This window comes from Engystomops pustulosus, chromosome 5 (genome assembly GCF_040894005.1).
Source record: "Engystomops pustulosus chromosome 5, aEngPut4.maternal, whole genome shotgun sequence".
Taxonomy (NCBI): Eukaryota; Metazoa; Chordata; class Amphibia; order Anura; family Leptodactylidae; genus Engystomops; species Engystomops pustulosus.
Genome location: NC_092415.1, coordinates 23,246,764 through 23,390,942, shown reverse-complemented (window position 1 = coordinate 23,390,942; position 144,179 = coordinate 23,246,764). Strand labels below are relative to the sequence as shown.

The 144,179-nt window shown below is 42.3% G+C and overlaps 1 protein-coding gene across 1 annotated transcript; it reads right to left on the bottom strand.

Moving 5' to 3' along the window:
* Positions 1 to 40,974: 40,974 nt before the first annotated feature.
* On the bottom strand, positions 40,975 to 127,225 carry RSPO2 (R-spondin 2). Its single transcript, XM_072151328.1, has 8 exons — positions 127,070 to 127,225; positions 125,948 to 126,023; positions 122,526 to 122,695; positions 122,140 to 122,364; positions 71,929 to 72,117; positions 65,490 to 65,633; positions 65,081 to 65,269; positions 40,975 to 41,800 (listed from the first exon to the last, which is right to left on the bottom strand). Exons 4-8 carry the CDS (start codon positions 122,231 to 122,233, stop codon positions 41,688 to 41,690), a joined length of 729 nt encoding a protein of 242 aa, XP_072007429.1. The 5' UTR covers positions 122,234 to 122,364; positions 122,526 to 122,695; positions 125,948 to 126,023; positions 127,070 to 127,225; the 3' UTR covers positions 40,975 to 41,687.
* Positions 127,226 to 144,179: the final 16,954 nt, after the last annotated feature.

The window sequence follows — 144,179 nt, the reverse complement described above, 5'->3', positions numbered from 1 at the left end:
CCTCCTGCAGTCTACAGGTAGTAAAATACTCCTGGAGGCTAGGACCTGCAGGGGAAAACAGTGATGCACACAGATACCTGTATGCACAGTTACCTGGTGGTCTCTTGCCCTCCAGGTAACTGTGCATACAGGTATCCAGCTCACAGACTTGAATATTCTAGCACCTAACGCATACTATTATGGATGCTTTTCACATCCACTTTTATTAGTATTTCTGTAAACTGGATGGGCGCATATAATGCTTTTCACACATGTTACTGTTTTGCCCTATATGTCAAATTATTGAATTCCTGTATACCATACCTCCTGGTGTGTACAAACTTCTATCTCTCCAGGTACTCCTGATTTTTCAAGATGATTTTATCATGGTGTGTGAAAAATTAATCAATAAAGTTGTTTTTTTCTTACTTTATGTCCGTTTCCTCATATGCTTGCTTGGGTATTGTAATACAAGTAACTGATTCTATCTATATCATCTATAATAACAGGGACTGCATCTTCTGCTCCTGCAGCGTCATTCCTTCCCTTCCTAGCAGCTCCTCTCCTTCCTTTCATCCCAGCAGCTCCTCTCCATCCTTCCTGGCAGCTCCTCTCCATCCTTCCTGGCAGCTCCTTGCTTACTTACTTCCTTCCAAACAGCTCCTCTCCTTTCTTCCTTCCCAGCAGCTCCTCTCCTTCCTTCCTTCCCGGCAGCGCCTCTCCTTCCTTCCCGGCAGCACCATTCTTTCCTTCCTTCCCAGAAACGCTTCTTCCTCCGTCCCGGCAGCACCTCTCCTTCCTTCCTGGCTGCTCCTCTCCTTCCTTCCTTACTTTCTTCCTTCCTAGCAGCTCCTCTCCTTCCTTCCTAGCAGCTCCTCTACTTCCTTCCCGGCAGCTCCTCTCCTTGGTTCATTCCTGGCAGCTCCTATTCTTCCTTCCCAGCACTGCCACTCCTTCCTTACTTTCCAGCAGCGCCTCTTCCTCCTTCCCGGCAACGCCTCTCCTTCCTTCCTGGCAGCTCCTCTCCTTCCTTCCCAGAAGCTCCTCTCCTTTCTTCCTTCCCAGGAGTTCCTCTCCTTTCTTCCTTCCCGGCAGCGTATCTCCTTCCTTCACGGCAGGGCCATTCCTTCCTTCCTTCCCAGAAATGCTTCTTCCTCCGTCCCGGCAGCGCCTCTCCTTCCTTCCTGGCAGCTCCTCTCCTTCCTTCCTTACCTTCTTCCTTCCTGGTAGCTCCTCTCCTGCCTTCCTTCCCCGCAGCTCCTCTCCTTCCTTCCTTCCCAACAGCTCCTCTCCTTCCTTCCTTCCTTCCTTCCTTCCCGGCAGCGCCTCTCCTTCCTTCCCGGCAGCACCATTCTTTCCTTCCTTCCCAGAAATGCCTCTTCTCCATTCCGGCAGCGCCTCTCCTTCCTTCATTCCTGGCAGCTCCTCTACTTCCTTCCCGGTAGCTCCTCTCCTTCCTTCATTCCTGGCAGCTCCTCTCCTTCCTTCCCAGCACTGCCACTCCTTCCTTACTTTCCAGCAGCGCCTCTTCCTCCTTCCCGGCAACGCCTCTCCTTCCTTCCTGGCAGCTGCCCTCCTTCCTTCCTGGCAGCTCCTCTCTTTCCTTCCCAGAAGCTCCTCTCCTTTCTTCCTTCCCAGGAGTTCCTCTCCTTTCTTCTTTTCTGGTAGCGCCTCTCCTTCCTTCCCGGCTAGGGCCATTCTTTCCTTCCTTCCCAGAAATGCTTCTTCCTCCATCCCGGCAGCGCCTCTCCTTTCTAACTGGCAGCTCCTCTCCTTCCTTCCTTACCTTCTTCCTTCCTGGTAGCTCCTCTCCTTCCTTCTTTCCCAGCAGCTCCTCTCCTGCCTTCCTTCCCGGCAGCTCCTCTCCTTCCTTCCTTCCTTCCTTCCTTCCCAGCAGCTCCTCTCCTTCCTTCCCGGCAGCGCCTCTCCTTCCTTCCCGGCAGCATCATTCTTCCCTTTCTTCCCAGAAACGCCTCTTCCTCCGTCCCGGCAGCGCCTCTCCTTCCTTCCTGGCTGCTCCTCTCCTTCCTTCCTTCCTTTCTTCCTTCCTGGCAGCTCCTCTCCTTCCTTCCCGGCACTGCCATTCCTTCCTTACTTTCCAGCAGCGCCTCTTCCTCCTTCCCGGCAACACCTATACTTCCTTCCTGGCAGCTGCCCTCCTTCCTTCCTTCCCAGCAGCTCCTCTCCTTCCTTCCTTCCCAGCAGCTCCTCTCCTTCCTTTCTTCCCAGCAGCTCCTCTCCTTCCTTCCTTCCCAGCGGCTCCTCTCCTTCCTTCCTTCCTTCCCAGCAGTGCCACTCTTTCCTTCCTTCCCAGCAATGCCTCTTCCATCTTCCCGACAGCGCCTCTCTTTCCTTCCCAGCAGAGCCTCTCTGTCCTTCCTCCCTCACCTTCTTCCTTCTGGTGCATGTAAGTGCTTGATCTTGCGACACAATTTGAAGGTTAAATCCCGCACTCTGTCCGAATCAGTCCGTTCGGCCGCCCCCTCTCCTGATTTCTGTTGCATGAAAGCAGAGCAGCTGCGCCAAAATCCATTCGCATGGGACACAGTCCCCTGCTAAATACCTGTCCCAGCAACGCAAATAAATAAATAAGCCCCACTAAGCGTGGGATACTAAGCATTTAGAATACAAACCTTGGAAGCGCTAAATGAATGTTGCAATTTTCCTGTGTTTTTGTAATTATTTGTTTCAAATGTTTAACTGTGTAGGTTGTATGTTTTTGATGTTGTGGTCTAATGCATGAGTCCTGATCAGATACGCTGCCTCATTGCCTCAAGTTTGTATCCCTTTAAGATTTGAGAGGAGGCGTGCACTGAAGCTTATTGCGCCAAAATCCAACGCGTGCGCCAAAAACCCCTTTTAAATCCCTGTCCCGGTGACGCAAAGCCGAAATCGTCGGCATGTCCGACGAAAGTGTTGTCCAAGGGGCCCTTAGTAAATGAGCCCCAATGGTCCACATATATTAAAGCTTTTGCACCAGTTTTCTGTCTGGCTGAAAAGAACATGCACACTGCCTGCACATGTATTTATAAAGTATCTGCGCCAGTTTTGTGTAGCTGCTGCACATTTATTACTGATGTGCACCACAATTCTGTCTGCTCTAAAATTCTGTAGCATGAACAAATCCCACCCAAAACATGGTGCACACTTCCCGAGCAATGCAGGGGGCAAGATTAATGAAGAGCGTGTACCAGTTTTGATGGATCTGGCGCAGTCTTCACATTCCACAGCTAACGGCACATAGTACAGACTGCACTAGTTTTGATAAATGTGGCCCAATATATTTGAGAGCATTCCAAGTTTTGTAAGTTCATCACAACTCTCCAAATTACGGTGACCCTAGCACACAGCCAGGAGGGAGGAGGGGTGATCGCCCCTCTCCATAGAAAAATTAGTGCCCTCGTTGGGACAACGCGCTCACGCGACAGCGCAACCAGGTGCCATAGACAAATTGTGTGGCCAGTTCACGGCCCCCATTATGGTCATGTGAATAAGCCCTTCTAAGTGCCTGGAAATAGTCATTGTAATGTATGTGCTACTTGTGGAAGATTCTTACACAATAGTTCATCCTGAGCTACAATGGGGCGCATTTCCGTCAGGTTTCCCGACTGTTTCTGATTTGCTCCACATTTAGCAAGGGTTTTTGGTGCATGCAATTGGATTTTGGCACAAATCAGGGGGTGTGGCCGTCAGACAACCCGACTGATTCGGTCTGAGCGCGGGATTTAATATTCAAATTGTGTTGCAAGACATGCACTCACATACACCGGGAAGAAGAAAGTGAACTATGTCGGACCTGAGCGGGGAAGCGACACATGCAGGATATCGGGCGCATGATCTTGGTGAATCGCGCCATACTTCATCCTCTTTGGACAGTCCGGATCGGGGACCACGACAGGACCGGGTAGGTAAATGTGCCCCAATGTGTGCAGGTCAAATTTGCCTAGTAGGTGGAAGTACGTCCAAATGTCTATCCTCCTTTCTAATGCCAAATATCCATGTGTATTGTAGTGGTACATTGCCGTCATCAATCATCACCAAAAATGTACATTACCCAAAAGCCACTGTTTTATAATTGCGGTGAAAGTACGTAACATCCTTTAGTGGAGACACCCTTTGCCTGATACATAACTATAGGTCTAGTTTATTAACAAGGTCATAAAATTACAAAATAAGGGCAAATACCACAATGCAAAACATGGCTAAAATGACTTGTGGCAGCAGTTGTGTTGGAATCAGCAAAGCCTTCACCTGCCTCTCAGCCACAGATAGAAGGCACATCATAAAATACAACCTTGGTCTTCACGCAGAAAGTGACTGAGAATAGGTGATTATGTCACAACTATACCTCCTAACCTTTGGGCAAGAGAAAGATGGACAAAGTCCCTTCTCCTTTTTTTAAACCATGCCCATTGCTCCATCCCCAAACACAGTATAATATCGACTTTATTGAACCTCACATCGTATAATGCCCCTTTTATGGACCCATATAATGCCTTGTAATGCACCTCAGCAACATATAATCTCTTCTCTTTAATTTTATCACATTTGGTTCTCCACTTTTGTTTATCTTCCCAAACTTATAATGCCCAAGCTTTCTGTTCTCCTCCCGACACCCCTCCCCACATGGTGTGTCCCCTGTCCTCTATCCCCCTCATATTGTGGCCTCCTGTTCTCCATCCTCCCTTTATATTGTGGCCTCCTGTTCTCCATCCTCCCTTTATATTGTGGCCTCCTGTTCTCCATCCTCCCTTTATATTGTGGCCTCCTTTCATTTATCCTCCGTATACTGTGGCCTCATGTCCTTCATCCTCTTCATATTGTGACCTCCCCGGTTACAAGGCACCTTTACTGTTTTCAGCTAATATAAACTGCCCCACTTTCTTTAACCCCCATCTTATGCCTCCCTTATTGTAGCTCTTGCTCCACATTGTGCCCCAACCAAAGCTTTGTCTCCTGTATCTTGTGGCCTCGTTCCCACCCTTTGACAGTCATATTAGAGAAGCTGACAGACGCAATCAGGACATCACATCGCACCCTTCACCCTCTGCCATATACAGCGGCACCAGAGTGGTGGAGAGGGGAGCCTTTGGTTCTCTGCTCCACCATTACAATACTCTGTCTGCATGTGGAGGAATAAGATAGAGTTTGCAGTCTCTGAGTAACCGGACTGGTCCACAATGACTGCATTTACTACTGTAGTTCTGCCAGTGATTGCATCTGCTCTGAAATAAGAGAAGATCGGAAGCCGCTACTTGTGTTTTCTCTATAATCTCAATTTTCGGTTGAGGTTCTTGGCGCACAGTTAGATAAATTGTGCGAGCCCATCTGCCCCGTCAAGGCGACCTCATTCAGATGGGTCCCTACACTAACACTTTACTTATATAAGAGGAGATATTGGAGTGTATATGTAATACAGCATCATATTATTGTTCTACCACAAAGCAAAGCGATAATATGGCTTCCCTAACGCCCTGCCATGGCCACATCAATACTGTGCCGTGTCGCCAATTACTGCTGTCACTGGTTCTCACCAGACTAGAAATGGTGATGTGTCAAGACAATCCTATGGTGAATGAGGTTATTACTATAGAAATTGTATTTCTATATTCCTGTTCTGTATATAAAGTGTTAGTATAGGGACCCATCATAATAAGGCCACAGAGTGGTCGATGGGATGAGAAATTTCTTAAAATATTTGTTCTCCTCTGTGTATTTATAATCTCTGAGAGCATGGAGATAGCATTGAAGATAGGATCGGCTCCTATTCCTAATCTTCTATGTGTTCTGTGTGCACTGATCCAGTACACGGCTTTTACATCCTCTAGTGGCCGGCAGTGGGAAATATTTAAAGTGGTATAATCATTTTTAATATTTCTTCAAATGTGAAAATTAATTTTAAATAGTGACAACAAATCTGTAAATAATAAATTGCAATTCACATTAATAAAAACTCTTTTTTTGCTGACATATTTCCTCTGATATATTACAGTAATATTATTAATATCAAAGGGTTTTTATGGGACATACATTTTACATATATTTATATACATATATTGCATAGAAAGAAATTATATTGCCTAAAGATCAAATAGACTTCACCTGTATATATAAAAACAGTACATACACACATTATTATTATTGTTATTATTCTCTAAATAATGGTCCTTTGTTCCTGATTTGCTTTCCTGGTCCCTTGTTCCCGATTTTAAATGTTCTGGTCCTTTGCTCTGGATTTTGACCTCCTGTCCCCTTGTTCCTGATTTTGCTTTCCTGGTCCCTTGATTTTTCTTTCCTGGTCCCTTGTTCCTGATTTTGCTTTCCTGGTCCCTTGCTCCTGATTTTGCTTTCCTGGTCCCTTGTTCCTGATTTTGCTTTCTTGTTCCCTTGTTCCTGATTTTGCTTTCTTGTTCCCTTGTTCCTGATTTTGCTTTCTTGTTCCCTTGTTCCTGATTTTGCTTTCTTGTTCCCTTGTTCCTGATTTTGCTTTCCTGGTCCCTTGTTCCTGATTCTGCTTTCAAGGTCCATTGTTCCTGATTTTGATTTCCTGATCGCTTTTTCCAAATTATGTTTTCTTGGTCCCTTGTTTCTGCTTTCCTGGTCCCTTGTTCCTGATTTTGATTTCCTGGTCCCTTGTTCCTGACTGTCTTTGTCTAATTATTCTAATTTTTTACAATGCTAATTTTTTCTCATCCTTGCAAACTTTGGATGTGGGAGTCCGGCACAAGAAGAATATTTAGGCCTATTCTACAACAGTCATTCCCCAATGTTGTGATATGGGCACAGTCCATGTGGGTAATGTCTCAGTAACTGTATGAGCACCCCATACATATAAATAGCTGAGATGTGACACATAAATATTTATAGTAAATGTAACCACATATATACACGTATTACATAAAGAAATGCATTTACAATAGAAATTACATGGATGTAAACTTTCCATGTATATTAATAAAAACTGCAAAATTTTTTAGCAAAGACTTTACAGGGGTCTACACATAGTATGGGGCCCAAAGTGTCAGCGATGCTTCGGTCTGGGGGCCGTGGTGTCAGATATATATATATTGTATACACAGAAATTATATGATTAAAAATTACATGGATAATACATGGATACACATGTGTGTATATATATATATATATATACATAGTACATACAGGCATAACTGTATTACATAGATATTACACTTATATACACTGACATTACTGAACCTGCCGATCTAGTCTTTTGCTTCTGATTGTGTCAAGACCCTTGTTCCTGGTTTTCCTTTCCTGGTCCCTTTCTCCTAATTATGTTTTCCTGGCCCATGGTTCATGATTTTCCTGTCCAGTTCCCTTGTTCCTGATTTTGCTTTTCTGGTCCCTTGTTCCTGATTTTGCTTTCCTGGTCCTTTGTTCCTGATTTTGCTTTCCTGGTCCCTTGTTCTTAATTTTGATTTCCAGGTCCCTTGTTCCTGATTTTGCTTTCCTGTCCCCTTGGGCCTGATTTTGCTTTTCTGCTCCCTTGTTCCTGATTTTGCTTTTCTGGTCCCTTGTTCCTGATTTTGCTTTCCAGGTCCCTTGTTCCTGATTTTCCTGGTCCCTTGTTCCTGATTTTGCTTTCCAGGTCCCTTGTTCCTGATTTTGCTTTTCTGGTCCTTTGTTCCTGATTTTGCTTTCCTGGACCCTTGTTCCTGATTTTGCTTTCCTGGTCCCTTGTTCCTGATTTTGCTTTCCTGGTCCCTAGTTCCTGATTTTGCTTTCCTGGTCCCTTGTTCCTGATTTTGCTTTCCTGGTCCCTAGTTCCTGATTTTGCTTTCCTGGTCCCTTGTTCCTGATTTTGATTTCCTGGTCCCTTGTTCCTGACTGTCTTTGTCTAATTATTCTCATTTCTCCCAATGCATATTTTTTTCTCATCCTTGCAAACTTTGGATGCGGGAGTCCGGCACATGAAGAATATTTAGGCCTATTCTACAACAGTCATTCCCCCATTATGTGATATGGGCACAGTCCATGTGGGTAATGTCTCAGTAACTGTATGAGCACCCCATACATATAAATAGCTGAGATGTGACACATAAATATTTATAGTAAATGTAACCACATATATACACGTATTACATAAAGAAACGCATTTACAATAGAAATTACATGGATGTAAACTTTCCATGTATATTAATAAAAACTACAAACAATTTTTAGCAAAGACTTTGCAGACTTATACACACAGAGTCTGGGACCCACAGTGTCAGCGATGCTTTGGTCTGGGGGCCGTGGTGTCAGATATATATATATTGCATACACAAAAATTATTTGATTGAAAAATTACATGGATAATACATGGATACACATGTGTATATATATATATATATATATATATATATATATATATATATATATATATATACATAGTACATACAGGCATAACTGTATTACATAGATATTACACTTATATACACTGACATTACTGAACCTGCCGATATAGTCTTCTGCTTCTGAATGGGTTTGTCAAGTCCCTTGGTTCCTGATTTTCCTTTCTTGGTCCCTTGTTCCTGATTTTGCCTTCCTGATCCTTTAAAACGGATTTTGCTTTCCTGGTACCTTGTCCCTCATCTTGATTTCCTGATCGCTTTTTCCTAATTATGTTCCTGGTCCCTAGTTCCTTATTTTGCTTTCCTGATCCCTTGTTGTTGACTTTGGTTTCCTGGTCCTTAGTTCCTGATTTTGCTTTCCTGGTCCCTTGTTCCTAATTTTGCTTTCCAGGTCCCTTGTTCCTGATTTTGCTTTCCAGGTCCCTTGTTCCTGATTTTGCTTTCCAGGTCCCTTGTTCCTGATTTTGCTTTCCAGGTCCCTTGTGCCTGATTTTGCTTTCCAGGTCCCTTGTGCCTGATTTTGCTTTCCAGGTCCCTTGTGCCTGATTTTGCTTTCCAGGTCCCTTGTTCCTGATTTTGCTTTCCTGGTCCCTTGTTCCTGATTTTGCTTTCCTGGTCCCTTGTTCCTGATTTTACCGTCCTGGTCCCTTGTTCCATATTTTGCTTTCCTGGTCCCTAGTTCCTGATTTTGCTTTCCTGGTCCCTTGTTCCTGTTGTATAATTATTCAAATTTTTTCCAAGGCATATTTTTCTCGTCCTTGCAAACTTTGAATGTAGGGTCCAGAGAATGGAGAATGTTTAGGCCTATTGTACAACATTTTGTGATATGGCCACTGTCTATTTCGGAAATGTCTCAGTAAGGCTGCATTCACACGAACGTATGGGGCACGTATATACGGCTGATATACATCCCCCATAGATGGTAATGGGCGCAAGGCGCACTACGAGAGCGGTACGGTGCTACACACGTGCGCCACCGTACCGCTCCGTACACCGTGAAAAGATAGGACATTTCCTATCCTTTCTCTGCATATGGCGCCGTGCGCCATATATCGCTATGGAGAGGGGCGGGGGTATAACATGGATTTTACAGGCATACTCACATACATGTACATTTTGGCTTTGAAAAGCAACAAGCATCATAGTATAAGGTTACATGCACATGACTTCTTTTTAAGTGGGGTGCAGAAGGGGGGGGGCGAGCACTGCTCATCCCTCCCCTCTCCATAGGGGTGCCCACACCCAAAATCCCCACAGGGATAGGACCTGCCCTACATTTTGCGGATGCCCAACTCGGAGGTGGTGCGGTGAGACCCCGTGTGCCAGTCACCAGTTGTAATAGACATCTATAGGGGCCTTGATCTGGCTGCAGTATGCACGGTCACATCACTGCCACAAATCTGCTCATGTGCATGAGGCCTAAGAGTAACAGAGGCAGGACTGTTACAAGGGATGGCTGGGTACAGTAGTACTACAAGAATGTGTAGTGTATACAGACCACTGCACCAACTGCCATCCACACCCATCATATGTTACATGCTGATATATTACATATTATATATTTCTTGTATTAATCTCTTAATCTGTTTGGATGTAATAGATGTCAGTGAGAGTTGGGACATTGGGGTCTCCCACCAGCTGAAAAATTAGTGGTCCCCCATCTCCTCACTACTCACTACTATGGACGCCCAATGAACCCAGCAGGGAGATGGAGGAAGGGACAGAAATGTGGGGGGAATTACTACTGTACGTTTGCCTAAAATGTCCTAAATATGTCAGCAAAACGTAGAATAATAATAATCCCTATCAGACAAGTTGGGAATGAATACAAAACATTACTAGCAGCCTCCTCCCCCAGCATTTAGGTTATAGGTGTTGTCTAATGATCACCCATTTCTTAGGCTCCGAGTGATGGTTTCTTACCAAAATCGTCTTCACCAAGCTACAGAGAGCAGAGCCCGGCGCCTACAGGTCCATCCAGCGCCTACAGGTCCATCCATCGACTATTGGTCCATCCAGCGCCTACAGGTCCATCCAGCGCCTACAGGTCCATCCACCGCCTACAGGTCCATCCAGCGCCTACAGGTCCATCCAGCGCCTACAGGTCCATCCATAGCCTAAGGTCCATCCAGCGCCTACAGGTCCATCCAGAGCCTAAGGTCCATCCAGCGCCTACAGGTCCATCCAGCGCCTACAGGTCCATCCACCGCCTACAGGTCCATCCACCGCCTACAGGTCCATCCAGCGCCTACAGGTCCATCCAGCGCCTACAGGTCCATCCATAGCCTAAGGTCCATCCAGCGCCTACAGGTCCATCCATAGCCTAAGGTCCATCCAGCGCCTACAGGTCCATCCAGCGCCTACAGGTCTATCCAGAGCCTAAGGTCCATCCAGCGCCTACAGGTCCATCCAGAGCCTAAGGTCCATCCAGAGCCTAAGGTCCATCCAGCGCCTACAGGTCCATCCAGCGCCTAAGGTCCATCCAGCGCCTACAGGTCCATCCAGCGCCTACAGGTCCATCCAGCGCCTACAGGTCCATCTTCGCCATCACTGAGCAGCAACTGACAGCAGTTAACGGCTTGTTTGTTTATGATTTGAAATCCACCAATCCTATTGGCTGATGGTGGGTGCAGTTACCATGGTAATTAATGCAGGGACATGACATTATCATATGTCATCATATGTTATCATATATGCTTTATAAACAGTTTACAACATAAAAAGTGACTACAAGCTCCCAAAACATCCCACCACTATAAGCAACATTGTATAGTATATTGTTGTTTACAAAAAATCTACTGTTTCTTCATGCTAATTGCTCCCTGGTGCATTAGGGGTGCGGGGGACCTGTCCTTTTTATGTAATTCATTGTATACAGCGGCAAATGAAGGAGTAAATGAGGTTATCAGCGTGAGCCTTCACACTCCTGGTGCACAGAGAATCTTTTTATTAGGCTAGTTTTCCTTTTGGACATAGATAAAGGGTACGTCGTGCTTAACGCATGCGTTCAAAAAACGCATAGCAACAGCTGAAGAGAGATTTGCCTAATTAAACAGCTGTTAACACTTGAGTTTATGAAATGCAACCGTTAACGCATTGTTAATGCATGTGTTAACATCACGTTAACACAATGTTAACACAAGTGTCAACAGCTGTTTAATGAGGCAAATCTCTCTTCAGCTGTCGCTATGCGTTTTTAAACGCATGCGTTAAACGTGACGTGTGACCGCACTCGCCGCTCCTCAAACTCATGGAGCAGATGGCCGCGCATGACCGTTCTGCTCCATTAATCTCTATGGAGCTGACGGAGATCACCAGTGCCGCGCTCGGCGATCTCCGTCAGCTCCATAGAGATTACTCAATAATTAAAAACACATAAAAACAAAGACATAAATGTATCAGATAATAAAGCTGCTATACAGCACAATCCAACTATCAGATGGGAACGGGGATATAGAAGATATATAAGAGATCCAGTGACTATCTAATATCACTTACCATCCACAGCGATCACTACTTACCTGCCATGGGTGAGAACTAACCTGTCACTGCTCCACTCACATGTGCGTTTTTCGAGAAATTCTTTGATGCTGTAGAATATGGAGGTTAAGCTTTTATATATCTCTGTATCCCGCAGCCTCTGCTCTTCTCATCTTCATCTTCTATAATGAGGCTTTGCCCCCTGCACATCAGAGAACATAGAATCACCCTCCCTGTGACATCACAATCGCTGCCTGGATACGATGACATCACAGTATGACCAGAAGGGGCTAACTAATAAAATTCTAAGCAACAAGTAACATTTTGTGGTTGCCCATAGCAATCAGATTCCATCTGTATTTTGTACAATAGGGGTAGATAGCGGGGCAGGGTAGGTGACCACAATGCACTGTTTGCAGTCTGTAAAACTTGTGTAGTTGAATTTTACATCTTCTTTCCACCTGGATAAGAGGTTCATTCCTGACTGCTATAAAATCTGATATATCCGAGATATTTTACAAAGTTTTACAGATTTATAGGTGCGATATTATCAATAGGGCTCCATTGACAGTAACAAAAAAAAATAATCACTATTTCAATAGTAAATCCCTCCTCAGATATGTGGTACATGCACACCTGGCCGTCCACATGATGTAATAGAAGATGTGATTCATCAGAACCGGCCTCCTTCTTCCATGGTCCTATAGTCTGATACATTGTGGACTCTGGTCTCTACTCCTCATATGCATCAATGTGTCCTGGGAGGTCATGACCTTACGCCCCTTCACTAATTTTGGTAGATAATAACCACCATACACCAAAAACATTTCACAGATGCCAAGACCTATTCATCCAGTTATCACGATGACTCCAGATCCTTGCACTTGCCCTGATTTGAACCCATGAGGCTCAATTCATAGTAATTTTTAGTAAAAATGACAAAAATGTGAGAAGAACCAAGTTCGTTTTGTTGTGAGCAGATAAATAACACATTTCATATAGATTGTTACTATGGATGCACCAGCCATGAGGCGAGTTGAGCCTCTTGCCTCAGGAAGCACCACCTTCCTGGGCGCCAGATTTAGTTATTTCTGGTGCACGCTCTTCATGGATCTGATGCCCCCTGCACTGCCCCGACAGAATGTACCACTTTATTTTGGTGCACCTCTAACATGGGGCAAGTGATACAATTCTGACAGACTTTGTATAATAAATCTGGAGCACAGTCCGACTGAGCACCGGAGCGCCCCCTTCAGTGCAGAAATTTGTTCTTCGGGTATAGAGCAGCCGTAACACAAATGTGTCCCGGACATTTCTTAAAGGAAATCTACCATTTATTTTTATGCGTTGGAAACCAAACATACCATGAGAATGCTGTAGCCACACTGATGCAGAAACATATCTTATTTAATCCCTGATCCGAGTGGTTTTGCCACTAAAACAGGCCCATAAAATTCTGGGCTTTGGGAAAGCTGGGTGCTGCTGGATGCAATGCATAAGCACATTACACAGAGCTTTCTGTACTGTTCAGACAGGACTAATCAACCTGAGCTGGATGACTCATACACAGCAGCTGGTGGTGGTGCAGCGATTGATTGCTTCTGCCTGTTAGAGATAACACATTGATGACATATTCCAGGCTTATTCTGGGCAGGACAAGGCTGGAGCAGTGCATAATTAGAGTAAGAGGAGAAGCGCCGGGAGCGACAGAGCCTCATTGTCATAATTTTATAATTGTTTTTTCAGCAAAACCACTCAGTCCAGGGATTAAACAAGATATGTTTCTGCATCAGTGTGTCTACAGCATTCTCAGGGTATGTTTGGTTCATAATGCATAAAAACAAATGGTAGATTTCCTTTAAGTACCTGTACAAGCAGTTTGCACTAGAAAGAACGTGCAATGTCCGACAGAAAATGAGGCAAGGACATTAGTAAATGTGCCCCAATGTCTCTACACATCTGGTGTCAGATGTATACATGAAGAACCCACCTGCCAAAACATAACCTGATATATTACTAATAGGGGGTATCATTCTATATCTCGCCTTAGGCAGCAGAGAGTTTAGGACCCCCCTGGATTGTGAGCCCTCACAGGCAGGGTCTTTCCGTTTTTCTGATTTGTGTAGTTTTTGTGTAATATGCAGTATGTGACTGCTATATAAATAACTAATAATAATAATAAATAATAATGATTATTTTTCTTTTTTTTGGACAATGAATCTGTTGCAGTATGATAAATGTCCACAGGGTGGCGATATTATAAAGTAAATCATCACAGACTGATCTGGAACCTGCTGCCTAAGATTCAGAAATTAGGAATAAGTGGACCCAAACAGCTTGGTACTGAACGTTGGCGGTTTAGGTCACCTGGACCTCACTCTGGGCTTTGTTAGACTTCATTACAATTTCGGGTTTGGATCGGACTCTAACCCCTGCAATCTGTGCTGGCACCGACCATGGGTATGAACTAGGGTTAAAGTTGCCAGTGACATCTAAACCAATCTGACACCTGTGCACCAGCATTTTGGGGAGTATCAGTGCAAACCAATGGCCTCATGGTGACCGCTGATCATCCCCAAATTAGCGCCATGCACATTTATCCCTAATTATAATGTATTTATTATGTATTCACGAGAAATCCTGTTTCTGTCTATTTCTTGACAATGGGGGTCATTTATCGTCAATCTCACTGTTTCCTTGCGTAAAATTTTTTTTTCAAGCCTCTTTTTGAGAAATTTTAGACAATTCGCACATCTGGAATAGAAGATAAATGCATCTTACTGACGATAAACAAATGTTCGGGCCGACTTTTCAAAATGTCCCCAAAAAGTTGCAAAAATTGCAATGAGCCAAAGAAAGTCTCAAAAAAGGCAGAAAAAAGAAGAAAAATAAAGATAAATGATCCCTAACGAGTTCTCCATCACACAGGAAAAAACACTGCGCCTGTAAATGCAACAAATTATTATTATTATTAGTAGTAGTAGCAGTAGTTTTCATTTTAAAGTGTTGAGACATAATTGAGACACAATGGGGCAGATTTACTTACCCAGTCCATTTGCGATCCAGCGGCGCGTTCTCTGCGGTGGATTCGGGTCTTCCGGCGATTCACTAAGTCAGTTCCTCCGACGTCCACCAGGTGTCGCTGCTGCTCTGAAGTCCGCCGAGGCCCGCCGGAGTGCACGATCCTATTCCTGGTGAAGGTAAGCGCGTCCAGCGACAGTTTTTTTTTTTTAAATGCGGAGGTTTCTCCGAATACGTCGGGTTTTCGTTTCCGATGCGCCACAATCCGATCACGTGTGCTAAAAACCCGGGGCAATTCAGGAAAAATCGGCGCAAATCGGAAATATTCGGGTAACACGTCGGGAAAATGCGAATCGGGCCCTTAGTAAATGACCCCCAATCAATTCAGTAATTCAGAAAAAAGTGAAAAATATATTTTTTAAACATTGCCATTATTGTTCTTTGTTTATCTGAGGAGTTATATTGGGGTCTGACCTCTATAGGGTTTGGTATGGGGTCGTAAGATACAATGGGACTCATTTACTAAGGGTCCTGGATCGCACTTTCGTCGGACTGTTCGCAGATTTTGGGATTTGCGCACGTGATCGGATTGTGGCGCAGCGGCGCCGGCATCCATGCGACAGAAATCAGGGGGCGGCCGTCAGACAATCCGACTGATTCGGAGTGAGCGCGGGATTTAACTTTCAAATTGGGGGTCATTTACTAAGGGCCCGATTCGCGTTTTCCCGACGTGTTACCCGATTATTTCCGATTTGCGCTGATTTTCCCTGTATTGCCCCAGGATTTTGGCGCACGCGATCAGATTTTGCCGCATCGGCGCCGGTATGCACGCGTCAGAAATCGGGGGGCGTGGCCGAGCGAAAACCCGACTTAACTTTGAATAGTTTCCTGTCCCCCTGTTCTCACTTTTACCTTGTGTCCCCGTGTGGTCTGATAACCTTTCACTATCTTCTATTGCTTGGACTATTGTGCGACTTTATTCGTTTATCATATGTCGTCTTTCATCTGTTATTGATTTTGAGTCCTATGAGACTTATAAGTTCTGATTCCTTTCAGTTGCATAAAACTTCACATTGATTTTTTTTGGTCGTATTAATTAGTCCAACCAATTGACAAAAATCAGATTTTTTTTCTGTGCCAGCACCTTATTCTGACCACTAGGATGCAGCATTCCCCAAATAATAGGAACTATATATTGGGCTATAAAAATCTTTTAATATTAGTTTAATATAATTTTAGCATTACAAAAATTAGTTACTTCTAAAATCAACTTGTAAAATGATGCTAATGAGCCTGAAGCACTCTGCGGGGTGTTAGCGCAGCGCCTCTGTGCTGTAGCTTCACAAGCTATTACACTGTCTTCTCCACCTTCTCCACAGTACTTTCCCTCTTCCTCTAATCTAAGGGCAGCAGAGGAAGTTTCAGCACACAGTGTGGGGGGTGGGGGTTGAGCTCCTGCACAGTGTAACAGCCAGTGAATCTGCAGGACAGCAGAGGCGCTGTAAAACCCCCAGTACCCTTCTGTCTTATTAGCATCATTTTAAAAGTTGATTTTAGAAGGAAGGAGGCCATGGAGAGCAAATATAGGAAGATTACCACAGTCACGGTGCCTGGATCTATGATTAAAGTCCCTGGTTTATCATGATGGATTTTTCATGGTGAACTTTGTGAGCCCTAAATTCAAAAGAAATAAATTAGACTAATTCTTAGAATATGCAAAGATCACAATTAACTCTAAGCTCCACTTCTGGATCCCACATCCTCCAACAATGGAGGAAGGAAGAAGAAGCCACCGCAAGAATGGGTCAGGCATGTAATACACAACACAAGTGTCTGAGCACAGACTGAGGTTCTCCCCATGTGCTGGAGGGATGTTCATGACTCCTCTCCACCGGCCCGAAATATGGAGACGGTTTTAATTATGCAGCTGTCGGTAATAATTACACGTAGCTTCCACATAACGCGCCATGCGGGGTGAGGAGGAGCCGCCATTCCTCCATCCACAGGCTACACCGAGGAAGTGTTCTGTCATCTCCATCTGCTGCAGGCACACCAGCAAAGGCCAAGGGCTACCGAAGGTTAAAAGAGCGGTCAACTTAGTTAATGGTCATGGTGTGTGGGGGGGGGGGGGTTCTAATCTAGAACAGATTGGGTTTTTTTAATTCACAAATTACATTTTTGGGGAGGTTTTTCTTTGAAGGTTTTCCTGTCGGGGTTGAAAATCAGGAGGAAAAAAAAAAGTAAATGAAAATGACAAAGCTTTAATCATAAACAAAATGAAACGGCTGCCGGATAATAGGCCGCGATGTTGACATGTCTGGGATCATGGATGAAGAGGGGAAATTACTGTGGAAGTCAAAACAAGGGCATACAAGGGGTTAACATTTCATACGTAGATTTACGTATATTATATTTGTAAATTTTAAAGGGACCTCAAAAAATTTTGAACACGGCTTGAAGGCCCCTTACACAGAAGTGAGTGCTTGGCTCTACTGACTAGAGTAGGAGAGAGATTTACGTTATTGAGTTATTTATTTAAAAAAATCCTGAAAAATGTAAATTAGAAACAGCAGAAAATGTGTCAGAATTTAATTCTTTCCAAATTTCCCCAAATAAGGGGGTAATAAAATGTAATTAGTAAATACCATGTACCCCAAACTAATACCATTAAAAAATTCAACTCAACCTGCAAAAAACAAGCCTGTGTGTGGGGCAGAAAAACGTAAATTAAAAAAACATCAGTAAATGCGTCAGAATTTAATTCTTTCCAAATTTCCCCAAATAAGGGGGTAATAAAATGTAATTAGTAAATACCATGTACCCCAAACTAATACCATTAAAAAATTCAACTCAACCTGCAAAAAACAAGCCTGTGTGTGGGGCAGAAAAACTTAAATTAAAAACAGCAGTAAATGCATCAGAATTTCAATCTTTCCCAATTTCCCCAAATAAGGGGGTAATGAAATGTAATTAGTAAATACCATGTAGCCCAAACTAGTGCCTTTAAAAAATTCAACTCAACCTGCAAAAAAAAAAAGCGCCTGTGTATGGGGCAGAAACATGTAAATTAAAAACAGCAGAAAATGCATCAGAATTTCAATCTTTCCCAATTTCACTAAATAAGGGGGTAATGAAATGTAATTAGTTAATACCATGTAGCCCACACTAGTGCCATTAAAAAATTCAACTCAACGTGCAAAAAACAAGCCTGTGTATGGCTATGATAATTGAAAATGTAAAAAAAATGGCTTTTGAAAGGGGAGAGTGAAAAAAATTACACAAAAGTGTTTGGACTACTTAGCCCCAAACAGCCTGGTCTGACTAGATATTTATCCCCTCTTCACTGGCCACTCGTACAGGCCGGAGATAAGATGGCGCGGCTTCTCGGTACATCTGCAGAGTCCCTGGTAGCAGGTTCTTAGGGACATATTTTCTCTCTTGGTCTTGGTGGGAAGTCTAGTCTGGAGAAGATGCTAGTTGAATAAAATGATCAATATAAATTTTTTATTGGTGGGGGGGCGGCCTAGGCTTCATTTGCATATTTTTAGAAGCCGATTAGATGTTAAATGAGAGCCTAAAAAGATAAAGAAGAGATCCTGCATTAAGGTGCCATAAGGAATCTACCACTGGAGCTGTAGAACTGACGAAGAGCTCGAAACGCGTTTTCACACCGGCACTTTTAAAGAAACAAAAAAGAGAATAAAGGACGTAATAGAAGGTCGAGTGTAAGAGCCCTACAACTGGATGTATATATAAATATCTATATACATACATGTACCCAACCCCCCACCCCGAAGCTGGGAAAAAGTCTGATTCTTGTGTTTTTGGTTTTTTTTTTCATTTTTATTTATTCTATTCAATTACATTTCAATATGTAAAAAAGAATCAAGATACTAAAGAATCTGGAGGAATCTAAAAACTTCAATATTTATTGTAGAACTTCCATAAAAATATATATATGCAGCATAGGTAGACAAGAGACCTACGCGTTTCGGAAGATAATTTCCTTATTCGTGGCCATAAAAAAGGAAGTTATCTTCAGAAACATGTAGGTCTCTATCTATCCGTGATGAGCTGCCGTGCCGTATACAGGCGGTCCCCTACTTAAGAACACTCGACTTACATACGACCCCTAGTTACAAACGGACCTCTGGATATTGGTAATTTACTGTACTTTAGTCCTAGACTACAATAACCAGCTGTAACAGTTATCACAGGTGTCTGTAATGAAGCTTTAGTGTTAATATTGATTCTTATGACAACCCAACATTTTTAAAATCCAATTGTCACAGAGACCAAAAAAGTTCTGGCTGGGATTACAATGATAAAATATACAGTTCCGACTTACATACAAATTCAACTTAAGAACAAACCTACAGACCCTATCTTGTATGTAACCCGGGGACTGCCTGTAGATATATTTTTATGGAAGTTCTACAATAAATATTTTCAAGTTTTTATATTCCTCCAGATTCTTTAGTCGTCGGATCTTTTTCTACATTTTGAATTGCTATCGATTGGAGCGGAAGTTTTCTTACTCCGTGTCTCCGCGTGGAGTTCAAGGATTCAGCGTTCAGTTGAGCCGACAAACCTTAGTTTTGTTTCCATATTCCATAATTCATGTTCATATTCTAGACCATTGCCCTTATCTTTTACATTCTGTATTATTAATGATGATAATATTATTTTTATATAAAAGTATACATTGAATAAGTTCTATACAGGTGTATACAGGTGGTCCCCTACTTAAGACTTACAGACGACCCCTAGTTACATATGGACCTCTGGATGTTGGTAAGTTACTGTGCTTTAGCCCCAGGCTACAATGATCAGCTGTAACAGTTATCACAGGTGTCTGTAATGAAGCTTTAGTGTTAATCCTGGTTCTTATGACAATCCAACATTTTTAAAATCCAATTGTCACAGAGACCAAAAAAATTCTGTCTGGGATTACAATAATAAAGCACAGGCAGTCCCCGGGTTAGGTAGGGTCTGAAGGTTTGTTCTTAAGTTGAATTTGTATGTTAGTCAAAACTGTATATTTTATAATTGTAGATCCAGACAAAAAAAAATTTGGCCCCAGTGACAATTGGAGTTTAAACATTTTTTGCTGTAATGGGACCAAGGATTATCAATAAAACTTCATTACAGACACCTTACGGCTGATCATTGCAGTCTGGGATTATAGTAACATCCAGAGAGCTTTACCAGAGGTCAGAGGGGTCTGTCTGTAACTATGGGTGTCCTTAACTAGGGGACCGCCTGTACACAGTTCCGACTTACATACAAATTCAACTTAAGAACAAACCTACAGAACCTATCGTGTACGTAACCCGGGGACTGCCTGTAACTGTATGACTTTCTAATTTATTCCAGCAACAGTAATTAAAAAATAAATAAATAATTCTATTACTTTGTGATTATTTTTATTTATGGATTAAGTGATAACAATATATATAAACAAGAAGTTGCCTGTGTAAATCTTATTCGCATGTCTGGCATTGTGTATATCTGGGGTTCGGCTCCAGGTTATAGTAGGCCCCTGGGTGACAGAGCCTCTGTGGGCCCCTTTACAGTGAACTCAAGTGGTGGCATTAAAAATTCAGAAACTAAAACCGTCCCCAAAAATATTTCCTAGTTTATCATCCCAAACAGCCCAGTCATGGTTATTTTATATAAATTCCTCCTCACTCTCATGGATTTCTTATGTACATTTTTATGCCCCCCCCCCCCCCCTCAGCAGCTCTGGGCCCTGGCACTTTCCCCAGTATGCCCAGTGCTGGTGCCAGCCCTGTGTGTATCCTCCCTCCCAAATTAAAAAAAAAAACTTCCTTAAAAAATAAATATATATTATTTATTTTTATTATTTTTATGTACTCATGTACATTTTTATTTTCATTTTATATTATGTCACCACTACACTTTTATAAATTTTGGATTAAAGATATTATTTTTAGGTGTCCTAATATACAAGTTGTTTGTGGGAAATGTCTTATTCATGAGACTGTATGAGTAATTATTTGAACTTTTTGTTGCATCGTGATATGTAGATATTAGCACGTCTATAATTCTTGTTCTGTTTTAAGCAATTTGTGATCTTTTAAAGCAAAATTTTGCTATTACGAGTTACGCCGAGCCTGGAACACGCTTGACTCTGCTCAGTCTTTTTCCTTCGATGCGGGTAGAAGTGACAAAGTTGCAGATGACATCTGTACCTGCAGGAGCCATGGGGCGCGAGGGGGAGATAGGACTCTCTTATTAAATGGTCCCTGCATCATCTGTACATTAGTAAAGACCAGCTGGGATCAATTCCGGCACAGTGTCACATCCACGGCCGACACCTGCCGATGACTTGCACCGGCTCATTTTGGGCTCTAGCTTACAGAGAATGAGATAAATGACTCGGTGGGTGGGGGGGCCTCTGCCTTCTTTCTCCCTCGATTTTTCAGTTTTTCCATCATTATCTAAATTTTTCCTTCCTCCATGCAGGAAGGCTCCAATTATATTCCTGGCCCTTTGTGTTGTTCTGGGACTTACATTCGCCAACGTGGAGGCCGCATTATAGTTTTGCTCTTTGATGGCTTCTTTGTTTTTTGATCCTGAGCTTCCAATTTAAGTGGAAATAATGTATCAGTTCATTTATATCTATTTAACATTAATGCGGCATCCTGATCCGTAGTCATATGCGGATCATCAGCGGATCTGCGCTTGCTTCACGTATCACTTTACATCACGCCAACGGGAATAGCTGGAATACCCCGTCTGTGCCGGAGGCTCCTTCCAGTTGGGTAGTAGAAGACTTCATGCCTTGTAAGATGTCACGGTTTAGCTGGAGCATATCAGTTTTGTTTGTTGCATTATCTTTTTGCTACTTGCTGTAACTTTTTGCCATAACTTGTACAAAAAGTTGCCCTTTTTTTGATAGCATTTCCATTATAAACTCATCCCTTTATTACAAGGCGGATGCTTTTTGTTACCACATTGTAATGTTAGGTTAATGTAAAGTGAAATCGGAATTACTTGAGACCAACTGCTCTGCTTTTGTGATCAGTGGGGGTCCCGCTGTGGACGTGGGTAGCTTGAAATTTCAGGAATGGTCCTTCACAAATTTTACAGATATTGTGTTCCATATGTTATAATACTAGAAACAGATCGGATTGAGGCTTTTTGATGCTTCGGTCAGATTCACATTGTGGAAGCAGATAAATCCAAGATTAGAAGGGTTCGATAATGGAAAGAGAGGAACATTTAGTCAGAGAAGAAAGTGCTTTCTTAAAGGGGTATTCCCATGAAGAAAAGATTCAGAAATATACTCAGGATAGCAAAATAACACATTCTCTAATTCACTGTTATTAACAAAAATACAGCATTTTACAGATATAATTCCAACCTGTCTCCATCAGCCCTGGTGTTTACATTTTCTTTTAGTCTGATTCTTAGTCGGATGTAAATTCTCAGCCAGATTCTTCTCATGAATAGCTTCTCCTGTCTGCACACTACAGTGTTCTCTGCCTCCTGCCACTCCCCCTGCATTATAAGACCAGCTCATACACAGGCACTTACTGCTGACAAGCAGCGTGCAGAGACTTACTCTACTAGCTACAGAGATAAGATCTTTATCTGAGGAAGCATACATCAGAGCTGACTTTGTGTGTGTGTGTGTGTGTGTGTGTGTGATAGGGGAGTTAGCAGAGCTGGAGTGTGTCATTGTGTGTTATATACATTTCGTGGATCTCATCATCTCTTATCTCTGATCTGTTCCATCTCTCTTTTTCTATGTGTCAGATATTAGTGAATGTTCGGAACCTAAATGAAAGTGTATATAAACCTGTAGCCTGATCATCTAAGCACATTGTACATTGTACAATGTAAGCATATTGTAAGCATATCACAGCACAGAGGGATCATGAAGTGTGTACTTACTTTGAGCATAACAGGTCGGCTAGCTGGATGGGTTAGGGTTTGAACGTCCCAGCCTTCTATATTTTCTAAAGTCACTACAGGTTAAAACAGTGGATGCTATAGCTGAAATATCCCCCAGGTCATACCTCGTCTAATCTGGTAGAGAAAAGTGGACCTCTTTGTATATCTAGCTTGCAGAGCATTGGTGGGAGGGGAAATTAAAGGTTGTCACTTTACCTCATGTTTTTTTAATGGTCCATAAAAAGGATGCCCTGGAGCTGGAGAGGGTTCAACGCAGAGCCACAAAACTGATAAGGGGTATGGAGTTATGAGGAAACATTAAAACAACTAGATTTATTTAGTCTGGAAAAGAGACGACTACGAGGGGACATGATTAATTTATATAAATATATGAATGGTCCATACAAAAAATATGGTGGTAAGTTGTTTCAGTTTAGACCAAATCAAAAGACGAGGGGGCACTGTCTCCGTTTGGAGAAACCAAGGTTTAATCACCGGAGGCGACAGGGCTGTTTTACTATGAGAACTGTCAATCTGTGGAATAGCCTGCCTCAGGCGCTGGTCACAGCAGGGACAGCAGAGAGCTTCAAGAAGGGTCTAGATGCCTTTTTACACCTAAATAACATTGATTGTTATGTTATATAGGATGGTTTCCCCTAAATCCCTTCCTCATCCAATCCCTTCCCTTCCTTGGTTGAACTTGATGGACAAGTGTCTTTTTTCAACCGTATAAACTATGAAACTATGAAACTAATGTGTGTGTAAGTGTGGGTGGGCAGGACATTAGGTCATTTACCAATATACATCTATTAAAAGTTCTGCTCCGCTTTCTTGATATGTAAATCAAAGTCTCCTGTCTTTTACGTCATAAGCCAGACATTTCTGTCCATAAAATGGCCGCAGATGGAGGGTCATGTGATCTCTAACTGTCCATGAACAATCGCCCTGCCTGGATTTTATAAAAATATCCTTCAATCGTAGATTAAACTCCTGGTAGGGCGATTGTTCATGGACAGAGATCATATGACACTCCATCTGTGGCCATTTTATGGTCAAGAATGTCTGGGCTGAAGGGGGAAAAAGAAAGTGGAGCAGATGTATTTTGGTGAGTTACCTAATATCCTCCCCCCTACACTTACACACACATTACAAAATACATGAGGTAAGATTGAGATTTTATTTTATCTCAGTGAAGACATAAAAGTTCAAAAAAATCTCAAAAAGTAGTACAAGAAACCAGACAATGGGTCACGAATACCCCCCCCCCCCAATTAGGCTTGAATACTGTGACTTCTTCTATCTTCTACTGTTTCTTCTCCCCCATAGCTACGCCCTTAGATATCATTATACAAAAATACATAACCCTAAAAAAATCATTACCAGCAAACTCTTCTCCAATCCATTTGTCAGATCTGGTCCGAAGCAAACGTGACTTCTGTTTAGTTTCTGCTTTACCTTGTAATTACAGATAAACGTCCCGTTCCCAGCTCTCGCCTGAAGCCACGACTTACACTTTATGTTCAGTCCGAGGCCCTTTTATCTTAAGATAAATATATGAAACCTCGTTCTCGAGCCTTAAAGGGAGTCTCCTATTATTCGTCTCGCCTGGGAATGCCTAGAAGATACAATAACCATATCCCCGTAGTAAGGAACCCAGAAGCTTTGTGGAATAATAAATACATCGAGCCGAACAAATCGCCGGCAATGTGCGTTTGTTTCATTTTAATCCACATGAGACTGATCTTTAAACAATCAGCGCCGGGGAGCAATCTGTAATTATGTGCTTAGTGGGAGAAAATGAGTTAATTTAAAGTGACCCCTGCCTCTCCGCGACGGTAATCAAATCAAGGCCTGCAGACGGTAAACTTCCTGTAGAAGCAGCGACGGTGTTTGTTCCTTCACCAGAATGTACTCATTAATAAACGGGTTTACTGCTTCATCCTGTCAGCTCCAGAAGAACGCATGGAGTGTCGGCCATAAGCGAAAATGAAACACGTACTAAAAACGTTCAGGTCAATAAATCCTGCCGTCAACTATTTGGTTTTTATCTCTCGTTACTGAGCAGTTTTTTTTTGTTTTTTTTTCACTTTGGTCATAAATTTTACGCTCTCTATTTGAGGATGTGATCTAGGGGTCCAATCACTCTAAATCCCTAAGCTCGAGGTGAAGGTGCTGGTAATAAGCAATAACTCAAATATGCTCGCTCTTCCCCCGTAACCCTTTCACAACCGCTTGCCATCTTGGGATTAGAGTAGTACAGGTAATAAGTCTACAGCTACATCTTTAGGCTTTGGCTTTATTGTACAGGAGTTCAATGAGCGATAAGAGCCATGGGAGATTAGTGGTGGCTAGAGGGGGCTCTGACCCAGCTGGTAACCCTACGACCAAGGGGACAACCACTTCATTGTTTGCTCAAGGGGAATGATCAAAGGGTTCTCTTAGGGTAGGGACTTTCTCTAACCCAGGAACTTTGGGACCCCAAAGCAAGGAAACAAGGATAGGGCCTCCCTTGCAGATCGGTGGGGGTCTCATTGGTCAGAGCCCCATAGATCAAGAAAACGGAGAGTCTGAGGTACCTCCTTTGAACTCCTCCTTGCTCCCCGAGATGAGCGGAGCACCCAGCTGTGCATGTCCGTGCTGCCCCGTTCATCTCTATGAGCCATGAGTGGCCAGCCACTCCACTCATCTCGGGAAGTGAAAAGGGGTCCGACAAAGGTACATCAGACTCCCAGTTCTCGTGATCTGTGGGGATCTCCTTACTGAGACTTCCTATCCTGTGGATAGGGCCTAACTTGTTCCATGGGTAAACCCCTTTAAGGTGTTTCTTCCCGATATCAGGATCTAAGCAATATAATAGCTAATTATATTTGGGGGTATGGTACAGATTTTGCACTGGGGTCCCACAGTTTCATGGTACAATAGGTAACTCAGTTTGATACTAGTAACATCCAGTTGAAAATTTATCTTTTTGGTGTCACAACTTTATGTGGTCCACATTGGTGGTGCTTGAGTGCTGTGAACCTTCAGATTACCATCGTCATTGTTGCAGGTGCTAGTGCAGGTGCTAGTCCTATCGGGTCAGTACAAGATAAACACACACTATTTTACAATGATTGTACAAGTAATTGTAGTGAACTAGTGCTCAGAGGAAATTTTGTGAGGAGGAATGAAAGAGGCAGTAAATGCCATAGTTACGGCATCGAAGTGGAAATGGCTGAACTTGACTTTTTAGGTTCTGAAAATTGCTCCCAAATGGATATTCTCACAAAGACAATAATAAAATCATTAAATCTGTATATTCCTAAGTATACTTGGCAAAATAATGCATCTCTAATATAATATATATTACAAAAATGCAGCATTTCACAGATATTATACCAACCTGTCTATATCAGTCCCGGTTCCCCTCAAGGATTTTTTGCCCCCTGACTGAGAAGATTTTTTGGGACCTTGCCTCCCACACACTTTAGTTTCCATCTTATAATGTTGTATATAAGTGCTTCATAAATTAATTCTACTATATATAGTTCCCTGGAATTAATTATAGAGAGTACAGCACCCCCAAATTATTGTATATGAAGCTCTTTGGAATATGACGGCACTATATAAGAATTATTATTAAATATACTGCACCCCCTGAACTGATTACATACCTCACCCCCTAATTCATTAATTAAGGGTGTGTTCACATAACATAAAGCGCAAAATGCATTAACAATACATATACTTTATATATCCCAGCAAATATCCCACTGTAGATAGGTAGCCAGAGCACATGCCCCTCAGTAGATACATAGCCAAAGCACATGCCCCCCAGTACATAGACAGCCACAGCACGTGCTCCCCAGTAGACATTCCCCCAAATAGATAGGTAGCCACAGCACATGCCCCTCAGAAGATATGCAGCCACAGCACATGCCCTCTCAGTACATAGATACCCACTGCACATGCTCCCTGTAGACATGCCCCTTAGTATATAGGTGGCCACAGCACATGCTCCCAGTATATAGGTAGCCCCACCACATGCCCCCAGTAGATAGGTAATTACAGCAAATGGCCCCCTGTAGATAATTAGCCACAGCACACGACATCTCAGCACATAGATAGCCACAGCAAAACCCCCTCATTATACAGGTAGTCACAGCACATGCCCTCTCAGTACATAGATAGCCACAGCACATGCCCCCCCAATCGATAGGTAGCCCCACCACATGCCCCCATTAGATAGGTAGCCACAACACATACCCTCCATTAGAAAGGTAGCAACAGTACATTCCCCCCAGTAGATAGGTTATCACAGCAAAAAATAAAAAATTAATACCTACCTACGCTTACTGCTGCCGACTCCTCCTTGCTCCCGTGCTTATTCAAGGAGCCGGCAGATGCCAACGTCCATTCCTCTCTATGACTCAGGTGTCGTGGCCTAAACAACGATGGGGGCGCTGCCTGGCTCACATCAAGCGATAACATTGCTGCCTGCATCCAGTGACCAGCACTCTGGTCGTCTTAGACACACACAAAGTCAATTACTATTGAGGGCTGGGAGTCAAACTGTAGCTTGGGCTTAGTATAGGGACCAGGCCCGGGACTGCAGTTCAACAATTACCCTCATGAGGGTGGTCATGATTTTGGTTGTCCTTGGATACAACCAAAGACTCAGTCCTGACTATGGTTGGACAGGTCTTCCTGTCAGGTCAAATTTCTTTCAAATTAACACGTATCTCCTGTAATGCAAGACCAGGGGGAGGGGCAGTGGTCAGACAGCAGCAGAGCCAGAGCCACTAGAAGAGGAGAGAAGCTTTTCAAACAAAAAGGGAGGGGGACATAGCAGTGCTAAATGTGTGTTTTATTGATTAGGTGAGGTAGCAGAGCCGAGGCTGTCATTGTTATTGTCTTATATCCATCTCATGACTCATGACCTGTCTCATCTCTCTTTTTCCACTTTAGCAGAATGTTCAGAAGCTAAATGAAAGTGTAGATAAACCTGTACCCTGATAATCTAAGCACATAGTCAGCACACAGCATCATATGCACGAGCATAGTACAGGAAGCTTCTGCTCACAGAGCTGAATCTTCAAGTGAGCAGCTGATGCAGTGATAGGAGCGAATAAAAGTGAGGAAAATTGGGTTAAAGGTTGTGTTTATGTTAAGATCAATAAGATTCGAGAAGTTTCTTTAATGTTAAAATCCAGTCAACCCCGGCCTGAATTTTATTAGATAAAATATGAGTTTTTATTCTTTTATAATATGTATGACACATATTATATCTAACAGATCTTTAGTACTGTGCATTGACCCACAATACAGCTTTTTTGCGGTTCTCATGTACAATGGGTGGCAGGGAAAGTATTGTATTTATTACAATTTTTGAATATTTGGAGTAAGAGTCACAAACTTTTTGAAGCCAGTAAACTCCTGTAGCTAACGCCATAAATTCCACCCAATGATTTTATGTTGTTTTCTGGTAACTTTTATAAAGGCTGATTTACTCTTTTTAGTATGTAGCTTGTAAATGTCATTATCCACCATCCGAAAATCTACAAACTACAAAATGCGATAAAAAAGCAGACTGGAAACCATCCAAACTGGTCAGAGGACAGATGTTTAGAGAAACTGAGAAAGGTTAGCGGCATGAATAAAATGTATTTTCTGTTTATAGCCAAACATTAACCAGCGCAAGACGAAAAAAACCAATGTCATCAGGAGATCTGGGCTTTCCACATTAGGAGATATTTTCTGTAATCTGTGTGATCTGTAATCTAAAGGTTATAATATAAGAAACACTAGAAAAGAATGGGACAGATTTATCAAAGCAGAGCAGCCAATCAGAGCTTAGCTCTCACGTTTTTAAACTGCCTTCCATAAATAAGCATTTGCCATGGGCTATGGGAACCTAGTTGGAACAGGAACCTGTGTAATGTCCGTGTGGTGCAGCAGTCAATTACAGCACAGTCTCCATTTTTGATAAGCTAAAGCTCTACTATCATTGGCTGCTGCAGGGAACAGGTTGCGATGACCTCTCTCATGAATAACGACCTATACATGTGGTCTGTGTAGTACAATACAGTTGACAACTACATTTCCTGGACTGACTCCGGCTTGACTGCTGGGATGCCTCAAGTTGTAGCCTGACCACAGGTCTACTGTCTTGTGGTCATAGGGTCCTTTAAAGGGGTGAAAGATATTAATTCCCTGTTCACAGGATAGCAAGAAGTGTCTAATCACCCAGGGTCTGACTGCGATTGGCAGATGAGGAAAATTACCCCACAGTTCCCCGTGATGCTGACAATCAGCCTCCGCTCATCCAGAGAAGGCCGGACAGGAACGGAGTGGAGGAGGGGGGGTTTGCATGACATGGCCTGGAATGAGGGAATGGTAACAAGGGGGTGGGGCCAATGCGGCGGGAGTAACTGAGGGTGGGGTTTGAATTTGGCGGGCCAGAAGGAGGAGAGTGACATTTTGTACAAGAAAAATCGGAGGGTCCCGTCCTTCCTTATTAGGGTGGGAGTGGGTAGATCGTCTTGTCACAGCAGCGGGTTGAGGAGAAGAGGAAGGTCCTTGGAGTTGGTGGAGTTGGAGAAAGGAAGGGGAAAATCAAGGCGTGGTTATCCCATTAAAATTATAATCTGGGAAATTGAAAATCCCTTAGAGGAGCAAAAGGAATCTACTTACCAAGGCTCCATGCACCCGTCCAATGCAGTGGACAGGAGCCGCAAACCGGTTGGTGAATTCATAGGGGCTCATTTATCATATGCTGGTGCTAATATGGTGCCCCCCCCCATCAGATCTATCAGGACAAAGCTACTCGGTGGGTAGCTGTGATGTGCAGCGCCGAAGGGGCACTTTTGTGCCAGGTCTGCCCAGGGGTAGTATTGCGATCTAGCCTGCACCTGAACAAGAGCACGCTATAGGCAGTGCATCTGGAATTGCGCCTATTTCAGATAAATAGGGCCAAAAAAACCCATAAAACTTGTTTTAAAAACTTCATAAATGTGGAGCAAAGTATAACACATATGGCTCTGTAATTGACAGGGCAGTAGATACAGGTGGTAGAGGTAGTTCTCTTGCTTGGTGCCTGCTGCCTATTGTTACCCAAAGTTCTTCTAGTCTATTGGAGGTCACCAGTATTAAATGCTCCATGTGGTTGAGGGCACTGATAGATATAAGGCATTGGGGTCCAGAACTTATGGCTATGCAATATTTCTTAGAGCTTTAAAGTACTACAGGTTTTCTTATACATTAATACTAAAACCCTGCATAGTTTTTGATCGTGACGACTTTGGTGCATCTGCTTTGTATTCCATTTCTACAGAATAACATGTGGTTTTGTTGAAGGGGAAGAATAAGATAGTGAGCTGTTTTATTGCAAGTGCAAGTGAGGTTTTCTTCTCATACTTTTAGATATCTGCACAATATGTCTTGTGGTGATGACCCTCAGGACCGCCCAATAAAACATTTATTTACAAAAAAAAATGTATTAACATATGTCTCACTAGATTAATCTGATGATAAAACTGTCCAAACTGGAGGTGGCTATCAAAACAAGATGAACCTTATGTGTATGAAGGACCCCAGGGACTAGAGGTAGGTGACTTTCTAGAAGGCCATCATCTTTCAACACAGATGAGAAGGCTCTGTTTTTTGTTTTATAAAATTGAAGGGTAACTGTAAATTTACTGACAAAAAACAGTTTTAGCACAGCCGGAGAAAGCCTTTGACAACAATTCCAACCATACCTGTATCATGATGCTGGCTTCTTCCTAGCCTGAGATATATTTGGTATATTTAACATTATTTCTTATTAAATCAGATTTAGCTATTTCTGAAGTGGGTGGGAACTTCCAGGTTATGACATCAGTTCGGGGCAATGAAGCCAAAACAGGACAGCTTGTTTGTAATTGGCCGAAGTAAAGCATGTGATGAGTCGCATACTTGTGACATAACCAAAGGTCCTACAGCCCCGCCTAACAAGCCTATCGTTGTCTATAGTTGTTCTTTATGGTTTCCATGGGGGGGGGGGGGGGTAAAACCTCTGTTAACTGCTAAACACCTGCACATACAAATTAGAGAGTTTCTTATTTTTCCTTCTTTTTCAGTTAGGCAGAAGTTTTTATACTTTACCATTGTACTTTAATTGTGTTTTCATCACTCATTTGCTTTAGTTTGTCGAGATGTTTTGCATTTCCTAAAATACAAATGTGTACAGGACCTATTACTGTTGAAGGACTTGTGGTCACATGACTCAACGTCTGCAGGTCCTCAGGTCAGTGAGAATACTTACAAATCTTTCCAGAGGAGGAGTGTATGATAGGTGTTTGGGAAGTGGATTTATAGAGGGTCCAGTATACCTCCCAACCATCCCAGATCGAGTGGGAAAGTTCCAGAGCTTCAGGTTTGGGAGGTATAACCGGAAGGTGTCAACATTACCTCCGTCCTCTGGATGCTGATGGTTCCAATGGCATCACCAATGACACTCTTTTGTGAGAGAAACTTCAGAGATTCACACAGACAAGCAAGAGAAGGCATTTTTTTCACAACAGAATGGAAATAAAGGGGAATGAGATGGGGTGGGGTCTAACTAACAGGTAAAAGGGGATCATAAGTGTGAAAACAACAATATGAGGCCATTATAGTATCTTCTCTTAGGCTCCTGACTATTTGGTCAGGAGAAGATGAATTGGCACAAACACAGCAGAAGAACTTGGCCTACTGGTCTGGAGACCTAACAACACCGAAGACTATGGGGCTCATTTACTAAGGGGCCGAATCGCCGGGTTTCCCAAATATTACCGTTTTGTGCCGTTTGTCCCAGAATTGCCCTGGGTTTTTGGCGCACGCATTTGGATTGTGTCGCATCAGCGCCGGCTTGCATGCGTCGGAAAACGGGGGGCATGGCCGTCCGAAAACCCAACGGATTTGGAAAAACTGCGGTACTTTAAAAAATTGTGTCGCGAGATCAAGGTGCAGGCTAAGGCGCAATTCTTCCCCTGGGCAAAACTGGCACAAAAGTGCCCTACCAGCGCTGCACATCACAGCTACCCGCTGAGTACCTGTGTCCTGATAGAGCTGACGGGGGCACCATATTAGCTCCAGCGTATGTTAAATGAGCCCCTATAAATTCACCAACCACCTTGCAGCTCATGTCCACTGTTGTAGATGGAGCCTTAGTAAGTAGATTCCTTTAGCTCCTCTAAGGGATATTCAATTTACCAGATTATAGATAGTGTAGTACTATTTCAGTTATTCCCCCATTAAAGCGCCCTTACATCCAACATTAAACTGGGAGGTCTGAACAGACACATTCATTTTTGGGGCGCTAGAAGGTGATTGGTTCAATAGTGCATTTAGATCACAATCTTTGCCAGGATCTAGTAGCATATAGAAAACTGATTTCCATTCCGACTTGTGGATATTTCAACAAAGCTCAAGACATTTTACTTATGCCAATGCATTGTTTAACTTCCGTTGCACCTCCTGCGTAGGTTCCTCCTGTGTGCGAGTGATCAACAAGTGCACAGCCAGGTACATCTTTGGTTTTGCTTTATTTGTCTCTAAAAGAACACTTTATTTTCACAGATGATTACAACAAAATCCGAAAGTTGTGCAGATCTTAAAGGGAACCTTTAGCGCCTCATTCCATTTAGCGGCAGACACCGCCATACCCATGCGACTGCGTTACCATTGCTACAAGCAAACCACATGACTACTTTGTATATGCAAACTGAGTCTTATGAAGGTCAATTGTTTGACCGAAAAGTCACATTTGAAAGTTTGTATCAATAAAAAACTCTTTGCAACTTAAACAGTGTGACTGGAGTCCACAATTTTCCTATGCTAAACGGGATTGGGACCCTCTCCAGAGCACCTGCATATCTCACTTGGTTTAGTGTGCAGCTAAAATCCAATGTTTATCTTAAAGAGAACCCGTCATGCAAAATAACCCCCCTAAAACTAAATATATTTTCATAAACTGCCATTAGAGAGCATTGCCTCTATCCCTTCATTGTCCCTCTACATGCCTGTAAACCTAAGCAATGAGGTCCTAAAGCTGTATGCAAATGACCTGTGAAATGTCCAATGAAGCATTAGCATATTCAAGCTGTCCACTCTATTCATGAGTGGGAGGCACAGCCACAGCCCCATTGCATGACTGACAGCCTGTATAATGATGTGAGGCTGTATAATGATGTGCTTCCTGGTGCTGCTGGACACGCCCCCTGCAGCCTGTGTGTGCATGTGTGTGTGTATAGGAAAGATACAGCAGCTCCAGGCAGCCATGTTACAGCAGAACATGTCAGATTCATGTGTAGCTGATGTCTGTGTCTCTGTATATTAGGAGGCTGCAGCATGTCAGCAGATGCAGCACACACACTAGCCATGCTTTACTATACATTACACACAGTCATGAGCAGGGGGAGGAGAGGGGAGGGGGAACAGGGGTGACATCACTGCCTCTGACCATGTGACCAGCCTCATTTACATGATAAAGAATAGATGATTTTACAATGAATAATGTATGAAATAAGTAGATAAAGGCTGGGATGGGATCCTTGTGAGCTGCTCCAACAGGTAGTAGTGACAGGACAAGTGACACAGACCTGATGACAGGTGTCCTTTAAAGGGAACCTGTCATCAGGTTTTCACCATTAAACTTAATGACAGGTTCTCATAGAACTCCTCATACTTTACCCCATGCTTTTTTTGTAAAACAATCCATAACTCAGATTTAGCGAAAATGACTTTTAAAAAAGTTGCTGGCACCTTGCCAGGAGACTCATTGATTCATAAAGGCCATGTTTTCTCTTTACTTGGATCATCTCCCTCACCACCACCCCACTTCTTTAACTCTGGAATGAGAGAGACCAATGGCTGTGTGCGATTCTCACTGAAGAGAATTCCTAAGGGCGGGTGGAATGAGGGAGTTGAAAGACATTGGGACTGGCTGTTGAGAAATCAGTTTGCTCATTCCCCCTTCCCTCATGCTGTAGGCACCACTGTGGAGGAGATTTATAAATATGCACACTCCACACTGAGTAAGGCGCAGATCAGACTCATGTAGGGTGATTTGCATACATGGTGAGATAACTTTGGGAACAGAATGTGAAAGTCTATAGGCATGAGGAGGAACAATTCAGGGATGGTTGCACACCTTTCCAAGAGCAGTTTTAAAAATTTACCAATAGGATCCCTTTAGGCCCCTTTCACACTTGCGTTGCAGATCACGCCAGAGTTTGATCAGGGTGCGATCAGGGTTTGGTCAGTGAAAAACGCACATTTTGCATCAGAGTGCAATCAGTTTTCAGTCAGAGTTTGTTCAGTGTCTCAGTTTTTCATGCGCGTTTTCAATGCAATTTCAATGCGTTTTTCACGAGCAGATAATGCAATTGATGTGTGAAAAACGCATTGCACTTGCATGTGTCTCAGAGTGCGATGCGTTTTTGATGCATCTCCATAGACTTGTATGGTGCGTTTTTCACACGCGTGACTTGCAAAAGTAGAGCATGTGCGTGAAAAAACGGCAAGTCTGAAAAGACCCATTGATTACAATGGGTCAGAGTGCAATGCAAGTTCTGCACGTCAAAAGCACGCGCATAAAACATGCGTGAAAAACACAATTGTGAAAGGGGTCTTATGGAGTTAGTTCTTCAAATTATGACCACCGTTACCAAAGAAGCAGAAAAAGCATCACAAACACTGAGTACCATGGGCACCACTTTAACCGGGCACCACTTTTTGAGGCTTTGATGACCTCAGTCCTCGTTAAGTGAACGGTAGCCCAGACTGTATTTATAGTGTCCTGCCACTGCCGAGAGAGTGGAACCAATAGCTTCCAGCCCGCTCGCCTTAGGTTGCATTTTAATATCATTGTGTTTTTCTAGTTACTTTTCTGTTTGCAGTGTGCATTATTAATAACACTGAAAAATTACACTTGCTTCATGGTTTTATGGAAAATACGGTATGATAATTGTTTATTTAGATAGAGTTGTCTAATCTGTGCTTATCAGGAGCTGGCAGGTCTGTATTCTAGATGATTATCTGTATCATTTCTATGGGCCAGATTATTCCTGCAGTATGAAAATATTTTGGCAGGCGGTTATGTTTATTAATAGTTTATGGCTAATTGTTTTACTCGCTGTGGAAAGTGATTGATATCACCTTTACCCGATGTTTCCACTTAGCGTTAATCTCATTTCTGCAAACAAACAGAACTACTCAGACTTTAATAATTGTAGTTTTCAAATTTGGAATGATTTAATTAGCGGAATAGTTTTGTTTTTATTTCATAATAATAATATGAATAATTTTGGTTTTATTTCATAATAATATGATAAAATAACATTAAAAGGAAACCGGTAATCAGATTTTCACTCATAAAGCTAATGGCAGGTTCCCATATCACTACGATAACTATTGCTCACACTATTTTTAACAACAACAAAAAATGTATAGTTTCTATCCCCAGAAAATTAACTTTGTACGCCTACCTGGCACCCTGCTAGAAGGAGCAGAAAGTCACAAAGGGTGAGGCTTGTTATGTTAAGTCGCTGTGTAACTCAGCAGTGTCTCTGGCATCTCACTCATTCTCCCCTAAATCAAGAAGGCGCACATGTGCAGTGGGCCAGCAAACCCACTCCACCACTCACTGCCTACGATTGATACTTGGCCATGAGGGCGTAAAATTCATTTGGAGGGGAGAATGAAGGAGATGCCAATATGTGGATGAGTCACACTGCGACTCGGCCAAATAAACTACACCCTTGTGGCTTAGTGCTTCTTCTGGCAATGATTTTCAATGGCATTTTTTATCTAAAAAATGGGGTGGGTACATGGCACTGTATAAACAGACAATTGTCTTAGAATATACTGGGGGAAATTTATCATAAGTTTATTAAAGCGGAACTGTACTAGTTGCCCATGTCAACCAATCAGAGCTCAGCTTTTATTTTCCCACAGCTGTTTATAAAATTAAAGCTGAGCTCTCATTGGTTTACATGGGCAGAAACTTGATAAATCTCCCCTACGTTGTATGCATGTATAGGGCATCTATGCTCACCTGCAAAACTAGAAAATGCCAATAAAGGGTTGCTAGAGTACTCAATACATACATGGACAAATCAAAAAGTGAATATTTTCCGAAAGGGGGGCAAAGAACCGAGCATGCCGAATCCCAAAATGCCTGATACTCGTTTCTCTAGACATCATTTGTCAAGAGGGTAGTTACAACCCTTCAGCCTGTTGCATACAATCTAGTTAGATCTGGAGTTTAGTTGAGTCTGGAATTTACTTGACTGAACCTAGAATCATTGAACTGAACAGACATGCTGAGTTCAGTTCAGTAATACTTGGTTTGGTCCGGTAAATTCTGCAAGTGCCTAGTGCAAGTTTGTCGGACCAACCTTTATATACGCAAGATAGGGTTCAGACAACTTATTTGGTATTGGGCAGCTCTAGAAATTTTTAGAAGATGGAGAAAGATTTAGGCATAGCTCTATAATAATTAAAAAAGAGCCCATTTCAGGTTGGAAGACATTGGTATGGCCTATTCTGCTAGCATAAAAAATATATATGTAGGGAATTAATACAGTCCAAGTTCAGTACACAAATATGGTACCTAAACAAGTCGTTACATTACATCACAAACTGGGCCCCAAAACTAGTTAGACCCGACTCTTAAAACGTCTATTGACACCCTCTCTTAACACTCCTATGTGATCTATCCAGCCTCAATCCTCCTTTTTTGAAATGGTACCCCACCACTCAGAAGCTCGAGTTACACAGACTCGCCTACAACTCAGTTTCTGCAGAGAAACCTATGGTAGGGGAAGTGAATTACAGCAGGTGGCTACATGAACTGAAATTCCGGTAAAGAATCTAACATGACTTCTTAAGCCGAAGAAGCAAGGATTGGGTTATGTTTTTATGGATCAATGAGCTGTGTAGGACATCTTCCAGAAAAACAAAACTGCCCGGAGCTGTGGTTTTTTAGTCCACCAGCCTTGCCTTTCAATATGACTTCCAATTAATTAAGGAAGTGAAAATTAAAGGGTTGTTAATGTTAGAATAAAATGACTAAAAGGATCTAGAGCGGCTACCAGGTTCCGTTCTCCCCCTTGCCTTTTCATCATAGCTAGGCTTCCGTAAAAGTATCCCCAACCACAGTGGGTTCTCTTTTATAAAGGGTACCTTCCACCACCTTGCCTGTTAGTTTACTGTAAAGGTTTTCCAATTCCTGTATTCTTTATACTTTCTAGTACAACTCCGGATTTTTGGTTCTTGCCAACGACAATGGCTTTATCCAACTCCGTTCTAAAGTTGTCCATCTTTACTTTTAGCTTGTACCTGGACTATGGCCGCTGCCAGCCCCAACCTCAGCCTAGGACTATTCCTTGCCTGGCACACTGGTGCTTTGTAACATGCCATCCTGACCAGGATGAGCCCAATGCTACCAATTTCAGGGGTACTCCAAGAGGTTTGGGTCTTGTGATCTTGACGCTGCAAAGTCCACGTCTCGGAAAGTAGGTTAAAAAGTTAAAACAGACATGGTCACTAGGATAATGCCCTAGGCACTAGCTAGAGCCAAACTGGTCTACAATCCGCTGCATGTGACGTCTCTCCATTACCTTACTTGACATTCATTCTGTTAAAACTCCTTGGATTTGAGTTTCAGAAGCAAATGTTCTTTATGCATCAGCTCAAACACACAAGTAAAAAGGGAATTTGTTTCTTACGAATTTAGAGGTCTGTCTCAGCCATTTGACGTGCTGATATTTATGCCTTAAGCCATTTAAGTACGTCTGTTTGGAGTGTATATACCTTAAACGAGACCGACAAATAATGACTAAATGGAAACCACATCGTTGCGATTGTGAAACTACAACAGTTCCAGAAAAACCTTCGGGAAAGTCAAGTAAATGAAGACATCACCGACGGTGAAATAACCGAGGTGGTATTATGAACCATATCAAATGTTAGTCAGAAAGTCATTGATTGACTATAAGAATAATCTAAAAGTGCAGCCTAGTAAAAGGTACAGCTGATAACAATCTACAGCAGTACGGCTGCGGGATTTAAGGAGATTTCTGAAAACAATGCACGCAAGACGCGAAGATAAATATTGGGAACAGATGCAAAAATGTCTCCGTATAATGATCATATACGAACAAGGAATGCTTTCCCTCATCTTCCACTTGCCATATATAATGATTCCCATATTACTTGTCCTCACAAGGCACAACCAAGTCAATGTAAATTAATCCTGAGCAGCAGAATCATATTCCATACGACCAGTCAGTCTCGTCCCCCAGAGTTCAAAAAGAAAGAAAAACCCCCAAAAAAACTATTAGTCGAGTTTCGAAGATTATGTTGCCAATAAACTCCATGTTTCTTACCATTTATGAATAGTTTTTTGATCCTTAGCAAATCCCCCTGGGTAGTATAGGGGCACATATGGGTCCAGGTATGGGAGAGGGGCGGGGGGAGTCAAAACTTTAACCAGGGATAGAACCTAAGTGACTGGTAGAAGATGACCTTCTTACTAAATACTACTAGGAAGGAAGGTCTTGCTCTCTCCAAAGTCTTACCACAAGATTTAGTTATAAACCAATTGGATCAATATTGTTCCATCACCTCGATAAAATTTAGTGGAACTTTTTTTCCAAAACTACAAATAAATTGGCAACTTATATTACTAAATGGATGATGGAAATGTTTTTATGATAAATCTATTTGTTTTCTGAGAATATCTGAGCAATAAATGTAAGACTAGGAGGTGGAAATCTAGGAGGTGGAAATCTAGGAGGTGGAAATTTGTTACCCCGGTGGGGAGGAAATTGCACCCATTCAGATATTGATAATATTGGATCCCATGACCAGAGTTACACCTAGTTTTTCTTCCCAGATTGCCAATATTCAATTCACTCTCACTCTCCCTGGGTTTGAGTTCATGCCCCATTACCACCCCCCACGCGACAATACTGAAGGTGCCTGGAAGCCTACCAGCCATACTGCCATGACCAGTCAGAAGACCCCAATTCACATGTTATTGACGATATCAGAGGGCAACTGATCACATATACACACACACAGCTAATAAACATATACATACACTAACATATGCAGATATACAGCACATACGCACACATAGGGGCACATTTGCAAAGGGCAGTTTTATTTTGGACTTTGCACATTCTTTTCAGTGCACACTGCTTGCACATGTATTTAAGAACTGACTGCTCCATATTTGTGTTGCATGCAACAGTTTTGTGGCACGTCTGCACTATTCTTTATGTGACACAAATTTCTGCACTAAAGGGGCGTCCCGGTGCTCAGTCGGACCATGTGCCTGATTTATCATGCACAGTCTGACAAAAGTGTGCCGTACAAAAAAAAAGAAAAAAGTTGGTGCACTCTGTCGGGGCAGTATACACAGGCAAACTGCACCTAGTACAGACTGCACTGTTCTTAGTAAATGTTCCCCATGGAGTATATATATATACACACACACACACACACACACCACACATAGATACAGAATATACACAACAAATACCCCAGATGCCAGGGCCCCCTGACATGCGGCCCCATAGCAGCTGTGATGGCATGCAGCCCCACAAGGTTGCATTCATGAAGCCTTTTGCAGTCCCAACGTAACCATCACAAAGGAGGGCTAAGACATAAGGAGTGAACATCGGCAGCAGCCAGTGATTGACCGCTGCCGATGTGATGGGGATTTCACCGGTAATGTCACCATCTTTACATGGACATTGAGAACACTGGGGACCTCCCACACCGTACGCTCAGCAGAGGTTGGGGGTGGATGCTGTACTTTGCATCCGTCGCCACTGTCCTTTGTTGAGCAGGTACGGCGCTCAGCAGGAGCGAGTGTTTTCCACTTTATAATATAGATATTTGTGTGCTTTTTTTACAATTACATATATGTTTTTTACAATTACTCTGGAAAACACAGCAAGCTACATCTTTCCATCATGTATACTGTTCCGACACAGGCAAAAAGTTTGTCTCCTTCTGCCAATATAGGTCTAGGTATACGCTCAGCACCGGGAGCTTACCTGGCGTATACACTGAGCATATACAAAACACATGATGTGAATGTAGCCCAAATGTCTACTGCCTTAAAGTGTAACTGTCATGTCAAAAAACTTTTGATATGTTGTAGGTCAGGTAATTTTAAGCCTTTTTGCAATTGGATTGGTTACCCGAATATTGCTCGTTCCTCTTGTATTCTGCAGCCTTCCCCCTGTTGTTAGTGACTCCTGATATGGCTGTTGCTAGGCACATTCCATCTTCACAGAGGAGCTGACTACAGAGCTAGAGACACACACCCCTTTCTCTCCCTGCAATCAGCTGTTCACCTCATGTCTCACTGCTCCAGCACTCATGTGCTGACAGGAACACTAACTAATGTAGTGACCAAACAGGTAAACTCTAATCTCTACCTCTGCTTTCCCTACATTTGTATATAAACAAATAATCCACACAGACACAAGATACAGAGCGATCACAATCCCCCTCCCCCATCACCTCACACTCCACAGCAGGAAATTGCAGGAGAGACTCTCCATGTCTTCATCGTCTAGATAGATAGGACTAGACGATGTTGTATTTTCAGAGACGGCGCCAATCATATAGGATCCGGTCTTCAGGGGGTGTAACTATAGGGGGTGCAGAGGTTGCGGTGGCACCCGGGCCCAAGAGGTTTAGGGGGCCCTTATGGTGTCACTTTCCCATATGAGAAGACTAAACAATAAACAATACATTATAGTCGGGAGCCTGTCACAGACTTTGAATGGAGCCCCCTTCCCCAGTGGCGGAACTAGAAGCGGATGGGCCCCAGTGCAAAGATCTGCTATGGGGACCACCCTCTGCTGGTTACTCCCCTGTGTTTTGAGCATATGTAGTGTATATGCAAAGTATATATGAAATATGTGTATTCTGAAGAATAATATGCGGTATGGGTCCGGCAGCGAGGGTTTAGGTATATGGGGGATCCCATTTCTAAGTCTGCACCGGGGCCCACTGGGGTCTTGTTAGGCCACTGCCGGTCTTGCTCCATTCAGGTAAGAAAACCCCAGTTGCAATACCAGACACAGCCTATGGATGGCGTAACAAGAAATTTCCAATGGGGGATAATACTAGAGAAAACATGGGTAGATTGATATACAACTATGAACCCAAGACAAGAATATATACACAGTAAATAAGTTTATTATATTGAGCGTCTCAGCACTATGTACAAAGAATAACTGCGGCGCCAATCGGGACATGAAGCCATTACTGTCGTAGTACTGTATATTAGCGTCAACAGTTTTAATACACAACTGTCTGGTTATAAGAGGCACTGAGAACCAACATCAGCTAAAACAAAGATGTCAAATACAGTTGTTATAAATGTACAATATGGAAACCAAAAAAAAAAAAACCAATAAAAATTTACATTTCTACTTCCAAACATTTTAGTTTTTTTTTTTGTCTTGTTTCTTTACAGAAATATACACAAGTCCGTTTTGTTTTGTATTTTATTTGCTGTGTGGCGTTCGGTTAACAGTCCCGATCCAAAAATACTGGCGGTTTCCATCGTAGGCACTGAATTAAAAAATAAAAAGAGAAACTAGTCGAAAAACCCGAAGCGAGAAAGTCTTTGATACGTTTACACCAGGTCACTGATTCAACTCAGTATTTTTGAATGTTGGCGTAATTCAGAGGAGTAAAAAGAAAAAAAAAATTATAAAAACAAAATAAAAAAGTATAAATAACACAAAAAAAAATAAGCTTGTGATATGTTCACAAAATATTAGTAACCAATACCGTCAAAGCAGCCATTCTGCAGTTCGTCCGTGTGCAAGAGCATGTAGCAGCCTTTGTGCACTTAGCAAATGGAAAAAAAATAAAATAAAAAAATTATTGTCTTTTCTACTGACTGATCCTGTCTGTGGCAAGAAAAACACTGTGTTGCTCCTGGGCTCTTTCAAGCAACTTCTTCTTCTTCTTTTTGTTCTTTTTGTCCTTCTTCATTGTTCTTTTTCCTAGAAAAGAGGACATAGTTGTCATTTATTTTATAGATATAAAAATACACATTTCATAACATCAGCAGGGTCCCTCATTTGCCGAAAATCAGATCATAAAATTTCCTGAATGACTCCTGGACTTCAAAGTAAAATCGCCTTTCACCATTTTTACTTATATAATATATTACATCAGTCTGAGCTTTAGCTTATGGTTGCCGGCCTTCCTCTCCAAAGATAGCAGATTGCATATGATAAAAATTCTGGCTGCTTGTAACCACCACTAGAGGGAGCTTAGCAGTTTACTGCTTATTAGATTATTATGGAATGATGTTTTGCATAACCCCTAAAATTGTGGGATTTCCTGTGGCTTAGATAAATGGGTCTGGGATGGGGGGGGATGATAAGAGTCCAAAAAGGGAAGAGCAGAATGAATAGTTACTGACCTAAAAAGCATGTGACCACCAATCATCTAAAATGTATGGACAGTGTTAGAGTTACTCCCCTATACGGGTTCTGGGACAATTCATGACTATGGATGATTGGAACCACAACATGCAGTATGTTTGAAGACAGGGGTGCACCAGCCATGGAGGAGAGTTCAGCCCCTTGCCTCAGGCAGCACCAATTACAGCAGGATGGGGGGCAGCATCAGGGGCGCAATCTCCTACTACAAACCAGGACCTGGCATTTAAAGATAGTGAGGGAGATATATCAGAAGTGTCTAGTTTTTACTGGCAACAAATCAGAGCTCAGCTTTCATTTTCCCACAGCTGTTTAGAAAATAAAAGCCGAGTTCTGATTAGTTGCCATGAGCAAATCCCTCAGTGTCTCTTCAGATGTCAGCGACTGCGTGGAGAACCCCCTTACTACAAAAAAAACTTTCTACTGGATGTGGAAGAGCGGGCATCGTTCTACAGCTTGTCTCAGGCAGCAGCAAGTTTAGGTTTACCCTTGGTTGTAGAAACCACTATGGATCTCCTAGGACTAAAAACTTTGTAAAAAGGTAGAAAAGATATTCATCCTGCCCACAAAGGTTTTAGCTTTGTCTTGGAGGATCACTGTTGCATTGTGGGTCAGAGCACAGGGTTATAACAGCCCCTTTCAGTTTGGTTCCTTTGATTTGCCATGATACAAGAGTCAAATACTGTCCAGAAATTAAAAAAAAACATGGTGGCTCTCTAGGTGTAGTGGTTTAAAGAGTAAGAGGTCATGTGTTCCCAATCTTTGTCAGTCCCTCTACGTAAAAGCAAAGTTGGCACGGACTCAGTGAGAATATTGGAGAAATGCGACATGTTAGGCCAAGCCATCAAATTCAGGTGGAGAACCAATTATGAAGGATCCATGGTGGGCGGCATTCGAGTCAAAGGGAAAACAAGCGAGGGTAAGTTTTTAATTCATTTCCTTTATGTGACCCCAAGAATTTAACCAAAAACATGACACTCGTACATCTGTTGTCACCATTGACGTGAATAACGGAACAGAAGCCGATAGAATTCTAATGGCACAGAACAGTAGTTTACCAGCCCAAATCCCTGAATGTTCTGATCAGAGTCATGAAACATGGACTCTAATCTCCGGGGGAACTGAAACATATAGAGAATTATGATCCCAAGCGATTTGTAACGTCAGCCAAAAATCTGGACGTAGTTAATATTTTAATGAAACCGCGCTTATAACATAATCCATCAAATCACAAACAATAGTTTTCAGGCCGAATCAGAAACACATGACCGAGAATTGATGTCTCATACGGTACATACATGGACTAATCTTACATTCATGACCCTCACGTGCAATAGGGCCATAAGATGTACATATATTAGTATTAGGAGTTATCAACTAGTGGCCATGGTTGAACTCTGGATGGAAGATCTGTACACCCCCTACATCTGGTCTTCATATTCTACAAAAATTACCATTGGTGCCCCATACACAAGGTCTTCATTGTAGGCAGAGTCAAGATGTATGCGTCTGGAGGTGACCCCTAGGTGTGTATGTTTCTTTGTCTAAACTGGGGAATTTATTAATTTTAGGGATCTGGTGTGGTGTCTGAATGATTTAAAGGTAATCTACCACCAGACACAACCCTTTTAATCTAAAACACACATGTTCATGTGTGTCTCTTCAGTTAGGATCGTTGTTCTTGAAGTTTCCAAGGGCCTTGTTTGAAAAAATGGTATTAAAAAATATGCAAATGAGTCAGAGGGGCTCCAATTTGCATCATCAGAGCCCCTCCTGGCATTGACGTCTTTTGATTATCCACCCCCTTTCCTTCAGAGTACTCACCGCCTCCTACCTCCCCCCTCCGGCTAGAGAGCCAGTAATGTGAGCCGGCTCTTGACAATTCACACGCCTGTGCGGAAGTATCCCCATCGTGAAGCTGGCTCTGTGGCTGGAGATGGAGAAGGCGGGGAGTATGCAGAAGAGAGGCGTGAAAAATGTAAACATTATGCAACGCAGAGCCCCTGGGGCTCATTTGCATACTTTTAAAACCCTATTTTCGTAAAAACGAGGGCAATGGAAACTACACGAACAATGGATCCTGTTGGAAAGGACTCACAAAACATCTCTGGTGGTGAATTTCCTTTAAAGTTTTGATCAAACATCTGTGATCCTAATTTTCCTGGAATTCGACTAGTAACTTCTTCATTCTACTATTCCTGAGGATCCTAGAGCGCAGGCCTAGACTATCAGAAATAATGGCCTCCAAAAACATTAGTACTAAAAGAACCAGGAGTTCGAGGGATTAAAAAAAAAAAAATAGAATTTTTGAAAATATTTTTGAACTTTTTTTTTTTTTCATAAATTCAACATTTTGAAATCTATTCTGAAATCGGTGCCAACTATGGGTTAATACTGGCAGCATAGAGTCCTCCACAAGGTGGGGATATTCTGCTGAAAATCCAACATCACAATGCATCATGGAAGTCTTCTACAGACCACGTCATCCGATGTCATCTGGCATTAGAGACTCACAAATGGGACATTAGAATTTTATATTAAAACGCTGAGAAACCAACATTTTGGTAAAATAAGAGTCTATTAAGCAGATAATATGTTCACAATGAAACCTGAAGTCCGGTGAAGTTTGTAGCCTGTCAATCACTACTCTACGGTGCAGAAGTGGAATCCCCCTTTAAGTGGAAAAATCATTCAAACATCAACCTAGATGTCATCTCAGAGAGAATGAGAATTATGCTTAATATCTAAAATCTCTTAACTTAATCAGAATCAGAGACTGGAGCTTCATTTTTTTTAAATCAGAAACTTTAAAAAAGGAGTATTCCCATCTTGATCACCATCATGCGTTTTTTTGTAGCTCTTATTCAACTCTAGTTCCATGAAACTTCCTCTGGGAATTACAGAAACAGACTAGATGCACACCAGGTACATATGGTTCTTTCTACAACTCCCAACCACTCAGTAAAAGCCAAATGAGAGTTTAAGGAGTCGTCCACTTTCATCCAATAATTGATATTGATTTCCATAATGAAAAGTTAAACAATTTTCCAATATATTTTCTGTATTAATTCATCACGGTTTTTCAGATCTCTGCTTGCTGTCCTGCTAAAGGTATCTTCATGGTTTACTTCCTGTGGAAACTGGTCCCTAGTCATGTGATGTCACACAGGTGCACGGCTCGTTATATCCTTGGCCACATGATGTCACACAGGTGCACGGTTTGTTATATCCCTGGTCATGTGATATCACACGGGTGCATGGCTCGTTATTTCCCTGGTCATGTGATGTCACCCAGATGCACAGCAATTATACCCCTGGTCATGTGATGTCACACGGGTGCATGGCTCGTTATTTCCCTGGTCATGTGATGTCACACAGACGCACAGCTCGTTATATCCCTCATCATGTGATGTCACACAGGTGCACGGTTTGTTATATCCCTAGTCATGTGATGTCACACAGTTGCATGGTTCATTATATCACTGGTTATGCGATGTCACACAGGTGCACGGTTTGTTATACCATAGAGTGATCAGAGCCATGCACCTGTGTGACGTCACATGATCAGAGACTCGTTTTTATACACAGGAAGTAAACACTAAACCTCCCGTTAACGGTATAACTATATAAACAATAACAGCGCACAACCCCTTTAATTTGTAGATGGAGACACCTTTCCAGACAGATATTCTAGAAATTTCTGTATTTACCAATCAAAAAATTCTAGAAAACACTGCAAGTTTTCATCCGCTTGTTATTCTCTACACTGTTGTACCAATTGGACATATGGAGACTGTGCAGGGACATGTCCACAACGGGAAACACCCACTTGTTAATATATTCAGATAAATGAATACAGATGATCCTTTCATGAGGACAACAAGTATTAGAATGATTTACACTGTGGCAACTCATTCCATTATAGAGATATCTTCCCATATAGAAAAGCATTCAATATTAGACAAAGGACGGAGGAGAAGGATAAATCCCCTATTATTGTTCTGTGGTCTAGGAAATAACAGAAGCTGAAAACAAAAAAAATATTGCTTTCTTGACCAAACCGAAAAAGAAGTGCACACAGAGAATCTGGCGCCAAGAAGATTTGATTTCAGTGTAAGAAATTAGATTAGGTCTCCATTAGGAAGGTGCGCGCAGCTAAGAGGCCGGACCCGAGCTGCTTTGTGCTCGACTTGGTCTTCAAATAAAGATTATACGAGGAGTTTCCCTCATTTTACCAAAATATCACCGTCCTAGATGAATATTGCTTCTATAAACATCTAAAATCTATAGGTAAAGAACACATCGGGAACAAGTCGGAGGAATAGCAGTCAACAAAACAAGCATTTATCCATCAGCTTCCAAAAGGTAAACATCAACTTTGGGGTGGAGCTTAAAGGGATTGTCTTGATTGATTTTGATTGATGGCCTAACCCAAGCAATCTATAATCAGTGATGGGCTCCCATTGAAGTGAATGGAAGTAGCACCCAGTCATTACACAGATCTAACAGAATCTGTGATCCATATTTTGCCTGCTGATCACTGTAGGACCTGGGTGTTAGCCCCTCTCTAATTAGAGATCGACACCCTTTCCTTAGGAAAGGCCATAGATTAAAAAAAAAAAAATTGCAGACAACTCCTATATGAGCTCCCTTATCTTAGTATAAGGCCAGGCTAATGCGTTACATTGTTCGAATGAGTATCCGTATGTAATCTACAATTTGAGCAGGTAGCCCAGGTCGTGGCACCTGTTCCGACCATTGTACAATGTACTAGATTTATGAAAGTTGACAATTGAATCATCTAATAAATTTTCATTACTTATAGGTTTCCCACAAGTGAAATCTTTTAAAGGACTTCTACATAACAAACCGGGCTATGACCACCCTTCCCCACTCCACCAACTTTGGTTTTCATTGTTGGCCCATGTTGCCAGCTCGACTATGACATCCACCGGCCTGTATTTTAGCCATAAGTGCCACCACAGAACTCTTCACTCTCCCTAACTAACCCCTTTTGGCCCACCCTTTTTCACTAAACTCTTCCCATTTTCTTCTAAGTCCCACCCATGAATAGCATAAAATATGTAAAACAATAAGTAAAAGTGGTATAAAGGAGGGGCACTGAAGCAAAATGCACCAAAATGGCAACCATCACTAAATATAATGGCAGACTCTAAAGAGAAACCCTACACCTCCCCCCTTTTCCAACCTCACATGGCCAAAGTCCAAAAATTCTGAAGACATGAATCACATGTAAATCTTCAGAATGTGGGTTTTCCAGCAATTATAAACTCTATTGGACTCTGTGATTTAGGTTGAGAACTGCATCGTCCAATAGGAGAGGAGTAATACACCTGTAATAATACGAGTCTATGACCAATGCATTCGGCTCTTGTACGAGAACATTCTATAACCTCATGGAGAATGAATGGAATCTCACTAAATGTGTCCATTATTATGGATTTTTTTCCATGTGAGCCAAATTTTACCTTTGGCCAATATGTAATGATTTCAGCTTATCTCTTTACTGGAGCCAAGAGTTTAGAAGACAGATAGCAGATGATTTAATACGTTCTCCTTTTTATTTTCCAAAAAAAGAGAAAGGGCCAGGAAAAACAGAACTAAAGAGCTTGGTACTAAGGTAGACAAATTCCTTTTCTCAGCCTCAGAGCCCTTAAAGGGGTTAATTATAAGTCTTACTGCCGATCACAAAAAAAAGGCATTAAAATTTAGCGGCACCTACAAATAGTCACAAAATCTATATTTTGAACATATCTAATCAACTTCTTATTATGTATGCAGTGCCCCCATTCTTTATTTGAACCCTCGGGATCCAAACAAGGCCATGAGTAAGGGAGTTTTATACGCCTGAAACGCGTAGGACGATTGTTGTTACTATTATTTCACCAATTTTGGTTAACATGTGCTGTAACTTTTAAAGATGGGTGAACAATAAAGACTATGATTTTTTAACCAACATCTGGTGCGGAACGCAAGCCTTTTCCCTCTACTCCAAGTTGAATCTCTTCAGCTCGAGAGAAGCAATCAACGCATTTGCTACCATGTGGTCGGTGAGCTGAAAAAAAAAACAAAAAAAAAACTTTTTTCTGTAGTATTACATGTCAGAAATTCAGAAGACTTGACACCCCTGTCGGGGAAACTCTTAGAAAGTAAATAAGTTTGGGTATAATAAAATGGGTACGTCAAGAGAAACTCTACAGTGTCTGGGTAGGGTTGACCCCAACACTATTCTAGGTCCACCAGACACCATCGAAAATAAACCAAGGTTGTGGTGCACCCCGATGGGAAATAATTCACGGTCTAAAGGCAACAGTTACCTTTTTAACAGAGAAGATTCTGGTACAAAAGAATATACACAAAGCCTAGGGCTGACTTCTCCAATATCTTTCCTGGCGGAAGGATTTCACACTGAAGAAAAGCCTGGGATGGCTGTCCCTCTTTCTCAGAAGGCTGGTACCATAGTCAAATGCTGGGAGCCCAGGCTCTATGGCACAGTATGAAAACTTATTGGTATATTTTCCCAGAATCCCATAGTGGGGTATCAATGGCCAGAAGTCTCTACACGCCTACAAGGTGCCCTTAACTGGCAGTCACCATAAGTAGAACTTTTATTTCTGGAACCTAGTCAAATACCTCTCACTCAGCCAAACCAGTTCCCTACACTGTACTGAAGAGATGCAACCACATTGAAACAGCACTGTCTACAGTAAGGAGTCTGTTACTTATGGAATAGATATACTGGTTTGGTTTTAATCCTGCATCATGGCATTCGGTTTCCTGAAGGTCACGCTTGAGGTAATGGGAGCTGCCTTACAAGGTAGCAAAAGATGGGTGGTTTTCCTTATCCCATCCTAGAAAATGTATTTGCATATTTTCCTAAATCCCCAAGAGGAGCCTCAATAGCTATAGTGCCTACAAAGGCGGCCTTAATTGGGAGACTCCGTAAGGAGAACTTTTTCTTCCCGACCCTAGCTTCACTTCAGAGATATACAGTCGAAAATGTGAAGTGAATAAAGCAACTAAGGCATCTAAAATCTAATGGAGGACACCATTGGTTAGTCATGCCAAATGTATAGTCAGATTTAGTTCTGGGTACATTATAGGGGTATTCCTGTGACAGCAAATTATTCCCTAATTCTATGGTTGCTCCATTCATCTGTGGGTATCACAGGATATTCAAAAATTTACCTATTGGTAAGAATCCAAATGCTGGGAATCTAATGAACGACACCAGGAGTAAGGGCCACATGTAAAGGCCTGAAACGCGTAGGTTTGCCTACTTTTTATGCCATTATTGGATTTTATCTTTGTGCCAGCATGGATTAAATAAAGGAACCAAGATTTTTTACCAAATTTTGTGCAAGCTGGAAGAGCAAATTTCTTCCCTTGGATCGAAAGAACGGGGTCTGTTGTATCCACAGATGAATGGAGCAGTAGATGCCGCTCAATTCACAGGCATTGCCAGAGAAAGACTAGAACAACGCTCAACTATATCCAGCAGATCCATAGAAAAAGAATGGAGCAGCCTGTGCAACCAGCTGCCCCATTTTTTATGGAATACAAGTGACTCCACTTCTTGTGATCAATTCTGGATAGAAGATAACAACTCAACGTTGGTTTTCTTATTCGTTCCCCCCGTATAAAATCTGCTGACGAGTTTTCTTTTAAGGGACTGAAATCAATTATAATATATTCCGAAAGGGGTGCAACTCTGCATGCAAATCAATCATCCCTCTATATGGGCTGAAAATAGTTGTCGACACGTTTTGGAGAGGCCACAACATTATAAGTGCTTTTGTTTAGAAACATCAAAATGGAGACAAGAAACTGCAAGGTCATCAAAACGTAGGAGCCAAGAAGAGCCAGTCAGGTCTCCATCAGATGCTCTGCCAGGATCTGTCCAGCAATATGTACAGCACTTTCACAGGGTTAATAGAATACATTTGTGTATGGAAAAAGGGAAAAAAAAAAAAACCTTAGACTGTCAGCAGAGGCAGCAAAAATCTGATGTGTAGGCACTGATAGCGAGATTCTGATATGTAAGATATCAATCACTTCATTAATATTTTAGCAAATACCTACAAGATGTGACTTTAACGACCTTGGCATTTGCTCAACTTTTTCATGTTCAGGCCTTAAAGGGGCACTAAACTAAAATGCAGTTTCTGAAAAAAGAACGTGTACAATTTTTTTAAAAAACTGAGTGATGCTGTGAAACAACCAATCACTTAGCAATCAGAACAGATTGCCTCGGTCAAAAGTTTGCATCACCTTTTAAAAAGGAAATCTACCACTAGGATGAAGGATTGTAAACCAAGCACACTAACATACTAGTGTGTGGCCTCTCTGGAAGTATCTGTTCTTCCTTTACTTCTTATGCCCTCATTGTTACAAAAAAAAGGCTTTAAAAATTATGTATATGAGCCAAAGGGGTTCCACGGTTCATAGCCGTTTATTGAGCCGGAGGCCTCTTAGGCGCTCATTTGCATAATTTTTAAAGCCTTCTTTTTGAAAAACAAGGGTATAAGAGGACTCAAACGAATTGTTTCTTTTAATAGATTGCAACTCCCCGATTCTGGCACAGGTAGAATGTTTTCATCAGAGCCATTCCTTTGGAGATATAGGAAGTTCAGGGCAGCCAAAATTGACAATAGCAGACATAATTTGCATATTTGGTGGCAATACTGGATCGCTCAGTAACATTGGGGTCTATTATTGGCTATTATTGCAAAAAGTTGGCTATCCTGGAGCCGGTAAAAAGTAATTTTTCAAAATACACCAACATGTAGTTATACTTATCGCTTAGGGACGAGTGGACCAGTTTGAGTCCAAACTCAGCCGAGAGTTTGGGTACTGAATCCAAATGCTGGCCCCCCCACAGGTAACACTCGCGATCCGTGCTGGCAGCGATTTAAATTCCAGCGATAAAGCCACAATTTTTCCTCGAGGATCCTAGGGTTCAATTGTTTTAATGTTGGAGGTTTGAGCCAAATCCTGAACCGAAAATTGGGTTTCGGGTCCGCTCATTATTTGCGGGAGCTGCACGGGACAGACATTCACATTCAGGGTTCAGCCACCAGACCCAGACATATTGCTTTATTGGCAGCCGAACAGTCAATCCGCCAAAGCCATTTCTATGATTGGCCGGGGGGGGGACGGGGGACAATATGTTAGGTTATTGGAGTACAACATGGAAGTAGTTGTATATTATGCGACCCACTGCGCTATATAACTTAACACTCTTATACTTAAAAAATATAGACATATATGACATTTTCTGTTACGTTGTAATTTTTTGCTAAAACCAGGACTCATTCGGTTTGTCTTTCCATCCCACCCAAGAAAAGACATGAAATAGATCAATATCCTTCAGCATCAACGTGCAGAACACAATACATACGGGAGGTCACTGCTCTGTAAATTATGTTCCCTCCACTACAGGGAAAGGTGTCATCACCTTCCACTTATCCATGAAATGGAGATTCTCTTTCCTGTTCCACTCTGACTTCCATAACGAACTTAACACATGACCCATGTTTCCACAGAGAACCACTCTCACTACTGACGGATTCGTAACTGGACCATAGACAAAGGAAGATCCTCCAGGTGTGAAGACAATCAGCAGGCAGGTACAGATACAGTCAAGCTGAATTTGCCATGTGGCTCTCTGTAGTCTCATGTAAATTCGTTCTTCTCCAGAAGGTCAAATAGTGTCTCCTAAAGGCTACTACTTATGTCAATGTCTGATCTTTTACAAAGCCTTTAATCATGACCAAGAGGTAAATGTAACCCACTGAAGACATTTACAGGCAACAGTTCTTGGCTGTAGAGAGAGGGCTTTAAAGGGGTTTTTCCATGAAAGAACTTGCTGATCGGTGGGGGTCTCCATGAAGGAGTAGCCGGTTGTGCTTGGTTGGACTGCCCCTTCATCTCTACTCACACAGCAATCTCCAATGGGTGGTCCAACCGTGCAGGACCGGCTGCTCCGGTCATTTCGAGGAGCAATGAGGGGGTCCAACTTGGGTACATTGGACCATCTTTCTCAAGATCTGTGGGGGTCCCATCACCAAGACCCCCAATGATCAGCAAGCTGACCCTATGATGGAACATTGTCCCGCTATTTTCTCATGGCATACATGTTAAAAGGAGTTTTCAAGGAATGTAAATTTCCTTAGGAAAGTGCTCTATGGGATTGTCTAGAAGAAGAGTTACATATCACCGCTCATCCCTCCTCTTTACCAGTATGGAGGTTACCGATCACCACCACACTCAACCTCCTAAGATCCACCCAAGGAAATTCTACTAATCAGAGGCTACAGCAAGCCTGTGCTCCAAACACTGAAATCATACGCCAGGGGACCAGTCAATGGCGGAGTGGTAGCAGTAACTATTTAGTGACTCCCGTGAACCTCTTTATAAGGAATATTGCGTAATAAGGTGATGGCAGCTTTGAGGGGGGTTTCCAAACAGAGACCAAGAAAAAGTTTTGTACAATTTTTTTTCTTTTGATTTTCACTCACCCATCCCCCTTTTCTTAAGCTCTGGGATCTAGGACAGAAGTAGATAATACCCATTTTAAAAGATTCATCTGAAGTAAAGCAGAAATTATTTGTCTTCGATTCGGGGGCCTGAAAAAAAGATCTGCCGAATCTACAAACCACTGAATAGATTCGCTAATGGGAATATATGGTATACGTGAGCCTTGCATCATCAGGATACATCTGACAGGTTCTCCAGTGTCTACCACTGACAAGACTCCTATACCTTCTGTAGCTCCAGAAGATTCAGAGCTCCTCTTTGCCATGGGGCTCAGATGTTCAACCCAAGATATATCTATCTGAAGAGTGATCAGTACTTCTCATAGCAAGAATAACCGGATCCCACCTCTACGTGTCGCCAGCTTTCAGAGATGTCACAATGAAGCCATCTCCGATAATTGAAGGGTCCGTATTTGTCTAGGAAATGTAACAGTATCAATTAGAAGAGTTTATTGCTACTAATAAGCTCGCAAGGTCAAACCTTTCCAAAGCTATCAGTTACCATTGAGGAAAGAGCCAATGTTATGACACTGAAAGACCAAGATCATTTTGCCACATGTCCAAAATCTCAAAAGCCGAAAGGTCCAACAAGGTTACGACCTTTTCTTGAACTTCTCAATCCAAGCCCTTAGTCCATTTGACACACCATAGACCATTGGTCACATTACATTGTAACTTGCTACAGGATACGTTCCTGTCTAAATGACATCCAGCAGAGAGACGTCTCCGGGGATCCTTGAGAATGACCAGTCTTGTGTTTCTAATAGCACAGAAGCCTGTCAAAGGATCATGTAAGAAAAACATCTGCAATACTACACTGAAAGAACATAATGTTGACAAATTAACCTCTATGAACCGAGCAGTCAGAACATGTTAAGAACAACAAACAGCAGCGCTTAACAATGGGGTTATTTATCCACCCAAAAAAACCCTTTCTAACCATATACTTAAAATACACACATGATAGTATAATATATACACTCTAACGCAGTATGACTACTAACATATACACATCCAAAAGAATACAAACATAATCTTATAATATACCTAACATGCATATATATACACTAAGGAATACCAAACATAAGTTATATACGGTATACAAAACACTGTATTGCACCTAACTTACACATATACAAAAGAAATATAGTCATAATAGGATAATATACCGAACATACATATATGTATGGTTTGGTATATATGGTATATAAAACACTATCGCACACATATATAAAACATATATAGTCATAATAATTTAATACTATAATATATATTACACACACACACGGAATATATGCAGCTTGTAACAGCACACACATAGTATGAAATATAATGTGTACAACACGATCACTCCTAACATACACACAAAGAAATACAAAATATAACAGACAGTATATAACGCAGTATCAAACCTCACACACATACAATAAAATACATATTCTTTTTGTGTTAAATACTGTATAGATTATCCTATTATATAAATATGCAGAAGCTGGTCCTTCCCTACATATACACAAGGAACACAGACAGTGTCAGACTGGCCCACCAGAGCATCGGAGAATCCTCCGGTGGGCCCCAGGTTCTAACACTTTATAATGGGCCCCAAAGATCTTCATTTAGAAGTGAATGGATTAATCACTGGATATTATAATCTATTTCATATAGGACTATTCTGATATTATAGATTATTAGATCTTTTTGATATTTTATGGTAATTTTATGGTAGAAGTGTGGGCCCTCAGGATCACCACTTCTGGTAGCCCCAACACATGCCAGTCCGACACTGAACTCAGACACGAGACTATACCACAGATGTAAAAACAGAACCCAGCAGCAGGACTTATACTATTATGCTTGTATGTTATGACACCCAAATAACAACTATTAAAAAAAAATACATAATCCCACCAGAGAGAAAAAAAGTGGACAATTTCTCACTTCTGAAAACATCAAAACACTGTAATACTTTCAGAAGAACTTAATAGACAGATTTGATTCCTTTTCAACCACATGGACACCATATACCATACCATTCATCATTCAATAGAATTCTGTGTTGTACTGTTGCTAGGTTATTACATAAATGAGTCTTTGCTTAAATTGGCAACTGGGGTGGTCCTCTGACATGGTGTCTACTTGCACTGATTGGACAGACTGCAGGGAAACACACCTGTCTGGTAACACCCATTTACTTACTGACTTTTACTAGAAATAGCAGAGGAACAGCACAACCATGGGTGCATCAGTCATGAGGCGAGTGGAGCCTCTTGCCTAAGGCAGCACCACCTGCAGCAAGATGGCGAGGTAGCATCAGGGGAACAGTTATCTGCCACAAAGCAGAACATAACACTTAAAAACAGTGTCCCAGCACATCTAATGTCAGCATGGGTGTGAGGCACTGCATGGAGAACCCACTTACGAACAATATAACCTGACACATCACTATAGGAGAGTTGCATAGCTCGCCTCAGGCAGCAGAAAGTTTAGGTTCACCCCTGAGCACAACACACAGAAAAGAAAAGGCAGAATGGTTATCGGTTCTTTATATTAGTAGAGAAGATGATGTAGATGATGTAATTATGTAATATGGATATAACTTTCCTTTGCTCCGAGCTATGGACCCTCATGACGTGTGCAGACCATGATGAGTCACATTGCTGGAAAGTGCGGCCATCGATGACTGATCACCATTTATAGTAAACACAGACATCAATAAGCAATGACGATAGGCCGGTAAGACAACTTTTCCATTTTAATACAGTCGTTCTGAATTTAGTCATCGCTACTCATGAAATTATTGATTATTCTTGCACTTTTGACTCCACTCGCAATTGACCTTCAACCTACCGCAATTTTATTGTACGATAAGTAATCGGGGTGTAAAATGTTATAGGCATTATGTATTCCACTTAATACATACAGTATTCCTCCAGTGGAGTAACTTTATACTTCAAGGGACAAATGCAAACTCTAACAATGGGGCTTATACGAAAACTATCTATCTACTAGACAAGCCTAGGAATTTATATGGTGCCGAATATATCACAACGATAGGTGTGGTGCACCATTAGATTGTCTAACCATCCACATTAGAAATTTGGCAAAAGACACTGCAACCTAGGCTACATCCACTTTCACCAAAACCATACCCCTCTACCAATAAGCCGCATCTCTTTTATTCAAGTTTCTCAGCGTCTACATAGAAGTGGGGCAAAGTCATATCATACTGTTGTCTTATGTCGCTCCTTATATCTGCGCAAGGGCAATACACTGAGGCGCATTACGACTGTCATGGGCCCTGGGCTGTATGGATATTATAGCCCGTGCAAGTCTGGAATCACTTCCTACATATGGTAGTAGAATCAAGCTTTTTGGGGAATGGAGGATGCGTCGCTTCATCCTGCGGTTTCAGGACCAATGGAGGACCATCAGAGGTTCTGAAATGGCTCTTGTATACATGTGTATTGAGAGAGGCAACAGATGTGGATTTCATGGGCGAAGCCTCTGCTCTTAAAATTTGGGGAGTGGTTTGGGTGGCCATGGGCCCCCCCAGAATGCCTGGGTTCTAGGCTACAGTCCAAAATTCACATGTAATAATGCACTACCGCATCCACATCCTAAATTTGGCAAAACACACTGCAACCAAGGCCACACCCCCTTTCACCAAATCCAAAGAGTTTCTCAACGTCTAAAACATATGTGCCCAAATGTCATATCACACTGTTGTCTTTGTATAGTCGCTCCATATACCTGCACCCCATCAAGGGAACTACATGATTCTCCACCTCCCAAATAACCACACACCAGTATTGTACTGAATCATTGACCATTCCTTTTCCAGAAGTTTATTATCAATGAGATTGCAATGACACAGCACATCGGTTGAGTTGGAATGGATGAATAAACATGGTACCTTCTACAACCCAATGGATGGTCCACCATGTAATAATGAAGAAATGATGGTTAACTACAGTACAGGTACAAGAACAACTTCCATTACCTTGACCAAGTTGGTTAGAAAAAAATTTCGAGTCATGACTTAGTTTTTAGATTTTTAAGATGAGTTTATTAACCCAAGCAGATGATATGAAGTGTGTTAAGTTTACAAGACACATAATGCACCATGTTAACGGTAGGATTCAGAAGACCATTTTACACAAACCGCATATTGAGAATTACCAGTCATAGTAAGTGTGCCAAAGATCAGCCAACAATCGAGAACTCTTTAAAGTGCCTTTACAAAAATGGACCCTGCTCCCCTATCCATTGGCTAGTGATAAGTGTCCGATCATTGAGAATCAAAAAACCAAGACCACAAGGTTTGTAATTTTTAGGGGTCTCAGAGGGCACCATTTCAATGGAGTCTTGGTGCATGACCACAACTTTCTTCTCTTCTATGGTACTCCTGGCTATGAGCGTTTGTGCAGTAAAAAGAGTAGTAGTCCTCAGTAGTGGACCCTAGGTCCAAGCCTTCTAGAGGCCCCATGACCACCCAAACCACCCACCAAATTTTATACTCAGAAGGACCTTCACCCATCAAATCCTCGTACATCTGTTCCTGCTCTCAATACACATGTAAACAAGAGCCATTTCAGGACCTTCAAACCTTGAAGGTCTTTAAACCACAGATCTTTCATTTTCCAAGAAGATTAATTCTAGTACCAGATGTAGGAAGTGAATTCTGGACTTGTAGGGGCTATAATATTCAGACAGCCCTGGGCCCATGTCAGTCTTACTCTGCTTCAGGTAGTCCTGCAGCAGCACTCAATTTTTGGAAATCGTTGGAGGTCCACATGTTTATTGGGGAATAATATAATTTATTTAGTGAAGCCATTTAATAGGGGTATCACTTTAGAGGGTATAGAGGGTGCAGTTGCACCCTAGCCTGATGGGGGCGGGGGGATTAAAGCAGCTCTTCCCAATATACTATAAAGAATACAAGATAGGTAGAGGGAAAAGGAGCTAAAAAGATTAAATATCACATTATAATTTTGTGACATGTAATAGCAGAAAAGTTCTCCTCATCCGGCCCTGGTGCCGTAAGGGGCCCAATTGCACAGAAGTCCTACAAGTGCTAATAAGGCAAGTGGGAAGGGAAGGCATCTAGACCCAGTTAACACTAAATAACTTTTACCGGATTGATTAATTGGATTTTTTTTTCTCCTTGAGGGCAGGAAAGAGTTGCGTTCTCCGAAAACCAGACAAGGGCCAACCATCTCCATTGTGCAATATTTTTCAGGGATCATTTTCTCTTTTCCTAACCTGGCAGTGACCTGAAGTTTTTCTATAGATATTTCTAAGAATAGCACATCTGGTCTTCTTTACTGGTGTAACCTGAGATTTTATACCCAATATAAATGTGTAGGCCCCCTGCAGGTCTGTGGACCTTTGCCAAATTCTTCAAATAAGACTGTTCCAACAATGGTGTCGAGCCTTCGGTGGACTGGGCCTACAGTGACATTTTTGCACTTGCTGAAATATGTTGATTTTTCACCTAAAACAGTAGGGGAAGAAGAAACTTTTCCATAGCTGACCTTCAAAATAAGTGTCATTAATGCCAAATGTTAATGTGGAATTGTCGACATTTTGTAAAATGTACTTAATATGACTCAATTTGTTGCGCAAGTAAAGCAGAAACCTCTCCTAAGGGAAATCTACCATGAAAATCCATCATGATAAACCAGGGACACTTACTCCTAGATCCAGGCGCCGTGACTTCGGTAATCTCCTTATATATGTTATCCTCAGTTTTTACTAATTTGTTCTAATGAGCCAGAAGGGTTGAGGAAGTGTTAAAGCCATTAGTTGCTTCACAGGCTGTTACATGGTCTTACCTTCCCCCTGCTCACTCAGAACTTTGCCCCCTTACACTGCCTGATGTATTGTCACCGCAGCAGAGGAAGATTCAGCACAGAGTGGAGAAGTGCTCCTGCACAGTGTAACAGTTTGTAAAGCTGCAGCACAAAGGGGCTCTGGTAACATCCCCCATAGCCCTTCCGATAATCTTCTTATACTTGTTATCCAAGGCTTCTTCCCTTTTAAAATCAACTTTTAAATACATGCTGATGAGCCAGAAGGGGGTGTTACAATAACCCATCTATGCTTCAGCTTTAAAGATGGTTTCACTGAGCAGGAACACTTCCCACTCCTCCCACTATGTGAGATTACATCCAACAGAAGGAGAAGGGAGGTACTCCTGCACAGTGTAACAGCCACTGAATCTGCAGCACAGAGCAACTCTAGTAACACCCCCAGAGTCCTTTTGGCGCATTAGCAAATTTTTAAAGGTTCATGTTAGCAGGAAGGAGGCCATGGATAATAAATATAAGAAGATACCACTGTCCCGGTGCCTGGATCTATGAGTAATGTCCCTGGTTTATCATGATGGATTTTCATTTCCTTTTATACATAGCATTTGAGTCTAAAATTCCCTATACCAATTCAGGAAAAAAAATATAATATAATATAATATAATATAATATAATATAATATAATGGGGCTCATTTACTGAGGGCCCCCGCGGAACGCACTTTCGGTCGGGCAACCCGACAATTTCCAAAGGAGTTTTTGGCACACGCGATTGGATTTTGGCGCAATCGCACTGGCTTTCATGCGACAGAAATCGGGGGGGCGGGCCGTCGGACGATCCGATGGATTCGGACAAACCGCGGAATTTAACTTCAAAATTGTGTCGCAAGCCAAGCACTTACATGCACCAGGAAGATGGTGAACTCCGGCGGACCTGAGCGGGTCAGCGACACATGCAGGAAATAAGGCGCACGATCTAAGTGAGTGGCGGCACAGTGCATTCCGGTCGGACAATGCATTTTCGGGAACTCAGAGGGACCAGGTAAGTAAATGTGCCCCAATATATATATTGATGACCAATCCCAAGAATAGATCAATATTCGTTAACAGGGGTCCAAAACCTGTCATCTATTCCCCACCAATCAGCTGGTCCGTCCCAAAGAAAACACAGTGCATGTAGCCAGGATCAGAAGGGCCATGTTCGGTGTAGTGGCTGGGAGCTGTAACTGCAGACTCAGCTCGTATGGAAGCAAATGAATGCTAGAAATTCATGAAAGTGTCACAACGCATCAAAACTGCTAAATACGATCAGGTCCATAATCTGAGTCACTGAACGAAGCAGAACTCATTATAAAACCATTGTCAGATTATAGCAATTACTTACTGGTCGATTCCCATTGACTTTCCGCTTGTTGGATTAAGTTGTGGAATTTGAAAGAATTTTCCACATTCCTAGTCGTAGTTGAAGTTGCCAAGGTTTGAGCTTGGACGGTTATTAACCAGTTGGAAGCCATTGTTTTTACTACAAATAGTAGTAATTTCTGTTCATATGTGTAACGGGAAGTAAATATTTAGACTATTCCATGTGGAGCAGCTTCCTAATACGGAACATCTATGCAGTGTAGGTTCTAGCCCTTCGTCAGGCTCATGCTGAAGGAATTAGGTCATATATAGAAAACCTGTCAACATTTCGCCTTTCCTCATTAGGAGATTCACAAAGAATGTATCCAAATATGTATTTCATTAATAATCCTTCCTATGAGCGATGATCTCACACTGGCGGCCAATGGATGAATATTTATAGGAAGGGGGCCATGTGACGAGAAGACAGATTAGCACAATTTTTTAAGACGACCGACACCGGAGGAAAAATGACCATGATGGAATTAGCGGAGTCTGGTTCGAATCTTGTGTTCCAAGTTAAGGATTTTAGCGTGACCGATCGGGTTATTTTTCAAAGAGTGAGGAAAGCAAGAAGGACTTTACATGGCGATTAATACCGTTTCTGGCCTTTATACTTGTATTTTTTTTTACAGTTTTTTTTTCCAAGGTTATGTGTGTAAGTAGCAATTTTTACTGACGTGGTTGGTGGAGACTGACTGCCATGATGTCCCCGATGCCCTTGTTCAAAGGGGTCCCCTGGTGTCCCCGATTCCCTTATTCAAAGGGGTTGTCTGGGAATAAATTTTTTTTTTTTTAATTCACCTTGGCGCCGGAGTTTAGGGGGCAAAAACAATAAACTACTTATATTCACCTCCCCCAACACTCCCAATGCCCAGACAGTCACTTCCGGGTCTCTGTTTACAAAGTCCAGTGGTGTAGTCCCGACCACTGCCCCACGGCCGCTTCTTCCTACGTATCAGGGGAGCACCAGTGGGTGGGAAAAGCATTTAGTCTTTGTAAATAAAGTCCAGCAGTGACGGGCACTGCAGAGGGAGACCCTGAGGCTATAAGTAGTTTACTTGTTTTATATACAATCACCCCTCCCTGGGCCATATATCAAGTTTAGTTTATCTCTGGACCACCCCTTTAACTACACATGAACAGCAGTTATACATTAGAGAAATTTTATAGAAAATAACTGACTATTATCAGTAATCCAGTAAAGGGGTGAGGTAGAATACTTACAAGAAGCTGCAGCACTGTCTTTTTATGCATTTCTACCTCTGCCAGACCCTTTTCCTCTCTCTGCCCCTCACAATTCCATAGATTTCTATGGGAAGCCTGTAACCTGATCCCTCAGCACAAGTCACCCAAGACATATTTAGCAGTAAATTCACAGTAAGTGAATCATTCTGAAGAAGGTTGGGGAGGAAAGCTGATAAATGGGGAAAGTTACTTTACAGTTAGACCAGTTTAGGCACTTGGCTACTTATAATAGTGATGCTAATAATACCTTGGAGGGATCGGTGAAGTTATCTAATGAGGGCATTTATTGGGTTCAGTCGTCATGTGAACTCAGATAGGATTGGAAATCAGGAAACTAAGGGCCACGCTTCAGGAACAGGGTGAGTAAATTATAGATCACCCCTTTAAATACTGAATAGTTACTATTATTTAAAAAAAAAAAAAAAAATCATTTAGATGGACTTTAAAAACTTGAGAAATAAACCAGCTGCAGTATTCTGCATTAAAAAAAAAATGTCTTTGCCAAACATTCATCCCAACTATGACCTAGCTGTGAGCGCTGCCTTGGCTTCTTGGCGGTACCTGCCGCTGGCAAGTACTTTATCTCCTAATCTTATGGGAAGTCTATAGAGCGGCCAGAATATTTTCTCCCATGAATTATATACGTGTCAAACATAATCTTGTAAGAAAATAAAACTAAAAAAAATAAATGAGAAATATAGACATCACAGCCCAGAGAGGAATTGTAAAAATGTTGGTGGACAGGGAGCGCGCGCTTTTGATCTTGTCATACATGGAAACAAAATCTCTTCAAGTATTTTAATCTAGTGTGAGAATAATTGCAGAGGACAAGTCCGCAACACAAGGAAGGAGCCCAGAAGGGATTTTCACCAATGTAGGAATGACTAGTGATAAGTGATGGATGCTCCTTGGTTGTTGGCATTCCAACGGTATTAACCTTGGTCCTGAAGGATGAACTAAAATCGAGTTTTTAAGGGGATATCCTTTTTTATTGCGAAGCCATCAATAAAACTTCAGAAAGGTCCACTTTCTCAAACAGAACCATTTTCTTGTAGATACTTTGAAATATTGATATTTTGCACCTACAGCTACTTGACAGGCCATGCGTCTCCATAGTAACAGACAACAAACAATTCCAGTGTAGACAGATCCAGTGAAACTTCCTTCCAGCTATACTTAACAGTTTCATCACATACAGAATAAACACTGGTCATTATAGAGGAGCGGACCCCACGTTCGAGGTTTCGAGTTCAGCCGCGTGACGTAGACATATGACCAGATTGGCGACCAAACAGCTAATCTGGAAAATTGCCACCCCTAGTAACTAGCCACGGCCATGATTGGCCAGGGGGACACACAGCAACTAGCCACGGCCATGATTGGCCAGGGGGACACACAGCAACTAGCCACGGCCATGATTGGCCAGGGGGACACACAGCAACTAGCCACGGCCATGATTGGCCAGGGGGACACACAGCAACTAGCCACGGCCATGATTGGCCAGGGGGACACACAGCAACTAGCCACGGCCATGATTGGCCAGGGGGACACACAGCAACTAGCCACGGCCATGATTGGCCAGGGGGACACACAGCAACTAGCCACGGCCATGATTGGCCAGGGGGACACACAGCAACTAGCCACGGCCATGATTGGCCAGGGGGACACACAGCAACTAGCCACGGCCATGATTGGCCAGGGGGACACACAGAAACTAGCCACGGCCATGATTGGCCAGGGGGACACACAGAAACTAGCCACGGCCATGATTGGCCAGGGGGACACACAGAAACTAGCCACGGCCATGATTGGCCAGGGGGACACACAGAAACTAGCCACGTCCATGATTGGCCAGGGGGACACACAGCAACTAGCCACGTCCATGATTGGCCAGGGGGACACACAGAAACTAACCATGGCCATGATTGGCCAGGGGGCACACAGCAACCAACCATGGCCATGATTGGCCAGGGAGACACACAGCAACTAGCCACGGCCATGATTGGCCAGGGGGACACACAGCAACTAGCCATGGCTGTTATTGACCAAGGGGAACCACCCTGGCTTGTTAATAGGGAGTCAATTTGTCAGATTTGATGTTCGGCAATATGTCCGGGTCGCACAGCCAAACTTGAACAAAACGTCGGGTCTGCTCATCTCTACTGGTCAAAGATTTTTTGCAGGCAATACAATCTCAAGAAGAGAAACACTGTATAGAGGCCTCTGAATGCTTGATTCTAGTTTCACTCAGGAATCTAGCTCCAAGAAAAACATTGGAGATGGCTAAGAAATACAATGGTGATGTAATCAGGAGGTAGACTTTATCAAAGAGATACCCATAAACCCTATGTATTTTGCTTGCTTGTGTGACTTGTTCAGTCCGTGAGGGGTTTTTCCAATTTAGAATACAATTCATCTATCGGGATTTTCCAGGCATCAGAGATGAGAATACTTGGACATTAAACAGGTGAACAAGAATAAAGGAAACGGCAGTGGTTTGGCCAGCAGACACAGAAAAAGGATCTGGTGATGAAGACAAGTCTGCTGACGGGAGTCTAAGCCCCTGACGTGATCGTGCATTTACAAAGATTAGAACCAAGAGACCGAGTGAATATTTGAGAAACCTTTACAAAAAGGGCCCCATTTCTTTTTGGAATCAACACATGGAATGAACAAAAGTGCAGTGACATGTACCCTCTACATATAAGTGGAGTGGAGCTCCACCATGAAACCTTCTATGAACAAAGTAAATTTTATTCATAACGACCTTACAGTTGGGAAGTTTTTGTTATTTGTCCCATGGGGCATCCATGGTTATATTCCCTAGAATCCTTCCCAGGTTTAATCCCAGCATCAAGAAGTCTGAACTGATCAATCAGCTTTTACTACAAATGCATAGAACGTAGATCATGAATCTGACCATTCGAACAAAAGACCAACACTTAAAATATTGGAGAGACATTCCTTTCACGCTTACAAGATTGATTGTGGGCTCCACTAACATCAGCAGGATCTACCAAGCTTGATGTCCATGGTTAGCCAACTATACACTATTGGTCAATGCTTCTGGAGGAGAGGATGATCGAGAAGACTGAGCAGTTTTCACATTCCTAATCTTTTCAAACTGAGGATGACCAAAGATGCCATGAGAAATTAAAGGGGTGCAGTCCCCAGCTTAGTTGTCCTGTCTCTGTTGGGGGTCAAACTTCCCATGAGAAACTTAAAAAGAGAAGTTCAAAATCTGTTATGAAGTCTTTGACGAGAGGCTAGTTGTAGTGTCAAACTCAGAATTGGCACAATTTCTATGGCGTTTTGGTGTAGATTTGGTCTTGGCCAAGTCTTTTGCCAGATCATGCACACAAAATTTAGCTTAAATAAAAAAAAAAGTTAAATTCATTGTTTAGTTCTAAGAATTAAATTTAGGGATGACTTGATTAAAAATCTTCACGGACTTAAAAACCTCCATCCAATGTCCAAAAGATTGGGTCCAGCATGTGTTAACTAGCGATAATTAGGATTTACACCGTGAAGAAATTCAAGGAACTTATATCAGTCCTATCATATTCGAAATGGAGTTGCCTTTATATAGAGGTAATGCTAGGTGTTCAAAAAGTTAAGGAATACACATAAGCATTTATTGTGAATGCCAAAGAGGGTAATTTTTGAGACATTTGTGACACATCAAGAGGATTTTCCGCAAATGTCTGATGGAAGACCCTTTTAGAAAAAAACTAAATGTGAATAAGGCACCAGAGTAAGTTCGAGAATCAAACTTTTACACAACAGTATCAAACTTTCAAACAAATTTGATCTCTCTTACCTCCAGCACAGTGTCGTACTGCCATTTTACACCTTCTAGACTCGGCAATAGTCGGACACGGAATTGTGTCTTTTGCTGGCTTCTTTACGATCTGTCGAGTTCTCGTTTCAAGACCCCATTTGTAACCACACGTTCTGTTATTCCTACTGCATGTTCCCCATTCACTCCATGGTCCCACCTCACAGCCATCTGGAGGAACGTAACAGACAAATCAAAGGTTTTAGTACTCTACTTAAAACATTTAAAAAAGACAAACCCAACGTCTCCAACACCCAATGAGACATTCCCAAAGGTAAATCAATAATGAACCTTGCCAAATACATGGCACAATATACCACCAAGGCAGTAGTTATTGACAAGGTATAATACTTTACTTTATAATACTTTATAAGAAGACTACTTGACTCACCTACACACTCCATAGTATCATCCAATGGTGCAAATCCATCTGGACATTCCTCAAAGCAACGTCCTTTATGGGAGTAAAATCCTGGTTTGCACTTGGTACAAAAATCTCTGCTAAAACAAGAGTCACAATTCTCGATTCTGCATCCTGGAACGAAAATGAAATAATCATCAGCTCCTTCCCTTCATGTGGTTTTTTTTTTAAATACCAAAAATATAAATATATTTTTTAAAGTTGACCTTCGTTAAAGGTCCAAAGCTATAGTCTGCACTAGACTACTGATTCAATGCCCATTAGACCATTTAATAAATAAGCCCTATACTGTGGTGTGAGAGTACCAGTTTTGTAGAAATTTGTGGGGAAAAAAAAAAAAAAAAAAAAAAGTACAAAAAAAATGACAGCGAGAACCCATTTGGGTTTGGGTCAGGTCATATCGGTGTTGGAGTCTTTATTTGGAAACTGCAATGCAAATGCCAAGAAAAACAAAGGTGTCCCATTTCTACAACTAAGATGGTGGACACAAGAATAGAAACTTAAATGCCTCATTGAAGTCAATGCAATTTTTGGCCTGAACCACTGGAACAAATTTCCTGCCTGGGGATCAATAAAGTCGTATCAGATTGTACCTTGGATCTCTCCAATACAAGTACTGTTCATGCTTGTCTTTAGTTCAGAGTAGTGGAGCTGGTAGACAACATGCACAATCTTGTCCGACCTCTGAAGCAAAGCAGGGTTGGATCTAGACAGAACTTGAGAGGACTGGCTGCTTAGACGGTCTATATGCGCCATTATATGTGATGTCCATCATGTGATGAATATTCACTCTAGAGCAGTGATGGTAAAGTTTTTTAGAGAGACAGAGTGCCCCAACTGCAACCTACAACCCATCCACTTATTGCAAAATGCAATTCATGTAGTAACTTATTACATTCTTCTTGCTTCCTACGGTCTACCAATATCATTGACTGAAGGAGAAATCGTGGGGGCCCAGATCAGGACCTCCAATGTCTACAATGTTAACCCTGTCCACACCTTTTCTCACTTACTGCAGTCTCAGTTAGACCAAGATGCTTCACTCTAAAATAACCCTGAGCATGGCATGTGCTGGGTTACCCAGAACTGCAGGAGGATCCCTTAAAGGGTTTTATCATGAAGTTAGGGCCTAACTTGCTGATCGGTTGAGGTCTTAGTGATGAGACCCCTACAAATCGCGAGAGCAGGAGGTCCGATGGACCCCCAAACTCGGTGCTGGTGCAACAGCCCGGGTTCCCACTGAGAGGGCACTGAGCATCACTTCTGCCATGTGCACCATTGGTAGAGGGAGCAGCAGGATATTATATTTAAAAGAATATATTTAATACCCAATTTTTTAAATCTTATTGGTACATAGTAATTTTTAGAGTGATAGGAATCCCCTTCAAATAAAAACATGACACAAAATGTTGTATAATAAAATATTATATATAAAATACTGTATAATAGAAGGAGGAAACAATATAATACAAAAAAATAAAGTTGAGTGAACTGTTGGATACCCTAATGGCCGTGGGAGGGGGAGGGGGGGGGGAGGAACAGTCATCTAAACAGCAGAATAACTTTATACCTGGAGGAACAATGGGCGCACACGTTATAAATCAGGTACATTATGGGGAACGTGTGGTTCATTTCTGAAACGTTAGATTCAGCATCAATGTAAAGTATCAGCAGACATATGGAGTTACAGCGCCGTGCATTTGGAACTCATTTCATATGGCACAATACTTGCTCCTTTGGTCAACTGCATAAATCATTCCGGTCTCATTGTGTCTGAGAAATACAGAACTTCTGAAATAACCATTTGTGAACTCCCTGAGGCTTTTTCCAACTTTATATATGTATTTAAAATAAAAAAAACTTAATACATAAAAAAGTCAAGGTCAACAGGAAAATCTACGGGCAACGACTTATGTATTTTCAGCTGTGAGGAGCCTTTGTTCTTCAGACTTGTGCCGCACTAGTATTTCACATCATGCGTGGTGCCCTCCGGTGAGGCTGAGCCACTATAGGCTTTGCTTTTGACAATGCTATAAAATGTCAATGTTATCTTTATAACTGACAGCAGGGAAAGGTTATAGAACATGTAATAACACAATAGATTATAATAAAAGTTGAAGCTATTGTAGCCAATATTTGGCTCAGGTTCTTGTAGTTTGCTGTAATCCAAAACCTTTAAGGGGTTGTCCGGTCATAGCAAGTTAGAACCCCACTGGCCAGCAAGTTAGGCCCTAAGTAATGGGACCCCCATGGATCATGAGAATAAGGGTCCTTTGCACCCCCATTGCACCCAGGATTACTGGACTAGCTAGTCGCGTATGCTGAGCACTGCACTTTCTATATCCCTCAGCTTCATAGATGAATGAGGCAGGAGGCACATGCACGACTGGCTGCTACAGTCATCTAAAGTACAACAGGGGTACAACCCAGTTCTCGTGATCCTTGAGGGTTCCCATCACTGAGACCCCCACCGATCAGCAAGATAACTTGAGTCAAAATAGCTGACCTTGGGAGAATAAGACCTTCCAGTGCTCGAAATTTAAAAACCGACCTGGGACTCCACACCTCATAGTGATCCCTATATAATCAGCAGTGGCAACTGTAGTCTCTATAACGTCATATCACTTTGCTGCTCAGAGTCCCCGTCCTCTGCACCGTGGTCTGTCCACTGGCCAAATTTAGCACCTTTTTTCAGGTAAGTAGCCAATAATGGATTAGCGGGTGTCCAACTCTGTAGACCAATGAAATACCCTCACCATGAATCATTAAAGAAGATCTTTAACTACTTCCACCAACCCAAACTCTTTGCACCCTGTAATAAGAGATAATCCATTTGTCCAGTATTGTTGAATCCACCCAATATTCTGCTGTCCAGTAGGTAATCCTGTTCCATCTGCCGCAACCAAGAGCCGCCCACTTGAGAATTGATACAATTCTCGATTTCTTGAAATTGGTAGGGGCTAGAGAAAAAAATTCCAACTTTACTGGAACAATTGGATTGGCACAGTTGGTGGAAGTGCTGAGAGGTCTAAAGACTGAAGATATGCTGTTAAGTTGAGGAATCTGGTTCACCTCTTTTAAGAGGTTGTAAAGGATGAGAAAAAACATTGCTGATTCCTTTGAAAACCCTCGCCGGCGCCCACCTATGACTTGTGGCTGGTATTACAGTATAGTTCCATTGACTTCAATTCTCATCACTCGCCATCTTTAATAACTGCAGTAATACCATCCGCTTTTCGTCTTCTCTTCCTCCACCCTCCCAGTTTTCAAGTCTTACACTACACCTAATAACACTCAGGTTTACACAAATAATCAGCAACAATTTGTTCAAAGATCAGTGGAAATGATAGAGTAAAAACATACAGACAATTTACAAGGAAATTACATAAATGATGTGTTAAAATGCACCGAGCTCAACAAAGGCGGGATTAGGAAACTATGTTAAACTTGTAGTCACTTCAAAGAGGATCGGTTAAGACGATTGAAGCAAAGTGACAGTAAGAGGCAGTCCAGCTACAACAAACCTTACTAATACATTCTAAATCGCTGGTAAAAGACACAATATTTGAAATTATAGGTGGGGCAATCAGGATTAATGAAATTCAACTTCTACATAGATATCAGAAATAAAAATGGAAAGAAATTGAGATAATTACATCCCTTTTCGCAGATTTGTATTAGCGCCCCCTGGAAAGAAAATATGGGCATATATAACTTAGCATCCTCCACTGGCGTAGAATAAAGAAAAGAAGCCCCATAGTGATAATCAAATGGGCCCCAGTTATGGCGATAACCAGGAAAGAAGGATTTTGTTTGTTTTTCTAATGTGAGTAGAAGTTGAAGATACAAATAAAATGATAAAGAAAGGGCAGCTGGTAATTTTTTGTTATTGATCTTCTATCATTTTGATAGGTGATCAATAGCAGTTTTTCAAGGTTTCCTACACCCTTGATGCTCAGCATTTGGATGAGCTCAATTGGCTCTTCACAGTCCACCAAGCACACAAAGCTTTACATTGTATAGTGGTAATTTTTGGTTTCGCAGTTCTGGCCCATTTACATGAAAGAAGGGGCACATTACTTAATGTACGTGATGGGGGTGAAACGGATTGACATTAAGGATTGAGGTTGGTTCAGGTACTGGAAGCTGCCAAGTGGTTTCTAAGCAAATGCTTTTTAGAAAATAAAAATCCCCAATAGAAAATATGTAAAAGACACAGCCACTGTTGAATTTTGACACACAGGAAGTGTGATCACAGGATGCCACTTCCTGTATGTCAAACAGGAAGAGGAAGTAGGGTGCAGTATGAACCCGCCTCCCACAATAAGGAGGTGAAGCCAAGTAGCAGTTATTTTTCTGTGCCTTTTACATTTAGCATCATCTTTTTTTTCCCCAAAATATTTACACATTTGTTGAATAAAAATTATAAATAATAGTGAACATTATAATAATTTAAAAGCAGTAGATTTAAGAGGTTAAAATTAACAATATTGCAATCTGCTTTGTAAGAGATATATTGGCATCTTGATTTTTTTTTCTTTATGGATAGGATTGATCATGGAAAGTTATTCTTCACCACATCAAACATTATAGATGCGGCTCCCATGAGAAGAGCAGGGGTCTATGAAGAAGCCATGAAACATAATGAGGGTTTTGTGTGATGAGCATCAAACTATGGAAACAAAAGGGTGGGACGGTCTCTTCCACCACGTATTGAACACTTGGTGCTCTGTATGAGGTCTGCCGATCATGTGAACAATTTCCTTACATCACAGAATCTTTATGTTGTATGAACAGATTGTATTGATTAAAGGGATGTTTTAAAAGGGCCCCCGAGCAAGGAAGCAAAAAGATAAAAACAATTGACCAGTTTATAACCATTGAAAATATTATCTTTATGTAGTGGGCAAGTTGTCCTCATAGTTCCTATAGGATTGATCTCCTTAAATGGCTAAACCGGGTCATATTGTTAGGATGAATTGAGAAATAGATGAAACCCAATTTCTCTAAGGCCTATGGTGGATGCTACATTTTGCTTTGCAAAAGTTAAAATCCACAACAGAATCCGCTGCTCCAGACTCACATTCCTAGAGGACTTGCTTTTTGGATTCTATCTAGAAATTATTGAAAGGGAACCTGTCATTAGGATCATGCAATTTTATCAGCTGACAGGTTCTCTTGGCTTTTTTAATACCATTTACAAATACACTTTTAAAATTATCATCTACTTTTTAAACATGGATAAAAGTTTACCTGGCTTCCTGCCAACAACCTAGGTGCATTGGAGTCCCTGGTATCATCACCATCATCCTCTGCTCTGCTAGCTCTCTCTCCCCTTCTCCTTCCCTCTACCTGCCGCAGGAGAGGTGGGGGGGGGGGGGACCAAGAACTAGCAAAGCAGAGAATGATGAGGATTAGGGACACCCCAGTGACTCGAACCAGTTTGGTGCCAGGGAGACCAGTACTTTTATATACTTTTAAAAGTGAGTAGATGTTGTAGTGTTAATGAATGAAAATGAGTATTGAAAAGGCTATGGGAACCTCTCATTAGGTGAAAGTTATCCTGATGACAGGCTCCCTTTAAAAGGGTTTGGCCAAGAATTTATAATTATGACTTAGTCAGAGAATAGGGCACCAATAAGCGATCATGGTTAATAGGGGACTCCAAGCAGTTGGCTCCATGTCCATGTGGGTGCGGTCCACAGTATCTTCGCCCTACCTCCTGCATTTTGGCCACCAGATGGACACTACCCCCGTGTTAACATGGAACACGGAACTAAGATCTGTTCTGCCCCCCCCCCTCCCAAATTAGATATTCATGGAATATAAAAACTCCTGGCTGACCATTTCCAGGATTCCACCCCTTGACTGTAAATGGTCAGCCAAGTTTGTAGTGACCAACATGTAGTGATTTCATCCCCTGTGCTTACATGGTAACCATTTGAATTTCATGAAAACTTTTTGTTACATATTTAACATTGGCCAAGAAAAAAAAAAACAACATCCAACCCTTCCATTTCTGCAAATCACTAATGAGCTTTACTGTGTAGACTGAGACAGAGAGAGTCAAGAGAGGGTTGGATGATTTAGAGTCTACTCTATGGTACTGCTAGTAGGTACAGTGGGATGGTTCTCTGAGGAACAGGTCTATCACTTTCTGGAGACGGTCGCCATCTATTTTACTTAAAGAAAAATGAATGGTAAACAAATGAGACATTCCCTTTTATCTGAACGCGAGCATGGTCCACATGATGCAAGGGTATGTAATAACTTGGTAGGAGATGTCATATAAAGCTATCAATCTGCAATACAGATGAGGCAACGATCCACCAGTCGCCGTCCACGTCTCAGGGCAATTACAGAGCGGAGAAGGTCAGATCAGACAGAAACATGTAATAAATTGGCTTACTTGAACATCTGTTCATGTCGGGTGCTCTCAGTCCATAGTATCCAGGAGGACAGGAATGCAAACACTCTCCGTACTGCCTCATCCCTTCTCTTCGCAGAAAGAAAAACAATTTGGGTTGGCAGCGGATACACCCATTGTCTTTTGAGCACGACAGACAACCTTTGCATATTGGATTAGTTCCATAACTGGCTGTAAAATAAAAATGTGCATAGTCAGTGAAGAAGGACGGGCTGGGGGAAGAAAGAACAGCATTATACATACTTGGATCCCATGATTTATGGGAAGCAATAGACTTAGTAGAATTTCTATATATAAACTTTACTGTACAGCGTCTGGGTAATATTAACATAACAGCATATCTCCAGCCATACAAATCCACTTATTGCACTTGTGAATTGTTAAGTACTTTTCATACATGCAATTATTATGAAAATTGCTAATTTACGACCAGGCAGGTCATAATTCTGTCCCAAACCAGTGAACAACGAGCGGAGGAATGGAGAAGATGGGTGGGGTGGGTAAGAGGTGCTCCCACAACCACAAATCCATTTCCAAGATCAAACATTGTGGTGTGTATGACTACATCAACGTTTCCGCAGACATTGGTCTTCTACAGCTATGATCTACCATGTCAAGTGCAGGGTGCAGCGCTCATAGCATTTTAGTCATCTACGATATCGAAAGTCATTGTAAATCCATGGAGTTCCTGTCTAATAAACACTTGATCACAGGAGTCCTACCAAAAGACCGATAGATGCAGTCATTATGAAATATTGTGCTCCTATTAGATTGCATATGTCCCTTGAGGCTGATTGAGCTGTAGATTATCTGCCTGGGAAGGGAGAGTTTACATATTAACCAATTATAATGCTTTTTGTATTTATGCCAATCCAGTTCTGCCCGAAGGTTCCCGATTGGTGGATGTCACAAACTCCACCCAGAGGGAAGTATTCCTAACCCTAACTTATACACCCTTTGGCGGAAGTTCCAGAGAGATCTTTCAGAATTCTGAAAGAAAGAATCCAACTAGACACAAGGCCTTCAGACTAGCAGCCTGCTGATGCTGTCTCACCTGAGGGTAACCCCCCTCCCTCAGGCCTGCTGGAGCCCTGCTCCTATGCCCGGTCTGCCCTAACCTTGCTGCCCAAGCAGCTTCTACCTTCTCCAGCCTCAAGTTCCGTAATCTGGGCTGTGAGGTTGTCTTCCTTTACCAGACTGCATCCAACCAACTACCTCGAACATTGGCGGAGAGCACCACTACCTCAGCCTGTTACGTGATGCATTGAAGTCTTGGAATAAAGAGACTATAAACCCAACCACTCAGGTACCGGGGAATCCAGCTGCCCCTAAGCCATTAGGCCAGGCCCCGGTGGGAGTACGTTGCAGATGTAGACTAGAGTATGGCTGCAGGCTCATTAGCATGCTCCACCTGCAATATCTATATAAAATGAGAAAATTAGCATATGACTGACTCCAGTTCATGCCTTGGCATTCTAGAATCACAGAGATGAAGACAACAGATTCTGCCATTTATAAGGTGCATAGTAAAAAGGAAAGCAAATAGAGAACAGGAACTGAACACATGAAGACCATGTGAGGGTATGTGTTCCTTTAATAGTGGAATACTATGGCCGCACAGAATTGGAAGGCCCAATGGAATGTCTGAATGGGGCCCGCTTTGCCCCCATAAAGTATACATACATAAATAAAGTATATATATATTTGTTTATTCACACAATTTTACACTCATGCTGTGTAAATTTATACACTTATACAGATTTGTCCAAGTAGCTGCTGAACACATGGGGAAGTACACGGCAGGAAGTAGAGATGAGAGATCCCTAGTCCTGTCATTCTGCGGTCCATTCCCTGTCCCCCAATATTCCTTATCGGAGCTGCAGGCTTATGCTGTGCACTGTGGAAGACGTGCAGGGTTATAGACATAATGGGGCACATTTACTAAGGGTCAGCGGACCGCATTTCCGTCTGGTTTCCCGACCATTTCTGTTTTGCACTGCATTTAACAGGGGTTTTTGATGCATGCGATCGGATTTTCATGCGACACAAATCGGGGGGGGGGGGGGACATGGTCGTCGGACAACCCAACTTATTCGGATTAAGCACGGGATTTAAAATGTCACAAGACATGCACTCACATACACCGGGAAGAAGGAAGAAGAAGGTGAACTCATGCAGGATCTCGGGCGCACGATCTTGTCGCAGCAGACTTCATCCTCGTCGGACAACGCATCTCGGGGATCGCGCAGGGACCGGGTAAGTAAATGTGCCCCATTATGCTGTACAACATGCACAGGCTCCGTACTTTAGTGTGGCAGGTGAGATGCCAGGGCCCCTGAACCTGCGGGCCCCATAGCAGCCGCTATGGCTGTTAATCCTCTAGTTACGCCCCTGCTCAGTACGCATTTGTGGATTCTGTATGATTTGCAGTTTATGTTGACTTTCTCCGTTGGACTGATGCTCCTCTGAGAAGTATTCCAGCATAATCTTTATTTCTCCTTTATGTTACCTAACTTTTCACATTAACCCTGACACCCTCCTCTTAGCATCTTTGACACAATCGAACAGTTTCGCCTCGAGTGTTCCCTTAATGAAAAACACATCATGTTTTCTGACAGTCTGTACCGGCATGTGGAATCCTGAACTTCACCTCTTTTTTTTTTTTTCTAGACGGAAATCTCCAAATAACACAAATAGTTGGAAAGCCTCATCATCAGAATAATTTTTTTCTTCAAGTTTGAGGAGAAAAATGCTCTGTCAGCCAGAGGTTTCCCGGTCTGCTGTTTATGTGACTGTAGCCTGTAGGGATTACACATAGCTGCACAGTGTCAGGAGGCTGCTCAGGAGCTTTGATGTCAAGTGCTACTAGTGAGCTCACCCCTGCCTATTGAGGAATGACAGGTGAACCTGATGACTAGTGCAAACCTCCATAGTGGAGGGAAAATAAATGAATGGTGATACGGCTTTACATTTGTAAAACTCCATATTCACACAAATTTCAAGGTACATCAGTTGATATTATCCATGACTAATAGCGCTCAACCACAACTCTTCTACAGTTGCATCCATAAAATCCAATACAACGATGACCCATCCAAAAATCCTAGAGACGTAAACAAAGAAGTTACTTACCTGCCACGAGCCGTCTCCATCCCGCCCGACACAATTACCCACAATCCCCAGTTGTACGTATACATTTCCCCCTCTTTTCAAATCTTTCCAATAGGTATTGGTTAAAAAATGCAAAAAGCTCTTGGAATTGAGTTATATGTTCTACATTTCCATAAGTCCATTACGATGACATCATGGATTTAATCCGAAGGCAGAAATCCATTTGGAGGGATACAGTTTCCCCTCTGAATCTCCATACCAATACAAATATTGATTTTCACTCCTATTTAAAAAGGTGTTTTTAGCTTTCTGTCCTTGTGCGATCGCCGCAGAAGATATTACATAATGATTACATAGCTGTATACATAACTCTAAGCGGAGCTGTAGAATATATCGGGAATATGTAATTACATATAGATGGATCAGAGCAAATGTATAGCTCAACCTTCCCAAGGGGACATACGTCATGTGATTGGCGCTGTGTGGTAAACTTCTACCTGTTCACAAGATCAGGTCCCAGGAATTTCATACTACCCAAGCGGGCAATCACCTTTCATCATCACACGGTGCTTAGAATATAAAAAGTCACGTATAAACTTCTAGGAGCCATATGTTTTTAAGCAGGGGCATACCGTATTTATACGAGTATAACCGTTTTTCCAGCATAAAAAAAAAACAATGCTGAAGAAATCAAACTCAACTTAACTCAAGTCTGTTAAAAAAAATAAATAAATCAGTACTTACTTTTCTGATGCCCCCTGTAGGTACCCTTCTTGATTCCTGAGGACGCAGATGTCAGCCAACGGTTGTCCAGCAAAGGAATCAAGAATAGGATCTTCCCATGAGCGTCAGAAAGGGGAGTACGGAGTTTATTTTTTTTTATATGCTGCTCACACAGGGGGGGGCATGGGGCTGGCTGTATACTAGGGGAGGGGACTGGCCATCTATATACTGAGTGGAGGCTGTGACCATTGTATTTCCCTACCTAGGCATATACTTAAGTCAATGGGGCTTATTTACTAAGAGTTGCGGATCGCACTTTCGTCAGACTGTTCACGGATTTCCGGATTTGCACAGCTAAGAGAGGTATTTAACAGGGGTTTGCGCTGGGATTGTGTCGCATGCGATCGAATTGTGGTGCAGCTGCGCTGCTTTCATGCGACGTACCGGGGGCGGGCCGTCGGACGATCCAACTGATTTGGACTGAGCGCAGGATTTAAGATTCAAATGGTGTCGCAAGATCAAGCACTTACATGCACCGGGAAGAAGATGGTGAACTCAAGCGGACCTGAGCGGGGAAGCGACACATGCAGGATATCGGGCGCACGATCCTAGTGAATCGCGGCAAAGTGCATTATCATACCATATCAAACCATATTTTTTTTCTAATCCAATTTTATTACAATAATAATCTGTATGTATAGGGCGCCATAACATTCCATAGCACTTATGATTCTAGATTATTTAAAATCCTATTTCTCTGATAGAAGGAATAGTTTCCCTCTAGTTCGTTAACAAATTGAGAAACCAGATCTCCTGTAAATGAAGAAGTGATGAGAGTAGGACGCATCACACTCACTCGTCTGTACAGGGGACCTCAAGTCCTTTATCCATGAACAAATGTTTCCGTGTGCCTTTGGATTTACTGGATGGAAAGTAGAACTGTTGAACTGAACTCCACATGAAAGTACAGTGTAGCAGTTCTAGATTTTAACCAGTGAATCCCACAGACACAACAAATTTGCTCTTGTACTTAAGGCCTCTTATAGATGAGCAAGTAGGATGCATCCAACTCATATCACACTCATAGCATCTGCTGGGCTGAGCCACCGGAACTGTACTCCGCATGGCAGCTCAATTCCAGTCGTCAGCGTTGGGGCCGGGCTAACGCTGCGAGTGTGTAAGGGGTCGTAGGCTCATAGTCGGCACCGGTGCACAGGGCTTTTCCTTACAATCCGACACCGGTCTATATTACAGATCAATGTGGCACTTGTAAGAGGTTATTGAGGGGAAGTTTTATCAAAAGTAGACTACACACTGCCCTCCAAAAGGAAGTGTAGACTTCCACAAAGCCGAACAACATGTGGGATTGGAAACTGCCCATAAATAAAATCACTGTTGGGTCTCAATGCAAATTTTGTTATAGGCTCCAAATCCACCATTTGCCATTACGACTACTGGTATCTTCTTCTGCTAACGCTACATCTCCTATGACTACACCCAAAGCATTGGTGCCATATGTAACAGTTTCAGAGTTGTGCCGTGTAGTTAAAGATATGGTACCGTAATATCAATAAGTTGTTATTGCAAGAACTACCAGATCAAAACCACAACCAAGAGGGATAGGAAGACCTGTGAATTAAGCGGTTTGGTTTGTTCCACATTTGTGACATTTTTGTCGGTGCGTTATCACGTTATCATGTATTCACATATGGTCTGTGGTTTATTTGTTCTTAACCATGTGTTCATTAAAAATATATTTTTTCAAAGGCATTTCCCCAGAAAAATTCCAATACAGGAGTTGTCATACCACTAATATGTACAATACTATGTAAACATGGGTTGCTCTGAAATTTCCATCGTCATTAATACAGTACACAACAAGGGACATTATACAGTATTCAATTTCCTCATTTAGAGTATGTTAAAATGCCACAGACCAGCGACAGAACAGATGTCACCGTCGATCAACTGCTTCTACAATTTATCAAAATATTGTCTCGATTTGTCCACTTCAAAAAACATCCATCTGCCGCATGGAGGTGGCAAGAAAAATACAAACTCTTCAAGTAAGGGAATGGAATAAAGAAACCTGACAATCGTACTGTATATCAAAGTGGCCTCAGAACACAGTAGGAATCAAAGGTGGAGAAGACACAAGATGCCAACCATCTGCCTGTGAATAGCCTCTCCAGCATGGGCCGTGTTATCACAAGCCACTTCAATGCCGCTTTTCAGGTCTGCAACATCTTAGTGAATCAGGGCAACGTTAGGTCGATTGATGGGTGTTGGATAACAATTCCCCCCCCCCCCCTCCACCACCAACACCGTTGTTAGGAGATCTTGTGAGAAGATCTGTGTGTAGGTAGACGAGTTCAAGCCTCAGAGACAACATTATCATTTACCTCATGTGTTATCAGAGGAGCACCCAAGTAGAAGCAATTTTAGGTGGTCATCTCAAAGACATTTCATGATATATCTTCAACAATAGAAAGGTCATTGAAAATTGAAATAAAGACTAAATATTAAAAATCTCAAATGGATTCATACTAAGAACAAGAGAATACAAGATTTCTTGTTCCTTTGTCCCAAACGTTCCTCATTTCAAGGGTCAGTAGGGTCCAGGGCTTGGTGAAAATGGTGGCATTACACATTTACAAAAAAAGACCATAGGGTGTGATACACACCTGGAACCAGGACCCTTTGGGAGGTCTAGGAGAGTCTTCTCCATATGAGGAGATCAGTGCCATAATTACATGGATTGAGGCATAGAACATAATTTGAATTGGGGTCCAGATGGTTCAAAATAAACCTCTGCCCTTCCACCACATGGTATGAAGGGACTAAGGTAGGGGTTCCAAGTTTTCCCTGTGGTTGGGCCCCAAATAAATTCATATGACTTGGAGGTCATGGTGAACCAAAGGTGCTTGACACCTAGTTAAAGAGCCAAAAAAGGGGTTGTCTGGAAGAAAGCAGCCATGTTTTTCAATCTCCATAAACAGTGCCTCATCTCACCGATTTGGCAAGTTCTGTGCAGCGCTGCATAATCTGTGTGGACTATATAAATAAAGGATTATTATTATTATTATTTGTGCTGGAATTGTATCGAGATCAATGGAGCCTAGTTTTTCTATGGACACGAGGAAAGAGGTTTTTGGGACGAAAGCAGCCATGATTTTCTGGACAAACCTTTTTAGGATCCGGTATTTGAGACCACTGCTATGTGGATCACTGGGTTGAACATACATCAAACACATACAGTGGGCAATATCCTCTAATCATCCATTCTAGAGGTACTAGTACAAAAGCATGCTTATTTCAGCCAAAATAATCTAAAACTTGAACAAACCCCTCTTGCGTTGTCATTGCGTTGTCTTATTCCAGGTAAATTTCATTATAAAAAAAATAGATCCAGAGTCACAACTCTAAAGACCCATAAAAAGTGAGCAGGAAGACGTCATGTGAACATTACCCGGAATTTGTAAACAGAGTGTGGACACTGGTCTAGTAAACCAAGCCTCTCACGCTTGGGGTATATGCAAACTTATAGGAAAAGACACTTAGACCATATATAGTAGAAAATAGCTCTTTAGTTTAAGTATTAACATAAGGCATAGGTACATCACCATTTTTCGGCTAGCATGCCGTAGTCCATTGTAGCAAGTCCACGCTCAAACTTCAGCTGACTGGCTTTACTGGCAAACCGAACGACTGGACTGAGTCTCGTGTGACGTTTTGGAGGAGAACCTCCTTCTTCTGACAAAGAATGGTGATGTACCTATGCCTTATGTCAATACTTAAACTAAAAGAGTTATTTCCTACAATATATGGTCCAAGTGTCTTTTCCTAAAAGTTAACATTACCCTGAAACCTTTACATAAAGATTTAGGCATGACCCATCTCATCCCCAGCAATAGAAGACTATAGCTCTGCCGGCAGAGACAGAAGTAATCCAAACCAATGTCAAAGAGCATGTGATTGCACATTAACAGATGCAAGGATGCCTTCCCTTTATGTGTGGGATTTAACACTATAGTGACAGCTGCAGTAACACGGGCTCCCTACATGCAGAGCTCTCTGCTGGAGGAAACTGTTTACATAGAGATAGATTTACCCCTTAACCCAAGAGCTTTGGAGGTCTTGGAATATATTAGGAGATAACCATGTACACAGAAAGATTTATTCAGTTCCGCAACTTTAAAACTGAGGTTAGTTCCAGTATGAGCGGGAGCTCAGGAAACAAAACTAGACCATGGTTAAGTACAATCATATCAAGAAACTCAAGTTTTCCCAACTTCCACCGCCGCTGCCATTATAGGTACAGAAATAGAACGTGAAGCCCAATTCAAAATCTAAACTTGGCCCCGAACTATAAAGTTAGAATTCTATTTCTGTTCTCTCCATAAGAGGATGAGATGACTTCTGGTCCACTATGGCTTCCAACCTCTCGACCGGCTCAAGTTATTGCCAGTTCAGTTAGCAGATTGCATGGGAGTTTGGGGTCTGATTTTGCATTAGCCCCCCCCCCCCCATGTAATAGGTCTCATCTAGGCCCAGCCTTAGGGTACACAACAAAAGCCAAGTACAAATTGAAGCAACTTCTGAATGAATGGTTCATGAATAGTCATGAACAGTTTTCACCCGGTGTTAAGAAAGTCGGATTGAAGTCTACTATGAAAAATTTTCGATCGTTTCTAGCTACAGCGATCAAATACCCACCAAGTAATATTCATATAAGGGAAGCTAAACTGTTGGAAGTTTTGTGAAGTAGCCAGCCTATGAAACCTCGATAATGTGGTCACACAAAGCCACCGCTCCTCATACAGTAGATTCTTCTGTGGAAACTTTCACCAACCCTTCATCCTAAGAAATACAATTAGTTGTTAAGTATTGGATACTCTTAGCCAAAGTTTTTGGAACAGGTTTGGGGAGCCAACATATTGCAAAGTTTGCAGATTCTTCATGATGCCATTGTGGGGCAAATCATTCCACTTATGGGGCGCCTGGTCAGTGCCTGTGGCAAATGGATCATTTTACTATTGTGGTGGCAGCTAGATGAAAGCTTGAGCGCAGTGGAATAGAAACCATTCTTGTGAACTTCCCTCAGTGATATACATATGGACTGGGTTGGTCTTCAAACTATTTTTTCTGAATGGACTAGTACATGGAGTTCATTTTCAGGAGGACCAGGGAGAAAAGTGGTCAGTGATGGAGAATGTTTGTGCGAGATGGGTGGACTGGAAGCCAATGAGTTCAGGGCAGTTACTTGAGGTCCCACAAAAGATAGATGATGCAAGAGTGGAGGGAGATGGGATTGCCCGTTTATGAAGGTTCTTAATCTTCATTGCCTACAACAGGAGAAGCCACTGACCAAAAGGTGTGGTGGAGGTACTTGATGGCGTGCTCCTTCCAATAACACTATCACACCTTTGGAGAGCTACTAGTTCTGCATCATCCTCCTCCTATGGCCTAGGACTAAAGGATCCCTATCCCGGCATCAGGCCACTGACCGGTGGTTGGGAACAAGGGCCTAGCCGATGAACTGTAGCAACATGTTCCATTTATGTGACTGAAAAGGAGAAAAGTTGGGTCCCAGTTACTTGAGCCAAACATTGACATATCCAAAGATGGACAGGTTATTAGGAAACTTTATCATTGTCCAAGTCCTGAAAATCTCCAAAATGTGTTCATTATCCTGCACTTTCTCCATCCCCAGGCCCATGGGCAGTACATAACTACATTGTACATATTAGGGCCTCATGAAGATACTAGCTCTGCCCAGAACATCCTGAACATTACCAAATCCTCTAGTAAGAAAACACAAAGGAAAGGAGTGAACCTGCCTTTGCTGCATATAAACACTTCACACACCCGCCACATATGACATGCATTTACAGCAAATAAACCTTTACAATTGCAAAAGTAATTTAGATAGAACATTTTATATAGAGGTTTCACTTAGGAAAATAATTTCCTCTCCGTGCATTGTTTGATCTACGTTCATTTGTAATATTCACTTTACGGAACAAGAATGCAGTCTTAATATTGAGAAAGAAATAAAGAAAGTGCAGCCATAAAAACACAGCCATAAATTCAGAGCAATGGAGATGGTTGCTTTAAAATTGGGTTGGGTAACCCCTTGTAAAATGGGTCATTAGGCGTTTTATAGTAATAGTTGGGGGTCCTAGCCTAACACTATGCAAGAGAGAAAGCCCACAACCTTTATTGTAATGTATTGGTTTATGAATGGGGACTATTTGGACCTTGAATGTTTTTTTCTGGGATTTCCGCTTTTTATTAAATTGTTCAATATTCTACTTTATAATAATTATATTTTTATACAATTTTATACAAAGACAGTTTAATAAACCCAGGGTTAATAGTTCTACAGGGCTATGTAACTGCATAGTACAGATCTTTGAATTGGCAGTAACAACATCTTTCTAATGATCTTTTTATAGCTAGGCTTGTGACTAAGACAAGAGGGCATCCTCTACGAGAGGTAGGTCCACCATCACCATAGACAGGCATTCTTTACACCTAGAGGAGAGGGGTTTGTACCATCAACATAGACAGGAGGCATCCTCTACACCTAGAGGAGAGGCGGTTCTACCATCACCATAGACAGGGGACATCCTCTACACCTAGAGGAGAGGCGGTTGTACCATCACCATAGACAGGGGACATCCTCTACACCTAGAGGAGAGGCGGTTGTACCATCACCATAGACAGGGGGCATCCCCTACACCTAGAGGAGAGGAGGTTCTACCATCACCATAGACAGGGGGCATCCTCTACACCTAGAGGAGAGGAGGTTCTACCATCACCATAGACAGGGGACATCCCCTACACCTAGAGGAGAGGAGATTCTACCATCACCATAGACAGGGGGCATCCTCTACACCTAGAGGAGAGGAGGTTCTACCATCACCATAGACAGGGGGCATCCTCTACACCTAGAGGAGAGGTGGTTCTACCATCACCATAGACAGGGGGCATCCTCTACACCTAGAGGAGGTTCTACCATCACCATAGACAGGGTGCATCCTCTACACCTAGAGGAGAGGAGGTTCTACCATCACCATAGACAGGGGGCATCCTCTACACCTAGAGGAGAGGTGGTTCTACTATCATCATAGACAGGGGACATCCCCTACACCTAGAGGAGAGGAGATTCTACCATCACCATAGACAGGGGGCATCCTCTACACCTAGAGGAGAGGAGGTTCTACCATCACCATAGACAGGGGGCATCCTCTACACCTAGAGGAGAGGTGGTTCTACCATCATCATAGACAGGGGACATCCCCTACACCTAGAGGAGAGGAGATTCTACCATCACCATAGACAGGGGGCATCCTCTACACCTAGAGGAGGTTCTACCATCACCATAGACAGGGGGCATCCTCTACACCTAGAGGAGGCTCTACCATCACCATAGACAGGGGGCATCCTCTACACCTAGAGGAGGCTCTACCATCACCATAGACAGGGGGCATCCTCTACACCTAGAGGAGAGGTGGTTCTACCATCCCCATAGACAAGGGGCATCCTCTACACCTAGAGGAGAGGTGGTTCTACCATCCCCATAGACAGGGGGCATCCTCTACACCTAGAGGAGAGGAGGTTCTACCATCACCATGGACAGGGATTCTTTACTGTAAGAGCAGTGACACTGTGGAACTCTATGACCAAGATGTTGTGAAGACCAATATATTATAGATGGTTAAATGGAGCCTGGATGCCTTTTGTTTTCAGTTTCAATTACATTCTCCTAAAAACAGAAAGTGTAGTGTGAACAGGGCCTTATGAACTGAATTACAATAAAGTATGCAAGGGATTCAAACATTTTAACCATGAGTCAAGTTTATGAACTAAAACAAATATTCTATTAAATTAATGTAAAAAGAAAAAGAAACTAATTAATTTTAAAAAATACACAAAGAAATAGATTCCGCTTAACATTTTAGACTTCTACTTCACTAAATGCCACCTAGAATACATTTTACAAGACGACGCACCAGGCCGGCATCGCAGACCTCTGAAGTCCTACTAATCCAATGTAAAATACAATTAGGGAGTCAGATATGCTTTGAACTCTGACAGTTTCTGATGTTCAGAGTTGAAAAAATAATAAATCATAGCAAATGAATGCCTGCGAGTACAATAGTCTAGTAGCAATAAGAGAGATCACTTAAGTGTGCGCTGAGAGCGTTCATTACCTGTAGTTAGGGCTACTTTTTCACTTCAAAAACAACAAAAAAAAAAAAAAAATCATTAGTTTTTTTTAAAGAACATGTTTAACCCTTGATATTTGCAGGCTTTTTGTCTTTTTGCCGTACAGCTCTCGTTGGACGGGTGACAATTTCTCATGATTGCTGGCGTAGTAATAAAATGTTAAACAAGAATGTGAGTAATTGGAGAGTTTAGATCTAAAACTACCAGCCTTAAGGTTCAATAACTGCAGAGTGTTTACAGTGCGGCTTTGATGTACGGCTCTGATCCTAAAAAGGAAAAAAAAAAACTAAAAGCAAAAAAAAAAAAAGGGAAAAAAAATAAAATAAAAAAAGAACCTAATCTGCAGTGTAAGTATGTATTAAAAATATATATTATATAAAAAATAAATAAAAAATAGTCATATATAGTCTTCCACCCAAGTTCCACCCAAGCTGTGGTTCTGCACATGATCAGGTTGGGTATATTTTTATGCATCAGCTGGAGAATTAGTGGTTAAATAAGGTTGTTCAGGATCTAATAAAAAAACATGGCTTCTTTCTTCCAAAAACCGCCCCTCTCCTGACCACAGTAGCGTGTGTTGATGCTGCCAACTACTAAAAGTATATTAGTAATAGAAATGTAATAAATTACAAATTAGTAACACAAATTATTAGAAAATGTGATATCCCCCCCCCCCACTGTCTAACATTTTTACATCTGACGATTTGCAACTTTTTTGCCAAGCCACTCCTCTTTTCACTGCCATCAACTTACTCCAGATTTGTCTTGAGTGTCCAGATATGGTAGACCGTGACAAATTTAGCCACAAATCACTGAAAGTGTCCTGAAAATCCTAGAAAGTTGTTATCAGGGAGATCATTTTAGCTGGTGACTGTTTGCAAAAACCTATGCTGTGTGGATTTTATAAAACGCCTTAGTCATCATTCTCAATGCTGCCACCACATTATAAAACTTTATTTCACTTTACCTGGCTCCCTTCCAGCAGCGTGTGGAGAGTCCCAGGGGAGGGAGGCAGCTGGATGAGTGTCAAGGAGGGGAAGAATGTATGAGGAGACACATACGGGTTGCAGCTGCACTTCCCAACCCTTCCCCCAGGACTCAGCACCTGTGCAGACAGGGAGACCGGTAATGCAAAATAATGTTTTGTAAAGTAGTATCAGAATCTTAATGCCAACTAAGGCATTTTATAAAGCAGGTGACAGGTTCCAGTAGCCTCTGCTATGCCAATTTTAAAAATGCCTTTGTCAGCATTTTGAATCATTTCAGTACTTTATAAAACGTTATTTCACATTAACTGGCTCCCTGCCATCAGCTTTAATATCTAAGTGTTTTTCATAAATGTGGTTTCATTTTGCCACCCAAGTCTCTGCAATAAATCGGATTCGCAAAATACACCCAGAGAACTTCAAAGAATCCTTTCAAGAACTGGAGCAAGAAACCTGCCTAAATAATAAAACTGGTCCATAGACTACTCTTCCTAAACCATGACACCAATGCCATAAAGTGCAGACAATGGCCACTTTAGGAAGTTGTCCTCCTTATATTGTTACATATTTTTCATGGACTCCATGTAGATTTGACTTGTGCTGCGTTCCATCAAGTTTCCACCTTCTTATGTTTACATTGTACAGGAAATCAAGGCATTTGGTATATAACAAACCGGTCATTTCTAACTAGACAAAAAGTATCTGCTCCCCGTCTGTCACTTCAACCAATCATTTCTAAAACAAAGCCCCTCTGTTACAAGACTCCTAAATGGATACAATAGAGACTCCATTCACTGTATCCTAAACCCAGACTTGGTACAACCTATTGGTCTTCAGAATCGGGAGAAAACCAACTATTTAAGTTATCACCAATGAACGGGATAGGGGATAACAAGTTGATTGGTGAAGAATCAGCTGCTGGGACCCCTAATGGACCCCCCTGGGATACAGAGAATGAGGGTCCCGCTCTCACTCATGGATGGAGCACCGGGGCAAACATGTGTCCGGTCATTCCAATCAATAGTATGGGATGGTCAGAAATTCTAGTGCACAGTGTTCACCTATTGAGAATGCCGAAGATAACCAGGTGGTCAGCAATTACCAACATTGGGGCCTAATGTCCACGAGCAAATTTGAAGAGTTCAACTCGCATCATGTGCTTTCTAGAATGTTCCGCTCTCAGCAGGTCTGTTCAGTTCTGGTTGCAGAGCATCTGGGCCAGACGTTCCTGCAAGCACACACCAAATTCACTTGTGGGCAATAGGCTTAAGAGAGTCAGGACTCATATTCCTTCAGCTTCATTAGTAAGAAAGGGAACATCAGTCTCCCGATTCTCATGATCAATGAGGACTCCCAAAGTCAGACCCTCACCAATCAGCTGGTTATCCTTATGCACTGGATAGAGGGTAACAAATAGTTGGTAGAACCCTTTTAAGTTTCATCTGGACTATCTATGTACATCAATGGCTGGTTTCCCATGAGCAGTGCAGAAATCGGTAGAGTCTTATCAATGAAAACCGCTGATTTTCCACCACATACTAACCAATAGATTTGCATAATTTTTTATATGCGTGTGAAAGTAAGTAAAAAAAAAAAACCCAACCACATTCAAACAATGTACCAATGAAGTTTTTACCACCCCTTAGACTTAGTTTTTCACGTAAGGCTCTTACAAGAGTAGAGCAGACAAAAAACCCAAACCAAAATTGGCTTTCAGTTTTCTCTTTCAGAGGCCACTAAAGTTCTCAGATACATATTAATACGACTATATTTTATTATGTGTCACTGACAGGTAATTATTAGGCTCCGCTATAAGCTTTATTAGACTTCCAGACCTGGCAAGCCCTCTCCCCTTAAATCCAATTATATGCTGTGGGGTTAACCATTTGGGATTCAGGTTACTCGATTTTGCGATCCAAACTATATTCCAGCCACCGGCTTAGACAAAGAACCTTCTGCAACTATATAAAAGGCCAAATAAAAGGGTTTTAATCTACCTGCTGCTCGGTTCTCGAAGGACCCAAGACTAGATTTCCATGGAAAAAAACTCTTCAATGTATTGGATATAGCAATACCTAGATGAGTGGTTTCCAAAAATAGGTTTAGAAAATATAGAAGAGATTTTGCTGCCGATTGCACCCTACTCCAGGACGTTCCATGCCTCAAATCTTTTGAAATCCATGTGTATTGTATGATAAATTGCAACAGATCTCTACCAGAAATCTATAAAAATCCTGTCCCTATTTGGTGGCTTTGGCGGACCATAGAATGACTGCGTGGCCTCCTACATCTCCTTAACTGTTGATATTAAGGAACAACATGCAAGTTGCGATTAAAAGTTTGTACAGGATTAGGAAGTCTTACTCAAGCTGCATCACCTCCGTCTATAGGGTTTGTCATATGTTGTAATTCACCTCCATTAAAGTGAACACAACCGATGGATGGAGGTGGCACAGTTTTTTGGAAGAAACCAGACATTTTGAAAAATCTTGTACAACCTCTTCGAAACTGCCCCAAACATGGAGAGAAGCAGTGACTAGAACGGTCAACACATGTATAAGGCAGTTGGGACACATGTTGGCCATGGCCATCACATGTGCCTTTATTGTGGCCCAACGATCATCAAAGTTACACAGTTATATATGTGCCCACAATAAATCTTATAGCTTGTCACACATTTATAAAAGATACAACACATAATGGAATAAATTGCTCGGTCATGTAATGGGGTCATTCAAAATGGAAAAAAAAGCAGCTAATGAACTCCAGCTGGAATAAAATAAAAAAAAAAAAAAAAAAACCTACTTGACATCAGGTGAGAAATAAAAATTTTTTACAAGGAGCAAGCGATACAGAGGGCATTGAAAAAGATGCAAACTACCGTTTGCTCAATTTTTTAATGCAAATGGTGAGAAAAGGAAAAAAAAAAACGTTATTTTTGTTGCTCCCGTCACTTCCTACAAAAAAAAAAAAAAAAAATTAAAAAATATATGGAGAGGTCGAGGAAATGTAGGGCTATCAGCCTCTGCCAAATTTAATGGGGAGTATTCATATCGGGGAAAAAAAAAAAAAAAAGTGTCTGGGACAGGTTCATTATCACGAAGACTAGCGTTCTCCAGCTCTAGACTGTCAGACCATGCAACATGTTAATGAATTCCACCCCAATATTTTTCACGCCAGGAAACAGGCATGGAAACTCCAAAAAAGGCCAACTCTGGCCTGTCAAGGAAAGGGCAGCTAATTTATGGTTTACTATTACTGTATATGAAACCTAAAAATGTTACCCATTGGGGCACATTAATCATTTGTTTTCCTTTGTGACTTTTTAAAGTTGGTTGTAGTCGGCATATTTTAGCAGTGCTATGTATCCATGTATCTTTCCAAGTTTGCCATTGTGATACATGTAGGATTTTTTTTTTCTCTGTCTCCATTTTGCAGGATTTTAAAAAAAAATTTTTTAAAGTGTATGTATGGAACACGGCATGAGGTCAGTTGTACCTAAAAAGTTGAAAACGAAGAAAACATCTGTCCATGGAAGATACATTTAAGAACATTGCAACAGACACAACCACCGGCTAACTTAAAGGAAACCTACCACTAGGGATCTACCTATTAAGGTAGATCCGGTGGTAGGTGCATCCAACATATGTAAGGATTGCCCTTTTTAGGGCTAATTCTTTACTCCCCTCTATCTTTGCTAATCTGTAATCAGGGCAATATGCTAATTTTCTAAAGAGGCTACTGGGGCGTGGAGTAGCCGGAGCTGAGGCTACACGACTCGGCTACTCTACGCCCCAGTAGCCCCTTTGATCCTCCAACCCAGACATCTTCAGCGTGCAGCTACAAGCAGCTGCATGCACTAGATTGCTTCTATGTGTACTTCCTGTGGATAGAAATCTGTCCCTGGTCATGGTCACGCAGGTTCATGAGCCATTATTACCAAAGCGAGTAATCAGGCCCGTTTTATACCAACAGCTCGGGCACCTGAGTGTCCATCACAAGACCATGGACAGATTTCCATCCACTGGAAGTCAACATAGAAGATTCCTATAGAATGACAGCAAGCAGAGATCTAGAAAACCACGAGGAATTGATACATAAAGTATTTTGGAAAATTGTATAACTTTTTCATTATGACTTATTTTCTGAAAGTGGACAACCCCTTTTAATCACAAACTACAGCCGATTGTTAGGTGTTCATGCACTAATCCGCCCCTTTTGGGTTACTACAAAGGGTGATTTTAGGTCTTGATACAACTTGTAGGTTTTAGAATTGCATTTAGTGTTTTGGGTTTTTTTTTTTTTGCTTTTGTTTTTAGATTATTTACCAAAATTACTAGAGCCATGAGAGATAATAATATCATTCTTAAACAAAAAAAACAAAACAAAAAAAAACAAAAAAACAATTGACTATTTTGTACCCAGGATAATTACCAAAAATAGAACTTTTACTTGTCTATTTGGGAAGCCGGGAAAACCATTTAAGGCACTTGTGCTGATTTGACCCCAGTGCCCCAAAGAAAATTCATACACAAGACTGAAAGGTTTCAATTCTCTGCAGCGATTTTCATCATCAGAAAACTATGCTAATGTTGCATTGAATGTGAACCATTAGCTACATGGCTTAGATTTCCTCCTTTGAATAAAGTGAAATGATTTGTGAAATGTTATGGAACTTTATTTTTAATAGAATTCCAAAAACCTGAATTTTTACGTTATTGGAAAGTTTGCCCAAAGTGAAGCCCAAACATCTGTCAGCCATTAAACTGCTGTTATACGTTTCTTTCTATAATGGAAATTAAGATAAAAAAGTTAAAATGTATATAATAGAGTCAGAGGGTTTTTTGTAACTGGAAGCAATTCAAGCGAAAAGTAAATTGAGAGTTAAAAAGGCTGAAGCTGTGGGGTAAATCATATGCAGAGGATAAAAAAAAAATGTATATACAAGACGAAACCTAGAAAATTAAAAGAGAATTACATATCCAAAAAAAAAACTTAAATTCATATATTCCAAATTATAGAAATAATGCAATATTAAATTAAATGTCAAAAATATTGCATTACATACTAAATATTGTAATATAGTTAAAAGGCTTCTTCATGTATTTCCCTCCAAAGTTTGAACAACTTTAAGCAATAGTCTATGGAGAGGCGGCTCCCTGCAGCAAAGAAGAAGCAAAGTGATAAAGAAACCCTTCTGCAGTGACCATTTTATCTGCACAATACAGACAGATGCACCTCGGTCTTGAGCAAAATTACTTACTAGAGGCTAGGAAGAATGGAAAATAGGTTTTCCAAGGTGTTATATGGAAAACAATACCTCCTTTTGCTACCTTGAAAGGCAGCCCCCTTAACACCAAGTATGACCTGCAAGAAGTCTAAAGATGGGATGTGGGATTAAGCCAAACCAATATATCTATTCCAGAAGGAACAGACTCCCAACTGTAGACAGCACTGTTTCGCCCTGGTTTGGTCTCCTCAGTACAGTGTAGGGAACTGGTTTGGCTGTGTGAGAGGCTATTGACTAGGGTAAGACAGTAGGTGTTCTCCTTGAGGAGAGATTGCCAATTAAGGCCACCTTAAAGGCATGTGGAGACTTAGAGCCTAGCATAGGTGCTCCACTAGGGAATTCTGGGAAGAGGTTATTATGGTGTTATATGGAAAACAAGGCTTCCTTTTGCTACCTTGAAAGGCAGCCCCCTTAACACCAAGTATGACCTACAAGAAGTCTTGTGGGAGTCTGTTCCTTCTGGAATAGATATACTGGTTTGGCTTTATCCGACACCGTGTTTTAAGACTTCTTGCAGGTCATACTTGGTGTTAAGGGGGCTGCCTTTCAAGGTAGCAAAAGGAGGCATTGTTATTAGAGATGAGCGAGCATACTCGTCCGAGCTTGATGCTCGTTCGAGTATTAGCGTACTCGAAACGGCTTGTTGCTCGGACGAGTATTTCCCCTGCTCGAGAACGAGCTTTCACTTAAGGAAACACAGTGAAGAACACAGTGAACACAGGATCATTAAGGATCATTTAAGTAAAGAACACAGTGAAGAACACATTGCAGATGTTTCCATACATCTGGTAACTTATCAGAAGACATGAATACAGAACGGTGTTCTTCACAATAGTATGAAGAACAATATGTGTGAAGAACACATTGCAGAGGTTTAACACGAGTCATTCTCCTTTTTGAAGAATATTCCATTGAATAAAAACAAAACAAAGAAACAGGACTGACTTCCTTATTACTCAATAAAATGACACATTTTATTGGTCCCCTTGAAAAATGCTTGAGTCTCCCATTGACTTCAATGGGGTTCGTTATTCGAAACGAGCACTCGAGCATCGGAAAAAGTTTGACTCGAGTAACGAGCACTCAAGCATTTTAGTGCTCGCTCATCTCTAATTGTTATCCATTTAACACCTTGGAAAACTTATTTGCATTCTTCCCAGAATTCCCTAGTGAAGCATCTATGGCTCCAAGTCTCCACATGCCTTTAAGGTGGCCTTAATTGGCAAGCTCTCCTTAAGGAGAACACCTACTGTTGCTAGAGGCTAGTCAGTTTAAAGTCTCATTCCCTCCCTCTCCATTGTCTTCCCAAATCTCAGTATTCCTTAGACTAGACTTCTGAGTGTACAAACCTGAAGAGCAAGAGATCAACCAAAAAATAAATAATCAGGCTCTCGATTCCTGTTACAGGATAAGAAAATGGCCATGGCCATGAGTAAGAGTGTTGGATGACGTTGGTCTAGTGCGGCTACACCACTTATCTGTTAACAAGATATGTTATGACTAAAGCGTTTTTTTATGGAATGGACTATGTTTTCAGTATATAGACGAAGTTTTAAACTATTCCTGGTCACACATGCTGGTTTAAATTCATTTCTGCCATTTCCTACGAGCGCATCTGGTTCGCACGGAATCCGTGTATCAACCAGAAGCAACATTCGGTGAGCTACAACATTTTCTTTTAGCTACTTTATCCGGATTGCTGTTTCACAATGGTCTTTGCGATGGACATCTTGGCCGGAAGTAACAGGCGAAATGTGATCTGCTCCGGGTAATCTGTGACCTTTTCACTTAGTTTTACTTTACAACTAAGGTCAAGGTCACATGGTCCAAGAAGACCACAATTTGGCCAAAGCAGGTCCTTTGACCCTTAGCACTTCCTGTCAAGCTATCACCCAAGTCTACTTTATGGCCCTAATGCCACGGCCCCAACAGGGTTTTCCAGGATTCCCAGAAAACTCCAGAAAGTAGATGGGGTAGCAAACAAGCACCTAGTCCTCCCACCTCATATGATTAGGGATGTGAAAATATATTAGTCAACACCATATAGAACCTTTTTACTCTTACTCATCCGCACCCCCTACTATGTAGGGAGAGTCAGTGTTTTTGGAATGGTGGTACAGGATATTTCATACCTACAGGAGGTGGAACCTTTTTTTCTTTGTTGAATATTGTTCTTGGGTAGAGCTGAGGGACTCAGAAATTCCCATTCAGATTCAGTTGGGCTCCGTGCAACCTAGACATATTGCCGAATTGCCTGCCGAACAACCAATCCATCAAATTAATGCCCCTAGCAACTACAAAATTCTATTTCCACTATGATTACCACTATGTTGAAACCATGCCAGCTGATCAGCTGTTTAAAGAGGCTACACTGCCACTTATAGTGCAGAGGTTATGCTTGGTACTGCAAATTAACCCAATTCAATTGAACACTTAACAAACTCGGAGTCAAAACAGGTGTAAGGTCATGAGAAATGGAAGCGCTGCAACAGCTAAATCAGCAGAAGTGTAAAGTGTTGAACCAATCTGAACACCTATCCAAAAGAAAAAAACAAAAAGACCCCCTTTAAAGGGCCTTCAAGTTTATCAATCCTGATCTCAAAGCCTTTCTTCCTTAAAGCCATTTTTATAAACATTCAATATCCCCAAAAATTTTAAAGATACACATATATTTATCTGCACAATACAATATCCCCTCTAACATCTGTTTTACATTTTCTTATGTTAAACTGTGTAGCTTGATTCACAGACCCATCAAACCCCCTATAACCATCCCAAGACAGTGAAAAAAAACGCATAGAAAAAGGCTATAAAACAACTGTAGTATTTCAAAGTAAAATGTCTCCTGTCTGAAAGTCAAAGGGTGACATTTATCAAACACTGGAGGACAACAAATCTGTTATACATGTTCCTTCGCAGCTGTCAAATGCCATGTACTAATGTAATACACATCATGTGTCATATACATTACAAGTCATACCTCATGTCTCCAACATATGGATTTTGACACACACTTCAAGAGAGCAAAAGAACTCTACTTTTGTTACAAAAAAGACTCAATCTACTGCATATCTTCTCCTGCACCTGATGAGCGTCTACCAAATCAATCAGTAATCCTGACACCAGACATTCGTAATCTACAAAAATGTGAATCCCAAAGCGACCACCACTTGGAACATGGGACCTTATGATAAAACCATAAGTTTTTTGTTTCGTACATGGGTAAGTAATCGCCGGATTCGTATTATTATTCTCTCCACTGTTTGCAGGAGTCGTGCAGATGTTCAACCCTCCTCGTTGCTCCAGATATCTGAAGAGGAGTGGAGCCAAGATGAGAAACTTTAGCATAAACCAGACCAGCAAAGTGTTTTTTTTTTGTTTCGTTCGGAGTCTGCAAGAATATGAAAAATGGGGGTCTACCGTGAAATTTGTGGAAGAGGTAAAAGTTGGATAATAGACATATTTGACACGAACGCCAAATTAACCATCGGTACCTCCCATGAGATTTTTGATGTCTGTTGTAATCCCTGACCACAAACCTCAAAAATGCAAAAAGTAAAAATTAAAAAACAGATGATGTGTTTATAGACTTAACAACGGTTTCTCAGTAATTTTAGGGGGGGAAAAAAATCATATATTAAGATTATAAGTTTGCAACAATGAACGAGAAGGTTGGCCTTCATGGAACAGTAGGTTGGATAAATTTTTATTAATGAAAACAATAGACTTGTGTAAAGTGGTAGACTGGAATTTTCAGGCCATGGTCAGCTAAAAATAAGACTTGCAAAAAGTCATCGTAAAAGATTGTTTCAAAAATCCTAAGTGAACAATAACAGGACAGAGTTTCTCTTCGGTGTTTGAGCAGATTGTGAGAGAAGGATGCTCCCTTCCATTGCTTCTGGCTGAAAATTGGGGAGCAGTAAAAAGTTATAGGAATGTTTGGCATGTTTACGACGCAACATTTTAAATTGCAAGCTTCTCACAGGTCAAACCTTCAAAACCAACTCAAAGAAGAAGTACCATTATCACAAGTCATACAAGTTAGTTAATCAAAAGCTTCACCCAACTGGAAAATCGAGAACTGTTTCACCAAGCTCATAAATTTCTTTGTAATGCAGTAGGAAATCAATTTACCAAGATCTTCCGTTAAGCCAGAGCACCGAAAAGTTGTTTATTCGTAACTTTACAGTACTGTGCTCCTAGCTCTCCACTTTAAGTTACTCCATACCCTATGCTCAGAGTAAAAGCTGTAGCCACAGCACTCACCCAGAGCATAGCGCAGGGGCCACTGAGCAGCAAAATGCTGAGAGGGCATTGCACAGTAGTGTGAGAACAAACACCCATCACTTGAAACTACAATGCTGGAATATAAAGCAATATATACTACTAGCAATATAGACAATGGCCAATTTACACCTCCCACCCATGGATGACCTACAGATTCTGTGGCAAGTCCGAATAAAAAAATAAAATTCTAAATGTTCATGTTCTATGAATATTAGTTCATATCTGCCAATAATGCCATGACAAATAAACCCTAAGACTTCGTAAGTCAATGTCCAACCCATTAAAAAGCCCGGTCTCAGACTATGGATATCGGGTACACTCCAAAAAAAAAAAAAAAAAAAAAAAAAAAAGGGTTGACCAATTCAGGTTACAAGGTGGCCCCAGGATACTTTTCTCTGGCGAGTCTAAAGTCCAATTGGACATTGGCTTTGGACAAAATTGTGGTGCATTTTTCTCACCTAAACTAAGCCAACAGAGGTCCACTAGGTCCATCCTCCTAGGAACTACAATTCGATCTAAAGAACGTCAATAGATTTACAGAAACTGTTCACAGACTCATGCAATCAATATGGGGCTACATTTGAGACTCTTAAGCCACACAAGATCAGCCGCCTATGGAAAATGTACCGGCAACTGATCTGGACACAAGACAAACCGTAGACAGAGAGCTTTGCCGAGGTCAAGCTTCAGCGTACATTAATCCTTTTCAGGTGACGATGCTTCTATCCTACAGCTGATCTCCTCAAATATTTTCCTTCCTTCAGTCCTTAAGCCTTGCAGATAAGTTTAAGTAGCAGAAACTAATGCATTTCACTAACTGAACATCAAATTACACTGCAAAGCGTTCGTCTCGAGAAAGAAAAATGTGAGGACAAAACAGATTAGATGCAGTGGTAAGTACATACCAAGGCACGAGATGGACATAGATCCCTTCCACCCCATTTTTTGTAACCATTAGGGAGAGGTAAAGATCCTGTCTGATTGTGCTTTTTAGGTTTGGGTCCGGATGAGTCCCACCGTGACCCGGACATATATTGCCGAATTGGCGACCGTGCTCTCAGTCCGGCAAATTGACGTCCCTATCTACTAGCCATTGATGTAGGTAGGCAATATGTTCAGGTCACTCTGGACGCACCCGAACCATAGACTCAAACCTGCTTTCTAACCATAGACCATGCAATTCTTAAATCAAACTTCCCATCAAGAGTCATCATGATAAAACGGGGACACTTACTCATAGATCCAGGCACGGTGACTGTGGTAATCTTCTTATATTCATTATTCATGGCCTCTTTTCTTATAAAAGCATTTTTCATAATTACTCTTAGGAGTCAGAAGGCCTTTGGTGGTGGTTACAGAGCCCCTCCATGCTGCATCTTCACAGGCTGTTACAATGAGCAGATCAGGTCTCCTCTCCTCATGCACCTACTGCTGCTACTAGATTACACAGGCAGAGACGGCGATAGCTGGGGGTTGGGCAAGACATGTTGAGCTCAGTATAACAGACTGTGAATCTGCAGCTCTTTGGGGCTCTGGAAACACTGACCAGAGCCCTTCTGGTTTATTAGTACAAGTTTAAACATTGATTTCAGAAGGCAAGAGGCGGATGGATAACATAAAAGATTATCACAGTCACGGTGCCTGGATCTATGAATAAGTTCCCCTGGTTCATCAATTGGAATGGTAGATTTCCTGACAGTGTTCGGTCACTTTTCTAACTTGAGCACCAAAAGGGACAAGGCTTCAGTTGAGCCAAAAATGCACTAAGATTTTTCTCATTTTATTTTTTGGCATAAGCCATGCCAACAAATGGGAGTCGTAAAGTAGGACCAAGTTTGGACAAGTTTGAGACATGGACTATGTCTCCTGGATAGTTTGTGTAGCTTCATTAGAAACTTTTTTCAGTGATTCAGTTACTTAATTATATTAAATTCATATTAATTACAAATACAGATAATTTTAGGTTTTCTCCAGATGAATTCCACCAGGGTGCACATTGCAGCTGCCTATACCTTAAAGTGGTATCATGGGAGTCTCCGACTGCCCCCCACTTAATGTACATTATGCTACACAAGAGTCATCCTTCTGAGAAAGCATATAAAGTTTCTCTTTAAGAGCACTCATTCCTGTTCCTGCTGAACACGGCCTTTCTGGGAACAATTAATTGCTTGAAATAACAGCCTTGATGGATCGAGATAACTTCTGGGTTTTTATAGATACTTACATATCCTCAACGTATACAAACTCCAACGGGGAGCCAGGTAAAATAAATAAATGAAATCATGATCGCTGGATCAAGATAAGACACATCTGGATTAAGTGCAATTAAAGAAAGACTGACAAAAAAAAAAATATATAAATAATAAAAATGGAGAAGGAAGAGAAAAAAAAATGGAGAATATAAAGTAAAAACATTAATAACTAAACATGAATAACCAAACATTAAATAAAAACACTACATGATATCAAATATCATCTATGATAACTAGATACAATATAATAGTAACCAAGAATTTCCACCCAGTACAAGTTTTACCTATACGGGCAGTTCCAGATTTAACACTCGACTCACGGACGACCCCCTAGTTACAAAGAGATCTCTCTGTGCCCACTGTGACTTCTGGTGAAAATCTGTGGTTGCTAGTAATTTACTGAACTTTAGCCCCAGGATACAAAATAAGTTACCAAAAGGTGTATACAATGGAGGTTTATTGTCAATCCATGAATGTAAAAAAATTCTGATAACTGGTAAAAAAAAAAATAATATGATACATATACTATCTATTTATCTACATAAACACACTTTGCTATATAAATAAAGATTATGATTATTATTACTTTGAAAACTAATAAAATATACCTGTTCCAACTTACATAGAAGTTCAACTTAAGAACAAACCCCTCTTGTACGTTACCCAGGGACTACCTGTAATTGTCCTCCAGACCGCTGGGACAGGAAGTAGTAGTGTGACAGTTACCATTATCAGCCATATTATCTCATAGGGGGGGGTTGTTTATCAGGGTGTGGAATCCCTTAAATAATCACAAATGGTAACTTACTGCTAGAACTTGCGCTTACCCCTTTCCTCCACCACGCCAAAGGGGCATGGAGGGGCGTAAAGGGGGCACCACACGGGGAGATAGCGTAAGTCATTCCTGTCCTCGCACCCTCACAGCAGCCGACGAATTTTCATACGTGAAAATTTGCCAGTTTCGTTAATGTCTGCACAGGAAGGGCCCGACTTAGAAATAAAATGGTGCGCAAACCCTAACCGGCTACATCATCAGAAAGCTGGATCCTTCTCAATGTATCAGGCTGTGGTTAGGGGTTATCATAGGCCGGTGCACGAGCACTGACGTATGATAAAAGAAAAATAGAAAAAACACACACAACTTAGAATTTTATTTCCAGTCACCCAGAGTGCCCTCTCCTCCCTTCATGGGTCTCCCTGGCAGTCACCAGGAATCTGCCCTTTCCCAGTCTCTTTGCCTATTAAATCTATGTTTGCACAAAGTAAAATTCGTAAAAACTGACACTGACTAAATGTTTATTTGTTCACATCAGACAGACCAGGAGCATCACCTTAGAACATGAGAGGGGGCAACGGAGTGGGGGGCAATTATACTCCATGATTGGAGAGGCAACAAGTAGAAATAACTAATTGTTTTCATATCTTAGAATAATTTTATTTTTATTATTAAATACAAATAATCCTCATCATTCAATATTATTTATTACTCAATTCTCTTATTTTTGTTATTATTTTTCTTTATACCATTTCAAAAACCCATTTGACACATTCTTTTTGGTAATTCAGAGACAATATAAACCAATGGGGGTCCCAAGTTTTGGCTTTGGAGTCTCTCTCTCTCTCTCGCTCTCTCTTCTCCCCCACCCCCTTCCCAAGAAGAACCTAGAACCTAAGAACGTCCTATATTTTAACCTATTTTTTTTAGAACTAAAATAATCTAAAAAGCAATGATTATTAGGCAAAATACAAATATATATGTAAAATAAAATAACCCGTAGGCTGATTGGCAAAGAGGAGTTACCTGTGAAGTCCTGGATAAGAAAAGACACTTAACATTTGGACATATAGTAAGCGGATTAAAACAAGAAGTTGCCACTTGTCCCAATAGTAACCAAAAGGGTATAAGGGATAGCAACTGCTAGGGCAGTGATGGCTAACCTATGGCACTGGTGCCAGAGGTGGCACTCGAAGCCCTTTCTGTGGGCACTCAGGCCATCACCAGAGATGACTCCAGGTATCTTCCTGCAGTCCCAGACAGCCCAGGACTTGCTGTGCACAGAGCTATTTTAAAGTGACAGCTGTACCTGGGACTATTTTCTGCTTTTTTGGTGTCCTCAGGGAGCTGCTATGAATGAAAACTGTGACAGAGAAGGGAGTGTAAATCATAAATGAAATTTTTGTGTTGGCACTTTGCGATAAATAAGCGGGTCTTTGTTGTAGTTTGGGCACTCGGTCACTAAAAGGTTCGCCATCACTGTGCTAGGGGATCCAGGAACTAAAAGCGTCCATTTCTACTAAGGCCCCTTCCACACTAGCGAGTGTGATGCGCTGAACTCGCATCACACTCGCAACGCAAGCTGCCGGGAACGCACGGCCCGAACGCTGCACCGCGGGAGTGAACTGACATGCTGAGTTCACTCCCGCGGTGCAGCGTTCGGGCCGTGCGTTCCCGGCAGCTTGCGTTGCGAGTGTGATGCGAGTTCAGCGCATCACACTCGCTAGTGTGGAAGGGGCCTTACATTGGAAGTGCAGTAAAATTCAGTTCCTCAGTAAACCAAGGAAAGGAGGAAACGTTAGTGGAGAACGGAATAATAAACCTTTCATGTAGGGTTACTGGGGATAACAGAGTGTTATGTAGTTTAATATATTCTCATTTAAGTCTCTTAAGATGGGATGCCACAGCCCTGGTACTTTATACAACCAAATAGGAATTCTCCTCTGTTGGACCGGAATACTTTATTTTTGGTATAAGATTTGGTATAAGAGACTATGCCAGTTGAAACAACATATAAAGAATTAAGTAAAGGAATAAACTTCTTTTCATAATGGGACCCCACAAGGGGCATTAAACGGTGCTTATATATTAGAATATATTGTAGCCTGAATTGAGAGATCTCCGACCAACCTATTTGCCAAACAGCCTCAATACATGACAGAGCCAGGACCCGAACTTGTCTTTTCGCATCTTCCCGTTTAAAACCGCAAGTCCTTATTGTATTGACGAGGTTCAATTGTAATAGTATTCACAATATTGTAGAGCTGCCCTTAAACTGAGCTTTCCTTTGTTGCGAAACCCCTTCTCTTTGTAAGATTGCAAACCAAAGTTAGGACACTAAATTAGGCAATTTCCCAATATACATCCATTAATAGTTCTTCTCTGCTTACTTGATATGTAGAGTGAAGTCTCAGTCATTTTCTTTATACTCATCCAACTGCTGTGAAAGAAGAATATGCAGACAATTCTAACTAGAAGAAATCAACTATTGCTATTCACCCCAACAGAGTACAGGCAAACCGGGACTGAAAGCCGCAGTAGAAACCAAACTTTTTCAGCTGTGGTTGGAATTGATGTTGCATGTCATCAATAGAGATTATGTATGTACATTATAGGGGGATAACGATCAGAATTGTGGGGGTATCGCTATTGGGATCCCAACGAGTACGAGAATGGACCCATCAGCGTTGTGCAGACAGGAAGTCCCATTCTCACAAATAGATAGAGTGGGAGGTTGAGCACGAGTCCTGTCACTCCATTTATTACTACAGGAGCGTTGGAAATTTCGGAGCACGATACTTCGGCGCTTACAGACTGAATGGGAGCATTGGCGTAACCGAGTCTTAAGCTCAGCAAAATCCAGTCCACTTCACCATAAGCGAGAAGGGGAGCCCTGCTCTCCAAATTGCTGGAGATCCATTCTCCTCCTCATCGTTGGTTGTCCCCGTGGTTGGACGCTCAACGATCAACTTGTTATCACCAATCCTGTGGAAAGGGGGAAAACATGGTACAACCCTTGTAAAGACACTTTGCCATCCTGCTGAAAAACCATTGCTCTAAAAGTATGAATTAACAAAATAGCAGGATTTGCCCCTTGTGGTAACCAGTTCAGGCTTATCAATGAATCTACAACCTCCAAATAGAGAAAATGTTTATTAATTGCTTAGGGACCAGTGTAAGCATCTTTAATCATAACCCCCCCCCCCCCCAACCAACAACCCCAAATAAACATTAAACATAGACGAGTATTAATTTTCCTTTGCCGGTGACACCTAATACCAGACTAAACAACACAATAATCAGGAAGGTCTGAGAGTGATAGCAGCCATCCAGATTCATATCTCAGTCATCTCTCGTATCCCAACGCTACCTTACTCATTTCCTGAGACCCACTCGCTCTAGATTGAGAAGTTTAATTGCATTTCCCCTGTAAAGCAAACAGACATTTGTCATTAATGACTTTACTACTATCTGCACACATTCATTCCCAAGAGGGACCTCCGCTAAAACTCACCCCCCACCATGCCCAGCGCGGCACAGATGTGCAAATAAATTATCCTGATTTTTTTTCCTAAAAAAGGTAAAAAAGTTTTGTATTTATAAACTGCTACTTAAAACCAAGGACATGAATTCCTGTTTCCCACCTTCCTGAAAAACACCACAATATTAACTCTTGGAGTAAAGCTGAAGGGAGTCTGTCAGGACGATTTTGGTTCTGAAGGACTGGTGGTTTCTTATCCCAGATCTCGCCACATCTGCGCCATTCGAAGCTGGTTCATCAAACTTATTTCAGTTTATTTTGATCTGGTCCCAGTAAGAAATTACTCCAATCTGGCTCCCAGTCTCCACTTTGCTCCAATATTTCCAATTCCGGGCTGTGTTCAGGGGCGTCACTTCAGCAGTAGCAGCGATAGTAGCTGCTATGGGGCCCAGAGTGTCAGGGGGCCCTTGCATCTGGGGTATGGGATGTAGAATGCTGTATGTGTGTGTATGTGGGGTTTATGTGTATACTGGTTATGAGTACATGCTGCATGTCTGTATATGATACTGTTTGTATGTGTGTTTAGGAGATGTGTATATGCTGCATTGTACTGTATTTGGGTATATGTTGTGTGTATCTCATATATATTATTTCACACACTGTATCCATGCTTATGATGTATGTATACAAGTGGTTTGTCTATATAGGAGTGTACAAATATGTGGGACTCATATGTGCGTTTATATATTGAGGGGAAATGGGGGCCCAGTTCAGAAGTCTTCTTGCTATGGGGCCCTGTCTCTCCTGGTTACGCCACGGTCTTTGTTTCCAATGAGAACATCACACAGAACATCACTTTTTGTTCTATGGTCCGTAGATCAGTCATTGGATCCAGAGAGTCCTGTGACCACCCAGGAAGCCGGGTCCAAACAGGAAGAGGTAGAGCAACGCGGGAACCAAAGATCCAGTGTGGCGTAATCGTGTGCTTACTCCACACTGGAATCAATCCAAAGTGACAAGCACAGATTTAGCCATGCACCTTCCGCAATTCCCTAATCATCGCATAATGGACATGGACAACATTAATGGGAAGTAACAGAAGGCGGTTTCCATAGGATCACCAGTGAAAGAGTAGGACTTTCAAGGTCTGATAAGCAGCCGGTATGTGCATATCCTCTGATGAAAAATTACTATAGACTACAGGTAAACTTCAGAAAAACCACTGCTGGATAAATCTATCACACTCAAACACCAATATGTCAAATGATTAGTAGAGTTGTCAGAAGTGGAGGCCCCAAGTCATTTTACATAATAAATTTTACGTAAATACACTTTCATGCTTTGCTGGCGACCTGTTAACAGATATTTAAGCTCTTAAAGAGGACATTCACCATTTCACACCCATGAAGATTAGCATACCATCCTACAGGGACTCTTTCACAGATTCAGTGGCCCTTTGAATTTTAATTCTAGCCCCGAAGGTTGCTGAAATATCAGTCCCAGTATCTGACCATTATAATTCTCTCCAATGTCAGAGAAGAGGTTCTGGAGTGGAGGAGGGGGAAGTGTGTTACGCCAATCTTCTCAGCATCTCATTGTAAGGGAAGATAAGCACCTCCTCTCCGACAGTGGAGAGGATTATAATGCGGGGGAAAGGAAGAAAACTCCCCTAAAACTGTATACCCATTCCCACATATGGGAGGTGGTGAAAGGTCCTCCTTTAAGGAAGGCTGGATGTCTAGTTTCAGATATTTAAAAAAAAAAAATAGGGCAGCACGGTGGCTGAGTGAGTAGCACTTCTGCCTTGCAGCACTGGGGTCCTGGGTTCGATCCCACCGAGGTCAACATCTGCCAAGAGTTTGTATGTTCTCTCCGTGTTTGCATGGGTTTCCTCCGGGTACTCCGGTTTCCTCCAAAACATACTGTTTTGATTGTTTAGATTGTGAGCCCCATGGGGACAGGGACCCATTTGACATGCTTTGTGCAGCGCTGCGTAATCTGTGTGCACTATATAAATAAAGAATTATTATTATTATTAAAAAGAGGACCTCTCACCAAGATAAAATGCCTGAAGTGATTGCTACCGTGTTTCTGAACATTTTCGTGTTTGTTTTTAATTCCCTCTACCTGTCTATAAGATGTAACCCCTATGGGAAGAGATGTTAATAAGCTCACACTAGCCAAGGGGCAGTAACCTTTCATCTCTATAAGGCCCACCCCCAAGGAACAATCAAAGGTTTCCACGCCTCTGAGGGCCAAATCTTTTTAACGGCTGGATGGATCTACAAAAGAATAAACACTTCATTGATGAGGTTTATGGCAGCAATCATACGAAGCAACTTATTTAGCATTAAGGCAATGAAAATCTGAAGCTCCGTCTACTGAGGGAATTGATGTAGGAGGTATAGGGAGGGTTTCATATGCATTTACTAGAGCCAATGGGTCAGTGCTTAGCTACAATAACAGATGACATGATGAAAACATAATGTTTGCTACTCTCCGAATACCCACACGGACATTGGAAGTCACATTTTCATGATGTCATTAGACAAGAACACATGGATTTCCAAACATGCTCTGGTTCCTGGCTGGAAACACACATTTCTAATAAAATCTTGTGGCGTACATCTGGAAGCAAATAAAAGCCATGCTTTATCTGTCACAGCAGTAGTACCCGACTGTAATTGGTTGTAGGGATCTTGTTTGTGGGAAAAATCCAGCCATACAACAATAAATCAAGATTAATTACACGTGGGGACACTTTGGCTTTCTGTATTAACTCGCAACAACAATGTTTGTCCAGCTGTCATCTACTCTCCACAGTGGAAGGCTTAGAAGTCTCAGGCCATTCACAATGTATTACCACGTCCATCGCAGGGCACCGACCTCCCTGTCCGACAGTAGCAGGAAGGAAGGATATACATCCTTAAGCTGACTAAAGAAAGCTAGAATCCCTTTAAAATATTCTACATATTCAGACAAGGTAGAGTGTTCCAGAATGGAGATACGATTTTTATCCAAAAATTGCACCTAGTCATTCCATGGCTGTTTTTGGTATTGTGAGTCTTCCCCATGCAGTCCATTGACAGTGGAGGCAAACGTTTTTGGGACAACGGCAATTCTATACAAAAACCTCTTTAAATGGGTCCGAAATATTTAAGAAAAAAGTTTCTAGCAAGTCACAAGTTTATATGCTAGGATATGCAGATAGATGTGGGTCTTACTGCAGGGATCCCCCATTTATGATAAGAATGGGGTCCGTTCCTGTAATCAATGGAGTGGCAAGTTAGCATATACCTTGTTTCTCCATCCATGCAGGGGGGGGGGGGGCGTCAAACCATTTTTAGGTCATTCTAATATAACCTAAATGGTTGGGAAACTATGTACATTTCATGGCAGATCAATGTCTTGGTGTAACTGACCTAAATGCCACCCAACTTGTTGGTGAAAATTTGGGTGATGTCAGGTTAAAAAAAACTATGGAAGAGAATTATAAAAAAGTTGAAAATTATCTGGTCCAGGATAGATTAAGGCTACCATGGGCCCATACATAAAAATTGCGGGCTCCCCATGAATCAAATTTTTTTTAGTACTTTAATACTTACTGCCTAGAGATCCAGCTGTCTGCTCGGCCTCTCCCTGGCTACCTGAGCAGAATAATTTTGACAATGGAATCGCCCCCTTGGTTGGGGAGAGCCAGCTAGATCCCACCATGTACAGAAGGTTTCAGAGCCAAGCTTAGTCAAAATCATATGGGGGGGGGGGGGGGGCAGAAGTTCAGGGCTGTAGTTTGAGGTCCGACCAAAAGGTCCTCAAAGGGCTCCTGTACACGAAAGGATTTGTATTGTATCTACAGTACAGGGAACTTGTTGGTTGGTTAAGGTGGCCAAGGAGTCCCCTAGAATCCTTGGACCCCGGGCGACTACCTAATTTGCCCTTATTTCAAGCCAATACTGTTGTTTTTCCAAGTTTCCGTACTTTAATGGGCCTCAACCATCTGGGGAACTCTAAACCCAAGTTGACAAATCGACAATCCCCCCCACATCTGCTACAGTAAAATCTTATTTCAAAGATCCTTAAACTACTGAAAACCCCACGACCTTAAGTAAAAAAAAACACCTCCAGTGGTCGCGAGGTATCTGAAAGACGTACAAACTATGAATGTTTTTCTTATTTTCCATGCCTCCTAAAAATAAACCTACCACCTAAACCAGGGGGCCAACTTTCGAAATGCCATTAAGACGTCTTGGATATAGATTGTATGGTTAATATGGAGAGGAGCAAAGGTCCTGAAGCCAAATGGGTCTTTCAGAAACACTTTAACATGAAGGAAGACATGCAATGTAAATCTATGCAGAAAAGAAAAAAAAATCCATACAAATTGATGTGGGTATGACGATACATAGTTATAGCGGGGCTTAGTTTACAGCTACTTGAACTATACATCTCCGGAAAGATCCTCTGCTGCGGCTTCTGAGAGCAAGTAAACATTCCGACTTGCAAACCGTAGCAGTCACTGCGCAGTAAATCAGTCCAGAGGGGCCCAAGCAAATACACAGCCCTGCGAGGAGGCGAGCCGGGCAGCTCATCCAGCCAGGCTTCCAATGCACGGTTGGAAACACTGAAGCCAACACAACATTATATGTTCTTCTATCAGGGCTGACGTCCATTGTAAACAGCTTGTAAAAATTTTACTTCACCTAGATTTTATTTTATTTTTTTTATAATTTTTTTTATTGTTCTGCTATAATAAAAAAAAAAAAAAAAAAAAAAAAGAATTTACCAAGAGTTAAAGGAGGTCTAGAGGTTCTAATAAAGGTTTCTCAATAGTGAACATATAAGGGGTGGATTCATGAAACATTAAAATCTTTGTAGCCCATAACAACCAATCACAGCACAGCTGCACATTTTTCAATAAAGAGAACCTGTCACCACATCTTTCACAACTACAGCTAGTGACAGGTTCCCATAGAGCCCTATTAAATAACGGACAACCTTCTTTTAGCTAAAAGTTGTTTCCCTTACATTACCTGGCATCAGAAGGGGCGTGTCTTGCTTGGCCAACCCCTCCAATCTACTTCTCCCCTTGTCCTAAGGCTCCTCTCAGCATTTATCACTTAATGCCATGTGACCAGGGTGATGTCATCTAAGGTCTTTTGGCCACTGGGCCACATTTATCAATAACAGTGCAAATTGAACTTTGTGGAGTGTGTAGTGTGCAGGGGGGACCAGATTTAGGATCTCTGGAGCACGATCATCATGAATCTGTGCTCCGACTGAGTGCATAAAGTTTTTTTTTTCAGAAAACCGGTGCAGGGGCTTTATTAAATGTGGTCCAGTAAGATGTGCAATGTCTACCCCATGTGTGTGTATCAGATCGGTCTTCTACTCCTCCCCATCCTCAATGGAGGCTGCTGTAATTTCATCTGATCAGATACATACATGGGGTAGAGGTTTCAAATGTTACTGGGTAAAGGACCTTGGATGACATCACCCTGGTCACATAACATGAAAATGGTCAATTATGAGCTCTCTCAATGTTCCATACAGCAGTATGTCCTAGCAGTGAGACCTCAGGAACAAGGAGGTGGGGCAATGCACATAAAATTTAATATGCAGGACTCCCTTAGTGTGATAGGACTCACATCAGTTAAGTTGCATACAAGTATAAAAACTGTTTGTTTTTTACATTGGAGCCATGGAAAGGAACCATTTAGAAATAAGGGCAATGCTTTTTAATCATAGTTTTTGATGAAGTATTTATTTTGGGTGGGTTAATTTAACTGTCAGCTTCTCTAAGCTGTGGAAAAATCTGATGTTCTGTAATAGGTCAATACAGACAGAGGAGGATTATGTATCTGTTGCCGTTCTGTGATTGGCTGATAAAAGGAAAAAAAAAATTGGCAGATCTCCAAGACCCATTGCCCAGAAGCAAGTTGGTCTGAGAAGCTTTTTTTTGCACGCTTGTGGGACTTCTCAGACCAAACCTCAAATCATACCAAAAATCAACTAAATTTAGTATATCCTTTCTATATCATGATTCAGGGATTGGTATGGGAACCTACATAGCAGATGGTATGCATGGTATAGATGCAGGGCACCCAAACTCCTATGGGTACCATGACAGGAGGACCGCCCAGAATTCAACTGCTTCCTATAATTGTTGAGGCACCATCATGGGGGGGGTATTGCATCGGCAGAATTCCGGAATATCGGAAAGAAGAAAAAGTCAAGCCTTTACATACAAGTTGTGGTGGACAGACCACACTATCTGCAGGAGGCAGCTAGACCAGAACATATTTATGAAGTTAGTATAACAAGAGACCTACATCATGAAATGTAGCAGTCACAGGTCCTTTGATTTTCCTCCACTCTTGACAGAATCTCCAATGTAGTCTGCAAATAGCTTCTAGGTCTCCTCCGTTATCTTGGGGGCTTTATGCCCAAAATTAATCTTTAGATACCTTCTTTACCATCCTGAGAGGTGCCAGTGGACAAAAATCCAGCAGACACTCATCACCTGGCCTGTGGACAAGACATTAGGGCCTATAAGGGTACAACCAGTTTATATCAAGATCCTAGCCTACAGCCTATCCAAACCGGAAAATGAACAAGTAGAGCATTGGAGCTGGTTCCATCCACCAGATCAAAAAAACCCAGGGCTAAAAACATAACTCTGGGCTTCCTTCTAGGTTTTGCTTCCATAGAAAACTTTGGAGGCCTTTCCATAATCGCATAATTTCAGGGTTTTACTCCAGCTAATTGGGCCGCCCCTCGTTACACAACTTAATAAAAGAGTCTGTGATTGGCCTGTTTATTACACAGTCCCGCTCTGTATACAGAGGGCATTAACGCGGGATCTGAAAGCCATTTAGGCATCTTGTTAAATTGGTTTTAAAGTAAAACATTAAATGAAGTGAAATGATCGATCTGATTTCCATTTCGGCCTGGATGCAATTGATTTCTAGTGAGTTAAAGACAGGACCCGAGCCAAGTTTTTTTATTTCATTAAGAAAATTCTATTATACCGCATCTGAGATCATGTAATAGAGCCGAGAACGCCAGAGACATTTTTTTGCGGCCGATGCCCCACAGTGATTATTTAAACATTAGCAGATGTTGGAGAGCAAGCGGCAGGATTCTAGGAATGGCTTCTACCTCTCCCTGAACAAATTTCAGGTTGGGTCCCCTCTAGGTTCTAATTCTCGAAGACGGATTCAAGACCAAGCTCATCCACTACGGACGCTGCCACCGGGGAGCATTGACCTGAAATAGATCTATATCAGCTCCGTAACTGAAGGTGTCAATTATAAACAAAATGGTTTAAAGATATCCAAATCTAATTTTGGTAAGAAAATTTGAATTCTAAAATGATTGGTTTGCACCTAGCATTTTGTGCCGAGTCCAAGAACCGCATCTTCTGTGAAAGTAGATGTGGTATTCCTGGGCACAAGTCTCCCATATAGCACAAACCACAAAGAGTCAAAATAAGGTGAAAGTGTGAAGACAATTTTCCGTAGCGGAGTTGTTTTTGACATAATAAAAATGAAAGGGGTGTTCCAGGGTTTGTTTAACCGATCCTCAGGATAGGTCACCAAAAATCACATCAGTAATAGGTCATACACCAGATTGATTAGCTGCAAATGAAGAGGCAACAGGGCTTGTCCAAATTCTGTGGTTTCTTATATAGTAGTGGTGCTTGATACTGCAGTCTAGCCCATTTCCTTAAGTGGGTCGGAGCTGCAAATAGTGACAAATAGACATGACATCACAGACCTGTAAAGAAACTGCACCTGTCAGCTGATCGGTGGGGGATGTACCGCAAACTCCCGCCAATCCAATATTGATCATCTATCTGCCCATTTATTATTTAGATTGAATTAAACTGTCTTAAGCTACATTCACATGGGCATACAGCGGCGCGCTGGAGAGGAGGAGTGGTGACCCCACTATCCAAAAAATTCTGTACGACCGTTCTCACTGCCGAAGATAGAGCAGGCCCTATCTTTTTTATGGCCATGGCTCAGAAAGGTGAACACTCATTGTGCTCACCGTACCGAGTCTGGGCGACGTAGCCATCTATGGGGTACATATATGCGGCCGGATATAGGTTGCCCGGACGGTATTGTGAATAGGGCCTTACTGGGTAGCACCCCAAGACTCCTTGCATCTCTAGCAGCAGGACATGCTTTCTTGGTAAAAAGTTGTCAAAGTCCCCCCAACCTCTAAAAAAGATAAACAACCATTTACTGCCCCTTTTTTATTTTTACGAATTCCACAGAAAACTATTTGAAGAGACTCCAAGTTATCAAAATCAGAGGTATAAGGAGATACATTATTGTCCCAGAGATTTCTAGATCATAGATGGTTTACAAGCCTAAGTCTGGGTGGTGTAAGGAAGGGGAAGGGGGAAGGTCGGGGTGGGTGTTGATAGAGGAGTGCAATCCACTTAAAAACATCAGCATACCAGCATGCTCCAATAGAGGCCGCAGCATCTCTGGATGCCCATTTCCCCTCATCACAATAGCACCTTGGAGCCTTGACGAGGAGTCCACTTTTATGGGCTGTAGTTTCCTGTTCGTGTGGGGCGGACCTCTCTGTTGGTGCCGTCGTGGAAAGTGCAATTTTTATTCACAGACCCTTGGGGGGGGGGGGGGGAGATTATTCAGTTTGCACCAGTTTTTCGTGGCCACTTTTTTTTTTCTTGATGCCCCATGTGTCACAATTTAACTTCTTTTACTTTTGGTGCAAAATTAGACCAACAAAAAGCAAGTCTAGCAACTCCTAAACCCCTTCGCGAATGTGGCTTCACATTTCTGCCGTTCATTTGTTCATCTTACAGTGCTCAAAATGCTTTAAGCCCATGCACCACAATTTAATATCACAGTGCAAAACACAGCTTAAAAAAAAAAAAAAAAAAGGCGCAAAAAGACCACTGCCTAGTGCCAAAAATAATAAGTGCCCCACTATTGACTTTACCGTAATGGACGTGCGCTTTAATCCGTCAAAAAATGTGCATCTAGCTTTCAGACTAGGACTTCATGGGATCCAGATTACAAAACTTCAATGGTTTTCAATTAAAGGTGATGCAACCGTGCTGTGGCAGTTGCCAAAAATCTTGGCAAAATTTTTGATTACAGACCGAAGCTAATTTTTTAAAGCAAAGATGACAGCCTTCAAGACTTTGGAATCAGAATACGGAGCTACAGTCTCAAGAACTTGGGTCAAACATGTTCTGCAAGCCAAAGAAGAAATCCTTAAACTCTCCAATTCCAGGGCTTTCAACTCCAATTAGATTTACATTTTTGGCTTTAAACGTCAATTATAGAACAACATAGAAAACCAATGTAATGTTATCAAACAGGCTGCATTCATATGGTTGTCTTGTTTGCGACGCAGAAATCTGATTGGGTCTGCTCCAATTTTTTAGAAGAAAAAAAACAAATTCCTAATCTGTTCCACTACTTGACAATTTGACAAATTTTGATTAATGCAAGTTTGAAAGCATCGAAAGAGGTAAATCTGTGCAAAATATGAGGATTTTTTTCCCCCACAAATGTGGTCCAATTTGTCCTCAGGTTGTGTGTGGTTTGCCATCTCAGAATTGAGGCTTTTGCTAATCCTGGACATCAAGCAGGGTCCAAGACAACCTTGAAAAAGGCTCCTCAAAGCGAAAACAATGGTTGCAGTCAATATTTTATAATAAAGACAAAAAAAGTTTAAGATTAACATTCAAGTCAGTGAACTTAATACTAGGTGGATGGTATATGGGAGAAGACCATGCCATAAGCAGTAGTGCTGGAGATATGGTAGTGGTGTTCCTGATCCTGGATCACCTTGTTGATGTTGGATAACCTACTCCCGATGAGAAAAAAAAGTCTTTGGACAGGGTCTTTAGTTTAGCAAATGCCTTCATACTAGGTGGATGGTATATGGGAGAAGACCATACCAAGAGGAGATATGGAGGTTGCATTCCTGATACTTGACAACCTTGTTGTTGTTGCAGAACCTACTCCCGATGAGATCAAAGTCTTTGGAGAGGGGGCTTTAGTTTAGAATATGCCTTCATACTAGGTGGATGGTATGGAGAAGACCATACCAATAGGAGATATGGAGGTTGCATTCCTGATATTTGACAACCTTGTTGATGTTGAAGAACCTACTCCTGATGAGAACAAAGTCTTTGGACGGGGGCTTTAGTTTAGCAAGTGCCTTAATAAAGGTGGATGGTATATGGGATAAGGCCATGCCAAAAGCAGTAGTGCTGGAGATATGGTAGTGGTGTTCCTGATCCTTGACAACCTTGTTGATGTTGGATCACCTACTCCCGATGAGAACAAAGTCTTTAGACGTGGTCTTTAGTCATGCAACATTAAGTCTTAAAAACTTGAAATCCAACACAACTAAACTCAAGGACATTCGATGCAACATGGCAATCATTACATTGTGTGATTAAGACCGGGACATCCGGGAAAAAGACAAATAGTCATCAAACTTTGCAAATCTACGCTACACATTGGAATTTTTTTTTTTTTTTAGAAGGGCTCAACATTTTATTGATTGCCACTGGCTACAATCCCTACAAATTGAATTGTCTTCCGTTGGGTCTCTCCACATGAAATGAATACTTTTGTTCCCCCCGAAATCCTTTAGAGAAAAAAGTTCCAAATAACTCATAGAAAAGAAGGGGGAAGCCAAATGGGGGGGGGGGATTTAGACAAAAGTGAGAAGAGAAATGTTGACAGTGTATACCCACCGGTGAATGTGCTTACCATAAATATTGAGGGGGCTTTTCGTAAGTAATCAAATGTCCACCATTGAGCAGATTCAACTCATGCTCCTGTGGTTAATCCACTTGTTCAGTGTGGTAGGAGATCAATTAAAACCAGCTTAGGTTATTGTAAACGGGACAATTCACACAAGTTGGGTTAGATCTCTATTCATTTCTCTCACTCACAATACAAATACTTTAAGCTGGGCAGTAAAGCATCTATCACCCTCACAGTCTAGCCAGCACTTTAAGTAGTTCCACATTTAATTAAAGACACAGTATACCCTTTGTTGGCACAGATTGTCAGGTCACTTTTAAGCAATTCGCAATCAAATTCAAGCCGGGGAGAAAAAAAAAAAAAAAAAACGTTACGAATTCTACAAAACATCTGTTGGAACAACTTCAAAAATAAAAGCCACTTTATAATCTAATGTTTTAGTTACTCCAAAAAATTTACAAGACCTTAAAACGTTGAAACCGTTTTGCTGGGGTATTTTACGAGAGGTCGGTACGTGTAAGTAGTGCAAAGTTTATGGCGCGCCCGAAAAAAAAAAACATAAATAGAAAAAAAAAAAGTTTAAAAGCCAAGGTATGTAATGATCTTGTTAGCAATAACAGTCAGACAATTAGATGCTGGTTGAAAGACATATTGAACGTACGGCCGCAAAAAAAAAAATCTAAAAAAGTTGCCATCCAGATGTGGAGTGAACTTTCATCTAATACCAGTCACAGAACAGGACCGTCCCACAGCTCATTTCACTCCATCGGTAAACATCATATTACAACACTCCGGACTGGTTGGCCACATTTGTTTGGGCTTCAAGCCCAGAAAAAAACCTTTATGATATTGTTTTTTGACCACTTTATCTACTACGACCTATATTAAAAAAAAAGTTCCTTTTATGCCCCTCTATTAAATGGCATCTACCATCATCTGGCTCATTGGCATACAATCCTTCATCCTAGTGGTAGATGTCCTTCAAAAAATTTACCATAAAAATCCATCATGATAATCCGGGCTTATAGCTCCAGGCACTGTGACTGTGGTAAGCTTCTTAAGTTGGTTATACATTACCTCCTTCCTTCTAAAAATCAACTTTTAAAATTATGCTAATGAGCCAGGAGGGATCTGGTGCTGTTCACAGGCGGTAACACTGTGCAGTAGCACTTTCCCCCTCTCACTGAGATTACAGTACTCCTGAGCCGTGTAACATGCTGTGATCCCAAAATCAACTTTTAAAATTGTGCTAATAAAAAGGCTTCTGTGGGCGTTACCAGAGCCCCTCCAACTGTAGCTTTGCAGGCTGTTACATTGTCTCACCCTTCCCATTGCTCTTAGATCCCCACCCACTTTCTGCTCTGCTGTAATCCCACTAGAGCAGAGGACGTTTCCTGCACAGTGTAACAACCTGTGCTGCTGCTGCACACAGGGGACCTGGTAACACCTCCAGGAGCCTTTCTAGCTCATTTGCATAATTATAAAAGCTTATTGTAGAAGGAAGGAGGCCATGGATAACAAGTATAAGAAGATTACCACAGTCCTGGTGCCTGGATCTATGAGTAAGTGTCCCTGGTTTATCATGATGATAGATTGCCATTAAGGTAGGGATATTTTTGTCAAAAATACAATCCTAACAGAATACAGATGGCATTATTAATCAATAGGGTGCAATGGAATTTGGTGGGAACAGTATGAAAAGGTCATCATGTCACCCATGGCTATGATAAAGAGGATCGGCCAGCTCTTTCATGGATTTTTCCTGGAAATAATTCCGATTTTACTGTAAAAAAAAAAAAACTTCTGGAAAGGGAAGAAAATATTTATAACTGGGTGTTGTAAATAATGGGCATCCGCGGATAACGTCAGCACTTATGGAGTAGCCACATGGGAGTAAAGCTTCAGATATAGTCTCTACACCTGGGAATGCTGCACTTCCACTTGTCCATTGGGAAATAGTTACACAAAAGTTTTCCATAATGGGACAAGGAAAGAAAATTACCCATTTTGCTACCTTGTCCCACCCTGAAAAACTGATTTGCATATTTCCCAGAATGATTCTATTAGTCTCCACCCACCTGCAAGGCGGCAAGAATGGGCAAAGTATCCGTAAGAAGAAGAACTCCCTGCCCCCGCAAAGCTGCGTCATAGGAAGTGCAAGTATTTTCTAGTATACAGGCGGTCCCCTACTTAAGGACACCCAACTTACAGACAACCCCTAGTTAAAGACGGACCATCTGCCCCCTGTGACCTCTAGTGAAGCTCTCTGGATGCTTTACTATAGTCCCAGGCTACAATGATCAGCTGTAAGGTGTCTGTAATGAAGCTTTATTGATAATCCTTGGTCCCATTACAGCAAAAAAAAAAAAAAAAATGTTGAAACTCCGATGGTCACTGGGGCAAAAAAATTTTTGTCTGGATCTACAATTATAAAATATACAGTTTCAACTTACATACACATTCAACTTAAGAACAAACCTATTCACCCCATCTTGTCTGTAACCCAGGGACTGCCTGTATAATAAAAGTCATATAGTGTGAATACAGCCCAAAACTACAAAGTTTGCCAAATTTATTAACCATTTACATTAAGTAAATGTCTACAATAAACTTTATCATGAACTTGAAACACCACATTAGTTTTACATTTATAGGTTCCATTTTTTTACCCTACATTTGTGATTTTGGTTGTTTAAACTATTCTGTGAGTTTGTATATTTATGTCCGATGTTCTTTGGAAGAAGTGATGCGCCCTGTGGCCGGATATTCTGAGCCAAGATGTCAAGAGCAAAGATTTGAGGACACAACCACAATTAATTCTAACACAAGACATGCATTTTCCAGTGACGATTACATTGTCGTACAAGTAAATTTAGGACATTAAACAGGAAAAAAAATTGAGCTGTTAATGATTGACTGAGGGGTGTAAACAAAGATATGTGTAAAACACTGCAGTGAACCACCCACTGGACTCCAAAGTATCTGCTCAGCTCCTCCTGCTCTATAACATGCTGCCTGTATAGACAATGCTATGTATAATCTGCTCAGCTCCTCCTGCTCTATAAGTAACTGCTCCAAAGTATCTGATCCACTCCTCCTGCCCTATAACATGCTGTCTGCATATAGGACACTATGTATAATCTGTTCAGCTCCTCCAGCTCTATAACATGCTGCCTGTATAGACAATGCTATGTATAATCTGCTCAGCTCCTCCTGCTCTATAAGTAACCACTCCAAAGAATCTTCTCCACTCCTCCTGCTCTATAACATGCTGCCTGCATATAGGACACTACATATAATCTGTTCTGGTATCTTCCTTGATAACAGTCCCAAATTTTATTGGTTTGTGACCATTTTTTTTTTCCAGGGGTCATTTTTAAACAGAACCCGTCATGCAAAATAACCCCCCTAAACTAAATATATTTTCATAAACTTCCATTAGAGAGCATTGCCTCTATCCCTTCATTGTCCCTCTACATGCCTGTAAACTTAAGCAATGAGGTCCTAAAGCTGTATGCAAATGACCTCTGAAATGTCCAATGAGTCATTAGCATATTCAAGCTGTCTGGCTTATTCATGATTGGGAGGCACAGCCACATCCCCAGTGCTTGACTGACAGCCTGTATAATGATGTGATGGCTGCTCCATGTGCTTGCTGGCGGCCACACTCCCTGCAGCCTGTGTGTGTATAGGAGAGAGACAACAGCTACAGGCAGCCATGTTATAGCAGAACATGTCTCTGTGTATTAGGAGGATGCAGCATGTCAGCAGATGCAGCACACACACCAGCAATGCTTTACTATACATTACACACAGACATGAGAAGGGGGAGGAGAGGGGAGGGGGAACAAGGATGACATCACTGCCTCTGACCATGTGACAGTCTCATTTACATAATAAAGAAAAGATGATTTTACAATGATTAATGTATGAATTGACTAGATAAAGGCTGGGATGTGATCCTTGTGAGCTGCTCCAACAGGTAGAGGTGACAGGACTAGTGGCAGAGACCTGATGACAGGGGTTTTGTTGTATAGGCCTGAACATAAATATATATCACTTAAAAAGGAAACTAACCACCTAAAAACATTTTAAATGACCTATTAATACTCACCCCCACTCCTCTTTATCTTCTTCCCGGCACTGTCCGTTGCTAATATAATTATAATTAGCAGCCCGGAGCGCGGGGCGAGGTGTCCTGTACTCCGGGCTGCCAATTATGCACGCCCCCCCGCACCTCCCTCACATGCTGGTTAAGTGAAGTAACATCATGCGAGTTTGTCCTGAACTAGGAGCTGTTTAGTCTCAGGAGTACAGTTCTGGTGCAGCCTCTCCTACATCAAGGTCTATCTGTTGATCCGGGAGGTAAGGTCCAAGAACGACACCCATTGTAGAAGTCTACCCAACCAACAGGTCACTGGTAGGACCACACATGGAAATTTCCAAGCTTTATATCTCAGACTGTAAGCCCTTGTGTCACCCCCTCATCCTCATAGACTGTAAGCTCTTGTGTCACCCCCATCCTCATAGACTGTAAGCTCTTGCGTCTCCCCCTCATCTTCATAGACTGTAAGCTCTTGTGTCACCCCCTCATCCTCATAGACTGTAAGCTCTTGTGTCACCCCCTCATCCTCATAGACTGTAAGCTCTTGTGTCACCCCCTCATCCTCATAGACTGTAAGCTCTTGTGTCACCCCCTCATAGCCTGTAAGCTCTTGTGTCACCACTCATCCTCAGACTGTAAGCTCTTGTGATCAGGGCCCTCACTCCTATTGTTCCATATGACTGTTTGTACTCTAATGTAATATAATATTTGTATGTCCCCTATGATTGGTGGACGCTGTGGAATATGGATGACGCTATTAATCATTATTTAACCAAGACTCTAAAAGTTTTTTTAAATCCGCCCTTATTTGCCAACAATGTAATAAGGGGGATGAGAACAACCCCAAATCTGAACCCCCATCTTCAATGTATTAACCATCTCAGGTTCACACTATATAAAAAAGTAAATTATGTAAAACATTTGTCCTTCCTAGAAAAACAAAAAAACATCCTAAATCCCCCTAATGAGTTTACATCGTGGCCAAACCCCAAAGAGTCTGCATTATACCACAAGCCATCAGAGAACCTTACACCGCTCCCTTATTAATATTGTAAATCATTGTTTCATTGCGTCCGTAGACCTAATGCATTATCCTAAAAAAATAAAAATATCACGAAGACTCTGGGTAGAGCCAAAACAGAGACTTAAAAGCTCCTTGTAAGACTTTAATGGGAGAAGAGAACAAAGAATTCCCATGCAGTAGGAACGTGCAGTTACTTCTCCATACGATCCTATCAGCGGAGAAGAACAAAACCCAAGACATCTCTAGATGATATATTCTTATTGTAGGTCCGGAGACTAAAAAGATAAAGCCAAGACCTCTCAGGCCATTCCCAAGACAAAAGCTTTATTGTTGTGTATGGAAGAACCTGTATAGGACACATACCTGGCTTTGTTCGAAAAAAATTCTTCAATTTGTATCTCCCCGGTGACTTCTGGGAGAAGGGTTTATGGTTATTGGCTGTGAAATTTGAAGGAGGAGCTCCGATATATTAACTCCACACATCCTGGAGATATTGAATTTCATTACATTTGATAGTTGACACATGTTTCGGACTGTTCGGATTTGGTTGACTAAATGGCATTAGGCCAAGGCTAGCAATGGTTGGGGGTCAGCCTCATTAAAGTTTATTAAATAAAAAAAAAAAAAAGTCAGAGTAGGTAGACCTTAAATTTTCCGATGAAAGCCTTAAGAAGTTCATAGGTGATCAACAAAACCAGTTGGGAGCCACTTAAAATGTGAGTAAGGTCGACTTATACTAGAAGTCAGGGTCACAAGTTCTCCTTTGGAGACCTTAATGAACATATGGGAACGGAGGATACAGCAATATCTACATTATAAGATGTAGGAAAATAAGTGTTCTGGGGAGTTTTCATGAAAAATTGATGTAATCGAGTCTGTATGATCGGTAAAATTACCGAATGGGTGGCCTATAATCTGTAGAAGACTCCGAACAGCAGAGGGTTTGGAGAGATGTGAATAGTATATGAAGTCACTGCTGGTTATGGGGGTCCCCAATACCCCTTCTCCCCATCCCAGAAGTTACCTAGAATTGTCTAAGCTTAATGGAGAGTTATGGTTTGACCTTGAACTTCTACAGGATATCTATGCTCCACCCAAAGATAAAGAGAAAGAAGATAAATAAAATATATAAAGCTTTTAGCTAGTGTGCCCAAAACATTTACTAAAGCCGTGCTGAAATCAATCCATCACAATCCATCCTGATAATCCCGGGACACTTACTCATCGATCCAGGCACCATGACTGTGGTAATCTTCTTATATTTGTTATCAGTGGCTTCTTTACTTGTACAATCAACTTTTACAATTATGCTAATGAGCCATGGAGTTACTCTAGCTCTTTAGGATTCCCTCATCCCTGCTTCCTCAGCACCAAAGAGTCAGGAAGTGCTGAGGGAGCAGGGGGGAGGGGGTGAGACAGTGTAACAGTCAGTAAAGCCAGATCATAGAGGAGCTAGGGTAGCCCCTAAGGCTCATTAACATAACTGTAAAAGTTGATTTTAGAAGGAAGGAGGCCATGGATAACATATATAAGAAGATTACCACAGTCCCGGTGCCTGGATCTATGAGTAAGTGTCCCTGGTTTATCATGATGGATTTTGCTGGTAGATTTCCTTTGAAGAATCCTAAAAGAACATCAGTTTGCATCCCAAATATTGTACTGGACTAGATAAATGCTGTCCATAATTATACACGACAGCAATGATTCAGCATGTTATAGAGCAGGAGGAGCTGAGCAAATTATACATAGTGTTCCATCTGCAGGCTGAATGTTATACAACAGGAGGAGCTGAGCAGATAAAATACTAATGTACAATCCCCAGATGCTGGGTTTAGGAGTCCAGTGGGTGGTATGACTTGAGTGAGTGATTTACGGAATGGTGCACAATAACTGATTCGAAACAACAGATTTCAGTATGTATCAGTATGTTACAATACACACAGGTACTAATCTCAGCTCCTCCTGCCCTATAACAAGCTGCCTGCAGATAGGACACTATGTCCAATCTGCTCAGCTCCTCCTGCTCTATAACATGCTGCCTGCAGATAGGACACTATGTCCAATCTGCTCACCTCCTCCTGCTCTATAACATGCTTCCTGCAGATAGGACACTATGTACAACCTGCTCAGCTCCTCCTGCTCTATAACATGCTGCCTGCAGATCAGACTGCTCTTTCATGGTGACAGATTTTACTACATTACATATAAATACATATTTTGCCCTCATCATAAAACTGCAATAGGTTCCCCATCGCCATCTAGGTTTCCAGGCGGGTGATATCCATGGTTCATATAGAACATCACAGCCCTGTTCCCCTGAGCAGCACAGGCTTCGGTCATTCAGATTAATGATCCCGTTGCCTTGAACAATATTCCCAGCACTGGCTCATGTAGAGCTTGTCAGGAACACCACGCGATCACGCTGCTTCTCCAATACAGGAACACTGACCACCCAGGCAGACGTTTCATTGTCAAGACTATGATATTTCAATACGCCACCTAGAGCCAAGACACTACCGCCACCTCTCAATGGTGAAGACCTGCCAAGTGTACACGACCCATATCTGGTTCTGGAGATCCAGGCATTACATCCACAATACAAGCTGTTAAATACATCACTTGGCTGCCCAATTTTTGGATAACACCCCAACCTTACAAACAGTTTTTATGACTATTATATTGTGACTCAACTACAGAAAAACTTGCATCAATGTAGATTTTGCCCTTTTAGCAGGTGACTATGAGAAAACGCACGATCGTAATCTACAGAGAGCCTGGATTATGGTGTAACACAAATCAGGACCACCACTAGGAGAACCCACCCACTAACCACATCAGTGCATTAGTTCATCAAGTTACTCGTATGAATTTCAGTTTTTGGATGTTTTTGCAGATCGAGATGTTCTCCTCTAAACTAATAGACCAGAGCCAAGAGCTTCATCACTTGTTCTAAGAACAGGCGGGAGGGAGTTCTTAGAATTTTGGGAAGTATACGGTTAGCAGGGGAAAAACGCTATGTAAATAGTAGTAGATCCATATAGTGGGAACACAATTGTGGGGAATTTTTTTAACCCCACGAAGGAGATTCCAACACATTCCTTGGATCCAGTTGTGATTGTGCATCAATCTTCTATAAGCCAGAAGATTTCATTGGTTTCGTGTAGTAACTATATAACTACACTTACATAACACAATGCTTAAAGAGTCTCTCGATGACAGCAATTTCTGATTCTCTTTGGACACCAATTAAAAATGGAACAAACTTGCATGTTGTAGAATGTTCCGAAACAAAGTTGGTCATTTGTCCAAACCTTTCAATTACCATTGATAAGGATCCATGCTTGGGAAATCCCATCATATCCAAAAAAAACTTGATCACCGTTTTAGTCGGAGAAGAAGTGGTCAAGATCATGGGGTCAAGTTCTATACAGACTATGATAATTATGAGACATCCGCACCTACAGAACCAGTTCCAGATCTCCGGCTCATTGTAATATTCTACCACCTCCAGAGACAGGGGACAGGGCACCCACATTCTCAGCATCAACAACCAACCCAATAGTCATGCCAAAGAAAGCCCTATGAACCCAACATTTTATACGGCCACCAACTCCTCAGCGCACATCTCTCGTTATAGACTCTACACCACAAGTTCACCTCCAATATAAAAATTTCGCACAGAAAACCACCTGTACTTAATCGGCACCAGGATTTCCATCGTTATACATGAATGAGAGAACAGCAGAGCCGTTTGTGGTCTATGCATGGGATACAGTTTCACCCGTCGTCAACTCAAAATAAAACAATCCCACAAAAACCACGTACAGGTCTTACGGGTGTTATCTTCAGAACCAAAAATTCAGACATAAAAAACTGACCTTTCTTTTTGTATGGTTGGAAAACGCGTAATTTTTTGTGAGGCAAGTTGTAGAGGGAGATGTAGCAAAGTCAAACTTGTCGTAACTTGTACCACGTGCGCTTTTACATGGGACTGCAGGCGAGATCTCAGATCTAAACTCACAGCTTAGGTTATCACCAAAAGAGGTTAAGGACATTTAAGGCTGCGTTCACACGCGGAGTATTAATCACATTTGGAAACACAACAGCGGGGAGCAGGACATGATCACAGATTTGTTTAGACCACAGCATCACAGCACTACGGGGTCATTTATTGTGGCCTTTCAGATGGAAAACTGGTGGCTTTTTTGTCCCCCTTTCTGCGCCTCAATTTATTTAAGTGTCAGCACCACAATATTGGTGTTTTCCAACACCCTTGACTTGTTCTATATTTGAGCGCAAAATTTTGGCACCGCTTGTGAATCCAAACAGTTTTCTGGCGCTTCTATTCAACCTCCCTTCACCCCCTCCCCACTTGTTTTTTGGCGCAATTTGTGGCGCAAAAAGAGCAGCTAAAAGCCGGTCTAGGGGGTTGTAAACCTTTTAGTCCGTGCGCCAATTCATTGATCCCTTGCACTACCACAAACTTACATCCCACTGAGAAATACAGCACTGTTCATGCACCAGAATTAATAAATAGCCTTCTATCTGTTTGGCAAAGATACTGGAAGATATGAGTGGACCCAAAGTGTAAGTTCGGGTTTGGTGTATTCATCACGACGCTGAAGTGCTACCAATCCAGCACATTAATGTCACGACTACGATAGTCCGGCAGCTCAATCTCCGGGTTTGGAGGAAACGCGCCTGAACCTACACTTTGGATCCGCTCATCTCTAATTTGGAGTAAAGCTGAATTGACTCTACATCACCTACCTAAGGGTGGTAGTTATAAAACCTGTACCGCGGCAATAATTTTACATGGAATATTAGGGTGATCAGAGTTCAGCTCTGCTACATATACCTGTACATATCATGAAGTAGTAGCGATATAAGTGCAGCTCCTCTATACATGTTACTATATAGCATTACTCCACCTATTGTCCCCGCAGGGAATTGCACTTACAGCCTGATACAGCGTAACACTATGCCAGATGTGTGGAATTTAACAGCCCGGCTCTGCTACATCTCCCAGGTTTTGCATCGCACAGCAGCTCAGCCTAGCAGTTATGTATCACAATGCACTGACACATTCAGCACTGCTACATGTGTACGGCAATCACACAGCCAAGAACCGCAGTCGGATCCCCCCAGCACTGACCTCTCTTGCTCCTCTTCCAGCGGTTGGTTTGGCAGTGGCTGTAATCCACACAGTTCAGGATGATGAGAGCAAATGAAAAGAGTCTGAATTGCATTTGTGCAGGTGTTCAGCGCAAAAAGAATAGTAATAAATACAACGTTATCAGTCCTCAGGGGAAACGCATCAAACGCTCGCAAGTGTGAACAGGGTCCAAACACTCAGCCAAACTTCCATCTCTGCTGCAACCTGCAGGGAATAAAAGGAAAAGTTTTTCAGATTGGATTCACACCGGTGACAAAGATTTTTTTTTACGTCTCCCAAAATTGGGGGAAAGGAGTCATTAAAAGGGATCCAGGATAAGCAGATACAGATCCACCTGATAACATGTACATGAAGTCTCAGCTCACCTTGTACTTGGTCTGGATGTGAAGATCTGGATGAGGAGCGAATCACATCAGATTGTTACCAGGTGAGCGGCTGGGGACATGCGGAAAGTTTGGAGATCCAGGGTTTCTTCAATGGGGGGGGATGCTGGTTATTGATGGGGTACAATCATTGGGATCCTGGATATTCCCATCTAAAGAGGGAGCAGAGTTGTGCACAGAGTAGCAGAGCTGTGGATAGAGTAGCAGAGCTGTGGACAGTCGGCTCTTGTATGGCTCAGGTTCTGTTGCTGCAGCCTGTGGAGGGTGTGGAGATCTGCAGGCAGGTCTGATGCTCTAGTAGTGTATGTAGTCCTCTGGTCCTCCTCACACACAGCATCCAAGAGTCCTAAATAAAGCAATGCCCTGCACAGTGATCCTCCTCCTCCTCCTCCTCCTCCCCTCCAGCACAGAGCATTACACACAGCATGCTCACCTACACACACATCTCCACTACTCAACCTCCACATCATCCTGCCTGCAGCTTAACCCCATAGCTGCCAGGCTTAGCCACTCACCCTGTACAAGTACTACAAGTTCCAGCACTCCCTGCCTCAGACCACTCCATTCCCACAAGTGTTAACCCTATAAACCCTCCATATAGACCTGCATAGTGTCCAGCCACTACAGGGCTTCCCACGTCCCTCTCTCATTGCGTTATAATTTGTGTAACCCTTTAGTGACTTGCTAAGATCTAAAAGTCCCAGAATAACTTGCATCAATCTATGGATATAGATTTCTTTACCCTATAGTAAAAAGTACAGAATTTTTCATGGTTTTTTATGTTATTTGAGCTAGTATAGTTATGTGTGGGTCCATCTGTAGCAATAATTTAAGGCTGCGTTCGCACACAAAACGCATGCGTTAGCGCCACTTGTGAATGCACCCACGGGGCGCGTTCACACCTTGCGTCTTGTTTGCGTTTACGTAGCATTTTTAAACGCAGTACAACAGTTGAAGAGATGTGATTTACCTAATTAAATTACTGTTAACATTTGCGTTTACAAAATGCATTGTATACGCAAACATTGACAGTAATGTAACTAGGCAAATCACATCTCCTCAGCTGTTGTAATGCGTTTTAAAACGCAATGAAAACACAACCAAAGCACAAAGGCAGCGCGATCCGTTTCAGGCTTGAAACTCGTCCACCAACGTGAATGGCTACAGATGGCATTAGGACAGCATCCTAGTGCGGTCAGTTTTCACGCATGCGTTTCAAGGAAGTAGTTCAGAGGTATGAAAATCACATGTAAAAATCTGACACAAATAGAATGACACTAGGACTAAAATTCGGATACCATTATAACTTCATGGTTACATTGGCATAAATAAATTTTTTTTTTTTAAACTGCATGTCTGTTTCCATGCTAAATAGTAGTTCTATGTCTTAATATAGGAATGTCACTATAAGTTTCAGCATGCCCTGCCAATTTCTAGGACCACAGCACATGGCATCATCTGGTGCTGGTTCCTCTAAGGGTGATGGCACACGCATGCGTTTTTGACAGGTTTGACCAATTATCTTAATTGCAACTGGTCAAAAACGCATGCGTTTTCAAAAAATACATGCGTTTTTCAAAAACACATGCGTTTTTTGACGGACTGCTCATAAACGGCCCAAAAACGCATTCAAAAAGCCACGTGTGCCATCACCCTAAATCTAAAGTTTCCGCACTCCCATGGGAGCTCCGTGAATTACAGTTTGGTGCTGCTGTATGGAAGCAGAAACGTATAACTAGCAATGAGCGGACCCAACATTTTCGCGAGGGTGCCATGGCTAGTAGCTAGGGGCAGCAAACGGCTGCCAATCCGGCAATATGTCCGGGTCATGTGGTCAAACCCAAACCTGACCGCAAACGCCGGGTCCACTGATGTCTACTTATACACCTATAACTGCCTATTTAACTACAGGTAAGAGCTACTAGCAAATTATGTCTACGTAATATGGGGCAATTCCCCTCTGCTTTCAGATTTCCATTTTGCAGCTTCTGTTTAAAAGCAGAAATAACGGATCCGTTTTTTTTCCCATTTATTTCAATAGACTTGCAGTGGTGTCCATTAGTATCTGTTACATCTTCCCTTAGACCTTCAATTATTTGAGTGGATAGATGGAATAAAAAAAAAACCGGATGGCTATAAAGTAATGAAAAACGGACACTAACTGACACTAACGGAAAGCAAGGTATCCATTTTTTTAAACGCATCCGTTAAAAGTATCCATTAAAAAAAATACTTTGCTATTAATGTATCTGTCCAAACATCTTTTTGACTTACATTTGTTTTTTGGGGGCGGAAACTGCAAAATGGAAACCAAAATGCAGATGAGAAATGACCCTGCGAGATTGAAAGCTTTGCTTGAAATGTTGCAACTAGTGATCATGAAGTTGCACAGAAATCCTTCAGGGCTGGACTCTGCTGGGTCACGGTGGTCACATCTTGGAGGTCGTAACATGACCCCATTAGGCGTGGTGTCGTAGTAGCGTGACATTGCAATTTTCCAATATGTTGCACAATACATGTCACTGGGGACTGTCCAACAATCTTAGGTTTATGGGGGTCCTCCCGTATCTCCGATGACACCAGATGTTGGAGAGATACACATCAGAAAGTCGGCTTTAAGCTACCCCTGGGAAATCCAACTCTACAGGGGGCGTCTAGCAACTGCTTTCTCCCCCAACCCCATTTAGCCCCATTCATACTATAACCTCTAGGGATACTCTCTATGCCACCAGGCCCACCTACCAACCTGCCCCTTAGTAAGATGCTGATCTAAAGATCTTCCCTTGTCTCATCCTTGGTGTTGACCAAGACAACAACCCCTTTGGCAGGGGCAGATTAAGACCCTGGGTTGTATTATGGAATCTGGAATCACTTCCTACATCTGGTACTAGAATTAAGTTTCTTGAGGAATGGAGGATCCATCCCTTTTGTCTACTTTCAATCTACAGTTTCAGGACCTTTTGAAGACCTTCAAAGGTCCTGAAATGGCTCTTGCGTACATGTGTATTGAGAGCAGGAACAGATGTATGAGGATTTTTTTGGGTGACGGTCCTTCTCACTATAACATTTGGTGGGTAGTTTGGGTGGTCATGGGTCCCTAGAAGGCTTAAACCTCCGGCTACCCCCCAAACCACCTATATTATAGTCCAGTACTGCTTCCTGGTCACATATAGTCCTGTAGGTGAAGTATCCATTATTATAAGGGTGTCTTCTTGAGAAATTTTGGTAAATAGAAGTCAATGGGGGCATGGCCAAGAATCACGACTATTCCCCTCTTATATCACTTTGTGTACAGGAGCGATGGGCTGGAATAGGTCGGTTCTGCCCCACGACCAGTGAACTACCCATAGCGCAATTCTACATAAGGCAAGGCGCAGCCGTCTGCCGAATATACCAAGATGTACCAGTGAAAGCTCAGGTGTTAACATCAGGTCCTGGCACACGATGCCCCAGCCTTTGACAAACCTTTTTCCAAAGGGTCTGCAAAAAAAAAAAAAAATACGGATAACATTCGCACACGTTCTGTTTTATTTTCTCAGATGACGCTGAGGAACCAGTTTTTTTTGCCTTCAAATTTTTGCAAACCATCTGTATTTGTCTGAAGTCGTAAAAATAAAATCAAAACATGCCATACGAACATGAAAATAACTCAAAAAAATTAGAAGATACAATAACGACACAAAGCAATTGCAATTTTTGTGGACACACGGAGTACAGCGCGGTCAATCTGGGCAAGGGCGGGTGCACCCAGTACCAAAATTCTGATTTGCATTGCTAAATTTATGATTTCTCTGCGTTCAGGCCACACATTTTTTATTAGGGTCGATGTGCCTATGATGCAGGACACGTCACCTACAGGGACCTGGGATTGGATGTGACGGGGGAGCTGACAGATTCCTATGCTAAATAGGAAGACAGATGATGGATTTGCATTACCTGAGACCCTCATTCCACACCAGCTCCTCTCACTGGGGGTCCTACCACATCTCCCAGCATGGCCATGGCATTGAGGATCCTTGACCCCCCCATTGAGTAGGAGAAGACCCTGTTTACATTAGCGGAGCTTTTAAGAGGCCATTTTTCTGATGTAAATGAGAGCTATATTGTGCTCGGCCATATAATTCGATTAACATGAAAATACAAAGCTCCCCGCAAGACAAAGCCGCAGACACTTGTAGGTAAATAACTAAGGAAACAATGGCCGCCACATCAACATCTGAGCATTTAAGGAGCATTCGGGGAGTTTTTTAAAGAGTGGATGTTAATGAATGAAGTTTATAGAGCATGACAAAGGCTCGGGGTTGTGTAATCAGGTTGTTTCCTCAATCCCGGGCCCCGCTAAGAGGAAATTTAATGGATGCTACAGAGGAGAAGTGAGGCTCATTTGGAAGCTGAAGGGGTTTGTTCTGGAGTAGTTAAATATATTAGATATATTACAGAACATTAGATTTTGATCGCTCCAGTGATGCAGTCAGCATTTGTACAGAATTGATTAGGTGATATCACAATGTAAAATTGGATCTTACCTCATCCCCTAGGACATACAAAAAAGGACTTCTTAAAGGGAGTGATGCTTAGAAACTTTCTCTCTCAATGCCTTCAAATAGTTCAATGGCAGATGGGTTATAGGGCGGGGGGGTCAGGCCAATAGGGTCACCCCCAACTATCTCCGTATGTCTGTTCACTGTAATGGGTGACCAGACATATAACTTCCTAATTGAAATATATAATGAGGACCCTCAGCTATGACTTGTATATGACTCTGCTGAGGGGGACATAAGCAAGGGATATCAGGCACTGGGGTCCAGCTATAACCACAGCCATATAGTTATTGGACTACCATCAATAATAAATCTACACCATATTCATTTTGGGTGGAGTTCATTATCATTGAAAATAGCTATTAGATAAATAGATATTAGATAGATATTAGATAGATGATAGATACATATTAGATATGAGATAGATAGATAGATACATATTAGATATGAGATAGATAGATGATAGATAGGTATTAGATATGAGATAGATAGATAGATATGAGATAGATAGATATATAGATAGATAGATAGATAGATACATATTAGATATGAGATAGATAGATAGATGATAGATATGAGATAGATGATAGATAAATAGATAGATGATATTAGATAGATAGATAGATGATAGATAGATACATATTAGATATTAGATAGATAGATAGATAGATAGATATTAGATATGAGATAGATAGATGATAGATAGATAGATAGATAGATAGATAGATAGATAGATGATATGAGATAGATAGATAGATAGATGATAGATAGATACATATTAGATATGAGATAGATAGATAGATAGATGATAGATACATATTAGATATGAGATAGATAGATAGATGATAGATAGATAGATATTAGATATGAGATAGATAGATAGATAGATGATAGATAGATATTAGATATGAGATAGATAGATAGATGATATGAGATAGATACATATTAGATATGAGATAGATAGATAAAAAGATAGATAGATAGGATAGATAGATATATACATATTAGATATGAGATAGATAATAGATAGATAGATATTAGATAGATAGATAGATAGATAGATAGATAGATATTAGATATGAGATAGATAGATAGATAGATATTAGATATGAGATAGATAGATAGATAGATAGATAGATAGGCTAATAATAAGTAAACACATAAATGTTAGATGTATAATCAGGAATCATCATTTGAATTACTACATTTATCACAACCATCTGAGAGAAAAACCGGTTTTAGTTGCTTATGTCAACCAATCAGAGCTCAGCTTTCATTTTATAAACTGCTGTTGGAAATTTAAAGCTGAGTTCTAATTGGATGTCTTGAGCAATTACAGCAGTTTTGCTTTCAGACAGTTGTAATAATGTATAGTCTATATAGGTAGGAAGGGAGGCATGAAGGTGTGTAGAAAAGTGGGCATAAGGGAGCATCCTAAAGAGCAGCATGAGAAAGTACAAGAAAATCTACCATGAAAATTAAGCCTGATAAATCAGGGACATTACTCATGGATAAAGGCACGGTGACTGTGGTAATCTTATATTTGTTATCCATGGTCTCATTCCTTTTAAAATTATGCCAATGAGCCAGAAGGGCTTTGGGGGCATTAACAGAGCCCCTCCATGTTGCAACTTCACAGGCTGTTACAGGCAAAGTGTAACAGCCTATGAAGCTGCAACACGGAGTGGCTCTGGTAATGCGTCCCCTTCCCTGAGCTCTTTTGGCTTATTAGAATAATTATAAAGTACATTTTTATAAAGGAGGCCATGGATAACAAATATTAGAAGATTACCACAGTCCTGGTGCATGGATCTATGAGTAATGTCCCTGGTTTATCAGGATGGATTTTAATGGTAGCTTTCCTTTAACAATTATCAGTATCTATGATGTAGTATATATACATAATAGTGGGTAAATATTGGTTTGATGTCAGTCATGTAATAAAAGTCAGATACATTAATTAATTATGATAATTCTTTATTTATATAGCGCACACAGATTACGCAGCGCTGCACAGAGATTGCCCTATCAGTCCCTGTCCCCAATGGGGCTCACAATCTAATCATCCTACCAGTATGTTTGTGGGAGGAAACCAGAGGACCCGGAGGAAACCCACCCAAACACAGAGAGAACATACAATTAAGAATTTTTGCAAACATATTTATTCTGACTTAATATTTTTAGAAAAAGTTGCCTTTTTCTTCAATGACAAACTAGTCATTAGTCAGTAGTGGTTTGAACACTTGTCACCTGACACGGTAAAGGATCCCTTTAAGTGCATTGTCTCATCAGACACAAGCCCTTTAATACGCACGCCTCTCCATTACCGGCTTTGCCAGGGGAAGTGCCATGCGTCTTACTTATGACGTTCTCCTCTGTGACTCACACAGAGGGCAGGGGGAGTAGGAGACCCCTCTATGATGTCCATTATCGGTGGTAAGATGAGACATCCTGATTTTAGTGTTTTCCTGCCTATAAATTAATCTAAAATGTCCATAAATCAGAATGACAATGACGATCCAGACGTGTGAGGTAACAGGATTTCTATCTGTCCTGGTTGGATGGAGGGAGCGGCTGATAGTAGTGACTGCTGTACATATGAGTAATGTTAGCTAGTCAGCCACTAGAGGGTCTAGTATCCAGCAGATTGTGTCAGGGACGGCCGCTCCTGAGCAGCAGCGTCTATGTCACCCTCTCCCCGTGTCATAGGGTCTGACACACTGTGACTGTTCTATGTTACACGGATACACTTTGTAATCCAGAATGTAATCTCACTAATCCAGGAAATTCTACCTCTCACTCCCCAATTATTACATAGTGAGTCTTAAAGTAAGTAGAAAGGTTCTGTTTTTTTTATAGAAAAGCCTAAAATGGGATTTTTGTGAATTTGCTCGAATGAAGTGAATAGGTCGGTACAGTGAGTGATTGAGAGAGTGTAAAGTTACAACTAGATAAATGCTTGGCATATCCAGGGACGGGGAGCCAAAAAAAATATAAGGGTGGTGTGCCAGTCCTGATGCCCACACACAGGGCCGTTATCAGCACAGGGCATACTTGGGCAAATGCTGGGGCCCAGAGCTGCGGGGGGGGGGGGGGGGGGCCACATAAGGCTGTACATAAGGAATCCATGCGGGTGAGGGAGGATGTATATAAAATTATCATGAAGGGGCTGTTTGGGATAATAATCTGGGGAATATTTTAGGGAACAGGAGACTGTTTTAGTTTCTGAATTTTTAATGCCGCCATGTGAGTTCACTGATAGGGGGCCCACTGAGGCTCTGTCACCCAGGGGCCTACTGAAACCTGGAGCCGACTCTGCCCACCCCCTAATGTGCAACAGATATGCTAAGAGGCTCATCAGGCGTAGAATGTTGCTATAACCTGTGCCAGGAAACTGGCGAAGGCTATAGCTAATCCCGCTGGCCTGGACGTGCAAATTGCAGACCACTAACCACCAACTTAGTGTGAGGGTGGCCAACAATTTTGACTTTTTCATAGCTAGCATACCACAAAACTGACTGACAAGCTGTGACAAATTCCCCCCTCTGGTTCCAGTGTTACAGGGATTGTTGGTTCCCCAATATTGTGTATCACAGATTCTGCTACAATCACCTTGGCCTTCTCTATATACTATATGTACTTATATACCCTATATACCATATATATATATAAAAACAAACAAAAGAATGGCAGCACTCCGAGACTTGAAAGTGAAAAACTGTATACTAGTTTATTCACACATGTGTCCAAACACAACGTTTTGGCTCCTTAGACCTGGAGCCTTCTTCAAGTGTTTTTTATCTATCTATCTATCTATCTATCTATATATATATGCAACATCCCCCACCGGGGCCTAGCCCTTGAGGTGAGGCCTGGAGTCAGCCGGGGCCCGCGGTACCGGAGTGGCTGGCGGTTGCGGCCTAAGCACGCTATTGTCACGGTGCTTGGTACGGGGGAACCGGAGGGCTGTCCTACAGCCTGGCAGGTCTCCAGCAGGGTGGTGTTGGCAAGAAATGATGAGGGAGCGGCTGCTATAGCGGATCTCCCTGGGGCAACCCCTTAATGTCCCGAGTGTGAGTCTCTGGGTGATGGACAGGGTGCCGGTGATGAAGGCAGCCGTATTAGCAGGGACCAGACGGAGACAGAAGTTGAAGAAAACAACTTACAGTTCTTTATTTGAACCGCAGGAACCGCAGCAAACGTGCCTTTAACAAGATGGTGGAGTACTGGAGAGGTATTTGGAGGGAGCCACAGGATGTATTTCACCAGCCTGGATGTATAGGGCAGGCTGGGAGGCAGCTGTGTCCTTAGAGGAGGCTTCAGCTCGGTCCTGGATCTCTTCGGGTATCACCCTTGAAGGTAGGATGATACCCCTTTCCTCACTACACTAGCTCTAGTCTTATCTTCCACTTCAGGCAGGGGCTAGGCTCTTCCTGCACTGGTCTGGTGTGCTAGAGACTCTGAGCTACTGCTCAGCTAACTACTCTCTGCTTGCGTCCTGCAGACCCAGAGGGCCTGACTAGGACCGGTCTCTCTCCTGAGAGAGATTTCTCTCTAAGAACTCATACTGGAATCCTCCAGAACATTCCTGGCCAGAGGTTTTATTACCTCCCTTTGGTCAGGTGGTGGCTGCTCCTCCAATTACCTCTCAGTGCACAGAGACAGGATGTAACACAGACATTGGTTGACATAATTACATCTCAGATTAACATCTGCCTTGCCAGGCAGGATTAACCACTGCAATTTCCCCTTGATCCTATAAGGACCATGTAGTGTAATGTGGTGTTACCTACAGGTGGGACGTATTCGCAAGCACTACCTCGCCATTGCATCGGCGAGGGTGTTGCATACCCCGGGGGCAATTGAAAGAGCCGCCCTCGGCTCGACTACAGATGGTTTGGGGCACAGAGGGGGCCAAGGACACTTCTGGGAAGTGCAGGCTATGTGAGGTGTAGGGACAAACCGCCCATGGTCCTGGAAACAGGCACCTGGGTTGGTGTCGGACTAAGACAAACATGTAGCTGTATGACAGTTGGTCGCTGACGCCATTAAACCGAACTGTACAGTAGGAAAGGTGTGGTGTCATGTCCTGTAATCCACTCCTTGCACCAAGGCCTGTATATTTGTTTTATCAACGCTTCTTCCCTGGCGGCAATTATATAATGTGTATATCTGCATTGCGTTAGCATATGCGACACAAGTACCTCCTGACTGGCATCCTTACCCATGTATGAGTGGCATCCAGGTGCTAACTCTGTAACACCCCCGGTCCCCGTAGGACCCGCAGTTTACGGACTACCCCCACGTGCAAACCTCGGTTTGAGGGATCAGGTAGCGGTCAGTGTTTTACAAAAAGACGGTCCAACACAGCCACACTACAACCTGAAAAGCCTATGAAAGGGTTAATGCAGACTACTGGCATATATGACAGTGTGCAAACAGGTTAACTCACATTGGCTTAGAAGCCCAATGGGTACACATCTTGAACGTTACAAACGTTACAGAGGTAGATAGGCTACTCAGGGTAGCACGGTAGTAAATGTCTCTTTTCCTGCAAAGAAAAGGCATGGGAGTGCAAACATAATGTCCATACCTAAAAAGGAAGGCATTAAGTGCAAAATAATAGTCAATAGACACAGCAACTTTTCCCTGGAGTATCTGGCAAAAGTCTCTCAGAAGGTCTCTAATGACAAAGTCCATCTTCTGGGTACAGCCCTTGATGTGGGGGGAAAAATGCAGTAGAAGCAAAGGGTCTCCTCTATATGTAGAGGGACAGAGTCCTTTGAAGAAATCTCTGCTGTGGCAGAGGAAGGGTGCTATCATAGCACATGACAGTGTATAATCTCTTGACTGAGATAAATAAGGGTAAGAGTCTCAGGACAGTCTCTGGCTCTATAGGGATATGGAGATAAATACAATATGTACACTGGACATAGTACCTGGAGAGGGCTACAGCCCTTCAGGGGTTAGTCTTGCTGCTCAAGAGCAATGGCTGCAGGCATGGAAGCAGGAACTGCAGCATGGACATCATCAGCCTGGGTGAAGAAAGCAGTGTTGAGATCTGTCACCTGAAGACATCTGGTGGTAGACACTGGAACTGCTGACATGGAACACCCAGAAGCTGGAGCTGGAACAGCAGGGAGGTCATCTGCGGCGGCAGGCATCTCAGCAAAGGAAGGAGACAGGCACTTCTCTGGCTGACCTTCTGTAGCTGGGGGCGCTGTGGAGCGCATGATGATGACCGCAGGAGCTGTAACTTCTTCACTGCTGACAGCTGAAGGATTGTTGTTCCTGGACTGACCTGTAGCTCTTGGGGGCGCTGTTGTGCTGGCGGTGGTAAGCTCTGTAGTTGGCACGGCATTCTCACCGAACAGCCTGGGCCTCTTAGCAGGTGGTCCTGGATACTCCGCAGGACGATCAGCAGCATTAGATAAGGGGTCAGGCCCCTTTAAGAGAGTCCCTTTTGTAGCCGGGCCTCCTATGGGGAGATGTTGACCCTCTGCAGGGAGGCCGGACTGTACCCCAGCCGGGGCTAAGGGAGATATAGCCACAGTCACTGTGATATAGGCCCTGGGGGCCATGGTACTCACATCCGCGGTGGTCCTCAGGAGGTCCGGAATCGGAGGAGACAGCCGCTGTGGAGAATCCGCCATTGGAGACTGCGTACAGGAGACAGCAGTAAGCGGTGCAGCAGAGGAAGGTGCCCGAGGCTCGTGGGCAAGCCATGCGACACTTGGTTCTTCATCTCGGAGGCTGTGCGGCATGTCGGCAGGACAGGAGACAGCACGTGGAGAAATCCAAGATGGCCGATTAACCTCTTTGATGCTGGATGGCGGCTGCGCTGACTCGGAGGTACCTCGTGGGCTCTCACTGGTGTTGCAGCACGGGAGAGTTTCGCGCCAGAGGGCGGAGCTTGAGTCTTTCCCGCCAGGAGCTGTGGCGGGCTGAATTTTCTGCTGCGCCACAGTGCGCTGAGGCAGGATTCGCGCCATATGCGCAGGGGGCGGAGCTTTGTGAGTCATCTGGGTTTCCCGCCAGTGAAGGTTTTGGCGGGCTGGAATTACTTGCTGCGCCACAGTTTCTGAGGTAAATTCTTCAGGCGCGGCAGCGCCGGATGTAGCAGAGCTGACACAGTTCTTGCAAGGATTAACCTCTTGAGTGCTGGAGCGGCGCTCGACAGCACGTGGCAGCATTAACACAGTTCAGTCCAGAAACACACAAAGTCTTGGGCCTAAACCCGGATGGCAGCAGGGTTAGGCAGTACAATCGTTTCTTAATAAAGTACAGTCTTTAGTGCCAGAATAAGGCACAGAAGTATATATCCTGTTCGTGACGCCACTTGCAACATCCCCCACCGGGGCCTAGCCCTTGAGGTGAGGCCTGGAGTCAGCCGGGGCCCGCGGTACCGGAGTGGCTGGCGGTTGCGGCCTAAGCACGCTATTGTCACGGTGCTTGGTACGGGGGAACCGGAGGGCTGTCCTACAGCCTGGCAGGTCTCCAGCAGGGTGGTGTTGGCAAGAAATGATGAGGGAGCGGCTGCTATAGCGGATCTCCCTGGGGCAACCCCTTAATGTCCCGAGTGTGAGTCTCTGGGTGATGGACAGGGTGCCGGTGATGAAGGCAGCCGTATTAGCAGGGACCAGACGGAGACAGAAGTTGAAGAAAACAACTTACAGTTCTTTATTTGAACCGCAGGAACCGCAGCAAACGTGCCTTTAACAAGATGGTGGAGTACTGGAGAGGTATTTGGAGGGAGCCACAGGATGTATTTCACCAGCCTGGATGTATAGGGCAGGCTGGGAGGCAGCTGTGTCCTTAGAGGAGGCTTCAGCTCGGTCCTGGATCTCTTCGGGTATCACCCTTGAAGGTAGGATGATACCCCTTTCCTCACTACACTAGCTCTAGTCTTATCTTCCACTTCAGGCAGGGGCTAGGCTCTTCCTGCACTGGTCTGGTGTGCTAGAGACTCTGAGCTACTGCTCAGCTAACTACTCTCTGCTTGCGTCCTGCAGACCCAGAGGGCCTGACTAGGACCGGTCTCTCTCCTGAGAGAGATTTCTCTCTAAGAACTCATACTGGAATCCTCCAGAACATTCCTGGCCAGAGGTTTTATTACCTCCCTTTGGTCAGGTGGTGGCTGCTCCTCCAATTACCTCTCAGTGCACAGAGACAGGATGTAACACAGACATTGGTTGACATAATTACATCTCAGATTAACATCTGCCTTGCCAGGCAGGATTAACCACTGCAATTTCCCCTTGATCCTATAAGGACCATGTAGTGTAATGTGGTGTTACCTACAGGTGGGACGTATTCGCAAGCACTACCTCGCCATTGCATCGGCGAGGGTGTTGCATATATATTCCCTATATACCATATATACTTATAGGCAGGGTTATAGTTCATGCAGGGATAAATGACAGTGGTAACAGCCATAGCAGTTGCTATGGGGCCAACGGTGTCAGGGGGCACCATCATCTGACCTGACACACTAAAGAATGGAGGATGTGCATCATTAAACACATATTATGCTGCAATTTGTACAACATAATGGGGCACATTTACTAAGGGTCCACGCGATTCCGTCGTGTTTTCCTGAATATTTCCGTTTTGCGACATTTTGCGCCAAATTGCCCCAGGATTTTGGTGCACGTGATCGGATTGTGGCGCATCGGCGCGGACTTGAACGCAACTGAAATCGGGGGGTGTGGATGTCGGACAACCCGACGAATTCGGAAAAACCGCAGAATTTTAAATACTGAATGTGTCGCAAGATCACGTACTCACATGCACCAGGAAGAAGAAGGTGAACTCCAACGGACCTCAGCGCAGCAGCGACACCTGCAGGAAATTGGAAGCATGACCTTAGTGAATCGCACCGGACCCGAATCCTCGCCGGACAACGCACCGCGGGATCGCGACAGGACTGGGTAAGTAAATGTGCCCCAATATGTATAACAGGTCACATCCTCCACAGTACACAGGATAAATCTGCAGCTCGGATAAGAAATGTCAGGAGAGGGGACAGCAGAATGACAGGACTAGGAGTCTCTAATTCCTGCCATGTACTTCCCCCATGTGGTCAGCAGCTACTGGGACAGATCTGTGTAAGTGTATAAATGTACACTCACCGGCCACTTTATTAGGTACACCATGCTAGTAACGGGTTGGACCCCTTTTGCCTTCAGAACTGCCTCAATTCTTCGTGGCATAGATACAACAAGGTGCTGGAAGCATTCCTCAGAGATTTTGGTCCATATTGACATGATGGCATCACACAGTTGCCGCAGATTTGTCGGCTGCACATCCATGATGCGAATCTCCCGTTCCACCACATCCCAAAGATGCTCTATTGGACTGAGATCTGGTGACTGTGGAGGCCATTTGAGTACAGTAACCTCATTGTCATGTTCAAGAAACCAGTCTGAGATGATTCCAGCTTTATGACATGGCGCATTATCCTGCTGAAAGTAGCCATCAGATGTTGGGTACATTGTGCTCATAAAGGGATGGACATGGTCAGCAACAATACTCAGGTAGGCTGTGGCGTTGTGCCAAGAAATTATTCCCCACACCATGACACCACCACCAGCCTGAACCGTTGATACAAGGCAGGATGGATCCATGCTTTCATGTTGTTGACGCCAAATTCTGACCCTACCATCCGAATGTCACAGCAGAAATCAAGACTCATCAGACCAGGCAACGTTTTTCCAATCTTCTTCTACTGTCCAATTTCGATGAGCTTGTGCAAATTGTAGCCTCAGTTTCCTGTTCTTAGCTGAAAGGAGTGGCACCCGGTGTGGTCTTCTGCTGCTGTAGCCCATCTGCCTCAAAGTTCGACGTACTGTGCGTTCAGAGATGCTCTTCTGCCTACCTTGGTTGTAACGGGTGGCGATTTGAGTCACTGTTGCCTTTCTATCAGCTGGAACCAGTCTGCCCATTCTCCTCTGACCTCTGGCATCAACAAGGCATTTCCGCCCACAGAACTGCCGCTCACTGGATGATTTTTCTTTTTCGGACCATTCTCTGTAAACCCTAGAGATGGTTGTGCATGAAAATCCCAGTAGATCAGCAGTTTCTGAAATACTCAGACCAGCCCTTCTGGCACCAACAACCATGCCACGTTCAAAGGCACTCAAATCACCTTCCTCCCCATACTGATGCTCGGTTTGAACTGCAGGAGATTGTCTTGACCATGTCTACATGCCTAAATGCACTGAGTTGCCGCCATGTGATTGGTTGGTAGAAATTAAGTGTTAACAAGCAGTTGGACAGGTGTACCTAATAAATTGGCCGGTGAGTGTATATATCAGTGTATAAATGTGTATGCATTTTTAAATATTTTTGATTGATGAATGAAATAAAGTTTTTATTTTTGTTACTACATTGTTGTATTTGTTTTTGCTGAGGTATCATACAGGTTAATATACATCTCGGGGATATCCATTGATCATCTGGCCACAACTTTCATTCTATTCTGCTTAAAAACAGGTAGAAACATTCGTAAAGAAGGATTATGAGTTTTGAGTACACCACATGAGTTCTTAGCCTTGATCCATGAGCCCTGGCACCAGGTTTAAGTAGGCCTCTGGGCGACAGAGCCTTAGTGGGTCACTTAGTGGACTGCCGCCTCCCCCCCCCTCCTCCCCGTAGCCACAATGTTCCCCCATACATAGACACTCTGTCCTCTCCATAAGCCACACTGTCCCCCCAAATAGCCACACTGTTCCACCCTCAGTAGCCACACTTTCCACCCCCTACTTAAGCCACACTTCCCCCTCTACATAGCCACACTGTCCCCCATAAGCCACATTCAATAAGCCACACTGCCCCCCATACGTAGCCACACTGTCCCCCCACATAGCCACACTCTCCCCACCCTACATACAAAAACTGCCCCCTCCCCCCAAAGCCACACTGCCCCCCTACATAGTCACACAGTCCCCCCCTACATAGTCACACTGTCCACCCACCCATAAGCCACACTGCTCTCCCATGTAGCCACACTGTCCCCCCATAAGCCACATACCATAAGCCATACTGTCCCTCCCTATATAGCCACACTGTCCCCCATAAGTCACATTTCATAAGCCACACTGCCCTCCCCATGTAGCTACACTGTGCCCCCCTATGTAGTCACATTGTCCCCACCCCTACGTATCCACACTGTCTTAAGCATGCACCCACTGTATATCATCATGTGTGCCAGCTTCGGAGCCGTCGCATACAATGCCGAGTGCCATTTCATGGAACGATGAAAGTTGAGTTTAAATTTCTGCCTCTGTGCACTCGATGACTGCAGCATATTTGCAGAAAACTACAGGAGCTGGAAGGTGATAGTTTCTATCAGTGTCTTAAAGCGACTGGTACAATTAATCTGGAGGCCGGTTGTGATAGCCCCTTCAGCACCCTCGGGCCTGGTACTTGCCCGGGTAAGGCGGGTGCTGGCTCCAGGCCATGCCTGGCACACTTATGGTGTGTAAGCAGTCTATTATTGACCAAACAATAGTGTGAACAGATGGAGAGCAGTTGTAGGATCGCCTGATCACCTTTTAACCCTGTCAACCACTCAGTGACCAGCAACAGGTAGAAAATATGTGCTACGAAAAACACATTGCAACTAGAACAAAGCAAGCTGGAAGCTGATTGGAGAGTGCTACCACCTTACCAAGGGGGAATATAAACCCCTGGTGGGCGGGGGCACAGGAGGAGAGTGAGAGACTCCATCTTGGAGCACGTGTCAGCTTCAGTAAGCAGAAGAGAGAACAGTACATTTCAGTGCTGCACCAGCCATTTTTCTAACACCAGGAACCACAGGTGCCTCAGGCCACTGCCCAGCATTTAAGGCAAGTCAGGAGACTTAGGTCCCAGAACAGAGGTCTCCCATCTCGACTCAGCTCCATTTCTACCAGCCCAGCCTGAATCTACTACCAGGCTGTGTGCAACCTTCCTGTGGACCAGCTACCTTCATCACCCTTCCAGCTCGCTGAATCTGCTGCTACTGTTTGGCCGTTGTCTGCTGTTTAAAGTAGCATAAAGAACTGTAAGTTGCATTGCACATTGTTGCCTCCGTCTGATCCCTGGATATGATTATCTACCACCACGGGCTTCCCATCCATTACCAAGGGATTCATCCTATAAACACCTCAGGGGTTGCCCAAGGGAGAAACCGTTGCATCAACCTCTCCGTCCTTATTTCTTGCACACACCACCTGCTCGAGATCTGCCAGGCTGTAGGTCAGCCCTCCGGTCCCCATACCGAGCATCATGACATCAGCGTGCCCAAGGCAGCAATCGCAAGCCACTCCGGTATTCTGGGCCCCAGCTGTGCTGTGATTGGTTGCGACAAAACAGTAGATATTTATGGTTTTTATTTAGTTTTTTATCTTTATAGAACTAAACCAGATGAAGACATAACATTAAAGGGGTAGTCCACTTCCAGCAATAATTGATATGGAAAAACAAGTAAAGCAGAAGGTATATCCACACCTCGTCGTCCCTGGCTGCATACAAACAGAACATAACCCTGAAGATTCAGGGCACCTCCATTACAATCTTGAAGCTTTATTCCAAATGCAGTCACGTGGTATCTTACAGCACCTGCAGGCTCTACAGCAAAGATCAACTGACTTGTTTCGGACATAGTCCTTACTCATGGCTTGATCAAATAATTGATATGCTTGGCGTCATGAAAAGATATACAATTTATCAATATAATTTCTGTATTAATTCCCCACAGTTTTCTAGATCTCTGCTTGCTGTCCACCTATAGGAAGTTTCATTGTTAACCAGTTTTTTCCCACAGGTAGTAAAGTGATGTCACACAGGTGCAAGGCTCGTTATATCCCTGGTCATGTGGTGTCACACGGGTGCACGGCTCGTTCTATCCCTGGTCATATGGTGTCACACAGGTGCAAGGCTAGTTATATCCCTGGTCATGTGGTATCACACAGGAGCAAAGCTCGTTATATCCCTGGTCCTGTGATGTCACACAGATGCACGGCTCGTTATATCCCTGGTCATGTGGTGTCATACAGGTGTAAGGCTCGTTATATGCCTGGTCATGTGATGTCACACAGGAGTATGGCTGGTTATATTCCTGATCATGTGATGTCACACAGGTGTAAGGATCGTTATATCACACAGCTCTGATGCTGTCACAGCTCTATGTGATACAATGAGCCGTGCTCCTGAGTAACATGACCAGGAATTTAACAAGCCAGGCACTTGTTTGACATCACATGACCAGGGATTCATAAAAGAGCTGTGCACCTGTGTGACATAACATGACCAGGAATATAATGATCCGTGCACTTGTGTGACATCACATGCCCAGGGATAAAGGAGCTGTGCACCTGTGTGACATCACATGACCAGGAATATATAAAGGAGCTGTGCACCTGTGTGACATCACATGACCAGGAATATATAAAGGAGCTGTGCACCTATGTGACATAACATGACCAGGAATATAATGATCTGTGCACTTGTGTGACATCACATGCCCAGGGATATATAAAAGAGCTGTGCACCTGTGTGACATCACATGACCAGGAATATATAAAGGAGCTGTGCACCTGTGTGACATCACATGACCAGGGATATATAAAGGAGCTGTGCACCTGTGTGACATCACATGCCCAGGGATATAATGAGCCATGCACTTGTGTTGTACCATCACATGGCCATAGACAAATTTCAATCCACAGGAAGTAAACAATAAAGCTTCCTTCCTTCCTTCCTTTTGAACGACAGCAAGTAGAGATCGAGAAAACTGTGAGGAATTGTTACAGAGTATACAGAAAGTTAACCTTACCAGCAAATTCAGCTTGTCCTTGCCATAATAGTAAGACATAGTGACACAATAAAGGTGCATTATTGAGAAGGTGAGTATAGACTTATTAGGGTTAACCTCACCCTAACCCTAAGAGGCTATGGGTGACTAGAAACCTTAGTTATAAGTATACAAAGATGTGAAATTTATATTTTTAGGATCACAAACCTGAGATACCAAATAATTTGTTGTGACCTTCTGCCCCAAAAGAGGACCTAATGTATGTACTATCAAAGCTGTATGATATTTAGAGGGCCTTGGCCCCACACCTGAGTACTGGAGCTTCAATGTGTACATTTTACGGGTTAGTCCATCCCTAGCCATGATTTACATTAGGATGGGCACTGAATAAAATGGAGGAAGCCATGTCCACCCTAAATCCACTTCTTTCATGGATTTACAAGGAACAGGAATCCTCCTGAACCAGAACCACTTGTTTATCTGTACCATTGTAAAATAGTAATTTCTTACATATCTAACGAAAGCAGATCCAACCTCTTATCCAAGAAGGCGTCTTGCCATTCCAGATGCTTGTCTAAGCACAGGATGTTCCAATCGGCCTCCTTGAATGTTAAAGGAGGCGCAAACATCTCTTCACACTACATTGAGTGAAATTCTTCTACTGGCTTTTCAGAACTTATAAATGCAACATCTGGATCTGGATATTCTGCCCGAATATAAATCTGGTCTGGATTTTGTATTTATAAAAACAGATGGTGTCTTCTCCAACTGGATCTTGGCCATTGCTCTCCCATCATCGCCGCCTCAATCATCGGTATGTGAAGGTATTTATCACGGACACTTTCTCTTTGGGAATGGTGAGCAGACTGGTGGAGATCGGTCTTGCTTAAGATGTTTACAAACTGTGATATTTGGCTACTGTTGGAAACCTTGGCCAATTTCCATCTAGGATCCTCATTGCTGGAGTCAACCTCAATGAAACAGGTTGCATAGATCAAGCATCAGCTGACTTTGTAGTTTCGAGATTTGCTTCATCCAAGTTCTTCATCTTATATATTAAAATCTCAATTTCTACAAAATACCATCTGTTTATATTTCCAAATGTAAACAATTTCTTAAGAAAACCTTCCATTGAGGTTAATTATCTAAGAGGGTTTAGGTGCTGAGGTTAAGAAATCTGGAAATTTAAAGAAACTCTTATCAAGTTTTTTTTCTTAGAATTCATGTGGTTGTCTTAAGTTGATGTAAATGTGGATGTCTTTTTTCCAAAAACAGCACCACACCTGTCCTCAGGTCAGGAATGCTATTGCAGGTCAACTTGATTTAGCTACAATACTAGACATGGACATGTGTGGTATTGTTTTTGGTGGAAAGTAGCCGTGGAGAAGCACTTAAAGGGGTATTCTCGTCTGGGCACTCACATTCAGTTTGATTAATTTGCCATTAATAAACATTTCTTCAATTAGATGTTATAAAAAAAATGTTCCTGTGTGAAGTAATTTTCCATAAATGCAGCCATGTTGTCCCTTAGAAACGATATAGCTTCCTCGGATACGGCCACCTCTGCTGGATGGATTGCACAAAGAAACAAAAAGTTTTTGTATTTGAAATATCCGGGAGTTACTGCAGGTCCTACAGCCATCCTGTGGTAATGATTGCTGAATCCTAATGGTCCGGCAGGACTCTATAGCGCGTGTCTGGCCACCGCTGCCAGAGTGTGACGTGGTCGTATCCGGGGAAGCCATCTCGTTTCTAAGGGACTGCATGGTTACATTTATGAGAAATTATCTTCACACAGGAACATTTTTTTTAATAACATCCAATTGAAGAAATGTTTATATATGGAAGATTAATGAAACTGAATGTGAATGCCGAGACGAGAATACCCCTTTAAGGTGTAATAGGTGAGGATCAGTACGTCTTCAGTTGGAAATTGTTGGAAGATTGGCAAGACTTATTGGTGGTTGCCAAAAATGTGGATCCTACATAGATTTACCCCCTGATGTTGACTAAGCCTCTGTTCATACCAATGCCATGTCATGGGGGGTTGTCAAGATTTCCATTATTTTGATGGGGGATTATATAAGAAGCTTTTCAATTTACCTTCCTTAATAGATAATGGGTCAGCGTAAGAATCTTTCAGATCTTCATGAAATCCGCACCAGACCTCCCCGCTCTTCATAAATAACCTTGTCCATGTCAGATGTTCTCTAGAGTCGGGATTCTGTCTGTGTAGACGATGTCTCTTTGTCCTTATTTTAGCTTTAAACAAATCTGACAGATCTTCTCTGTCTTCACGTAAAATCCTAAACACTGTTATCACGTCACCCTTCATCTTTGGTGAACTTGTTAAATTGGTCCTGAGCTACTAATCTCCAGCTGCTGATAACCTGTGTATGAAAGCATTTTTCTGCTGATATCTACAGCCATTTTTTATTATTGTTTATTGAGAGGTAGGTACAGCCTCTTCCATTAAGGTGAGATGAAGCAACTGCTGTATGAGCCAGTCACTTACCCAAAGACAACCAGATACTTTAGTTTTAGAATAAAATAATACAGTTGTCACCTTAATACACAAAGGGGGGAATTTATTAAGATTGACGTTTTGAACGACAGTCTTAAAATTACCCCCCACCGGGGCTTCGACACCCAGATCTACTAAGAGGCTCAGGCTTAGTTTAGACCAGGTTTGAGATGGCAGAGTTTTCTGCTATAGTCTCTGCTTTTTTCTCCAGAGGAGACTAAGTAAATTCAGCGGGCCGGATGTTCAACCCCACTCTCCATCCAAAGTGGTGTGCGTGTTGGAGAAGCCTGGAAACTGGTGGGGAGGGGGAGATTTATATGACTTTATTATTATTATGCCTTCTCCATCAGCTAGAAAACTGTTGGAGAAGACATAATGATAACGTGATGTTAAATGTTTTATATGAAAAATCTATGCGAATGTGTTGGTAGACAAGACTCCTGGAAGGAGGAGCATACTACACAGCCACCTCCCATGTTGTACAAAGAGTTTGGAAGTACTAGATTATTGGAAGGTGCTTCCATAAGGGGTGTCTTATTTCCTACCTACTGTCTCTCAGGATCCTTGTACTGCCTTCAAACACACCTGGACAATGGCCAAGGTTACAAGCCCAAGGCTCCCTACACCACCATTGTCAAAATAATCCGTGTCTCGCTTGTCATCACAACCATCCCAGCAAATAATATTGATGAGATGTTCTTAGATAGGAACCCTGGTTTAGATCAGCTACTGAAGCCTGATTAGAAACCTCTAAATTAATAGACCTCTAAATA

What these genes read in the sequence shown, in the direction of transcription:
- RSPO2 (XM_072151328.1), bottom strand. Translation starts at nt 122,233, where the DNA reads ATGCAATTCAGACTCTTTTCATTTGCTCTCATCATCCTGAACTGTGTG. An exon ending in CTGGAAGAGGAGCAAGAGAG is followed by an intron (nt 72,118 to 122,139) that starts GTCAGTGCTGGG and finishes TTTATTTTACAG; the next exon opens with CCAGTTATGGAACTAATCCA. An exon ending in TGATACTATGGAGTGTGTAG is followed by an intron (nt 65,270 to 65,489) that starts GTGAGTCAAGTA and finishes ACGTTCCTCCAG; the next exon opens with ATGGCTGTGAGGTGGGACCA.